Consider the following 144,179-nt stretch of genomic DNA (forward strand, 5'->3'; position numbering starts at 1 on the left):
AAGTACTTAGCAGGGACTACAATTAAAACACAATTCACAATGAGTGTAAGGCTAGAGAAGCTTCATAATAATGAATACAAATGTCTTGTGATGGAGGGGAATGGTATTTTGAAGAATATTAACTAAAGAAGTGAACAAGAAGATACAGTGATACCTCCACATGTAAATGTCTAGTAAGTCATAAGGTGTGATGTTGTCAAGACAACTAACATAGGAAGAAAGTGGCTAGAACAACAAGATGTAAATGCCTTTGGAGAAGCATGCCAATTTTGAGGCAATCAAAGATCTTGCCTATGCATGAATCCTCAAAATCCTATAGGTAGATGAGCACATTTTTTGGTTTGAATTCTACTATACTCTCCCCTTTTTGTCTGTATCTAATAAGGCATGACCTAGAATACAACCAAAAGGAGTATGGCCAATAAAATTTCCCTAAGATCACAAATGTGTGTGGCACATACCTATAGAAGGCATATCATTCCATCTTGGGGATCTAAAGGAATCCTTTTCTAGCTTTGTCAAAAACTTCAAAAACTTTCTTAACCTAGTCTTCATTACTGCTTACAAATAACACATGCATCCTTTTTTTAATAAAAGGAGATATAATAAGATATCTACATGTAAGAATATTGAGTGGACAAAACATCTACTCATAAGAGAGATTAATTGGTGTTGACCTAATAGACATCAAGGAAGAAGGTGTTGAGATTTATGCAATCACACTCTTAAGACAGTCTCATTGTATGGAGCAATAGGGCAAGGGACATGCAACAACCAAGGAGAAGTTGCCTGAATCCCATAGACACAATGAGGAAAGTAAAACCATCCTACAACTATAAAAGCATGTACTTGAAATTGAGTTAAATGATGAATGCTATTGTACTTTGTACTTTCAATCTTGTCTCTCCACTCAAGATTTTGTTTATGAGTCCAAGTTCATCTATCTTGGAACCTAATTCACTTAAGTAACAGTCAATGTCTAGTCTCAGTCATCATGCTTCTTATCATTGACTTCGATCCTACATAGCTAAACCTTGCTCAAGGATCCGTGTTTCTCAACATGGTATCGGAGCCATGGCGAGCTCAATTTAGCTCAGCTCACTATTCCTCCAACTCCTAGAACCTCTGGTTAGCTCAACTCCACAAGAATCTTTCATCTTTCACTTCATTTTCACTCTACCGTTCTTGACCTCCATAGCCAACAACACCTACCTTTGTTGGAGTAACCATATTTCTTTAACCAAGCCATATCTCTTTGAGATATTTTCTCAGGAGTTGTTCTTCTTTGGGTCAAGGCGTAACTTCCCAGTGCAAAAATTGAGGAGATTGATGAGCATCATGCTCGACATTTGCATTTCCCCAAATCTGGGCGCAGTTTTGACAACTACCACTTTGAAGGCTTAGATGTCTCAACTTGGGTAAAAAGACTACAAACCCTCTTAATGGACTTAGACCCATTAGTGAGGGTCCTTCATATCAAAGGGTTTGAGCAAATTTGACTTGTGGAGCTGATTTACCAGTTGGCAATGGTCCTTGTTTTGATAAGACAACCATAGCCATTGACCTTCAAGCTCACTTATTACTTCATTTTCTCACTTCTCTTGGCTCAACCAAGTTAGTATCACTTTGATTGTTGCACCACTCTATTCTCAACAAAGTCACTACCAAGAAGAAGATTCAAGTCAAAGATTAAGCATGAAAATCCAACATTAAGATTCAAGCTAGTATCTTTTGATAGTACATAATGTTATCTGACATTGCCATTACTTGTGTTCTTTGACACAAATGTTTTCAACTCTTTTGCTGGTCAAAACTTAGAAATTTGAGACTAGTCCTCAATCACAGGAATGAAGTTTTTTATGTGGGTACATGTTATGAAGAATGACACAACACTTCTTGCTCACTTGTACTACATAGAATATGTTTCTACTCTACTTGTAGGAAGAAATGAAGTTACCTATATCCAAGTACAATCAATGATTCTATTTGAAGATTTGAATATGTTTTAGCCCTCACGGTCATTATGCAAAACCCAAAGCTTGTGACCTATTTGCTTGAGGGGGACCAAAAGATAAAAGACAAAGAAGAAGCAAGCAAAGTGGAGAGCATCAAAGTGAAGAAGGACAAGGAAAAGAAGATCCATTATGTTGAAAGAAAATTACAAAAAGATTACAATGCCATATATTTGAAAGAAGATCTGTTATGCTGAAAGAAAACCATAAGGGCCTATCAGTCCTTGTCTCCAAATCTTACTAAACCTTTTTAAAGTCTTGTATGTACTTGCATTAATGCTCCAACTATAAGCTTTGTAATCCTCATGTAACCTATGCACTATAGCCTCTCCACACTTAGTGAGGCCTTGTGACAACCTCTAGCTTTATATGGTTGGTTTTTCCATGTCTACACTTAGCAAGACTCGTAACAACCTCTATATACTCAGTGCTTTTTATGGTTGTGATTGAGGAGGGGTGTTACAATTTATGTAATCACACTCCTAAGATAGCCTCTTTGTATGGAGAAATAGGGCAAGGGACATGCAACAACCTAGGAGAAGCTGCCTAAATCCCATAGGCACAATGAGGAAAGTGGAACCATCCTATAACTATAAAAGCATATACTTGACATTGAGTTAAATGATGGATGCTATTGTACCTTATACTTTTATTTGTGTCTCTCTACTTAAGATTGTGTTTATGAGTCCAAGATAATCTATCTTGGAACCTAATTCACTTGAGTAACAATCAATATCTAGTCTCAATCATCATGCTTCTTATCATTGACTTCCATCCTCCATAGCTAGACCTTGCTCAAGGATCCGCATTTCTCAACTGAAGGGGAGTAGGCATTAAGGTTTTTAACATGATGTGTGTGTGAAGGTGAGGTGTTTATTACACTATGTTGTTATGTTTGTTTTGTTCAACTATGGAACATTATGAGAAGAAACACTTACATTAGAAAATCAAGAAAACCCACATCACTAAAGTGGCAATCTTTCTTCGATACATGCAAAGAACGCACAATCCATTAGCAATACAATTAATCCCTTATAATAGGAGAGACACTATCTCCAAATAACCCATCTTCTTAAGTGTGACCATTTGCTCAGATTTGACCACATGCACAAGATGTCCAACCATCACAATACTGCATAGGGGATATGCTTTATCTTTCTTAATATTTATTTATTACATACAAAGGGCATGCAATGGAGATGATCTCCATATAGCACAAGGTCTTAATGCTGGCTATCTTCTCAAGTAATGATGTGGTCACTTTTATGAAATGTGTGTTGGATGTATGTTTCATCTCTTCACACACACACACACACACACACACACACACACACACACACACACACACACACACACACGCACGCACGCACGCACGCACGCACGCACGCACGCACGCACGCACGCACGCACGCACGCACGCACGCACGCACGCAGAGTTGTCTATTTATACTTGAAATTGCAATATGTATACACTTATATCCCCAAAATTTTTTTAAACACTAAGAAACCAACCCTAACCTTCCACAAGTGGAGTAGGTGACCCCTTTGATAACACAAAATTCTATTAGCTAATAAGTATGGAATTCAATGGCCTATTAGAAACCAATCTCAAATGGATAGTACATCACATGAGGAATTTTTTTTAAATAAACTAAGTTAGTCTCTTATCTTAAATTGGCACTAGAAGTGTCAACATCACTGCCCAATGGTATAAGCTACAAGTTTACTTGCTCATCCACCCCTCATTTGTTCTTCCCCCTCCTCCAAAAAATAAATATGCATTTGTGCACACATTTAGATGCACACCTCCATCCGTTATCTAGGAAATGGCATTACATGTGTAAGTCTTATGGTCTCAAAAGAGAACCCCACGAAATGTCTCAATGAAGAATGTGTTGCTTTGTCTAGTATTATCACTAGTAGATCCAACCTCACTCTTGTTCCTTTAATGAGCTCACATCTATGAAATAAATAGCTTATGAGTTTGTGCTTGAATTTTCCAAAGAGTTTTCCTTTTCTTTAATTCTTAGTGCAATATCTACTTCTTCTTCAATAAGTAGACCAAAAGCTTAGTATTTTGTTACAAGGCAAAAGGGACTAGCCTTTTGAAGGGAATCACATTCTTATAGCTTGCCAAACTAATGGTTTGTGATATGTGATTCCCAAACCATCCATTTTCAAGTATGAAGCCTACTTTACAGATTGCATAGCATGGTCCTCTCATTTATTCAAGGTTACCTACTTAGATGCAATGATCATAATATTCAAGGTGCGAATATCCCCTCTAATGGTTGATATGCCTTCGAAGTACTTGAAACTACGAGTAGGCTTATCCTCATATACAAAAAGTGATCATGTTATCCCCATCTACAAGGAGTGATCATATCAATCATAAATGCCATCAATATTAAGGAATCAACATGCCATATGTACCCTAATGGGGAAGTAGTGTTTGCAATCTCAAGTGTTTACTTAGCTACTACACATCCTTGTCTATCTTGACAAGTTTGTAGTTGTTCAAATTATTGTGTACTATTATTTGTTATTAGCCCAAGAATTCTCATTGCAACTTTCTCATTCCAAATCTTTTAGAAATGTTCATATTCTCTTGCAATCCATCTTTCTGTTCTAGCATGTAAGATGCCAATAATATCCACAATCTTATTTGATAATATATGGACATGCACAAGGTAGAAAGCTTTGTAGATACCAAAATGATGGATGTTACTTTCCAAATAGTTTCTTACAAGATTTTAACTTACCATGTACATCTCTCCTCACAACTTTTAATAAGAATGTTCAAGAACAATTCTCTAAGTATGATTTTTCATGTTCTATGCTAAAAGGAATTGTTCTTCCACTTGTTGTAACAAAAGCTTTTTGTCCTAAAGCATTCTAAAGTTCCTTACATCCCAAACGAATATTAGTAGCATCATCCATTGGTATAAGTTTAAGTGGTCAATAATACATATGAGCTAATAATTTACTTTTAAAATTATTAATACATTGCCAGGTTCAGAATAATTACTCAAGTCTATGCATAAATTATGCTAATTAATGAGTTTCAATTCTTTTCTTATGCTCAACATATTTAGCAAGGAAACCTTATTAGTTCCTACTATAACAATGATTAGGCAAACCTTGATGAGTTTCAAATATTTTCTTGTGCTCAACATATTCTAAAAGGAGACCTTATTAGTTCCTACACTGACAACGATTGGCTTTTAGTTGACCAAATGATTTCTCTAATGTGCCATAATCTATCACAAATGAGCAAATCTTTGTACAACAACCAAGCTAGACCTGTGAATCCAATTGCCATTCATTTGAGTAGCTTTGCCAAACATAGCAAGTGAATGGTCAAATCCATATAGCAACATGTGGTTAGCACAATCCATGTTGATGTGTTTTGAAGGTGCCAATGATGGATCTAGTTGTCATCCATCTTGCAACCACTAAAGACCAAATGATATCGCACCTAAAAGGAAAAATGTATCATAAAAGTTGATAAAGTTTTTGAAAGATATATAGTGTTATCTCTTACTACACATATCAGAAACATCCTTTGAGTTAAAATTATTTATGATGTTCATGTTTAAGGAATCTTGTAAAAAAGTAAGAAATTATTTATGATGTTTGTGTTTAAGGAATCTTGTAAAAATTCAAGAAAAATCTAATGCACAAGTTCTTAATAATATTTTTAAAAGTCTTTTAACATAGGGGACTACTTATAAATATCACATTGAGTAACCCAAAGTTCCTAAATAAGTAAATAATTATAGAGCCACATTAAACCTTCAAGATAAAGATGAAGTGCCTAGTATCATCTAATGTTTTCTGATACCATTGGTAATACTATCCTATGTACCACAATCTACTAATAATAAGAATTTTATATAATTCAAGAATAAATGTGAAGTTAGGGTGTATGTAATCATTTTGATACATTAAAAGATAAATTTATTAAGAACTCCCTTAAAGTTGACATGCTAACTTGTATATCCGATTTCAAGGTTGAGATTATTTTGGTAGTAGTTCAAGTAGTTACTAAAACCCTAAGAAAAATATGATTAAAAATGTGATGACATGTGTCTAGGCAAACAATGTGTCTATTCCTATAGAAGGTATCTATATCTATACTATATTATTTTAATTGTGGCTTGGGTAGATTTTGAGGCTCCAAAGGCCTCCTTAGACCTGTAACCTCTCCCAAACCTCCAAGAAATTCAAATATTAAATAAGAAGAGTTATGAATATGGATTCTCTTTCTTTGGCACTATAGTCGACTTCTCTCTCTCTCTCTCTCTCTCTCTCTCTCTCTCTCTCTCTCTCTCTGTGTGTGTGTGTGTGTGTGTGTGTGTGTGTGTGTGTGTGTGTGTGTGTTGTTGGGGGTAAAGGTGTATGTGCCTAGTTGCGTGTTTATTACTATAGTGAAAGTACTAGCATACCTATACATTGTAGGTGGTGATGCCCATCACTATCACTTCATTCTTTATTCTTTCATTGACATTTGAATAAAGGGAAGGCCAGTCACACATTGTGATGATTGAAGTTCCCCCATCTTCTCTCTCTCTCTCTCTCTCTCTCTCTCTCTCTCTCTCTCTCTCTCTCTCCACCATAGCCCTTACTTCCACTCATGTGCTTCCACTTTGTGCTCACTCCCTTCAACTAGTATTAGAGCCAAGACAACCATTCAAGGAGCTTCTTCATCCTTTGCTTTAGCCCACATTCAAAGCTTCAACTCAAGGTTTCATGGTAGCCATTATTTCTTTCTCTCAAGGTATGCATTGAGTCTTTCCTTCTTTCGGCTTGTTCTAGCTTGCTCCACACTTGTTAAGGAGCTTCCCAAGGCTTAGCTGAGCCTTATTGAGCTGAGGAGCATCCATTTCATCCATTTTGAGTGGATATAGAGTATGCTGTAGAAGTCATGGACATGGTAGCTTGATAATATTGTCGTATTTTGGACATAACTTTTGCATACAATATCGGATTTAGGCATTCTATAGTTAGAAATGAAGAGCACAACAAGAGCTATAAATCTAGGCACTCGCATAGTTTATTTTGTGTAGTTTTCTATTCTATGTTTTATATAGAACAAAACTGTTATAGTTTGGACAACAAACAGTAAATTCCATAATGTATGTTTGATGCTTTAGGGATGCTATTTTGGTGCCTAGATGGTATGGTTATGCTTTTGGGAATACTTTGAGCTTGAAATAGTTTAGATTTAATTGTCATTTTAGTGCCATAATAACAAGGCAACAAGCATATATTAGTTAAAAGCTTATGCTTAATGCTCATTGATGCTTTATGGGATACTTAGTGGATGTACCACTACTTTGATTCTTATGTATACTTTCCGATATTCTATGGTATGCTTTTGAGCTGAGATTTAAGCTCTCTTACATTGATACTGGTTATGGTTATATGCCTTGGTTACTTTAGTGGCTTATGCATTTACGGACTTGAAGAATCTATTGGGTTTTATGCTCCCAGCTTATGCTTCATGTATCTTGGATACTTGGATGTCATTCACATGATGTTTTGAGCTTTGCTTGCTCATTTGGTATTGGACTTTTATTTTAGTGGGAGCCACTCAACTTTATATATTAAGCCATATTGGCACTTGGATGTACTATAGAGCATTTGGTTTATGTAGTTGAGCTTGAGCTTATTATAGTAAGACAGTGGGCCTCATTGTGACATGTACATGATCTCTTTATATTTATCGGATGCAATTCCCCTATTGTAGGCTGATTTGATCTCTTGGCTTGGACCTAGTACTTATGATTATCAAGGCATTGTGACCACTCAAAAATGGGGGTGCCAAACCAAAAAACATTACAATAGAGGATTGGGATGAACTAGATGAGTTATGCAAGTCCACAATCATTTTATCACTCTCTAAGTAGGTTTACTGTAATATTGTAGTTGGAAATTAAATTGCATATGAGATTTAGATACAGATTAAGAATCTTTATGATAAGTAGAGTCTTGCATCTCAAATGTATTGGTTGAAATAGTTGATGAACCTTCACATGAAGGAAGGGACTTCTATATCTGTACACTTGAATGGGTTTCACTCCATCATCAGCCATTAAGCTTCACAAGAGATTGAGTTCAAGGATACCTTGCATCCTTTATTTTTGCTTGGTACTCTACCTGAGTTGTGGGACACTTTTTGAATAGCTCTTTGTGCTAAGGATGGGCTGAAATTAGGGAATGTTGAGAGTGCCCTCTTGATAGAAAAGGTGAATAGAAAGAATGTAGATGCTTCTTGTACATCACATGTATTGACTGTGAGAGGCCGACATGATGGAAATGGCCGTGGTAGAGACTCTAACAAGTCTTAGTCTAGGATATGTGGATATTATTGTAATAAGTTTTGTGACCGTAAGTTTGATCTTACTTGCCATTATTGTGGGAAAGCAAGTCATATTCGGCCATGGTGCCAAAAAATGCACGAAGACAAGCACACGGAAAAGGAAAAGTGTAAGACAAGGATGATGATCAGAGCATTATGCCTAGCAAGTCCAATTTCAAGATTAAGGAGATTAATGTAGTGTAGCCTGATGTACGTGATGATCTTATCTTAACAACTTCTTCTTTGGATACTTTACAGTTGACTGATGCTTTGTTAGGATATACTCAATGCTGGTTGATAGATTTAGGGGCTTCCTTTCATGTGACCCCTCATAGAGAGTGATTTCTCTCCTATCACAGTATGACTGGACCTGTTTGGGTAATGATGTGGCATTGAAGATAATTGGTATTAGTGATGTCAAGTTGTGTTTTGGTTTAGGCAGCATGTTCACTCTTCATGATGTATGTCATGTACTAGCTCTCATGAAGAGCCTTATCTTTGCTAGCACCTTGGATGTTGTAGGTTATGTTATCTCTTTTGGTGATTCGTCATGGAAAATTTCGTATAGAAATCTTGTTAATGCACAAGGTGCTAAGTCTAGTACCCTCTATCCTTTGCTTGTATTTGGGTCAGTTGACCATGTTTTGGTTGTGGCTGTAGTTTCACATATATCTCTTTGGCATTATCCCCTTGGGCACATGTCTTTGAAATGAATGAAAATGCTTACCAGTTTTTGTAGTATCTTCCGTCCCTAGACTATAAGTGTTTTGAGTCTTGTGATCATTGTTTATGTGGTAGACAAACATGTAGTACGCATAAGAAGTCTGGTATGAAGCACATGGGTGAACCCTTGGCTCTTGTTCATTTGGATGTATGTGGTCCCATGCCGTGTTAGGTGCTAGGTGGTGTAAAAGTACTTTATCATATTCATTAATGATTTTACTCACATAAGGTCTAGACTTTCCCTATTAAGCAAAAATCAAATGTCTTATCTACCTTTCATCATTGGCTTACTGTTTTTAAGGACTAGCTTGGGTATAGGTATGTCTAAGGTTAGATAATGGGGGTGAGTATGTCTCAAAAGCTTTTGAGCAGTTTTACAATGAGTAGGATATTCAGCATTAGTTGATCACCCTCTATACCCCTCCCTAGAATGGTATTGTTGAATGCATGAACAAGACAATTCAGGAGAGAGTCCGTAGTATGCTTAGCCAAGCATGCTTACTCTAGCACTTTTGGATTGAGATACTTACTATTGCCATACAGTTGATTAACTGGTCCCCTTGCACTATTATTAATTGCCAGGTTGCAGAGGAGGTATGAAATAGAAAACCTCCATCCTATGGTCATTTGTGGATCTTTGGTTTTGTGAGGCATTTTGCCATGTTCCCAAGGAAAAGCGTAATAAGCTGGATCCTAAGTTCGTGAAATGTATCTTTCTCGGTTATGGAGATGCAAGTGAAATGGGCTATTGCCTATGGGATCCATAGCCTCACAGGGTTATTTGCAACCATGATGTACTTTTCCATGAGAAAAAGATGCATAAGTAGCTTGAGTAGGTAGTTGAGGTACACAAGATGATCTTTTAGGAGGAGCCTCATTCTCCTATACAACAAGCTAGATAACCTGCAGCATAGCTAATGTTCGAATGGCCTAGGTCCCACATGTTGTGCAAGATTAGCTTGCTTTGAGATGCTCTACTAGAGCTAGATGTTAAATTGAACACTTTACACCCTCCATGGATTATATTATGGTGATAGATACAAGTGAGCCCCTCTCTTATGATGAGGCCATGCACAAAGATGATAGTTACTCATGGGACATGGTTATGTAGTTGGAGTTTGACTCCTTTACAAACTAACCATATGTGAGAATTGGTTCTTTTCCTAGTGGCAAGAAGGCATTGCCATGGAAGTGGATATACAAGTTGAAAAGTATCCCTAGACACCTCAAGCGTGCTTATAAATCCAGATTGGTAGATAAGGATTTCAAGTAAGAATATGGTATTGACTTCAATGAAGTATTTTTTCCTATGGTCAAAATGACAATCCTACACTTGATACTAATATTGGTTGCTCAACTAGATTTGGACCTTTATCAAATGGATGTAAATACAAATTTTTTACATGGATACTTGTATGATGAGATCTATATGCAACAAGCTAAGGGCTTTGAAGACAAAGATAGGGAACACCATGTGCAAGTTGAGAAAGAGTCTTTACAACCTTAACCATGCACCTAGGGAATGATACCATAAATTTGATGCCTTCATGCATTCACAAGGATGTAGACGTAGTGCTATGGATCTGTGTTTATATACAAAGAAGGCTCGTGATGGAAACCTTATGATTTTAGTACTCTATGTGGATGATATGCTTATTGCTAGTTGGGAGAGCTCATGATGATGAGCTAGATGCCTTGAAAACTCTACTCAAGAAGAGCTTTGAGATGAAGGATATGGAGCATGCCTTGCATATTCTTGGGATGCATATCATGTGTGATCGTTCTAAGGGGCTTCTTTATCTATCATAGAAGGAGTATATCCAGAAAGTGCATCTAATCATATGACTAGTCATATTGAATGATTTGGAGAGATGCAAGATTTACAAAATCTAAGTTATATGTAGATAAGTGATGATTCATGCCACCCAATTTCACAGATTGGAAAAGTTCCCTTGTCCTTGCATGATGGTCGGACAAAGAGTCTATTAGATGTATTACACGTGCCATTAATAAGAAAGAATTTAGTGTCTATTGGCCAAATGGAAGAGTAAGGGCTGCATGTTCGATTTTATGCAAAAGGCTACTTTATGGAAGATTTATTGATAAGTGCATGTTGGTCGCAAAAAGAAATAGAGTTGGCTAGATATTCACTTTAAATGTTGAAATTCTTGCTATGAATGCTGCTATATATGCTAAAGCAAAAGGAATTGTTGCAAACATTAAAATATGGCATAAACATATTGGACATGCAAATTTGCAAAGGTTGAAATTAATACAATCCAAAGGGTTGTTTACATAGTTGTCTACATTTAGAGTTGCCAAGTGTATGAAGTATGTCAATTTGGTAAGCAAGCAAGACAATCTTTTTTGTATGATAGAGATGCGAGCGAGAATATACTTGATATTGTGCATATAAATGTTTGGGAGCCTACACAAAATATATCTCTTGGTGATAATAAATATTTTATCATATTTATTAATGATTGCTCAAGAAAGATGTAGGTATATTTCATGAAACAAGAGAGTGATGTATTTGAGCACTTCAAAACTTTCAAGGCTGATATAGAAAAACTTGAAAAATGCTCGAGGTTAGATAGAGGGGGAGAGTATCTCTCCAATGAGTTTATTGATTTCTTGAGGTGTAACATCCCCATGGCCCATAAGACCTCCCTTAATAATTAAACTTAATTTAAAAAAATTTTAACACCCCCTGTCCATGTTGCTAGCTGGTGGACGGAGGGGGAGCTATAGTGAAGAGACGAGCATGACGGCGAATCAGGGAGACAAGGGGAAGATGACGTGGTCAGAGCACAGAGCTGCTGAAGCAAGCGATGACCCCCCCCCCCCCCCCCCCCCCCCCCCCCAACAAATCTCTTCTCCCCCCTTAACAAGCCTGCATGGTGACGGCCAAATCCGGTCACCCAAATCAGTTAATGCTCCTTATCACAGCACTCTTCCTCCCAATTATACCCATCTCCCCTCCCCAATAAAATTCCCCTCCTTAAACAAAAGATGAATGCTATATTTTTCCCCTACTGCCGATTTGTGAAGGAGGGAGAGAGAGAGAGAGAGAGAGAGAGAGAGAGAGAGAGAGAGAGAGAGAGAGAGAGAGAGAGAGAGAGAGAGAGAGAGAGAGAGAGAGAGAGAGAGAGAGAGAGAGAGAGAGAGAGAGAGAGAGAGAGAGAGAGAGAGAGAGAGAGAGAGAGAGAGAGGCCTCAAGGAAAATTCCTTTCCTCCCTCTCTTGAAAGAAGTTACAAGTACCCTCCCTCCCTCGCCATTCTCATGATTTCTCTATCAATTACCCCCCCTATTTGGCAAAAGGTTGCAAGAGTCAAAGCAGAGCGTAGGAAATTCCAGCACAAAGGAGTGCATCGAGAGAAGAGAAGGGCCACATTCCAAGCTCCGAAATGGCCCTGAAGCGCAATCTCTCCCAAGTAACTGGAAAGGCTGCAACCATAGAAGGAGGATCAGGCAAAGATGCCATCGCTAACACGAATGCGTTATCGGGTATAAATGCCAATTCGTCAAAACAAGGTACCACTACGGTGTCTTGTCCTATGAATGGAATGGTAGAGTGTAATTATCATAGAAAGAAATCATACTTTTGCATTGCATAACTTGTATAACTGGAAAGGTAGATGCATAGGTTTGAACCAAGTTCATGATGGTCATGATATGCTACAAGTTGATTAGGCATTTATGGGTTGTTTGCAATACTAAATTGATTATTAGGCACAAATTTTGCGAGTGCATCTTATATTACCAATATAAATAAATATACAAGATCGTGCAAGGTGATTGCATCCATATAAACCATTAAAGAGAATGAGCTTGCATTTACATTAAGCATGACTAATTCATGTACCTCAGACTTAAAAACATAAGTCACAATTTATGATTTGCATAAATTCATTGAAATGAATTCTCAAGGAATGGAAGTCTTGCATTGTATTATGAAATCAAGGAAAAACTAGCATCTTGATTTGCAAGGCATCGTAGGTAGATTTAGTTGCACTACACTACATAAATTCATCATAAAAGATACACTCGAGATGCGTGTGCAAATGGTTAAACTCAATTGCAAGAAGCAATTCGATAAATGAATCCCTAGATGGTATTAAAGCTAGGGTTTATTTGTAAATGAACCAATTAATGCTATGGTCATAGATTGACTACGAATCAAATTAATACGATCATAGATCTCTACCCTAGCAACTAGCCGTGATAAGTCCAATAACACTCTTAGAGGTATCATTTAAAACCATGATACAACTCAAATGTCGATGTAAGAAAACTCAAATGTTGTATCTATAAGAAAGAATGACCATTCAACACGTGACATTCGATGCTTGCAACTACTCAAGGATTGCAAAGGACTTAGTTTACTCTTGGCTTCTAGGAGGAAGGAACAAAAGTCTTTGTTATGAAATCTTGAGGGAATTAAACCCTAGGGTAAACTTAGGACTCGATAAAGTTCTAAGGATAAAAATGGTTACTAAATGACCAATTTGGATCCTAGATTGAATCATGTAGATCTTGTGATCTCAACATGAGAAACCCTGGTCTAAAGGTTAGCAAATTAGGGCAATTACAGCCTAAGAATTATTGGATATAAACCCAATTGAGTAAATGCTCACTCCTATTACATAAGAATGAGGGTCAGAATGAGGGTAATTCATTCCCCCTTAGAAAGCCATTGCAATTGACTCCAGGGCAAGGAAAATTCAAAAGGGTGAATGCTAGGCATTCAAAAATAGGAGCTCCACCTTAGCAGATGTTCTGAGCACTCGCCTCCATTATTCTTTGTGCTTGTAAATCTAGAATCACTATTTGTGAAAGGATTGTATGGCTTAAGCTCACAAAAGAAATCGAAATAATGAATCAGGTTAAATTCATGGAGGGAGCACCAAATCACCCCCAATTGGCTGCCAACCCTATCCAAGGGGGTTCTAAATAACCATGACAAGAACATGGACCAAACCCACCACGAGAGGTCTCTTTGTGGATTAATTTGAATGTAGGAGGACACTTGGATTTCAGGGGGGGCTTTGGCTGTAAACTCCCTGCATGCAGGTCCTACTCAAATGATTTACGTGACTCGAGATGGATTCTTGAGGCCCTGTTGCTAGTGCAAGTGCGAAACTTGGAGGAAAATAAGACACGTCCTTACGGATCACGAGAAACATCCTATGGATGGAACTTGTACCTCAACTGAAATGTTAACATAAAGTTTACTTCCAAGGAACTTGTTTGAGCTGTTTTTGTGTCAGTGCCATAAGTTACGCGAACGAACCCTGTTCCCTAAAAGGCTTATTTAAGGAAGTTGATATGTGATAGGACCTAATTAGATAACTAAAGAATGCCTGTTGAGGGAAGTGAGTGGGTGGAACTCTCGAGGGGCTTGTCCTACGGCAAGGTGGTCCTCCCAGAGAACTGGGAGGCTTCTTACAAGGTTCTAGCGTCATACAACCTTTAGGTATTGTTAGGTTAGAACTCGATTCATGCCATTTTAAGGGATCGGAATGGGACTATACCCTCGTGTAAAGAGGTTGAGCGGCACATCCCTCTCGTTTGCCATTCTCTTTGAACCAAGTGCGGCATGGGTTATGTACGGCTGGGGTATCTCTGCATAAAGTAGGATGCCCAGGACCTGATGTTAGAATGTTGTTAGGAGACCTTGACCATGAGGGACCCAAGTTTTAGGTCAATCCTAGTGGGTTTGGCTGCGAATGTTCCATTGTGAGGCGGACTCGAGAAACCTTAGGCGACAAACCTCGGAACATTCCATGGGAGTGCCAGGCAGCGACACTTAGATTCGTCTCTCGAGGGACCGCTAAAAAAACATGTCTAGACAGCTGATAGGCGGGTATGCTACAGTTGGTATCAGAGCAAACCAACAAGTAAAACATTCAAGATAGGAATAAATTAGGAAGAGTGAAGTGATGTCTTCATTGGAAAACATTTTTTCTCTTACTCACTTGTGGATTGTTATTGCTTCTAGACCTACGAGGCATGGAGCAAGTTCCTCATATTCCATATCATGTTCAGAACTACCATGAACTCTTCAAGTTATCGTAGAAGAATCAACATGATGGGAATCGTGGATTGGCTCTACAACCCTTCATCGCTATATGCAGAAAGGCGTTGGGCTTGGAGTCCAAGTTACTGCTACATAGATGCCAACCAACTTGCCTATCTTCAAAACAATATCAAGAGGCTAAAATGGTTCGAGGACTTGAAGATTATTAAGTTATTCATCTTCCATGAGGCACGTGTGAACTCAATCCTACACATTGGATGTCGGCAGTAGGTGGAATAGACTTGCTATGTCTATCAGGAGGTGGTCAAAGTCTTGCAAGCAGATCGAATTAAAGTAATGGGGCAAAACGAATGTTATGGCTATCAAAAATTGGGATTTCTTGAACTTCCTGTGACTTATCGCTTCCTAAGAATCTATTCCTCAAACCCATATTACTAATCTGTCCCTGTAGTTGAATCAGTGGGGAGCATGCTTCGCTTGCAAGTGGGCGGAATTTGGCTCCTCAAGAGGATTTTTGGGTCACTGTCATTTGCCGTAATGCCAGATAGGATTCTCGCTCATTCTCCACTCCCCCCAATCACTCAAACCTTTCAACGCAGAGGTAGGGGGTTTTCTATGGAACCTCAATCTTCGCGTGCTCTGGCAGTAAAAGATAAAACGACTTCTAATTCTACTTTGCGCTTTGATGCGCTTGGGAGGCTTGTGCCTTCTCAGGATGTTTCCTGCTCCCCAGCAATAGCAGCTTCATTCCCATGCTTCGATTGCAGGTTTGCAGAGGGCGAATCTTGTTGATGTTATCCGAGGTGAAATGGAGAGATATTAGGCTGCCAAAGCTATTGATGTAAAAGGGAAAGGAAAAGCGGTGGTTAAGGAATTATTAACATGGCGTGGATGTATCTCTTGGAAAGAAAATCATTCTAGCCAATCTCTGTCTATCCATGAATAATTGTACTTGAGGCTTACGCTTCTTTATGGATAAATAAGAATTCTATGATTATTTGATTTGTTGCATAGTATTGATGAAAAGTAATTTGTGCATTGTCATAGGTTGTGTAGAGATGTGTAAATGCAATCCTAATGCGAAAGTTTAAATTAAAACCAGATACAACCCCAAAAGCAAAACCAGAATCTTGTTTCCACACTAAGCTTGACAGAGGCACAAGAGAAGGAGTTTCTTCTCAAACAAATTAAACCACCAGAATTTGATGGGAAAGGGAAGACTATTGAAGCCGATGCCGAAGTATAGATTGAATCCATGGAGGAGTACTTCAGGCCAAAGGAAGGAGCCGAGGGAAAATGCGATTAGTGACTTTGTTCCCACCCAAAGAAATGACCAAAGTCTACGATGTTTTCACTACAAGGAACTTGGGCACTTCAAAAGAGAATTTCCCAAACTTGGCGATGATCGATGTCAAGGAAAATTCAGTGGCAAAAGCCATGACTACCCGTAGCCACGGACGTGCAACAATAGGAAGGGCGAAGACTTCTAATATCACCACTAAGGGAATCAATGGAGAAGAAGACCCGTCCATGGAAGCTGAGATTTGAGAGGGCATCCATTCATGCTGCTCTCCATAAAAAGGGTCCAAATTGCCAATTTTCGATGATCCAAACTCCATCGGATTACCAAGGTAAGAAATTCAAAACCCTGATTGACTATGGCAGTACTCATTCTTTCATTTCACCAACTTGTGCGAGAAGGTTAGAGATAGCCACTGTAGTTGCACCTACCTTGCTTGTCGAACTAGCAAATGGGTGAGAAATTACTTGCATAAGACAAACTACTAAGGTGGAATTTCTACTTGGAAATGAGCCCACATCTGTTAGGTTCAGGGTAATGAATCTAGGAGTCCATGAGTGCCTACTTGGGATGGACTGGCTAGTCCCCAATGATGCTCACATCCATTTGGGAAGGGCCAAGTCTTCTTTTGGAATTCTAAAGGTGAGCTAATTACATTCAAGGAGAAGTAGGTAAACCAAAGATCCAGCTAGCCAAGGCAATGCCAATAGCTCAAGGAATAAGGAAAGGATTACCCGTCTATCTAATCAAGCTAAACAAGCTGAACAGGTAGAGGACTCTGTTAACTCTCAAACGAACAAGGTGAAAAAGTTGAAAAATCTAAAGCAGAAGACACGGCCAAGGCAAAAGTGAAACAGAAGATGAAGGCGCACCAAGAAAAATTTGGAAACACAAGAAGCATAGAAAAGTCCTAAATAAGGAAAAAAGGCGCATAAGGAAAAGCTCAAGTCAATACTTTTGTAAAAGAGCGCAAGTGTATCATGGTTTAATTTAAAGAGCATTGGGCTCTCACCCGTGCAATTTGTAAAGGTAGATGGGCAGTAGGAAGGAAACTAGGAAGATAGGAGGACAATGGGAAAAAGGGCCTAGGCCACATCCGGCCATGTAAAAAAGGAGATAAGGGGATAACAAAAGGGATTTAGGGTTTTGTATATAAAGTTGAAAAGTGAATGAGAAGCTCATTCTTGTGTGTGGCCAAAAGTGGCTCTCCTCCTCTTCTTCTTCTTCTTCTTGTTCTTCTTGCTTGAGCTTGTGCTTGAGAGAGGGAGTGTGAGAGTGTGAGGGAGTGAGTGTGTGAGGGTGAGGGACCGGGGAGGAGAAGCTCTCCATCTTCTCCTCTCTTCTTCTCTTCTCTTCTCTTCTCTTCTCTTCTCTTGTCTTACTTGTGGCCATGGAGCTTGGAGCATGGAGCTTGAGGATGGAGCTTGCTTGAAGCTTTGCACTTGGATCGCGGAGCTACCAAAGTGCACAGGAGAGGAGGTAACTCGATCGGCATGGAGGTAAGCTCACTATACTTGCAGATATGGATGGCACATTGGCTATGTGAGAGGTAGCCATTAGTGCTCGGCTTGGAACGCTTGAAAGAATAAGCGGTCCATGGGTCTTGGCGGTTGAGCGAAAGCTCCCACAGACTCCAATGAAGAATTGTCATGGTTAAAAGAGTACGCAGATGTATTCCTGGAAGAATTGACAAAATTATCACCGCCTAGGGAAGTGGATCATGAGATTAAGCTAACACCAGGTGCTACATCAGTTGCAAAAAGGCCCTACAAGATGTCCATTCCTAAATCTATTGAGTTAAAAGAGCAACTCAAACAAACATTAGACCAAGGGTACATACACCCCAATAGTTCTTCTTGGGGAGCTCCAATCTTGTTCCAGAAGAAGACGGATGGTACACTTCACCTTTGCATCGATTATAGAGGTTTAAACCAAGTAACCATCAATAATAAATATCCTATTCCAAGGATAGACGAGTTACTTGATTGATTGCAGGGAGCAAGAATCTTCTCTAAGATTGATTTGAGATATGGTCATTTCAAATTCACAGTGATGTCCTTTGGTTTGACCAATGCCCCTACCACATTTAATAGGCTAATGCATGACATTTTTAGACCATATCTCGATGATTTTGTACTTGTCTTCTTTGATGACACCCTGGTTTATTCCAAGGAAGAGAAGGATCATGAACCCCAAGTTCGCATCGTCCTTGAGACCATGAGGACTCATAAGCTTTATGCTAAGAAGAAAAAGTGTGCCTTACTCAAGAGACAGATTGAATATATTGGATTTATTGTGTCGGAAGAAGGAATCTTTGTAGACCCTACAAAGGTTAAGGATGTCCAAGAGTAGCTTCCACCAATCACTGTCAAAGAAGTGCGTAGCTTTCTTGGATTAATAGGTTAGTATAGGATCTTCATTAAGGACTATGCCTTAATTGCGACACCTCTCACAAATCTACTTAAAAAGCAGGCTGCCATAGTGTGGACGCCCACTGAACAATCGGGTTTTGATCAACTCAAGCATAGCTTAGTGACATCACCAATTTTGAAAATCCCTGACTTGAGCAAGGAATTCGATGCTAGCTCACTTGCACTAGGCTATGTACTAATGCAAGAAGGTCATCCTATAGCATAATCTTTGAGGAAGCTAAAAACCCATGAAAAGAATTATGCTCTCATGACCTGGAGTTACTAGTAGTTATTCATGCTCTCAAACTTTGGTGACACTATTTTCTTGGCAACAAGTTCTCTTTGGTCAAGGACATTAAGAGCGTCAAATGGATCTTCACCCAGATCTGACCCCAATGTGAGGCAATGTCATTGGATTGAAGTTCTATAGAAATATGACTTTGAGATCAGGTATTGACTTGGTAAAGAGAATGTGGTCATTGATGTCTTAAGTCACAAGGCGTTCCTCAACTCTCTTATTATGGAGGAACTTTCAATGGCAGAATCATTAGCAACTATGGCATCAAGGCCTAGCAACCCTATCCTTGAATTAGCTAAGGAGGAAGCTAGCCATGACCCATAATATTTGAAGATGATAAAGGAGATTTTGGAAAAGGACCAAAACCCCAGACTTAAGGTGAAGTATCCAGAATTTTTTGTCTATGGGGGACTTGTCTATTGTAGGACAAGATTATGCATACCCTCAAGCAAGAAACTCAAACAAAGAATCCTCTAGGAAGCACATGCCTCCCCCTTTTCAGGCCATCCGGGATATGTCAAGACCCTCAACATGGTCAGGAAGAGCTACCATTGGGAAAGGCTTAAGGGAGATGTACTCAAATATGTCATGAAATGTTTGTCTTGCCAACGCATTAAGGCAGAGCATGTCAAGATGCTTGGGAAGTTGCAACCTCTTGGCGTTCCCCAAATGAAGTGGGAATTTATCAGCATGGACTTTGTTATTGGATTACCTTTAGTTTAAGGGGGATACAATTCAATTATGGTTATAGTAGATATGCTCACAAAGGTTGCACATCTCATTCCAGTCAATACAAACTATAGAGCTTTAGATATTGCTAAATTATTCATCAAGGAGATATTCAGACTCCATGGGTTGCCTAGATAGATCGTTAGTGACCACGACTCTCTCTTCACATCTCACTTCTGGAGAGGGATATTTGAGGCCATTGGATTCAACTCTATTTTAGTATAGCCTACCACCCTTAAACTGATGGCCAAACAGAGAGAGTCAACCAAGTCATTGAAGATATTCTTAGATCTTATTGCTATCGCGAACCCAAGAAAGGGATCCAATATCTACCATTGGTAGAGTTCACCTATAATGCTTCCTATTAGCAAAGCATTCAAATGACACATTTTCAAGCATTGTATGGGCATGATTTCTGTACTCCATTGAATTTATTAGATCCTACCTTAAGGGTAGAAGCTTCCAAGAAAATGCTTGAGGATATGGATGAGTAGGTCAATGCCATACGACAAGACATTAGAGCAGCCAAGGATAGGCAGAAAGCATATGCAGATCTAAATAGACAAGAGCGACTCTTCAAAGAAGGAGATATGGCTTTTATTCGGGTACGACCCAAGAAGAGTTCCTTATCATTGGGAGAATTTAAGAAACTAAGTCCAAGGTATCGTGGACCCTACAGGATCCTCAAGTGCCTAGGGTCCAATGCTTACAAATTCCAACTCCTCGAGCACATAAAGGTTCACAATGTATTTCATGTTAGCCTACTAAAGAAATACGTATCCAATCCTACCCATGTACTCAATGATCAACAAAAATGCCAAGCCAAGGAGTCATTGAGCTCTGGTGGCCAGATAGAATCTTAGACATTCCAGAAAAGAGATTGAGGAGTAGAACTATTAGAGAGTACCTCATCCAATGGAAGGACTATCCAGAAGAAGATGCCATATGGATTGACAAGAGAACTTGCAGCCAACAATACCCCCAATTCCTTTCGAGATGAGGGCATCTCGATTCCTTAAGGGGGGAAGGATGTAACATCACCGTGGACTGTAAGACACCCCCTTAATAATTAAACTTAATAAAAAAAAAATTAACGCCCCTTGTCCACTCTACCAGCTATAGCAGACGAAGGGGGAGTTATAGTGAAGAGACGAGTATGACGGCGAATCAAGGAGAAAAGGGGGAGATAATGTGGTCAGTGGCGCAGTTGCTGAAGCAGGCGACAATCATGACGATGGAATTGATGGGGCGCACACATGTGCCACCTCCAATCTCCCCCACTATCCCTTCTCCCCCCTTAACAAGCCTGCATGGCGACGACCAAATCTAGCCACCTAGATCAATTAAGGCTCCTTATTACAGCGCTCTCCCTCCCAATAATACCCATCTTCCCTCCCCTATAAAATCCCCCTCCTCAAACAATGGATGGACACTATATTTCCCCCTACTACTGATTTGAGAGAGAGAGAGAGAGAGAGAGAGAGAGGCCTCAAGGAAAATTCCTTTCCTCCCTCTCTTGAAAGAAGCTACAAGTACCCTCCCTTCCTTGCTATTCTCGTGATTTCTCTATCAATTACCCCCTTATTCGGCAAAAGGTGTGGGAGTCAAAGCAGAGCGCAGGAAATTATAGCACAAGGAGTGCATCGAGAGAAGAGAAGGCCTGCATTCCAAGCTCTGAAATCGCCATGAAGTGAAAACTCTCCCAAGTAACCGGAAAGGCCGCAACCATGGAAGGAGGATCCGGCAAAGATACCACCACTAACACGAATGGGTTATTGGGTATAAATGCCAATTCGCCACTCCAAAACCAGGTACCACTACAGTGTCTTGTCCTATGGACGGAATGGTAGAGTGTAATTATCACAGAAAGAAATCATACTTTTGAATTGCGTAACTTGTATAACTAGAAAGGTAGATGCATAGATTTGAACCAAGTTCATGATGGTCATGATATGCTACAAGTTGATTAAGCATTTATGGGTTGTCTGCAATACTAAATTGATTATTAGGCATAAATTTTGCGAGTGCATCTTAGATTACAAATATAAATAAGTATACAAGATTGTGCAAGATGATTGCATCCTATAAACCATTAAAGAGAATTAGCTTGCATTTGCATTAACTCAAAAACATAAGTCACAATTTATGATTTGCATAAGTTCATTAAAATGAATTCTCAAGGAATGAAAGTCTTGCATTATATTATGAAATCAAGGAAAAACTAGCATCTTGATTTGCAAGGCATCGTAGGTAGATTCGATTGCACTACACTACAGAAATTCATCGTAAAAGATAGACTCGAGATGCGTGTGCAAATTGTTAAACTCAATTTCAAGAAGCAATTCGATAAATGAATCCCTAGATGGTATTAAAGCTAGGGTTTATTTGTAAATGAACCAATTAATGCTATGATCATAGATTGACTAAGAATCAAATTAATACGATCATAGATCTCTACCCTAGCCACTAGCCGTGATAAGTCCAATAACACTCCTAGAGGTATCATTTTAAACCATGATACAACTCAATGTCGATGCGAGAAAACTCGAATGTCGTATCCACAAGAAAGAACGACCATTCACCATGTGACATTCGATGCTCGCAACTACTTAAGGATTGCAAAGGACTTATTTACTCTTGGCTTCCGAGAGGAAGGAACAAAAGTCTTTGTTATGAGAACTTGAGGGAATGAAACCCTAGGGTAAACTTAGAAACCTGATAAAGTTCTAAGGAGAAAAATGGTTACCAAATGACCAATTTGGATCCTAGATTGAATCATCTAGAGCTTGTGATCTCAAGACAAGAAACCTTGGTCTAAAGGTTAGCAAATTAGGGCAATTACCACCTAGGAATTATTGGATATAAACCCAATTGAGTAAATGCTTGCTCCTATTGCATAACAATGAGGGTTTGAACAAGGGTAATTCCTTCCCCCTTAGAAGGCCATTGCAATTGACATCAAGGCAAGGAAAATCCAAAAGGGTGAACACTAAGTGTTAAAAAATAGGAACTCCACCTTAGCACATATTCTGAGCACTCTCCTCCATTATTCTTTGTGCTTGTAAATTTAGAATCACTATCTGTGAAAGGATAGTATGACCCAAACTCATAAATGAAATTAGAATAATGAATCGGGTTAAATTCATGGAGGGTGTGCCAAACCACCCCCAGCTAGCTGCCAACCCTATCCAAGGGGGTTCTAAATAACCGTGATGGGAACATGGGCTAAACTCGCCATGAGAGGTCTCTTCGTGGATTAGTTTGAACGCAGGAGGATGCTTGGATGCCAAGGGGCTTTGGCTGTAAACACCCTGCCTCTGGGTCCTACTCAAACGATCTACGTGACTCGAGATGGATTCTTGAGGCCCTGTTACTATTGCAAGGGCAAAACTTAGAGGAAAATAAGACGCGTCCTTATGGATCGTGAGAAACGTCCTATGGATGGAACTTTTACCTCAACTAAAATGTTAACACAAAGTTTACTTCCAAGGAACTTGTTTGAGATGTTTTCATGTCAGTTCCATAAGGTACAAGAACGAACCCTGTTCCCTAAAAGGCTTAATTAAGGAAGATGATTTTAAACATCACACATAAATGTGATAGGACCAAATTAGATAACTAAAGAATGTCTATTGAGGGAAGCAGGTGGGCGGAACCCTCGAGGGGCCTGTCCTACGACAAGGTGGTCCTCCCAGAGAACTAGGAGGCTTCTCACAAGGTTTTAGCATCGTATAACCTTTAGGTATTGTTAGCCGATTGATGCTATTTTAGGGGACCGGAATGGGACTATACCCGATAGGTAGGGAGGTAGAGCGGCACATCCCTCTTGTTTCCCATTCTCTTTGAACCAAGTGCGGCATGGTTTAGCTTCGGCTTGGGTATCTCTGTGTAAAGTAGGATGCCTTGGACCCGACACTAGAATGTTGTCAAGAGACCCGACACTAGAATGTTGTCAAGAGACCTTGACCACGAGGGAACCAAGTTTAGGTCAATCTGAGTGGTTTTGGCTGCGAACGTTTGTTTCGTTGCGAGGTGGACTTGAGAAACCCTTGGCAACAAACCCTGGAACATTCCATGGGAGTGTTGAGGTGCGACGCTTAGATTCTTCTCTTGATGGACCACTTTAAAAATGTGCTTGGATAGCTGGTAGGTGGGTATGTTACATGAGGTCTCATGGGATAAAGAGACAATTTACTTATAGGTATATCCCATAGCAAAATAAGGTTGCAGAAAGAAAATATAGGCATATTGTAGAAGTTGCATGGGCATTGATGGCTAAAAAGAATGTGCCAAAATATTTTTGGTCTGAAGCTATTTAGACTACTGTCTATATTATGAACAAAACTCCCATAGCTGCAGTTCATGGTATGGCCCCTGAAGAATGCTTTATAGGCAAGAAGGCCGAGGTATCACACTTGGAAGTGTTTGGTTGTATTGTATATGTTCACGTACCGTATGAGCTGAGAAAGAAGCTTGATCCAAAGGCTGAAAAATGTATTTTTATTGGATACTCTTTAGAATAGAAAGGGCATCATTGTTATAAATGTGTCAGAAGTGAGTTCAGAGTGAGCTAGGATGTTAATTTTCTATGAGATGAGTAGTTGGTATCCATCTAGTGGTGATACATGGGAAAACAACTTTGTTTTAGTACAGTCTACCATCCCCAAACTGATGGCCAAATAGAGCAGATAAATCAAGTCATTGAGGAAATACTTAGAGCATATTGGTTTAGAGAACCTAAGCAGTGGATACAATACGTGTGACAAGGGGCTAGGGGGAAAAATTAACCAAAGATAAAACTTTAAATTAAAACCTTTCAAACTTTTAAAAACTTAACTATTTTTTACCTATCAACTTGCTAATTGCCATCACCACCACACGAAGCCTGACCACTACCATCAAACTCCCACACATTGTCACGCAAGCCAAACTCAATCTCCACCACCACCACCAGCATCTCCTCTCAATTCTCTCTCCTCTGGTGCCACATAGATCACGATCATTCTCGCCATGCCATTGGATAGATCTATGTCACATGAGGAGCCTCAATGATGCTAAAAGGAGAGAGAGTAGTCATTTTGAATGAGAGAGAGAGAGAGAGAGAGAGAGAGAGAGAGAGAGAGAGAGAGAGAGAGAGAGAGAGAGAGAGAGAGAGAGAGAGAGAGAGAGAGAGAGAGAGAGAGAGAGTGTGTGTGTGTGTGTGTGTGTGTATGAGTGAGTGAGAGGTAAAAGATAGAGAGTAAAAGAAAGAGACAAATAGGCTAAGAGGAAGCTAAAGGGACAAGGCAAAGAAGAGTTGACGGAGAGGAAGGAGTCCCCAACACCTCTTTTCCCTCACCATCATTACATATCCCATTGCAAGAGGGCTTCCATCTCTTTATGAAGGTCTATCTACTCACCATCTTGTGGAGTCTCTATCCTCTACCTCGCAAAGGTCCTATCATCTCCATCCTAGCCACTTCAAAGGCAAACATTGCATTATCAACAAGTACGATGAAGACTAAGAGCATCACAAAAAAGGGTCTACTAGTTACAACATCCCAAAAGAAAGGGAGCTCTAGAGATAGAAGTGTTGGAGTTGCAAACAGAGCGTGGATAATGCTCCAATGCTAGTCAACCAATCTCAAGTTCCTTCACCTTGAGTTTGATAGATAAAAGAACAAAATGATAAATAATTATGGATTTGAGTTATTTATTGATAGAAAATATAATTTAATCAAGGAAAAGAGCATGAGATTAAGGAATGAGAAGTCCACTTGAGTTAGATGTATTAAAAAAATTAGAAATAAAAAAATCCTTTTATGAAATTGAATTAGATTTATTTCATAAAGTTCTAGCTCGTGCTATAATAGGTTGAAATAAACCTTGTTAAATTAGATCATCTTAGAGAAAGGAAGGAAAATTTTACCTTAATTAGATGTGCTAACATAATTTTATGAATAATAAATAAACTCTTTCTCTTATCGTAAGATGAATTAAATACTTGGATTTTCTCTTTCGAGGAGCTAAATTGCACTTCATTAGTTGAAATGAACATAACAAATTAGATCTCTTTGTCGAGTATTTAAACTGTTAGATGTGAGATCTTATGTAGATCAGGATAATCATAGGGTCATTACTAAATGGAGCCAATGGAAGGATCTATTGACCTTTCTTTTGAAACACCAAAGAATTTAGATAACGTTCTTTAGGGAAAGGATACCTAGTTCAACACTAGAGAAATCATTTTCTCCAATGTTAGTAGATTCTAGGATAGCATGTGACCATTCTACTTGAAGGTTTTAGAGTTCTCATAGACTTAATGCTAGACATTCACTTCAAGGGTTATCCATTTGAAGCTAACATGCTCCCCAAAGGGCAATTTCAACTTGCTACTCTCTCCACTTCTTTGAAATACTCTTGCTAGCCTTAATTAGTATTTGTATTGTGCTTAGGGATAGAGCCTTTCCTCTGAAACCTTGAAAACAAAGATTTTTGGCATGTTCTCCTCCTTGCTCTTAGTATTTCTTCACGGGTTCCTCTAAGTGTTCTTGTTTCATTCCACATCCTTGCAGTCCACAAGATTACCGAACACCTTTTGAGTAGGAGCTTATAATGCACTCAATACTCTCATTAGTGCTCTTGTACCTTTGGTGCCAATGCACCACCAGTTTTGACCTTTGTTTACTCTATGGGTACAAATTGTTTTGATAAGATGGCACTAAATCTTCTAGTCTTATATAGCTTCTACCACTTGTTCTCTATAGCCATTGCCCTTTAGATGACATACAAGAGCCTCTCTCATTGGGATTTGGATTGAAAGATTAAGTACTTTGCCAAAATTTATGATTGCTCAAAGCTACTTTGAGCCAAGCTCAACTATGTCCTCAACTTAGCTACATCCTTGATGTTGGAGGTGGAAACTTTTTGTATGGTCTCCTATAGAGCTCTTGTTACTATATGACTACATACCTATACACATCTATATGCACCATAAGTTGTCTTTCTTTGCATAATGAAGTTGCTAGTTCATTGGTTAGGTTTGTTAATGTCTCTTCAAAGTTTTTTTCCTCACTTCGTTTTTTGTTTGCATGGTTGCGGCGATCAACCTTGCATCATAAAATTCAATCTAACATCAATTGTTGCCCCCCTCCTTTTTGGTGGCAATAGTAAACTTCATAGCTATAATGTCAAGTAGGGTATGTGTAGTAGTTGTTTTCTTGCTTTTAACACCCCCCAAGTTAAATTAGAATTAGTTTTTGAGGTGCTATCTTCCTACCTTCTACGAGAGAGAGAGAGAGAGAGAGAGAGAGAGAGAGAGAGAGAGAGAGAGAGAGAGAGAGAGAGAGAGAGAGAGAGAGAGAGAGAGAGAGAGAGAGAGAGAGAGAGAGAGAGAGAGAGAGAGAGAGAGAGAGAGAGAGAGAGAGAGAGAGAGAGAGAGAGAGAGAGAGAGAGAGAGAGGTAAAGGTAGAGAGAAAGAGATAGAGGGCAAGAGAGAGAAGGATATAAAGAGAGAGAGAGAGTGTGTGTGTGAGTGAGTGAGAGGTAAAAGATAGAGAGTAAAAGAAAGAGACTAAGAGACTAAGAGGAAGCTAAAGGGAGAAGGCAAAGAAATAATAGTTGATGGAGAGGAAGGCATCCCCAACACCTCTTTTCCCTCACCATCCCCATTGCAAGAGGGTCTTCCATCTCTTTATGAAGGTCTATCTACTCACCATCTTGTGGAGTCTCTATCCTCTACCTTGCAAAGGTCCTATCATCTCCATCGTAGCCACTTCAAAGGCAAACATTGCATTATCAACAAGTACGATGAAGACTAAGAGCATCACAAAAAAGGGTCTATTAGTTCCAACATCCCAAAAGAAAGGGAGCTCTAGAGCTAGAAGTGTTGGAGTTGCAAACAGAGCTACGAGTGGGATAATGCTCCAATGCTAGTCAACCAATCCCAAGTTCCTTCACCTTGAGTTTGATAGATAAAAGAACAAAATGATAAATAATTATGAATTTGATTTAAAAAATTAGAAATAAATAAATCCTTTTACGAAATTGAATTAGATTTATTTCATAAAGTTCTAGCTTGTGCTGTAATAGGTTGAAATAAACCTAGTTAAATTAGATCATCTTAGAGAAAGGAAGGGAATTTTTAACTTAATTAGATGTGCTAACATAATTTTATGCATAATAAATAAACTATTTCTCTTATCGTAAGATGAATTAAATACTTGGATTTTCTCTTTCGAGGAGCTAAATTGCACTTCATTAGTTGAAATGAACATAACAAATTAGATATTTTTGCTGAGTATTTAAACTGTTAGATGTGAGATCTTATGTAGATTAGGATAATCATAGGGTCATTACTAAATGGAGCCAATGGAAGGATCTATTGACCTTTCTTTTGAAACACCAAAGAATTTAGATAACGTTCTTTAGGGAAAGGATACCTAGTTCAACACTAGAGAAATCATTTTCTCCAATGTTAGTAGATTCTAGGATAGCATGTGACCATTCTACTTGAAGGTTTTAGAGTTCTCATAGACTTAATGCTAGACATTCACTTCAAGGGTTATCCATTTGAAGCTAACATGCTCCCCAAAGGGCAATTTCAACTTGCTACTCTCTCCACTTCTTTGCAATACTCTTGCTAGCCTTAATTAGTGTTTGTATTGTGCTTAGGGATAGAGCCTTTCCTCTGAAACCTTGAAAACAAAGATTTTTGGCATGTTCTCCTCCTTGCTCTTAGTATTTCTTCACGGGTTCCTCTAAGTGTTCTTGTTTCATTCCACATCCTTCCAGTCCACAAGATTACCGAACACCTTTTGAGTAGGAGCTTATAATGCACTCAATACTCTCATTAGTGCTCTTGTACCTTTGGTGCCAACGCACCACCAGTTTTGACCTTTGTTTACTCTATGGGTACAAATTGTTTTGATAAGATGGCACTAAATCTTCTAGTCTTATATAGCTTCTACCTCTTGTTCTCTATAGCCATTGCCCTTTAGATGACATACAAGATCCTCTCTCATTGGGATTTGGATTGAAAGATTAAGTACTTTGCCAAAATTTATGATTGCTCAAAGCTACTTTGGCCAAGCTCAACTATGCCCTCAACTTAGCTACATCCTTGATGTTGGAGGTGGAAACTTTCTGTATGGTCTCCCTATAGAGCTCTTGTTACTATATGACTACATACCTATACACATCTATATGCACCATAAGTTGTCTTTCTTTGCATAATGAAGTTGCTAGTTCATTGGTTAGGTTTGTTAATGTCTCTTCAAAGTTTTTTTCCTCACTTCATTTTTTGTTTGCATGGTTGCGGCGATCAACCTTGCATCATAAAATTCAATCTAACATCAATTGTTGCCCCCCTCCTTTTTGGAGGCAATAGTAAACTTCATAGCTATAATGTCACGTAGGGTATGTGTAGTAGTTTTTTGCTTGCATTTGACACCCCCAAAGTTTAATTAGAAGTAGTTTTTGAGGTGCTGTCTTCCTACCTTCTACGAGAGAGAGAGAGAGAGAGAGAGAGAGAGAGAGAGAGAGAGAGAGAGAGAGAGAGAGAGAGAGAGAGAGAGAGAGAGAGAGAGAGAGAGAGAGAGAGAGAGAGAGAGAGAGAGAGAGAGAGAGAGAGAGAGAGAGAGAGAGAGAGAGAGAGAGAGAGAGAGAGAGAGAGAGAGAGAGAGAGAGAGAGAGAGAGAGAGAGAGAGAGAGAGAGAGAGAGAGAGAGAGAGAGAGAGAGAGAGAGAGAGAGAGAGAGAGAGAGAGAGAGAGAGAGAGAGAGAGAGAGAGAGTTATATTAACGTCTTCTAAAGACCAAAACTGGCCTATGAGACAAACTGTGATACAACTGATGAGGTCCAGCTATCCAAAATAAAAGTGCTGAATGAAAAGCTAAAAATTGGAAACTAAAAATACGGTGCTATGAGTGTGATAAGTGTCGTGTATGTGTATGTGCGTATGTAGCTCTGGTAGTCCAGATAATGGCTACAAAAGGGGGAACAAATGTCGGCTGTGATAGGGGAACAACTGTCGGCTGTGATAAAGTGGTGCGATGTGTATATGTAATAGATGCAGGGAGATATACTATCCTGGGATGTAGTAGCAGTCGTCGAAGTCGCTAATAGCAGGTGATCCCTCCTGGATGCAGGATGTGGTACATCGGCGGTGGAGAAAGAGCAAACTGGAGATCTGAGATCCAATGTGTCGAGTGTCGTCGGATCTTAGTCTGCTGTCGATGTAGATCAAGAATCCTCCGGATCTCCTGTCGGTGTGGCTGTGGGTCCGAAACCCACGGATCCTTGTGCGACATCAGGTACGCTGGTCCTCAGCCTGCTGTAGTGTGAGCCCGGAGGTCTGGCTGGAGGCTGGTACAGTAGCTCTCACTCTGTCTGTCTGAAAGAACTATGTATTGTCTGGGTGGGCCCCTCTCTGACTGGGACCCACTGTGTGCTCTGCTCTCTGATGTGCCATGCCTCTCCCAGAAAACGGCCAAATCATCTCTGATCCATATCAGTCATACATCCCTGAAGTGAGCTGCTCAATGTGTATCTAGATCTCAACTCTGAGTATGCTGGGCATTTGAGAACAAAATGCTTCTCACTCTCCACCTCTGATCTGCAAAGGGGGCATATCCTCTCCTCTTGTGGGATGCCACTGGCTCTGCCACTCTCAATCATAAGCTGATGTGATGATACCCTGAGCTGTCCAATAAGAACTCTCAATCGATGTGGCATATAGATCTGCATATATCTCAGAATCTCTATGAATCCCTGCTCTGATATGCTCAAGAACTGTGTATAATAATGTGCCATCTTCGATGGCAGTGGTTGTGCAGGGCTGACCCATGTCCTCTGTATATAAATATGCCATATCTCCTGTCTGATGACTCTATTCCTCTTAGAGAGAGAGAGGGTGTAAGTGGGAGCCTGAGTATCATATAGAAGAGGTGGGAGTCTATCAATGTCCAACCCATGTTTGTCAAACCAAGCTCTAGTTTGTGCATACCATGATGTGGTATCCCCTGCTCGAGCCATCTCCTGAGATGCCATATATGCTTTGTATGCAATGCGATCTCTGTCCATATCCTAAAATCTGTGTAGGAAGTAGACTGTCTGAAATAATGCCTCGACTAGCATGGGCGGTGTGGCAAGCTCTGCTCGCACAATGTCATGTGGGACTGAGGCCTTGCTGCGAATCAATCTAGATATCATGATCACCTGAGGTCTCTCCATCAATGTCCATACATAATCGGCAAGGCCTGGCCCCCATATAGCTGCTCCATACATGAGTGCTGGAGTGACTAGAGTATCAAAGAGCCACCGCTTGGTGTGGGGCTCCTGGAAATGTGCCTGATGACACTATCACTCCATAAGAGCCAATGCTGAGTATCCTCTAGTGAGGCGGTCACGAGTTGCCTGTGTCATCGAGAAAGTCCCTGAAGCTGCTGTAAAGGTGACTCCCAAATATACATATGATCCAGTGACCTCAATACTCCCTCATGTTGCCATGAAAATACTCTGAATGCTGAGTATCCTCTAGTGAGGCGGTCACGAGTTGCCTGTGTCATCGAGAAAGTCCCTGAAGCTGCTGTAAAGGTGACTCCCAAATATACATATGATCCAGTGACCTCAATACTCCCTCATGTTGCCATGAAAATACTCTGTCTGCGTATCTGAGCTGATGTATGGAATATAAGAACCTTGGTTTTACCAAGGTTCATTGTCATGCCTCTCTGTATGCAAAAATCATCCAATGCTAATAAATGCTGCTGTAATCCTTGAGCTAAGTCTAAGACCAACACAATGTCATCTGCATATAGTAAGATATGAATTGTGGCTCCACTGAGATCTATACCCCCACCGGCTCGCTGTTGAATAAACTTTGCTATCTCATCAATGTATAGCCCAAATAGAGTCGGTGAGAGTGGGCATCCTTGTTTCACACCAATGGTGCTCACAAGGGGGTCTGATATACCTCCCAGACATCTGACTCTGCCAGTAACCCGCTCATATAGTGCATAAATACCCCACATCATGTCATCATCCACCCCCAGATCAAGTAGGCGTCTGAAAAGCCTCTCTCTCGGAACCATGTCAAAGGCTTTGCGGAAATCCACAAAGCAATAGTACAATCTCTGTTTCTTCACTCGTGTCTGGTCGATCAGACAACGGAGAGTGAAGATGTGGTCTATGGTAGAAAATGCCCGCCGTCTAAACCTTGCCTGTCCGGGTGTGCGCATGCACTCTCTCTCTGCCAGCGTGCTGAGCTCCTCCTCAATCACCGTGCCATAAAGTTTGGCCAAAACTGGCCCAATCGTGATGGCCCTATATGTGTTAGGATCCATAGGATCCCTTGACTTGTGGATAGATACAATGGTGTGCTCTATCCACGAGTCAGGGAACCCCTCAGACAATGCACGGTTGAAGAGGTGAGCAATGAGTGGAGCCAATGTGTCTCTGCCATATATAATATGCTCTGCCTGAAGATCAAACTGGTCTCGAGCGCGGCCATGCTGTAACCGTGAGATAGCATGTTTCACCATACTAGTGGTGAAAAAGGATGAAATACCCGGTCTCGGTGTACATGGTGTGGGTATCATCAACTGTGCGGGTAGAGAGAGAGAGAGAGAGAGAGAGAGAGAGAGAGAGAGAGAGAGAGAGAGAGAGAGAGAGAGAGAGAGAGAGAGAGAGAGAGAGAGAGAGAGAGAGAGAGAGAGAGAGAGAGAGAGCACTTTACCTTAGGGAAGCCCTCATTGCTCATTCACCATGGGGGAAGAGTGAGTGAGTGAGAGTTGTGCCTATCATAATAACTGCCATTGCTCACTTGGTATCACTCCCCACATCTGAGCTAATGTTCCATCACCACACACATGTTTGTTTCCACTTTCAATGGAGGGGGAGAGAGAGGGAGGGAGGGAAGGAGGGAGGGAGTGAGTCTTTGCATGCAATAGCAGGGGAGAGAGAGAGAGAGAGAGAGAGAGAGAGAGAGAGAGAGAGAGAGAGGGAGAGAGAGAGAATTGCTTGCTCTTGCCATCCTTGCTTGTTGAGACGACAACTTCAGCACATGCGAACATTGATGATAGACTGCCTGGTTAGATGGATCCACACATCTACACTTAGCACGTCGGTGATCATTATGACTCACACATGGCCACTGACTCATTACTTATTATATTCAGGTTGTTACACCTATCTACAGCTGGCATAGTTATAGCGCCAGTCGACTAGTGTAGTCGGTTATGCATTGTTTGACTTAGTAGGCCACTTTCCTTTATGTTGTATCTTATCTATACTTTGTGTACATTGTAAAGTGTATGGAAGAAGAAGAAAAAATCAGCAAGAAAACGTTTTGGCCTCCATCTCTCTTCTTGTCTTTGGAGTGAGCTTCTCCTTGTGCATTTTGTGTGTGTTCGACGCAGCATCTTGAGCAACTCCCCCCACCACGCGATTCTTGACATGGTATCAGCACCGCGCCACTGAAAGAGGCTGATTTCGAAGGCTGAAGCAAAGGAGAGGAAGCAAGGTTCGAGCAAGCAAGCCACGGGTAAGAAGCTCTCCCTCTTGGATAGTGCATGTGGAGGCACCGAAAGCAAGGCAGAGCAAAAATCTCAGATTGCAGTGAGATTTGGTGTGCGTGAAGAGCGCTGCGTAATCTTTGGATAAGTCCTTTAGGGTTTTCCCGTAGTTATTTTGGGCATCTGAGGCCGTTTCAGGGCCCGTTTTAGAGCCGCAAGGTTGCGGACAGTAGTTTCAGGGTACACTGTGACTTCGACTGTATTGACCAAAAGTGGGTGCACATGTTACATATTTTAGATCTGTAAGTTCAAAGGTGTTTATTAGTGAGTAAACACAAGATTTATCTGCAAACAGGTTGCAGATTGCATGTATTGTTGAGCAGACAGTGAAAAAGGCTGTCTGGTGTATTGCTGTGCACTACAGGTCGAGGGTTGCTGAAGATTTGCTTGCTGTTTGGTATTAGTTTTGTGATAATGGCAGAGAACAGTGGAAGCCCCATCATTGAGAAGCTCGACAAGAACAACTACCCTTCATGGAAGTTCCGTGTCACGAATTTTCTTATTGGAAAAGGTCTCTACGAGTTTGTTTCAAGTGAAGAAAAGGAGCTGAAGGTGAGTGATCCTCCAACTGCAGAAGAGACAAAGGCACGGAAGGAATGGAATGCAAAAGACAAGAAGGTCATGTATTGGCTGTCAGTAGTAATTGTCAATAATATGCTGGGACATATCAGAAATGCAGAGAATTCATATGCAGCTTGGACCATACTTGAAAGTATGTTTTCTATAAATACAAAGCCACAAAAGATTCAACTCAAGCAAGAGTTGAATACATTGAAGAAAGGGAAGATGCCTATCAATGAGTATGCATTGAAGGTAAGGAGCATTGCAGATGCCTTGGCAGCGATTGATGCAATGCCCGATGATGATAATTTGGTGTCGTCTACCTTAGGTGGACTTAACAATGAAAAGGCTTGGAAGTCTTTTGTAACTTCCGTATATGTTAGAAAGCCATTTCTAGATTTCGATGAGTTGGTCTCCCTTATGATCACTGAAGAGATGAACATGCAGAGTGAAACATCTGAAAAAAGTGGTGAACAGGTCCAAGCTTTCTACCCCAGTTCAGGAAGGAGACATGGCAGGTTCTCTTCAAGAGGCCGTGCTACAGGACGTGGTAGTGACAACCAGCAAAACAGATTGAATCAGCAATTTGGCAATATGCAGGTTTTAGGAGGTCGTGGTAACTTTAGAGGCAGGGGGAGCTTTAGAGGAAGAGGTGGATGGCAGAACAGAGGTTCTAACAACTGCGGTATTGTGTGTCACTACTGATGATATCCGCAGTGGTAAGTTGCAGCAAGGAAACTATGCATCATCTTCACGACAGAATGAAGAAAAAAATGAACGTTTGTTTGTTATGCAGCATATGCTGAATGCTATTACAGGAAAGGGAACACATGATGATGTCTGGTATGTTGATTCAGGTGCATCCAATCATATGACCAGCCATGTAGAATGGTTTGGAGAGATGCAGAATTTGCAAAATACAGGTTATGTGCAGACGGGTGATGATTCATGCCACCCAATTTCACACATTGGAAAAGTTCCCTTGTCCTTGCATGATGGTAAGACAAAGAGTCTTTCAGATGTATTACATGTGCCATCTATTACAAAGAACTTGGTGTCAGTGGGTCAAATGGTAGAGCAAGGGCTACAAGTCAGATTTAATGCAAAGGGCTGCTTTGTAGAAGACTTCAATGACAAGTGCAGGTTAGTTGCAAAGGGAAGTAGAGTTGGATGTATGTTTACTCTAGATGCTGGAATTCCTACTATGAATGCTGCTATGTATGCTAAAGGAAAAGGTGTTGTTGCAGACATTGAAATTTGGCACAAACGCATTGGACATGCAAATGTATAAAGGCTGAAATTAATGCAGTCCAAAGGGTTGGTTAGAGGTTTGCCTACATTTAGAGTTGCAGAATTTCATAAGGTATGTGAAGCATGTTAGTTTGGTAAGCAGGCAAGACAACCCTTTTCACATGACAGAGATGTAAGCATAAATATCCTTGATGTTGTGCATACAGACATTTGGGGGCCTGCACAAAATGTATCTCTTGGAGGCAGTTCATACTTTGTCACATTCATTGATGATTGTTCTAGAAAGCTGTGGGTATATTTTATGAAGGAAGAGTGAAGCGTTTGAGCACTTTAGAACTTTCAAGGCTGCAGTTGAAAGAGAAACAGGCTTGAAAGTAAAGTGCTTGAGGTCAGATGGAGGGGGAGAGTACCTCTTGAATGAGTTGCACATGCCTCTCGAATGAGTTGCACGTATCTCTCGAATGAGTTGCATGTACCTCTCGAATGAGGGGGAAAAACAGGCATATTGCAGAAGTTGCACGTGCCTTGATGGCTGAAAAGAATATGCCTAAGCATTTTTTGTCTGAGGCTGTTCATACTGCTGTTTATATTATGAACAGAACTCCCACAGCTGCAATTCATGGTATGACCCCCAAAGAATGTTTTACAGGTAAGAAGCCTGATGTTTCACACCTGAAAGTGTTTGGCTGCATTGCGTATATTCATGTGCCAGATGAGTTGCGGAAGAAACTAGATCCAAAGGCTGAAAAGTGTGTCTTTATTGGATACTCATTAGAGCAAAAAGGGTATCGCTGTTATAACCCTGTCACATGTAAGTTTAGAATGAGTAGGGATGCCATCTTTGATGAAATGAGCAGTTGGTATGCATCTAGTGGTGATGCGTTGGATGATGATGATGATCGTGACACTCATGTGCAGGCTGAAAAGCAAGAATCACGGACTCTTAGAGGACCAGAGACATCATCTGGTAGTCCTTGGTCTTGGAGACTAAGGAGTAGCTCTACATCTTCAGGTGCATCTAGTAGCACTACAGGTAAAGACAAAGGAAAAAGTAAAGTGTCAGAAGGCATTGATGCAGTTCTTGATGGAGGCTCCAGTGGCTCAGAGAGCTTAGATGATGAGCTTGGTATTCCTTTTGTGAAGACACCAGGTGTACAGAGAGCTCATAATAGTGTAAAGACTCCATTGAGTGATCCAGTGGTATACAGGTCTAGTAGGGTGAGATACCCTGTTAAAAGATTTGGTTTTGAAGGTTATGCAGCTCACCATTATGCTTATATGGTGAAACTAGTTGAGGATATTGAGCCCACATGTTTTGAGGAGGCTATTGGTCATGCTCATTGGGATGCAGCAATGGATGAGGAGATGGCTGCATTAGAGGCCAATAAGACTTGGGATCTAGTATCATTGCCGAAGGGCAAGAAAGCCATTGGATGTAAGTGGGTTTATAAGATTAAGCACAATGCATATGGTTCTATTAGTAGGTGCAAAGCTAGGTTGGTTGCAAAAGGCTATGCCCAGACGTATGGCATAGATTATGATGAAACCTTCAGTCCAGTTGCTAGGATGACAACTGTCAGATGTGTGATTGCTTTGGCAGTAGCCAAAGGTTGGAGGTTGCAGCAAATGGATGTGAAGAATGCCTTCTTGCATGGTGATTTGCAGGAAGAAGTGTATATGGATTAGCCAGCAGGTTATGAAGATTTAGAACATCCCATGTATGTGTGTAGGTTGAAGAAGGCGCTCTATGGGCTCAAGCAAGCACCTAGAGCATGGTCTGACAAGATCACAGAGTATCTTGTCAATATTGGCTTTTATGTTTCTGATGCTGATCACTCACTTTATGTGAGAAAGGGAGATGCAGGTTTGGTCATCATAGTCATCTATGTGGATGACTTGATTATTACAGGTGATAGTGATAGTGGGATTGCTGAAGTCAAGGATTTTTTGAAGAAGAAGTTTGAGATGAAGGATTTAGGTGAGCTAAGGTACTTCCTTGTCATTAAGGTGATTAGATGTGATGATGGTATATGGCTGTCCCAAAGACAGTATGGCTTGGATATGTTGTCCAAGTATGGTATGATAGCATGCAAAGTCCTGTTGGAGTAGAATGTAAAGTTGAGTGCTGATGTTGGGGATGAGATAGAAGATCCTACTATGTTCAGGAGGATAGTGGGGAGTTTGATCGACATGACCATTACAAGGCTAGACTTGAGCTACGATGTTGGTCTTGTGAGTCAGTTTATGCAAGTACCTAGAAAGCCACATTTGGATGCAGTCAGACACATATTGAGATATGTGAAGTCCACATTACATTATGGACTTTTCTATGAGGTAGGTACATATGTACAGGTGTTTGGATACACAGATGCAGATTGGGCAAGTAGTATGTGTGATAGAAGATCTACCAGCGGATCTCTTGGTAGTGCAACAGTTGCTTGGAGCAACAAAAAGCAATCTACAGCTGCTTTGTCGAGTATAGAGGCTGAGTATAGAGGTGATGCTGTTGCAGCATGTGAGGTAGTATGGCTATAGAAGTTAATGGCTGATTTAGATGTGCAGGTGGAAGGTCCAGTTGTCATTTATTGTGACAACATGAGCAGTATACAATTGGCTAGGAACCCTGTGTTCCATGCCAGGACAAAACATATTGAGGTACAGTACCACTTTGTGAGAGAGAAGGTACTAGCAGGTGAGATTGACTTGGTGTATGTCAGCACACAGGATCAGATAGGTGACATCTTCACAAAGGCATTGGGTACAGAGAAGCTTCAAAAGTTTCGAAGCTTACTTGGAGTCGTAGAGATACGGTTGAGCTTGAGGGGGAGTGTTGAGATGACAAGCTCAATACATGCAGACATTGATGATGGACCGCCTGGTTAGATGGGTCCACACGTCTACACTTAGTACGTCGGTGGTCATTATGACTCACACATGGCCACTGACTCATTACTTATTATATTCAGGTTGTTACACCTATCTACAACAACTGGCATAGTTATAGCGCCAGTCGACTAGTGTAGTCGGTTATGCATTGTTTGACTTAGTAGGACACTTTCCTTTATGTTGTATCTTATCTATACTTTGTGTACATTGTAAAGTGTGTGGAAGAAGAAGAAGAAATCAGCAAGAAAACGTTTTGGCCTCCATCTCTCTTCTTGTCTCTTGAGTGAGCTTCTCCTTGTGCATTTTGTGTGTGTTCGGTGCAGCATCTTGAGCAACTCCCCCCACCACGTGATTCTTGACATTGCTGCTGCTATTGCGATTGCTACTGCGACTGCGATTGCGACTGTGATTGCGACTGCGAGACTGGCTCTGGCACTGGCACTGCTATTGCGACTACTGCTGCTACTGCTACTGCTACTGCTACTGCTACTAAGATTACCCACCATGCACCACTGCTAGCATTATGCATTGAGAGAGAGAGAGAGAGAGAGAGAGAGAGAGAGAGAGAGAGAGAGAGAGAGAGAGAGAGAGAGAGAGAGAGAGAGAGAGAGAGTTTTGCTACACATGAGAACTTACAAAATCTTTCATCTATTTAAAAAATTATCAAAAGATAGAAGATGTTGGATCAAAATCAATATTTAAAATTCAAACTTTTCACATGTTCAAGTAGGGTTGGAGGTTTATGAGGTCTGTGGTGGCTCGATGGCCACCTAAGGTACAACCAAATGTATATTATGATAGATATATAGAAGAGAATGATATAGATAATGGTTGGTTTGCTTCCATTTCATAGGAAGCATGATGTAAAAATAGAGCTATTGCAAGGGTAGTCAAGATAGAGTACATTATTCGTTTGGCTTAATTTATCATTTCTTGTGTTAAAAAAAAAGATAACACATTCTTGGGGGATTGGGGGAGGTAAAGAACATTGCAAGAGATAAAATTGACTTACTACAATAAAAGAACCCATAAATAGCAAAAAGGGAAATTATAGATTTCTGCCCAACCAAATTTGTGAATTCTTTTCCAATTTTTGAGATTGGAAATGGATTATCACAAGGGTATCTTTGAGGATGGAAATAGGTCTTGGTCTCACACCAAGTGGGACAAATATTTGAAGCACTTGCTCATGCAATGGACAACCATGGTGGTCATCAATTCAAGAGGAGATACCGAAAAGACTACTAAGCTAGAGATGATCCTTGATTTTTATATAAGTTGTGCCTTCTAAATTGTAATTTCTTCCTACAAATGCATGAGAAAATATGAATGAGGTGTTGATCAAATACCCATGCTCATCAAATCAATCATATAATGATCATGTTGACATGAGAGAGAGATGCATAGATAACTTCCAATCCATCAAATGAAATCACAAAGAGAAGCTATCATTGCCTTTATCCTCTTCCATCTCGATATACACATTTAAAGAATCTCAACACATAATGAAAGCTCACAAATACATCATCCTATGAAAGAATACACATGATAAAGAATACACATAGGAGGAACAACTACTACAATATATATAGGGAGAGAGAGAGAGAGGAGGAGCACACTTCACTCTTCCCTATCTCTCTTCTTCTTCTTCTCTCTATTGACTCTTCTCCTTTATGGCTCTTCTTCTCATTGACCTCTCTCTCTCTATAGCTCATCAGCTTGCCTAGTTCTCCTAGCTCCACTTGGCTTGTACTCATTGTTGCCACATATGTTGCCCCTAGGTTGTGGGTTGCTACCTAGATGCATCCTATTGCTTGTGCTGCTTGGATCACATGCACCCAGCTTTTAGTCTCCTATGCCCACCTACCAACCACTTTTTCCCCCCCACAGTTGGTGCTCATACACATTGGTTTTTGGGGGGCTGAGAGAGAGAGAGAGAGAGAGAGAGAGAGAGAGAGAGAGAGAGAGAGAGAGAGAGAGAGAGAGAGAGAGAGAGAGAGAGAGAGAGAGAGAGAGAGAGAGAGAGAGAGAGAGAGAGAGAGAGAGAGAGAGAGAGAGAGAGAGAGAGAGAGAGAGAGAGAGAGAGAGAGAGAGAGAGAGAGAGAGAGAGAGAGAGAGAGAGAGAGAGAGAGAGAGAGATGCTCAATAATGCCATTGCTTTTGTGGCAACATTTTCTTATTTGATACATGACATGCATACTAAGCTTGCAGTACTGTGAAATTGGCAAGGGTTCTGTTTCCAGTGCACAGGCTATTGACATTGGATGATGCTTCAAAGGCTACACACTCACACATACACACATACACACATACACATGTAGAGAGAGAGAGAGAGAGAGAGAGAGAGAGAGAGAGAGAGAGAGAGAGAGAGAGAGAGAGAGAGAGAGAGAGAGAGAGAGAGAGAGAGAGAGAGAGAGAGAGAGAGAGAGAGAGAGAGAGAGAGAGAGAGAGAGAGAGAGAGAGAGAGAGAGAGAGAGAGAGAGAACATGTTTGTTTGTGTGCAACGATAAGGTGCATTGTGTGATTAATTGCCATGATCATAAAGTTAGATTGAGACATAGAGAAGGAGGGTAAAAGTGAGTGGCCATGGTAAAAGCAAGTAACTTTGTAAAATTGTAACTTTTCATTCTCAAATTTATACATTGTGACATGGTAGGTATACATTAAGTTTCCAAAGAGTAAATCTTCTAAATAGCTTCCCCTTCAAAGTGTTTAAGAATCATGTCATTACCTAGCCATGATAAATTCCAATGGCTTGCCAAAAGCACAAGTTATTGCCAAAACTCAAATCTTTGTACACATGAATGATATGTAGCTAACCTAACCACACAAGTGTATGCACATGCACACATGTTTGCCTATGCATGCACACACGTGCACATGAATGCAATGGAGTCATGCAAGGTAACATGCTAAACCCCTTTTATTACAACTTACTCTTGTTTGGATTCTAATGTCATGGATACATTACCACATAAATTGTAATTTGATCTCTTATTATATAGTGAACTTATATATTTTATTATCTCATAATTCTATTCCAATATTATTGTCGGATAAGTTACTTTGATTAATGCTATGTGTGTGCGTGTGTGCGTGTGTGCACGCGCATATGTGTGTAACATGGGATATAGTACCAAAATTTTGGGATGGAAGGGAGGCTCTCTCCTTAATAGCATAGGGGCAATGCTTAATTGTGACAAGACGGAGGGGGGTCTATGTCTCTTGGGGGACTTATTTATAGGAAGGGGCAAGTTACTTTTAGGTTGCCCCCTCTTACACACTCCCTTTTGCCCCAACTTTACTTTCTTCTCCTTTGCTTATCTAGTATTTGTGAAAGACTAAGGTTTAGTGTCAAGTGAATGGTTAAATTTGAAAAAAAACCTCAAAATTTTTGTCTATGGTCATTTTAGTGATTGACAAGATTGTGTGAATGGTGGCAAAGCTTTTCGTGTGCATGCACATTGATTGATGAGCATGGAAATTTTTGTTTTTTCACTTGAAAAGTTCACATAAACAAGAGGCAATATCTATTAAGGGCTCATACAATATATCACATAATTTACTACATGCAAAACATGTCATAATTTACTTTACACAATCACCATTGATTAAATGCAAATTTGATGTACTATATATAAAATCATATAGTTTGGAAAATTAGTTATCCTTAAAGAGCTTTGATATAAATACAATAGATAATGCCAAAATTTGTGCATGAATCCTCAAAATATGAGAAAGATACAGCCTAAGTGGCATTACACTATCCTAGAGGTAGATGTGCATACTATTTGGTTTGAATTCTACTATACTCTCCCAAAAGAAAGGGACAATGTGCCTTTTTGTCCATAGCTAATAAGACACCACCTAGAATACAACCAAAAGGAGTATGGCCAATATAATTTCCCAAAGATTGCTAATGTGTGTGCCACATAGCTAGAGAAGGTATATCTATTCCATCTTGGGGATTATAATGTGTCCAATTGAGAAGCCCTCAGTGACACAATTTTACTAACCCATCAAGAGATATTCCTAAGTGACACCACCCAGTACTTAGAATAACATGGGTTTGTCACCTATGTTCACTTGATTCTACGTCGCAATAGAAGGTTCAGGTTGTAACCCATAAGGATTGACATGAATTTGGTTTCCTAGAGTAGATAAGGTCACCTATTGATTCATCTAGCATCGATTCTTAAGTTTTTGCTTATGCTAGACCACTTGAACTGAAGTCAACCATATCATACTTGGTTCAAAAAGAGCGAAGAACAAGGGAGAGTGCAACATGTCAACCCATCTACTTATAGGACATAGTCTCACTCTGGTCCCCTAAAGTGACACAGAGTCTGGATTCTATTTAATGTCTAATTGGGTCAACATGTAATTTCTATCTAGGTATTTTGAAGAATCTCTTCGTTAATCAAGACCACCCCATATTAGGATAGACCCTTTGATGATGTCTCCATCCCACTTCCCTCTTTAGATAATCTTTACTTGTCTAATTACCTATCACCCTTATGTTTCAACACATAAAGTTAGCTTTCTTAATTAACCACATAGTTTATCATCAATGTCCACACATGTTGAGCTTACCATCTCAACACTTCCCCTCAATCTCATCTGTATTTTGAAGAAGCTTTAGGTATTTTGAAGGAGCTCTCAGTTAATCAAGACCACCCCATCTTAGGATAGTCCCTTTGAGGATGTCGCCCTCCCATTTCCCTCTTTAGATAATCTTCAGTTGTCTAATTACATATCACACTTATATTTCAACACATAAAGTCAACTTTTAATTAAGTAGGCAGTCCATTATCAATGTCCACACGTGTTGAGCTTGCCATCTCAATGCTTCCCCTCAAGCTCATCTGTATCTTTGCAACTCTAAGTAAGCTTTGAAATTTCTAAAGTTTCTTTGCACCCAATATCTTTGCGAAAATGTTAGCTATCTAATCTTGTATGCAAACATATACCAAGATAACCTCTCCAGCAAGTACCTTCTCTCTCACAAAGTGATAATGCACCTCAATGTGTTTCATCCTAGCATGGAACATTGAGTTGCTAGCTAATTGTATGTTGCTCATGTTGTCATAGTTATAATGCACCTCAATGTGTTTCATCCTAGCATGGAACATTGAGTTCCTAGCTAATTGTATGTTGCTCATGACAACTGGATCATCTCCTTGCACATCCAAATCACTTAATAAATTTTGCACCCATACCACGTCACATGTTGCCATAATAGCCCCTCTACACTCAATCTCTGTACTCGATAAAGCCATTGTAGGTTGCTTTTTGTTGCATAACTGTTGAACTACCAAGGGAAAATATGAATCCACTGGTAGATATTTTGTTGGACATGCTAGCAACCCAATTTGCGTCTGAATATCCAAATATCTATATATCCTTATCTACCTCATTAAAAGGTCCATAATGTAAAGTGGACTTCACATATCTCAATATTGTTTAACTACATCCAAATGAGGCTTTCTAGGCATATGCATAAATTGGCTGACAAGGCCAACAACACAGCTCAATTTTACCCTTGTGATAGTCATATAAATCAAATTTCCTACATCCTCTTGAACATAGTAGGGTCTTCTATCTCATCCCCAACATCAGTAACTCAACTTCACATTTTGCTCCAATGGAACTGAAAGAGGCTTACATGCTGTCATATCATACTTGGATAAAATATCCAAGCCATACTGTCTTTAGGACAATCATATACCATCATCACATACGATCACCTCAATACCAAGAATGTACCTTAGCTCACCCAAATCCTTCATCTCAAATTTCTTCTTCAAAAGGTCCTTGACTTCAGTAATCACATTGTCACTATTACCTATAATAATCAAGTCATCCACATAGATGACTATGATAACCAAACCTGCATCTCCCTTTCTCACATAAAGTGAGTGATCAACATCACAAACATAATGTTGATAAGGTACTCTTTGATCTTATCATACACCAGGACCTAAGTGCTTGCTTCAGCCCATAAAGCACCTTCTTAAACCTGCATAAATATGTAGGATGCTCTAAATCCTCATAACCTTTGGTTGCTCCATATATGCCTCCTCTTGTAATTCACCATGTAAGAAGGCATTCTTTACATCCATTTTTTGAAAACTCCAACCTTTGGCTGTTGCCAAAGCAATCACACATCTAACAATTACCATCCTAGCAACTAGACTGAATGTCTCTTCATAATCTATGCCATATGTTTGAGCATAGCCTTTTGCAACTAGCCTAGCCACATATTTGCTAATAGAACCATTTGCATAATGCTTAATTGTGTAGACCCACTTACAACCAATAGCTTTCTTTCCCTTAGGCAATGGTTCTAGATCCCAAGTCTTATTGGCCTCTTATGTAGTCATCTCCTCTTCCATTGCTACATCTCAATGATAATGACCAACTGTATCCTCAAAACAAGTGGGCTCAACATCCTCAACCACATTTATCATATAAGCATAATGGTGAGCTGTATAACCTTTAAAATCAAATCTTTTAACTTCTAAGTGAAGAAAGTCAAACTTGATAGGGAACTCATGGATTTGTGTTATGACCATGAAGTTATGTCATTAAGAGAGAAGTTCTGATGCTTGAACTTGAGCTTAGGGTTTTGTCCTTTGGCTTATATCTCCTTTAGCATTTGTTGATGCCTTGGATCTTTTGTTGCTTCATCTCTGACCATTTCTATAATAGGATTGTTGGGCATTGATACCATGGTAGTTAGAGATATTGCTTTAGAGGATTCCTCTAAGATAAGAGCATTGAGAAGTGCTTTGCGGCTTAGGGCATCTGCTATTGCATTCTTCTTGTTTGGCCTATACTTTATTTCAAAATCATATTCTTGCAAGACTTCTATCCACCAATTTTATCTCATGTTTAGATTTGGTTGAGTGAAGATCCACTTGATACCTTTGTGGTTAGTGACTAGAGAGAACTTGTTTCCAAGTAAATAATGTATCCATAGCTTTTGAGAGCATAAATCAATGCTAGTAGCTCTAAATCATGAGTAGCATAATTCTTCTCATGAGTCTTTATTTTTTTTGAAGAATAGGCTATTGGATGACCTTCTTGCATGAGTAAATAACTAATGCAAGAGAGCTTGCATCCATCGCAACTTCAAACTCTTTATTTAGGTCAAGAAGTTTCAAGATAGGAGTTGTCACTAAACTTTGCTTAAGCTTTTCGAAACTGGACTACTCAATAGAAGTTCAGACAATAACAACCCATTTCTTTAGTAAATCAGTGAGGGGCATAGCAATCAAGGCATAGTCCTTGATAAAAACCATGTACCATCCGGTTAAACCCAAAAATATTCTCACTTCTTTGGCTGTCATTGAAGCTGCTCATTCTTGCATATCTTTGAATTTGATAGGATCCAACACAATTCCTTTATCAGATACTATGAATTTAAAATACTCAATCTATCTTTTGTAGAATACACATTTCTTCTTCTTGGCATAGAGTTTCTATGTCCTCATTGTTTCAAGATGATGCGAAGTTGCAATTCATGGTCTTCATCTTTCTTGGAAGACGAAGACCATGAATTTCTTCTTCTTGGCATAGAGTTTCTATGTCCTTATTGTTTCAAGATGATGCGAAGTTGCCATTCATGGTCTTCGTCTTTCTTGGAAGACGAAGACCATGAATTTCTTCTTCTTCGCATAGAGTTTCTATGTCCTCATTGTTTCAAGATGATGCGAAGTTGCAATTCATGGTCTTCATCTTTCTTGGAAGACGAAGACCATGAATTTCTTCTTCTTGGTATAGAGTTTCTATGTCCTCATTTGATGCGAAGTTGCAATTCATGGTCTTCGTCTTTCTTGGAAGATGTTAGAATGTCATCAAAGAAGACAAATACAAAGTCATCATCAAGATAGGGTTGGAACATATCCTACATTAACTTTTGAAGGTCACAAGAGTATTGGTTAATCCCAAAGACATTATGATGGACTCATAATGGCCATATCTCATGTTGAAAGTAGTCTTTGGAGTGCCTTTGTTCTTGATCTTTATCTAGTAGTAACTTGATTTGAGATCAATCTTGGAGAAGATATTTGCTCCCTGTAAGTTGGTCAAGTTATACTAGGGCTCCCCATGGTGAGTTATTGGACCTAATGTAACCTTGATCCAAGAGTTACTTGATTTGTTCCTTTAATTCAATAGCTTCTCAAATAGACATTCGATATGGTCTCTTTGCAACCATAGTGCCTCTTGGCACTAGTTTAATCTCATGATCAAATTTCCTTCATAGTGGGAGTTCAGTTAGCTCTTATGGGAATCGTTTACGTATTCCTTTAGCCAAGATGGATCTTCTTTAGTTTTTGTCATGTGCATGTTTAACAATTCCCTGGCAACATGTTTTAGTGGTTCATTGGGAAACTATCCTAGATGGCTTCGCTTGGCACTCGCGAGAATGCAAGCGGTCTATCGTCTAGGTTTCCAAGAGTCCACCCCATAATGATATCATCTAGGTTTCCCAGAGTCCACCCCATAAAGGAAGGTACCGGCTATCCCCACGAGGATCAACTTGCAAGTTCAAAGTCCTAATTTGGCAACTGAGGTCTTGATACATCTACTAGCTCCATCGGAGTTGTCCCACAAGGGCTTCTCATCCGACTAGAGCAATCGTAGTTACCCTTGGTTCATGGAGTGAAACACTTTTTTCCAATAATGATTGGGATTTAGGGAACCCTAATAGAGTTCTGGCACAACCGCCGCACCTTTTCCCTAAGATAATTTCTGATGAGGGTTTTAAGACCTGACCCTAGGCAAGTCAATGTTCGGCTCTGCTTTAATTTTCCTAATTAACATTTCGTTCAATCTCTTGAGAGAAGCTCCTAGCTTACCAGGACCACCCATCCGTAGGACGGATCCTTCAAGGATCTCGCTCACCCACTTCCCACAAATGGTTTTCTTTAGTTTTCTAATTACTTATCACATTAAGTTATGACATATAAAAGCTGCTTCATTAATTAACCCATTATCACAGGTTCCTTTGGGTAATTTTATGGCACAACACAAAGATAGAGAAAATAATCTTTTGACAAAACATATTTATTTATTATTTTGCAAAGTTATTTACAATGATTTTCCCCTTCTACCTATGCAGAAGATAAACCTCCATTCACCAAAAAATCCTTTATGTCTTCTGCACAGAAGAAAAGAAACCCTCCAAGATTTCTGTCCCTTCACTAGTATTGGGGACTCTAGGATGCTATCTTGCTTCATGGGTTAGACAGTTCCTAGGAGCGATCGAGAGGTTTATGGCCACACCCTCTGGAACTCCTGCCTCCTCTTTCCTAACAAATTCCTCACCGAGCAACCTCTCACCGTTAGGGCCGGTCCAAAGCTCCTCATGGTAGTACAAAACAATCCCCCTTGGAGTGGGGTTTTGCGTCTAGCCATGGGGGAGGCATAGAGCGATCTTTCCTCTTATTATCTTGATTATATATTTATAATTAGATCTAACTGCTACAAGCACAATCAATCTTTCTTGTGCAACCATCAATGCGTGCACAAATAAAAAAGAAACAATAGCAAGTGTTTTTAGCATAGGAAGCACCCCCACACATGAATCTAGGGTTTCTCTTTTAAGGTCCCACCTTATTCTTAGGGTTTCGCTTCCTACTTGCAACTCTTTTTTGGGATTCGCAAGTTATTTCGCAAATTTGATTAATTATGAGAAGTCTATTTTATCCTTATGAAAAATTTAGTATTTTCGTCCTAAAAGATAATATGGGTATTTATGCCTATGGTAGGCAATTCACGTGCTTCCCTTTCCTAACCCACGTTTAGTAGGATTTCAAATGCTTCTCCAAGTCTGTTTAGACTTTAGAATTTGTATCGACAATTTCTTATCAATGTCCAACAAGTCCTATAGACTTTCGATATTTATTTAATTTCGTGATACTTATAGTTTCAGGGTTGTGGAGTATTTCATAGTTGTTTTCACTTCAACGTTTCTCAATATTTTAGGTTAGGTTATCTCACTAATTCATACATGGGTCAACTCATGACATTGATGCTCTCGCTAATATAATCATTAATATTAACATTATGTGTGTTTTCGATAAGAAAATATTTTTTTCAAATTCTACTCATATTCTATGGTTTAATCAACGATGTCTGACCATTTGCCAAGCTTTTAACGTTATCTAGAAAGATCAATTTTCTTTTAGATATGTCCTAAGTGCAATGCTAATTATTTTTCTAAAAATTTTATTCCATGCAATGTAAAAATCATAAGTGAAAATTTTCTTTTATCTTTTAGACATCGAATTATTTTTCCATGCTTCTAATTTATGCGCGTCGAGTATATATTTTCCTATACAAATTCCCGTTGATTTAATGCATTGATTATTTCATGATATTATCTAAATAATTTTCCATAAGTTATTATAAAATTCATATGTGTTTGTTTATCATTTGTAAAATAAAATAGAGATAGTCACTTTTAGGGAAAAAATATAAAATATTCCCTTCCCTAAGAATGTCTACCATTTTTCTGTTATTATGATCACATGCATCTTTAACTAAATAGTAATAAATGTCACGAAATAAACCATAATTAAAATATTTTCTTAATGATAGACATATAATCCTTTTCCAAGTGAAATATTCTTTTCATTGAATATTTAATGATTATATTACTTAGGTTTTTTCTCTACGTGGTAGTTCGTATGCATTTTCATTAGAGATGCATTTATAATCGTTTAAAGACAAATAAAGCGATAAGCTTATAAAATATTATTTTTTTCCAAACCAACAAGATATTACCTCTCTCAAATTTGTTGTCACGGGAGTCTCGCCAATTCTTACCGCGTCATTTTCTCCATCGGTCACATTCCTTGCTTCCCTTGCTTCAAATGTGCTTTTTGAATTTCTATGACCTCGCGGAGCCATCTGATGTTAGGCTAAATTGACATGGTAGTTTAGGGAGAGTTGGTGGTCATCTAAAATTTTTTTACCAGTGTTTTGCATAGCGATTCGATCGTATGGGACGAAGGTGTAATAGGGGGTAGAGAAAATGAAAATGAGGTAGAAGGGAGGTATTTTCCTCTTTCAAGTCTCAAAGCTTTAATGGATAAGAGAAGTAGAGACAAATTTCCATCATCAAGAGGTCTTCCTTCTTTCTTATTTTTGTGAAGGAGAGGGGGTGTATTTATACACACGAGGGAGAGTATGCAGTTGACTGATTCATTTGGCTACTTGTCAAGAGCCAATTGAGCTTTATTAAATATTCATTTTGATTGCTCACTTGTTGGATGGTGGCATGGGGATGATTTTTTAATGCTTTCTCTCCCTTCAGGGGTAAAAAACGTCATGTTTTTTAGTCTATTTTTTCAAAAACGTATTTTTTTTTCTTCAAAATGACTTCTTCTGGTGGTTTTTGGTCTAGTTACTTCATGACTTGTCTACTATATAAAGTCTTGTCATACTCTTTGATACTTAACTTACTCAATATCATGCTCGTTCTTGTGCGTTTTTCATCTACCGATTGAGGCATTTGTGAATTGTATTATGGTTACGAAATCAATGCGATCCTCAACACATTAAATGGAATCGATACTCCAAATCAAATATAATGTGGAAAAAATTATATGATCAAGTCGTTGTGATATTATTTACGAGGCGTCTTTGCTTTTTGTTGGGTGGGAACATTGAGGTATCTTCTCATGTCGGATTGTGGAATTGATTTAATGTGAGACTCGATATCAAGAAAATTGCGTGCGGTCACTTATGTGATAGCTCAGTGAGTAAATTTTAAAATGCCTCAAGCCCGAATTCGTTTCTTGATATGAATCACTGTGGCGAGAATATTACAGTTTCACTATCATGCTCAACCTTATTAAGTTTGATTGAATAGACAACTAGTCCTTTTCTCAACTCTTTTACAATACAAGAAGCTTTTGCTTGTTGGATTTTAGGTTTTCTTGCTTTTCCTTGAGTAGTTGCTTGCTTTCCCCTTAGATTGTGAAATATGTTTTGGCCCCTTTGGCAATGAATATGAGCATCACTCGGGATTGACCAATCCATTCCTAACAAGCACTCATAAGCTCTCAAGTTCATAACTTTGAACCCCATATTGAAAAGATTGCCTCCTAGGTTAAAATCCACTTTACTAGTCTACTAAGTAGAAATCACTTATTTTCCATTTGCTAATTCTACTAACAACTTTGATGTAGGTGCAGTGTTTATCCCTTATATTCTAACACTTTGGTGAGATGAATGAGTGGATACTTTCATAGTCAATTAAAATCTTGAAGACTTTACCTTGGTAAGTTGCTAGCATTTGAATCATTGAGAACTGGAAATTTGGCCTTTTGTTATTGAGGGCAAAATGTACTATTACTTTCTCCATGTCTACCTCCAAGGTAGGGTCTTCATCCTCTTCTGGTCCTTTAAGGGTTACACTAGGAACTTTTCCCTTGGCAATAGTTGGTCGATTCTATAAAATTGCCCTTGGCGAAAGGTTTGGCCAAACTTTGGACATTCTCTCTTGAAGTGGCCTAGTTCATTGCAATGGAAACATCTTGGAGCTTCATCATTGCACATCTGGCGGGGGTTCAGGGGCAACGCTTCGGGCCAGACGGTAAAGGGAATATTCCCTGGTCGACTAGTGAAGGCTCATATGGTAGGTTGGTCATGCCGGCCTAACTATCTTCACGGGCTATAAAAGCTAAACCCCTTCACAGTCATCGATCATCTATCTTTCACCTAGTCAAAGTTGTTCCAGCTAGGCTTAAGCTCTTCACCTATCTTCTGTCTAGATCACCATCTAAGCTTCACTGTGGAAGTGCATGGGTAGACAGAGCCATCTCTGTTGGAGCTAAAGAAAATTTCTAATTCTCCTATTATTTGTTGTGCACTCTCTATCTCTATCTCTTTCTCAGATTCTGTTCGGTGCGCCATGTAATTTTTACAAGGTTGATGTTGTTCTTGGGCTCTTTTAAATAACCACATGGTTCTTTGTATGGAGAACTCTCTCCCCGAAATTCATCACTATTACGTTTTGATTGAAGCTAATGATTAATTAGCTTAGCTTGAATTAATGTGTCTTGAGAATTCGATGAACGTATTGCTTCAATATGTGTATCTAGTGGAGGGTTCAATCCATGTCAAAACTTTGACACCTACTTGGAGATGTCCATGGGTGGGGTGTACTTTAGAAGTGATACAAAATTTGAGCAATAGACTTCTAAACTTAGCCCTAGTTGATTGAAGAAGAATGACTCTCTTCACTATGTCACTCAACGGGCGTCTCATCAAAATGAAGCTATCACTTGTGTACTGAAAAAGAGGAGAGCATGGGCATATGCGCTTGGGAATAGGTCTTCTTGTAATGGAAATGAATCTTTGACTAGGGGAGAGCGGCAATCATGAAAACATACCTTACATGTTTCTGTAGGATATGTTGCTATGGTCATTGTTTTAAGCCTTATTTAAAAGGTTAATGTGGATGCCTTATTTATCCACAAAGATTAAAGAAGGGGGAACCCAAATAGGGGTCCATAGGGGCAATCCATGGTGTTGATAAGCAGGTGGATGGGAGCCTTTTCACGAGGGTCGAGCCATACGAAGAACCATTTTGATTGTATGTATTTGGTATTTTTTGTGTTCTTTAAATGTATTTATCTTTAATTTAATTGTGATATTATCGAAATGGCCTTTTAAATTCTATTTTTTTAAATTAACAAAACATAAAAAAAAACCAAACACAAACCACCAACTAATAATACTAATAATTAAACAACAAAAAACAAACCCACAAAAAAAAAACAAAAACAAACCACAACAAAACTTTAATTTAAAAAAAAACCCCACCTAGATCAGATGCACACCTTTAAAAAAAAAACAAAGAAACAAAACACTAATAATAATCATACTTTAATATTAAAACAAAAACAACTATTTTAATTATTATTAAAAGTTGCATCCTTTGCGCTCTCGCGCAGTCCCTCCCTTCCTCTACGCCTCCCATTCTCCCTCGCTCTTCTTCGTCGCCTGTTGCCCCTTCTACTTCCCCCTTCGCTGCCGCTTTCCATTCTCCCTCCCCCTTCTTGCATGCCTACCGTTGCCTCCGCCTTCTCCCTCCCCCTCCCACCGCCTGGCCCCGTGCCGTTGCTTGGCCTTGGCCACCCTCCCTTGGGCCCCAACCTAACCCCCCCCCCCCCCCCCCCCCCCAATCAAACCCCCAAAACTACCTCCACACCTACCCAAACCCCCTTCAACTCCCAATCCTAATCTATCCCCAATCCCACCCTAGCCCCCTTTCCCACCCCTACCCCATTATCCCCATCCTAGCCCCCTTTCCCACCACCCCCACCCGTAGTACATCCCAAAAAAAAGAAAAAATGACTTCATCCAACAAACACAAAACCCCCCACACGCACGCACCCCTTTTCTACCCTGTGATCCCATGTGCTCGCGTGTTCGTGCGCGTCCTTAGCCGTGCTTGTGATCATGTCGTGCGTTGCCAATGAGCGTTCCCACGTGAGGATGCGTGTTTGGTCTTATCCTTGCGGTGGTGCGTGGCATCCCCGAGACAGGTAGCTGTTCACACGTAGCCCGGGTACCTCCTTTGATTTTTCACAAACCCGTGAAAAATACCTAAAAAACAAAAACATTAAAAAAGTCAAAAATTCAATAAAAAAATTATTGAAAAATTCATTACTAAATTGGATAATTTTTTGGTTTATCTTGCTGATTATAATACAGAGAATTAATTGCAAAAAATTAACAATATTTAAAATCCTTTTTAAAATTCACTAAAAATTGAGAAAATTTCATTAAAAATCCATAAAAATCAGAATTAAATTTAGAAAAATCACAAAAAATTCCATCAATGCATTTGACTACTTTTGGAATATTTTATAAGCTGAAAAAGCCTTGACACATGATCACTCTATTATTTTCGGACCCAAATGATAAACTTTTTACCTAAATTCATAGAAATTTCATTTTAAATTCCAAAAATAGGTTGAAAAATTACAAAAAAATACAGATCCATTGTTGAAGCCTGATGGTTTAATTCTCACTTATGTTTGATTGATACCCTAATAAATTAAATATTAAAATAAAAATAATACAAATAAATAAAAACACATCTAAATTACGATTAAAATAATAATAATAATATCACCCAAACACTAATCAACATTAACTAAACCAAATGTGATCCCACTAACATCGCCTTGATATTTCTTTTATTTTTTAAAAATAATAAGGTGTTTTATTTTTTTCCAGTTAGTGGGTTTTGCTTTTTTGTTGGATTCCTTGCATTTGGGACTACTCCTTGCGCCCTCAGTCTCTTGTATATACACCCCTGCGAGGTATCTATGTTTCATGATTTATTTATTTTTGGTCATTTCTTAACCACAGTTAATTGTTAAAATAAAATTTATTCACCCACTTTTCCACGAGTGCTCACGCCAAACACACATTTTTCTAATAAATTAAAATAAACCCATGTTCACTTTACACGCGTTACGTGCGCTTTAGAGGCACCTTAATTTTAAATATTATGAACGAGTCGTCACAAAAATGTACACGCTGAAAAAAAAAAGAGCGCTTCAAACACATTAAATTTTTAATTAATGAATATGCATTTAGAGACCTGAGTCTAGGTATCGAAGTCCAGGATTTGTTAAAAGCACAATTTCACATTAATAAATTGTAACTAATAATTTAAAAATGAACCGTCGTTTTCTTATTGAGGTTTACAATCTAATAAAAATTCACCTATTGTTAATAATTTATTAAAACAAACCCTTCACTAAAATCATTCCCCTCACTGTACTTTTTTCCCTTTTCAATAAATACTCTTCGTGGGATGGACACGTGTAGTCCTTTAAGCTGACATTGCTTATAGAAGTTTTGGTTATGTCCTAATTAGGTTATTGAGGTATTATGGTTTGATTGTGTGATACGATTACATGTACGGCCTGTAGTTTTCTTTTCTACCTGATACAGGGTCTTGGGTGCCTGTTTGTTGCATATCATGAAGCTTTCGGTCACATATGTGTAGGGGTCATATCGAATTTTTTCTAGGATGTGGACTGTTTGGGGCGGTCAGTTGGTTAGTCACGTTTGTGTGTGCTTATTTTGATTGATTTCTTTTTTATAACTATTTTGTTGTTTTACAGGCATTCACTATGATTGCCTGTGTGTGTGGTGTGTGTGTGTATATTCTATCTGAATGGCACCTCAAGCTCCTCCTCCTGTTCAGTATGTCCCATTGATCAATAGGGATTATTCTTTCCTATTGATTTTTGAGCCTATTGTGAAAGCTGATCGTGCATCTTTTGTGGTTGCTCCATTCCCTTTGATTCCAAATGATCCAGCCCTTTGTGATGAGTTTCTTGCGTCATACAATAAGAAATCGGGCTTGGTTCGTGGTACTTCCATGGTTCTGACACCTAGAGGGTTAGGGAAGGCTTTCTCTCTTCCCTACAAAGGAGAACCCTTTGTCACAACCAAACAATTATTCTCAAGCTATTACGGAAGCAAATTAAAGAAGTCCTCGATGTCAAGAGGGTGATTAACACTTCAGGAGTGTCTTTCTCAATGATTACTGATCCTCTCTGAAAGCTAGTCTGCCAATTTCTCTAGGACAGGTTCATGCCTGCCAAGACACCATCTCGCTATTTGTCCAAGGAGCTCTTCATAGCCTTCAAGATGGTTTTAAAAGGGGTTGCCATTGATTGGAGTACTTAACTTCTTACGAAGATGGACTAGCATTTTGTCAAAGTGACTAGAGGGAATGTTACCAATGTAACCTATGGTTCATATTTATATGCTTTCTTAACATATTCGGGCCTTAAGAAGGGTGTGCTACCTCCTCCTCCATTTGATCAAGTCCCTCCTCCTCTAGCTTCACAAGATTCAGAACCCATTGACATAGAGGATATTAACTCCCCTCCTCCATTGGTCATTCAACGGAAACACTTGAAGTGTGTAGCAGAGAAAATTCCACAAATCATTCCTTCAGTGTCAGTTCTTGCCACCTTTGGAAGTGACCTCTTTGCCTACCTCACATGCATCAACTTATTCAAGGCACATCGAGAGGGTTCTTTAGAAATATCAATTCTTTCATTGAATAGCTTAGTGTCAGGGGATGCCATTCCTTTCCTTTGTAACGACATCCAGAGTTCTATTGAACTCTCAGTGACAGCTTGTGTTCAACGTTATATGCTTCTTTCTATGAAGAATTGATGTAATCCAAAGATCAGATGCATAAGGTAACCACAGAGTTAGCCTATGCTAAAGACACTCTTACTGATCTGTTTAAGCATATGGAGTAGCAAACACAAATGATTAAGACCCAGAGAGAAGAAATATCTTCTTTGAAAACTCAGTTAGCAGAAGCTCAGTTAGAGGTCACTAGAGTTTCGGAAGAGAAAGAGAAAATGTCTAAAGAAGCTCAACAGTTTAAGACTCCTTTGGATACGGAATTGTCAGCTTTGCAGAGTGCTCACAATACAGTGGAATCCCAAGCTTCCCAGATTAAACAGTTGCAGGACCAATTGGTGCAGTCACGGTCCATCCCTCCAAGTCCCAGTGTTCCCATGATTCCTTCTATATCTCAGTAGGACTTGGCAGTTCTCCAGAGACAGGGCACATTCTGTCTGTTGTTTCAAGATAAAGTGGAAAGATTGCAGTCCATGATGGATTTATTATGATCTACATTTGAGCAATTTCAGGAGTATGTTCCTCCTGACCATTCCTTTTTTATCCAGTATCATTTGCAGAAGTTGGCCTTCTCTATTAAGCTCTCAACGATGGATCTCCCTCTTCCAGAGGATGGTTGGAGTGGAGCTTGGTCTTCTAATTTGCTAATAGAAGTTGTTTGTATGGTCTTTAATGATTCTATGATGACGGATACCATGTTGCTGTCTTATATGTATATACGAGGTGATCTGTTGATTTCAGATGATGTCGATCTGGCTTGGTATGTAGGGGATGTGGTCTTACAAGCTGCCTTATATGTCAACCATTTGGAGTTGAGGATAGATGACATGTTCCAGTGCTATTCTTCTAAAGTGGCTACTTACCCTCACACTTTATGGCATTCAATGATTGATTCTGTAGTCCTGAACCAACGACAGAATACAGCTTCTACTCATGTGCAGAGCACTAACCAACTGAGGGTGGATCTTTTAGCTTATCTTTCCAAGAACCATCCATTTGATTCATCCTTCTTTGATGCCTACCATCGACGATCTATTTTAGGTTACTCTATTCCTAGCTTATTGTATTATCAACAAATGGCCCATCGTTATGATGCTTATTTTTCCATTTATCAATCCAACTCAGCAGCCATCTTACCTCTCCTTTTCCAACCTCAGGGTTTTCCTCAAATTCTAATCTTTACCTATTGTTCTTTCATTGAAGATCGAGTCTTTTCCCCTTCTCCGCCATGTCCTTCCCCATCTATCCATATACCTTCTACTTTTCTTGACACCTTTCCTAATTGATTCACCTAAATTTTTAGCTACTCCTTCTTTAGCTTGTTCCTCATTTTATGATTTTTCCTACCCATCTCTTCATCCTCTTTTACACATTCCTCTTCCATCTCCTGCCACTTCTATTTCTCAACCCCCTCAGTTGGTTAGTGGGTATGAAGGATTTGATCAACAGATTCCAAGAAGAAGAGGATGGAGCTCAACTGATTCTCTCACAAGACCACAAATTAATTGACCATTAATTCCAAGGGACTGGACAACTGCTAGTCAAACGTACCAAAATTACCTCCATTTTTCTCAACAATATTCACAATCTCTAGATCCTCAGTGAGATTGACAGCCCATTTTGCTTGGTACCTAGCATATATGCACAGGCATTCCCATAACGATCAAAAGGCCATTCTAAAGCTTTGTATGAATGTCAATGTGAACATTGATTCCCAATAGTTGGATGTCCTATATTTTCTTGCCATTTGTCTACCTAGTAGATACCTTGTTTTGCTAGAACGGATGTGCTACCTTCAATTCTTTCAGAATCCTCCAAAATCTTTTGTAGATGAGTCTTTATCCCTGGATCGCTTTCATAATCATCAAGCATTTAAGAGGGATCATCTTCACTGATACCCCTGAATGTATCTTCTATGCTTCTTAATGATATATTTTTTGGAGGTGCCATATAGATGGTTGTTTTGTGTTTGTGATGTATTAATTTTTATGTGATAAGTTCGTGCTGATTGAATAATTTGTTCGAGAGCTCTCTTTTCAACTATTGATACTGATGGTGGATGGCAAGCCTATGATGCAAAGCCGAAGAACCTCTTATATCCTTTACGAATTTGTTATGACTTTCTATTGTTTTTAAGATGTATTAATGAATAACGAAGTTTTCCTTTAGTAGTATTCTTTTCTAGATATAGATGATAAGTTGGGGTCGTGGTTTGGGATGATTATTGAAGATAATAAAGAAGATCAAATTGAGCTCTTTACTGAACTTATATTCTTCTTTTCCTTAGGTCGCGAGGACGCTTCTTTTCTAAGTGTGGGGATATGTTGAGAGTGGAAAAAGACTGAATTTTTGACTGAATTTTGTTGTTTTTGAGGTCTAAATGGTTGATTTTTGATGGATTTTGAGTGATGTTTAGTTGTTTTTGGAGGTGTTTGAGAGTGTTTTGGATGATATTGATTATTTTTTGGAAACTCATTATGATTCTTAGTAGAAATATGAGGCTATGTGATGTTCTGATAAGCTCTGTGAGGTTCTGATACCTTTTGTATAGCTTCTGTTTTGTTTTGATTTTCTTCTGTATGAAGCATGGATTGATGATTGATGAAGGTTGGAATATTTTGAAAGTTTATTGAATAGTTTGGAATGGTTTTATTATGATTTATGAGGATTTTCTATTCTCTGATGACCTTCTGTAGAGCCTCTGTCTTTGCTCGGTCTTTGCTCTGTTTTTGTTATGTTATGTTCTGTAGATCTTTTGTAAGTGTTCTATAGAATGTATGTGTGACTTTGGAAAAGTTTTCTAACTTTTGGAAAGGATGAATCTAAGTTCAAAAGACCTAAAACAAATGGAAGAAGCAGATGCTGAAGATTGAAGAGAAGACTGAAGTGACAGTGACATTAGTGAGTTGTGAAGAGACACAGTAGTGGCTCTGATGCCCTTTCATACCTCCCATACCTCTTGGGAGGATCTTCCATGACCCAAGAGGGATTATTAAGTGCCATTCTTGAATATTGTAGTGAGGAGATAATGTACTATTGATAGAGAGAGAGGGAGAGAGTCAGAGATAGTCAAATCTATGAAGACAATGTATCTTTCCATGAGAGATTGTGAGAGAAGACTATGAAGACAATGAAGATGAATACTATGTGATTTATTTCCATTCAAAGTGGTGTTTCTCTTGTGTTCTCTTTGTCTATCAATGGGTTCTATGAAGAATATGAAGAGCATGATCAATTTTGTTGAAGATAAAGCCGTGGAAGATGTTTATTATGATGTTGCGTGAAGATTTGATGTTTTCCTTGTTTTGATCATTAAAAGAATGAAGCAAAAGCTTGTTGATGTTACAAGATAGATTTTATTGCAGTAGAATTCCTTTTTCCTTGGTGTCTCTCTTCGGGCTCCAACTAGAACTATTAGAGAGTATCTTATGCAGTGGAAATACTATCTTGAGGAGGATGCCACCTGGATAAAAGAGACAGTTCTAGAAAAACAGTTTCCCTAGTTCTTTTCAAGATGAGGACATCTCAATTTCTTTAAGGAGGAGAGGATGTAATATTCCCACCATAACTCTTCATATAAAGACACAAATTCGGGCTTGAGATGTTTTAAAAATTACTCGTCGAGCTATCACATAAGTGACCGTACGTAATTGTTTTAATATCGAGTCTTGCATTAAATCAATTCTGCAATCCGACATGAGAAGATGCCTCGCCCAAAGCTTGGCCAAATTCCTTGCCAAGGACAATACAGATGTTAGAACCAAGCTTTAATTGCAAAAGGAAAAGCATCTGCTGTAATTCTTAAAGAGTTTGAAGAAGAGGGAAACCCAACTATGGAAGCCGATATGGAGAGGGCATCAGTTCACGCCACTCTCCATAAAAAAGGCCCAAATCACCAGTTTTTGGTGATTCAAACACCAATAGAATATCAAGGCAAGTCCTTTAAAATTCTGATTGATTGTGGAAGCACACACTCATTCATGTCACCAACGTATTCCAAGAAATTAGGTATAGATACAATACCTGCATCTAGGCTGCTTGTGGAACTTGATAATGGAAAAAAAAACCCTGTCTACTCAGCAAACTTGCAAAGTGACATTTAGCATGGGAAGCAATCTCTCTGAAATGGGATTTAGAATCATGAATTTAGGGGCCTATGAATGTCTATTGGATATGGACAGGCTAATCCCCAATGATGCACATATTTAGTGCAGAAAAGGTTAGGCGACTTTTCAAAACCTAAAGGGAAAAAAAGTGATGACCCAAGGTGAGACAAGAAAACCCAAGGTTCAACTGACCAAATCATCTCGCATAATAAAAGGGTTAAGAAAAGGATTACCTGTGTATCTCATAAAACTAAATAAGGTTGAGCAAAATAAACAAGACAAGGGAGAGCCAAGGAATATGATGACATCTTCCCAGAAGAGCTAACTGAATTACCACATCGAAGAGAAGTCAATCACTTGAACTAGGAGCCACTCCAATCGCTAAGAGTCCATATAAAATATCTATTCCTGAAGCAATTGAGCTAAAAGAGCAACTCAAGTAGTTATTGGACCAAGGATACATCAGACCCAGTAATTCGCCATAGGAAGTCCCAGTATTGTTTCAAAAAAAAAGGACGGAACTCTCTGCCTTTAAATTGATTACCAAGGTCTAAACCAAGTAACAATCAAGAATAAGTATCCGATCCCAAGAACAGATGAACTACTTGATAGGCTCCAAGGGGCACAAATATTTTCCAAGATTGATCTCTGATCTGGTTATTACCAAATAAGGATCAAGGAAGAATATATTCCCAAAATTGCCTTCAATACCAAACATGGTCATTTTGAATTTTCTGTAATGTCTTTTGGTCTAACTAATGCACCTACTACATTTGATAAATTAATGCAGTGAAAGGTGAGAAGGATCGAAGCTTGCACGCGAGCTATGGCGGGAGAGCAAGAGCAAGAAGAGAGAGACAAGAAATGGGAACTCCAACCGTCACAATATGTGACCGGGCCTTCCTTTATTTAGTAGTCACTAAAATGAATGTAAAGAATAAAGTGACGTGACACTGTCAGTGTAGTAAAACACGGGGCGGCACGGCGGAGGCACCTTTACCCCAACAACCTCCCACTTAAAGGCGAATCTGCCCTAGTGAGAGAGAAAAGAAAAGAAAAAATACAGTACAACTATACATAGGTACAAGGGATGAGGAAAGGCAACATCTCATCCAACACCCATCAATCTCCTGAGGGAGGCAAAGTGCTCACTAGTGAGGCTTTTCATGAGCAGATCTACAGGATTCTCATTAGTGGAGATCTTGACAAGGTTAACAGACTTGTCCTCCACGACACCACGTATGAAGTGATACCTCACCTCAATGTGTTTCGTCTTTGCATGGAAGACCGGATTCTTAGCCAACTGAATGGCACTCATAGAATCCGAATGCAGTGTAGGTATAGCATCAATCCCAAGGTCAGCAAACTAGACGACCTAGCAATATGGCCTCCTTGCAAGCCTCAGTGGCTGCAACATACTCGGCCTCAGTGGTAGACAAAGCAGTACACTTCTGAACCCTGGACATCCAAGAGACAGCACCTCTAGCATAGGTGAATACATAGCCAGAAGTGGACTTCCTACTATCTGCATGTCCTGCATAATCGGATTCAGTGTACACCACAACCCCTGTATCCTGGCTGCCATAGAAAATACACATATCTGTTGTGCGCTTCAGGTACCTCATGATACCCTTCACGGTATCCCAATGTTTCGTGCTAGGTGTAGCCATATAGCGTGCCACAACACCAACTGGAAAGGCAATACCTGGACGAGTGGCTATCATGGTATACATCAAACTGCCCACGGGTGAAGCATAAGGGATCTGGGCCATCTCGGCCCTCTGCTTATCTGTCTACGGACAATCGGCCAGTGATACCTTCACATAAGAAGGCAATGGATAGCCAATAGACTTTACGTCCTGTATGCGGAAGCGCTCAAGGACTTTATGAATATACTCCCTTTGTGATAAGTAGAGGAGTCCTTGATGCCTGTCGCGTCTAATGCGCATTCCAAGTATGTGAGAGGCCTGTCCCAAATCCTTCATCTCAAAGCTCTTCTTCAGCTGAGATTTAAGAGCATCTAGTTCATCATGAGCTTTCCCTGCTATTAGCATATCATCCACATAGAGTACCAAAATAAGCAATGAACCATCACGGGCTTTCTTCTGTAAAGACACGGATCCATAGCACTCCTGTTGTAGCCCTGTGACTGGATAAAGGCATCAAACTTATGATACCATTCCCTAGGTGCCTGCTTCAAGCCATAAAGACTTTTCTTCAACTTGCACACTAGGTGCTCCCTGCTAGGTTCTGCAAAGCCCTTAGGCTGCTCCATATAGATCTCATCATGGAAGTCCCCATGTAAGAAAGCCGTCTTGACATCCATCTGATATAGATCTAAGTCAAGCTAAGCAACCAAAGCCAAGACCAAGCGTAAGGTGGTCATCTTAACCATAGGAGAAAAGGCCTCATCAAAGTCTACACCATGCTCCTGCTTAAAACCCTTTGCTACCAATCTAGCCTTGTATGCCGGCTTGGGGTGTCCAGGGGTACTTTTCAGCTTGTACACCCACTTGCATGGCAAAGCCTTCTTGCCCTTAGGCAAGGCAACCAAATCCCAAGTCTCATTCTTATGCAAGGAGTCAATCTCAGACTGCATAGCCCTCTCCCAGGAGTGACTATCACCCCTGCGCATAGCCTCATCATAAGTGAAAGGCTCTCCTACATCTGTAACCAAAACATAGTGCATAGAGGGCTGAAATCTATCAGGTGGACGTCTATCTCTAGCAGACCGTCTCATTGCAGGCTCTGCTGCCTGCCCAGCTGCCTGTCCAACACCCTGACCACGAGCATCTGCTGTAGCTGTAGGCTGTCCAAGTGGCTATGCAGGAGCTCTAGGCTCCTCCTGAAAGATTACTCTGTGGATCTCAACCACCTTCTCAGGTTGCATGTGCATCTTGTCTTCATGGAAGACTACATCATGGCTGCGTACTATTTTTCGGGCCTGCGGATCCCATAGGCGATAGCCCATCTCTCATAAATCACCATAACCAAGAAAGATGCATTTAATGCTCTTTGGATCCAACTTACTCCTCTTGTCCTTGGGCACATGGCAGAATGCCTCACATCCAAAGACATGGAGATGCGCATAAGAGGGTGGCTTACCAGCCCAAACTTCCTCTGCAACCTGGAAATCCAATCCACTAGAAGGCGATCAGTTTATGACATGCACTGCCGTAGTAACTACCTCAGCCCAAAAGCTTTGTGGTAGGCCTGTATGGCTAAGCATAGAGCGGACACGCTCTTGAATAGTCCTGTTCATGTGCTCAGCCAAACCATTCTGGGGTGGGGTATAAGGGGTAGTCAACTGACGCTTAATACCCCTGTCATCACAAAACTGCTTAAAAGCACGTGATACATATTCTCCCCCATTGTCAGTCCTAAGGCATTTCAGCCTATACCCAGTTTGGTTCTCAACAAGAGCAAGCCAACGCTGAAAGACAGCCAAGACATCATCAATGAAGGTAACAAAGTACTTCGCGCCACCCATAGACATACATGGCATGGACCCACAAATATCTGAATGCACCAAAGCCAAGGGCTCACTCATGTATGGCCTACGTGATTTCTTATGCGTAGACCTATTCTGCTTACCATAAAGACAATGATCACACGAGTCAAAACATGCATAGTCCAAAGGCGGAAGATACTGCAAACTAGATAACATTTTCATTCCCTTCAAAGACATATGCCCCAAACGGGCATGCCAAAGTGATACATGTGGGATAGAACCCACTGCCAAAACATGGTCTACAGAAGACCCAGATACAACAAGAGGATAGAGGCTGCCAGTCTTGGCGCCTCTAACAAGCACAAGTCTGCCTCTGGTAATCTTCCAGGCAGAATCCCCAAAACAGACATGAAACCCTGCATCATCCAACTGTCCTGCAGACATAAGACTGCGCGTAAGCGTATGTACATGATGTACATGCCTGAGAAAAAAGAAACTTCTAGTGGAAAACTGCAAACTGAATATCTCCACAGCCCACAATATCAAGAGACCTGTCATCTCCAAGTCTAACTGATCCAGATACAGTACGGTAAGAGTGAAACCACTCACGGTAAGGCGTCACATGGAAGGACGCACCTGAATCCAATAATAACCAGCACTGTGCATACATACTAGGTGTCTCAGTCAAGTGTGAGGCATCAGAAGAACTAGCTGCAAGTATGAACTCATCACCACCATCGGAATCCTCGGTCTGCGTGACATTAATTTCCTCAATCTTGACATTGGACTTCGCAGGTACTATGCTGCGATTAGAGAACTTCTCCTGCACTTTCTCTTTCCCCTTATCCTTGCGCTTCTCATTGCGCAACTCATGACACTGTGGTCTGATATGGCTCTTTTTCCCACAATGATGACAAGTGACATTAGCATTGCGCCCACGCGACTTACTACGTGACTTTCCACGAGATTTAGACCGACCCTTCTGCGAGTCACGGCCACGGCCATGACCACGATCATTCCTGTGGTTCCTGCCTCTAGCTGTCAAAGCATGTGAAACACGAGAGGCATCCAAGTTTTTGTGATTAACCTCTTCCTGCAGAAGAGCACTCTCAACATCATTCAATTTCAGAGTAGCACTAGAGGCACATAGGGCAGTGCAGAATACATCCCAAGCAAGAAAATAGGAGTTACTTCCTCTCCCAAGGTAATATCCTACAACGTCAGGTTCTTCAGTATAGCATGGAACTGGCTCAAGTGAGCAGACATAGTCGCATTATCCTTCATGCGCAGATCCATAAGCTGCTTCAACCAGCACATTTGACTTGCCAGACTTTTCTTATCATAAATATTCTTAATCTTATTCCATAGATCCCATGCACTCTGTGCTTCCTCAAATACATTATAATGTACCTATTTAGTGAGAGATAATACAATCGTGGACTTGCATAGCTCATCAAGTTCAAGCCAGTCGTCATTGTTCATAGTTGCACGCTGCTGCCTGCTCAACCGAAGTGGCTTAATCTGAGATTTCTACACCAAGACCTGCCAAATTTGACTCTTCCAATAAGAGTAGTTGGTACCATCCAACTTTGTGATGTTAAATATGGCATTATCAGTCAAAGAGGACGCCATAATGCAGGCTAGAAATGCACAGGTAGTCTAAAATTGCTTGCTGTTTTACTGTAGAAAATGCCCAAAATCCACTGAAATGAGTTCCAATAGCGAGAGAAGTGTGCCAAAAGATGCTGCCCACTTAGTACTAGGTGCGGTACACCAAATCAGGATATTTCAGCATAAAAAATACTGCTTAGTCCACCAATAAATGCTTGCTGTAATAAATTTTAGAACTGCAATAATGAGAGCAAACTGTCCCAAAACCGAATCTAATGTCAACTAAATAATGCTAGGTCCAAAGCCGGCATAAAGAGGACAAAGCAAAGCCAAATGACAGTGAAAATACATGAGCATAACACTGAGAGATGTCAAATAGCATCTGCCAGTAAGAGGCACACCCCCGGACAATCTAGGCAAAATGTACCTGCAACTGCCAAAACCTAACACAAATAGGTGTCTGCTCAAAAGAAAGCGGATCCAAAACTGAGACTCAGCTCCATAAGCATCTTGTGAACCAAGACATATACTTAGTGCAACATCCAATTGTCGGAGTATAATCCCAAAGTCTCAATACATCTGTAACTGCTCAATGACATAGACTGCTCCAATACATGTAACTGCTCCAATAGCATGTAATCCCTGCTCAAGGTCAAGTAAGCATGCAAGATGCTCCCACTGGCACAAAAGGCGTACAAACAAGCTCAAGGGCTCAAGCAACCCAAGACAAAATACCAGTGACAAGTGACCAAGTCAATGCATCATACGCATCCCAAGAGCATGACATACATGAAGAAACTGATGGAAGCAACCAACGAGCAATACATAATCCCAAAATAAGATCTCTGTCAACTCAATGACATTCGATAGCAACCAAGTAAATGATCAAACAAAGTCAGAAATGCTCAAATACATCCAAGGCAAAGCTCCCAATGTCGGTAAAGCATAGACGAACCAAGCGGCATATATCACGGACCAAAGCATGTAATGTACGAAGCCTAACTGTCAAGCATAGACATGAGGCATAAGCGGTCCAAAAGCATGCCAAGTCAGTCCAAATGCCACTGAATACCAACCAAGACGGAGCTTATGCATAGCTCAAATACATTCCATAGACTCAAACATGAGCTCAAAGTCGTCCCCAAATGTCAGATACATGATGGCAAATCCCAAAGCATACATCCGGTACCAATAGGTAAGTGACAAAGCATCCAAAGTACCTTCAGCCCATTGTTATTACATCCAAGTTTGATTGTCAAAACTGAGAAATTTCAGCCAATATTTCAGGCCAAAATCATGGCATAATCATGTGCATACATTCCCAAGGCACTAGGCATCATGTAGGCCGCATACGGGCATCAAACAAGGTAACCGGAGTAGAGTATAAGCATCAAATGCCAATGCCAAGTGTGGCTCCCTATTTCCAGCACTGTATAACAGTAAATGACAGTCCCAAATCAGAGAATGTCAGCCCCAAAGCTTCAATGCTAAGCACAAGGCCTAAAGAGGCTTTCAAAGTAGCTCAAATGCCTTCTAGAAACCATTGTTTAAGTGCTCATTTAGGAGCCAAGGCATATAGGCTAAAAACGTGATGAGTAGGTAGGTAGAAATTTGGCGCAAATTCAGCACAGGCTATCTTGGGAAGTGGCTGCTCCATGTGGCAATGTTGGTGTGGATGGGAGGCTCAAAGAGGCCCCAAAGACGGCATACACAAAGCCATGAATGCCCAAAGCAAAGGGCAAGGGAGATATGGAGCTTTGAAGCTTCAAATGATGGCTGCCCCTCTTCTTCCACCTGTTTAAAACTGAGAACTGAAGTAAAACCCTTCAAACTCTGATGCAATACCTCAAGGGCAAGGCCTTGAAGAAGCCCAACAATGCCGGGAGGGAGCTCGGGAAGCCGGGGAGTGTTGGAAGCTCGAGAGATCGGCTATGGCTGCCGGGATGGAGACCCAATGCGTGAAGGGAGCCGATGCGAAGGTAGAGAAGCAACAAGTAGAGCTCGAGCAAGAGGAGGCCAAGCTCTGATACCAGTTGAAAGGTGAGAAGGATCGAAGCTTGCACGCGAGCTATGGCAGGAGAGCAAGAGCAAGAAAGAGAGAGACAAGAAATGGGAACTCCAACTGTCACAATATGTGATCAGGCCTTCCTTTATTTACTAGTCACTAAAATGAATGTAAAGAATAAGGTGACGTGACGGGCGCCCGCCACCTGCAGTGTGTAGTGGCGGGTACTGTCAGTGTAGTAATACATGGGGCAGCACGACGGAGGCGCCTTTACCCCAACATGTAGGACATTTTTTGACCTCATCTTGATGAGTTTGTCCTAGTCTTTGATAACATCCTAACATACTCCAAGAGAGACAAAGACCATGAGTTGCAATTGCGCATTGTGCTGGACACAATGAGGACACATAAGCTCTATGCGAAGAAAAGGAAGTGTGCCTTTTTCAAATGACAGATGGAATATCTCGGATTCATCATATCTATCCAAGGAATCTTTGTAGATCTAGCCAAAGTTAGAGATGTTCGAGAGTGGCAACCTCCAATGATAGTTAAGGAAGTAAGAAGTTTCTTAGGGTTGACTCGATGGTATAGAATTTTCATAAAAAATTACACCCTAATAGTTGCACCTCTCACTAATTTGCTGAAAAAGCAAACTACCATTGTATGGATGCCCATTGAGCAAGCCAGTTTTGAGCAGCTCAAGAAAAGTTTGGTAACAACAACCATTTTAAAGCTATTTGACCTAAGTCAAGAGTTTGAGGTCATAACAGATGCAAGTTCTCTTGCACTAGGTTGTGTGCTTATGCAGCAAGGTCATTTGATAGCCTATTCCTCAAGAAAACTGAAAATCCATTAAAGGAATTACGCCACCCATGATCTCGAGCTGTTAATTGTGATCCATGCTCTCAAATTGTGGCGACACTATTTTCTTGGAAGCAAGTTTACTTTGGTCATTGACCACAAAAGTCTCAAATGGATCTTTACTCAGCCAGATTTCAACATGGGGCAACGTCGATGGATTGGTCTTGCAAGAATTTGATTTTCAAATCAAATTCAGACCTGGGAAAGAAAATGTGATTGCTGATGCATTAAGTTATAAAGCTTTTTTGAATGCACTTATCATGGAAGAGCAATCTAAAGGAGAGACTTTAGCTACCATGATATCGATGCCTAGCAATCCAATCATTGAGCTAGCCAAAGAAGAGGCAGACAAGCATTCTAAGTATCAAATAATGCTTAAGAAAATCCTAGTTAAGGACACTGATCCTAAGGTCAAAGTCAAATACCAAAATTTCACTGTGGATGATGGACTTGTCTATTTTAGAACAAGGCTCTACGTTCCCCTTAGTCAAATGTCGAAAAAGAAGATATTATGGAAAGCCCATGACTCCCCATTCTCAGGACACCTTGGCTATGCAAAAACTCTTAATGTAGTCAGGAAAAGTTACTATCGGGAAAGACTGAAGCATGATGTACTTAGAAATGTTAATGAATGCCTAAGTTGCCAGCGGGTGAAAGCTGAGCATGTCTAAATGCCAGGCAAGCTCTAGCCAATTAACATTCCATAGATGAAATGGGAGTTCATCAGCATGGGTTTTGTAGTTGGCTTACCTTCTATTCAAGGAGGGTATAATTCAATCATGGTGATTGTGGATATGCTGACTAAGGTCACTCATCTTATCCCAGTCAAGACCAACTACAAATCTTCAGACATTGCACGACTGTTTGTGAAAGAAATATTTAGGCTTCATGGATTTTCTAAACGGATCGCAAGTGATCGCGACTCTCTGTTTACATCACATTTCTGGAGAAGCCTATTTGAGGCAATTAGAACCTAGGTTTGCTTTGGCATAGCTAACCATCCCCAAACTGATGGTCAAATAGAGTGGGTTAATCAAGTCATTGAAGATATACTGAGAGCTTATTGTTCCAGAGAACCGACAAGGTGGATACAATATTTACCCTTAGTAGAATTTTCCTACAATAATGCATCGTATCACCAGAGTATTCAAATGACTCCATTTCAAGCATTGTATGGGCAAGATTGTTTGACGCCACTGAATTTTTCTAATCCAACCTGAAAGGTTGAGGCTTCTAAGAAAATGCTAGAAGACATGGATGATCAAGTCAAAACTAGCAGACAAGACATCCAAGCTGCCAAAGACCGCCAGAAAGCTTATGCTGATCTAGGATAGCAACAATGTATCTTCCAAGAGGGAGACATGGTTTTTATCTGCGTACGCCCAAAGAAGAGTTCTCTGTCATTAGGAAAGTTCAAAAAGTTGAGTTCAAGGTATTGTGGACCATATAAGGTTCTCAAATGTCTAGGAGCTAATGCCTACAAACTGCAACTTCTTGATCATGTGAAAGTCCACAATGTATTTCATGTTAGTCTTGTGAAAGCTTATGTGGCAAATCAAGATCATATTCTTGATGACCAGCAAATCGTAATGCCTAGTCAAGGAGCCCTTGATTTCTAGCCTGATGAGATCGTAGATGTAAAAGAGAAACCTCTGAGAACCAGAACCATTAGAGAGTATCTTATCTAGTGGAAATACTATCCTAAGGAGGATGCCACCTGGATAGAAGAGACAATTCTAGAAAAAGAGTTTCCCCAGTTCTTTTCGAGATGAGGACATCTCGATTCCTCTAAGGAGGAGAGGATGTAATATTCCTGCTATAACACTTCATATCAAGAAACAAATTCGGGCTTGAGATAATTTAAAAAATTACTCATCGAGCTATCATATAAGTGATTGCACTTAATTTTTTTAATATCGAGTCTCGCATTAAATCAATTCTGCAATTTGACACGAGAAGATGCCTCAATGTTCTGAGCCAACAAGAAGCAAAGATGCATCGTAAATAATATTAGACGGCTTGATCATAATTTTTTCCGCATTATATTTGATTTAGCGTTTGCGATTCTATTTAATGTGTTAAAGATTGCATTGATTTTGTAACCGCAAGACAAATCGCAAAAGCCTTAATTGGTAGACAAAGAACGTGAAATAACGAGTATGATATTGAGTAAGCTAAGTATCAAAGAGTATGGCATGACTTTATAAACTAGATAAGTCATAAGGTAACTTGGCCAAAAACCACCAGATGAAGTTGTTTTGAAGAAAAAAAGACGTTTTTGAAAAAATAGGCAAAAAATCATGACGTTTTTGACGCCTGGAGGGAGAGAAAGCATTTTAAAATCATTCCCATGCCACCATCCAACATGTAGGCAATCAAAAAACATATTTTATAAATCTTACATAGCTCTTGACAAGTAGCCAAAAAAAAAGAGTCAATTGCATGCTCCCCTTCATGCCTATAAATACAACTCCTCTCCTTCACAAAGCAAGCAAGAAGGAAGACCTCCGGATGATGGATAATTTTCTCTACTTCTCTTTTCCATTCTAGCTCTTGAGTCTTGAAGGAGGAAAATACTCCTATTCTACCTAATTTCTATTTTCTCTATCCCCTGTTACGCCTTCCTCCCATACAGCTATATCACTAAGCAAAACGCTGATAATTTTTTTTTTTGGACGACCACCAACTCTCCCTGAACTACCACATTAATTTCACCTAACATCCATGGCTCCACGAGGTTGCAAAAATTCAAGAATCCCATTGGAAGCAAGAAACACTGCCAATGGAGAAAATGACGCGGTAGGAATTGGCGAAACCCTCGTTACTACAAACCTAATAAAGGTAACATCTCCTCGGTTTGGAAAAAATTAAATTTTTAAAAGCTTATTGCTATATTTGGCTTTAAATGATTATAAATGCATTTTGAAGAAAATACATATAAACTGCTGCTTAGGAAAATAGCCTAAGTAATATAATAATTAACTATTCAGTGAAAATATTCTTTCACTTGGAAAATGATTATATTTCTATCATTAAGAAAATATCTTAATTATGGTTTATCTCGTGATATTTATTGTTATTTCATTAATGACGCATGTGATTATAATATTAGAAAAAAGGTAGACAATATTAAGGAAGGAAATATTTTAAATTTTTTCCTTAAAAGTGACTATCTCTATTTCATTTTGCTAATGATAAACATATACATATGAGTTTTATAATAATTTATAGAAAATTATTTAGATAATATCATGAAATAATCAATATATTAAATCAATAGAAAATTGTATAAGAAAATATATACTAGACGCACATAAATTAGGTGTGTAGTAATATAATTCGATGTTTGAATGATGAAAGAAAAAATACACTTATGATTTTTGCATTGCTTAGAATAAAGTTTTCAGAAAAACAATCAGCATTGCACTTTGGATATAGTGAAATGAAAATTGATATTTCTAGATAACATTGAAAGTTCGACAAATGGTCGGACATAATCAATTAAACCATAGCATATGAGTAGAATAAAATAAAAATTGATCTTTCTAGATAACGTTGAAAGTTCGATAAATTCTCGGACATCGTCGATAAATAAAATAAACATTATTTTCTTGTTGAAAAAACACGTAATATTAATATTAATGATTATATTAGCAAGAGTGTCAATATCATGAGTTGACCCACGTATAAGTCAGCGAGAAAGCCTTACCTAAAGTATTGAGAATGTTGAAGTAAAAACAACTATGAAATACTCGAAAACCTTGAAACTATTCGTATCAAGAACTTAAGTAAATATTGGAAGTCAATAGGACTTGTTGGACATTGATAAGAATTTGTCAATACAAATTCTAAAGTCTAACCAGACTAGGAAAAACATTTGAAATCTTGTTAAGTGCGGGATAAGGCAAAACAATGCATGAATTGCCTGCCATATGTATAAATGCCCATATTATCTTTTAGGGAGAAAATACCAAGTTTTTATAAGGATAAAATAGACTTGAGATTTGTGAAATATATTGCAGATCATGAAAAAAGCGTTGCAAGTAGGAAGTGAAACCCTAAGAATAAGATGGGACCTTAAAAGAGAAACCCTAGATTTGGATGGCATTGCTTCCTATGCTAAAAACACTTGATGTTGGTTCTTTTTTTATTTGTACATGCATTGATGGTTGCACATGAAAGATTGATTGTGCTTGTAGCAGTTAGATTTGACTGTAAATATATAATCAGGATAATAAGAAGAAAGATTGCGCTATGCCTCCCCCATGGCTAGATGTGGAACCCTACTCTAAGGGGATTGTTTTGTACCGCTGCGAGGAGATTTGGACTGGCCCCGACGGCGGTGAGGAATCCATTAGGCAAAAGGAGGCGGGAGTGCTAGGGGGGCTCTAGCTGTAAATCTCTCGATCGCTCCTAGGAACTGCCTGACCGTCACGCCAATCAGGATGGGATCATGGAGTCCCCGATTCTAGTGAAGGGGCAAAAATCTTGGAGAGTTTGTTTTCTTCTGCACAGACACAAGGGATTTTTCCGGTGAACAGAGGTTTGTCTTTTGCACAGGTAGAAGGGGAAAAGCATTGTAAATAACTTTGCAAAATATGTTTTGCCAAAAAACCATTTTCTCTGTCTTTGTGTTATGCTATAAAATTATGCAAAGGAACTTGTGATAACGGGTTAATTAATGAAGCTGCTTTCATACGTCATAACTTAAAGTGATAGGTAATTAGAAAACTAAAGAAAAGAATTTGTGGGAAGTGGGTGGGCGAGATGCCTGATGGATCTGTCCTACGGATGGGTGGTCCTGGTAAGCTGGGAGCTTCTCTTAAGAGATTGAATGAAACGTTAATTATGGAAAAATATGAAAAATTAGGTAGAGCCGAGTATTGACTTTTGAGCATTGACTCACCTAGGGTTGGAGGTCTTAAAACATTGATTAGAAATTATCTTAGAGGAAAGGTGCAACGACTGTGCCAGAACTCCATTAAGGTTCCCTAAATCCTAACCAGTTTGCTGGAAAAAAGCATTGCACTGCATGAACCAAGGGTAATTGCAATCACTCCAGTCGGACGAGAAGCCCTTGTGGACATCTTTGATGGAGCTAGCTAATGCATCAAGACCTCAGTTGTTAAATTAGGACCCCAAGCTTGCAAGTTGGATCCTCATGGGGACGACCGATACTTTCCGTTACGGGGTGGACTTTGGGAAACCTAGACAATAGACCCTATGCATTTTCGCGAGTGCTAGGCGAAGCCATCTAGGATAGTTCCCCAATGGACCACTAAAATGTGTTGCTAGGGAATTGTTAGGTAGGCACGTGACAATCATTAGATCTTAGATGTTAGATGCTATGTACATGATGTATCTAATATTTACATTCTCATTCTGCATCTAATTTTGTTCCCATGGGAGCTGCTTCATTGACTTTGATATTACATAGAGCTTATTGGTTATGCAATTGAGCTTGAATTTTGACACAATGGGATATTCACATGTACATGCTCTCTTTCCATGCTATTTGTATGTTGTTTATACCTTGAGGGATGATTTGATTCAACTCTATCTTGGACTTGCACCAACCTCTGTTAAGTGTCTTATCAGTTACACATACACCTATCTTGGTCTCTTATTGAGATTCTGCTACCCCACTTAGTCAATCATCTTTTGGTAGGTCCCCTCAGTTACCACAAGATGTGCTACGTGCATGGTTGGTTATGCCAGTTTGATATACTCTCATACTGACATATTGTAGCTAATAGCTTTGGGTGCTTCTTTAATGTATGTTGGTTGCTAGAGTTTCTTACATACCCCACATAATGTAGGCTATCGCGCGCTTGGCAGTTCCAGTTTGTTGTGTCTCAGTGATACCTCAGTTTTGGCTTGGTTTTCTTACTAGTATACTTTATTTATAGTAAGCTATAATTGCAAATTGCTTGATTTAGTAGTGGTTTTAGGGCTATTTGCAGTAAATATAGTAGCCCATTTTGATAGTTTGTACACTTGTTTTCCTTCATTATGTCGATGGCTCAAGTGATAGTGATATATTTAATATTGACAAGTTGGATGATGGCACCATAATATTGAAAAGTTGGATATCTTTAATCTAGTAAATTTTAGTGCAAAACATGCAGGTTAGGCCTTTGAAACCTAAGAGTGTCAAGCCCAAACTTATTGATATAGAGGATTGGGTTGAATTAGATTAACTATGTAAGTCCACCATCATATTGTTCTTATCTAAGCAAGTGTTCTATAATGTTGTCTCTGATAGGTAGTGAGTGGGGAGTCCATATGGGAATTATGGGAAAAGATTCATAATATTTATGACCAACAGAGCCCCACTTCTCAGATGTATTGGCTAAAGCAACTTATGGACCTTCACATAAAGGAGGACACTTCTATGCCAACTCAATTAAATGAGTTTCATTCCATTATCAATCATTTGTCTTTGGCAAGGGATTGAATTCAAGGATACTCTTCTTCCCTTGTTCCTTTTAGTTACACTACCCGACTCATGGGATACATTTCATTCTGCTATGCCAACTCAATTAAATGAGTTTCATTCCATTATCAATCATTTGTCTTTGGCAAGGGATTGAATTCAAGGATACTCTTCTTCCCTTGTTCCTTTTAGTTACACTACCTGACTCATGGGATACATTTCATTCTGCTATGTGTACCAAGATGCCTATTGATGGGATACAGTTGCAAGGATGTAGAGGGTGCACTCTTGACTAAAGAGGTTAACAAAAATAATGTTGAGGCACCTCTCATGCTTTGACAGTTAGAGGTAATAATGATAGAAGCGATAATGCCCACTGTGGGAGAGACTCTCAATAGTCTCGGTCTCTCAGTCACGTGGATAGTCTTGTAGTAAGTCCCTTGGATGTCAGTCCTCAATGACTTGTCATTACTATGGGAAAGCAAGACATATTCTACCGTAGTGCCATAAAATGCGCAAAGATAAGCACAAGAAAAAGGACAAGGGAAAAGTACAATACAAAAATAATGATCACATCATTATCCCTAGTAAGTCCACTGCTAAGATTGAAGAGATTAATGTTTTACAGACTGATTCTGATGATGTTTGCATACTTGTAGCTTCTTCTATTGATACTTCATAGTTGATGGATGATTTGTTAGGGGTACATTTAGTGTTGGTTGATAGATTCAAGGGCTTCCTTCTATGTGACCCCTCACAAAGAGTGGTTTCACTCCTATCGCAATACGACTAGATCTATCTATTTAGGTAATGACCTAGCTAGTATTACTGATGTCCATTAACTTTGATATCATATTTACTCTTCATGATGTACGTCATGTATTGGTTCTCACAAAGAGCCTTATCTCTGTTGGAACTTTGGATGATGTAGGGTATGTTGTTTCTTTTGGTGATGTAGGATATGATGTTTCTTTTGGTGATTCCTCATGGAAAGCTAACCCATGGGAATCTTGTCATTGCATGTGGTGCTAAGTCTAATACTCTCTAATCCTTGCTTGTATATGGGTCAATTGACCTTATTTTGGTAGTGGATGCAATTACACATGTATCTCTTTGGTAGTGGATGCAATTACACATGTATCTCTTTGGCATCGTTGCATTGAGTACATATCCTTTAAATGAATGAAAATGCTTACTTGTTTGCAGCATCTTCCGCCCCTTGACTATAAATGTTTTGAGTCTTGTAATCATTGCTTAAATGGCATATAGACACAAAATATACATAAAAGTCTCATAAAAGGTCTAGTATGACATGCATGGATGAGCCTTTGGCTCTTGTTCATTCGGATGTATGTAGTCCCATGCCTTGCAAACTGTTTGGTGGTGTGAAGTATTTCGTTACTTTTGTACATAACTATATGCATAAGGTTTGGGAGTTTTCCATAAAGCAAAAATTGGATGACTTGGCTACATTTTAGCATTGGCTTTCCTTGGTTGAGAACTAATCTAGGTATTGGGCTTAAATGCCTAAGGTTAGATAATGGGAGTAAATATGTCTCTAAAGCCTTTGAGCAATTTTGTGATGAGAGGGGTATTAAGCATTAGTTGACCACCCCATACACCCACCCCAGAATGGTATGGTTGAGCATGAATAGGACAATTTAGGAGTGAGTTTGCATTATGCTTAGCCAAGTAGGCTTACCACAATATTTTTAGGCTGAAGAGCGATTACTACTACCATATACTTGATTAATTGGTCCCCATGCACTACTCTTAACTATCAGGTTATAAAGGAGATATGGTTTGGAAAATCTCCCTTATATACTCATTTACACGTCTTTGGTTGTAAGGATTTCTGCCATGTTCCAAAACATAAGCACAATAAGCAAGATCCTAAGTTAACAAAATGCATCTTTCTTGGTTATGGGAATGCAAGTGTGATGGGCTATCACCTATGGGATCCACAAGCTCGGAAGGCGATCCACATAGCGATGATGTTGTCTTCCATGAAGAGAAAATGGATAAGTAGTGGCTGAGCATGTCGTTGAGGTACGGAGGGTGATGTTTCAAGATGAGCCTCTTGCTACTGTACAACTAGCTAGACAACCTGTAGCAATGGTGGCTAATGCTCTAGTGGCCTAGGTCCTTGATGCTTCACAAAATGTACATGCTCCACAGCCTCTCTACATAAGAGATAGACGACAACCTATATGATTTGAGCCCTCTATGGGTTATACTGGTAAGTCTCTTACTTATTAGGAGCCTCCTAATACTATACATCCAAACTAGATAGCCTGCAATAGTGCATTGATGCTCCAATGGCCCAAGTCCTTGATGCTCCACAGGTTGTACAGGCCCCACATCTCGCCTACTAGAGATAGATGATAGTCTACACGATTTGAGCCCTTTATGGATTATCTTATGGTGTGGCGACAGATGCTAGTGCGGTTATACATAGAGGTGATAGTCACTCTTAGAAGAGGCCATGCAGTCAGAGTGCATTAGGAAAAAAATGAACTCACAAATGGGCCCTTAAAAATAATATAGTTTAAGATGTGGGCCTTTTGGATTGTCCAATAGGAAGGCTAGATGTTGACATCCATGGAGGGTGAATCTTCTCTCTCCAAATCTTAGGTTTTCTATTAAAAAAAGGGATAGTGGGGGATTAAAAAAAGGGAGAATGAATAGTACACAAAATTTGAGTTTCTCTCGCCTCATATTTTCTCCCTTTTTTTGGATAAATTTCAAAATTTTTTTTCCCCTCTCACGAAATCAGTTTGACCCAAAAGTTGAGCAACAGACCACTTTCCCTCTCTTCTCTATACTCGTGAGTTTTCGTCTCCATTGAAGCTTCCTGCTGAGAGTAATTAGGGTTTTGAGCATTCTGCTTACCTCTGCACTTTCTTCTCCACCAAGCTCCAGATTTTGGGCAAAACACAGGTGCCCATGTCTCTTTGCATTTTCTCTTGTTTGCTATTTTTTCAATAGGGTTTGATGTCATTTCTTATTGTTGTTGTTGTTTTATTGCAGAGGTTGTTTGGGGCAGGAGACAGAGGTGCTCATCTCTCTCTCCTTTCTTTTTCCCCTCTCTCTATGTGTTGTTTCTCTTTTATGTTGTGTTTTCAATAGAATTTGATGTTGGTTCTAATTGTTGTTTTCTTGCAGAGTTTATTTGGAGCAAGAGGCAAAGGTGTTAATCTCTCTCTCTTTGTTTATTTTTTTTTTTTTTTTTGCTGATATCTTTTCAATACAACACAATGCTAGTTCTAACCCTTGTTGTTGTTTTGTTGCAGAGATCATTTTGGGTGACATTGCATAAGTGCTTATCTCTCTCTCCCTCTCTCTTTCTCTTTCTATGTTTCCTCTTTTCTACTGTTTTTTCAGTATACCTTCATGTAAATACTAACTCTTGCAAAATTGTCTTTTGCAAATATCAATTTGGGCAAGATTGGATAGGTGCTCATTTCTTTCTCTCTCCCACGCACTCACATACTCTCTCTTTCTTCCTCTTTGAATTATCCCTTTTCTACTATCTTTACAATAGGGTTTGATGCTAGTTCTAACTTAAGGATCAATTGTTGTTGCAGCACTTAACACAAGGTAGAGCAGAGATTTTGTAGCTCAATTTACAGGTAAATTTATTCATTTAATTATTGAATTTTATATTTGATGGGATTGATGTTTTCTTATGTCCATCATTTGCAATGGGTTTTGATTAGCAATGATTCAATCTTATCTTCATCAAATCAGCTTATAGGTAAATTAACCCTGTTTTGTATTGCTTCTATTCATGCAGTTATCTAGATATTTTTTGTTAAAAGGGATTCATGCAAGTATTTTTGTTAAAAGGGATTCGTGTAGGTGTTTTTTTGTACATGCAGGTATTGTACAATTAGGTGAAGCATATAATTCTCCATCAACTATTTTGATGTGGTGAGTGATTCCTTTGTGTTGGATGATATGGATCTGTTGGAAGTCGATGGTTAAAAAATCCTCTGCTTTATTGGTACTATGTGTCCATTTGGATCTCTATGGCGATTGGCAATGACCCATGAAACTCTTGTATCATATCATCCATATAACACATAATGTGTTGAGGCTTAGAATATCTCAGGTGTCAATCCAATGTGCCTATTAAGATTTGCATGCCATGTGGCTGCTATCCTTGTAACAACTACTCTATAATACCCATATTTCATACAATGTATTGAGTCAAATCAGACTCCTCTTCATTATAATAAAATTTATTTTGGCAAAATTCTCTGAGTATTCTTGTGTTATTATTTTCATTATATTTCATACAAATGGTATGATTAAAGTGATGTCTTGAAATTAAATCCATACTTTGTGTTGATGTATATATCCACGTGCATTTCGATATCAATGTTTATGTTTGTTTACAAAAGTGTAAACATCTCTTAATGCCATGTTGATTTGTATGGCATATTGGTGATTACTGGACAGACTTAAAATGCTTATTATTTAGGGGTTAATACATACTTCTTTACATCTAGTGCGTAGGTTATAATGCATGAGAGAAGAACAAGCATTCTCTTGATAGAAGTACATAACAGAAAAGATGAAGAAGGAAATTGGATCACTGATATGTATCATTGCTCGTCTTGGGTACATATGCGTCCAAGCATGAAGAGAGCTTTCAGGGTGAAAGCATATGCAATTACAGATGTATTAAAACACTGGAAATGTAAAATTTTAGCTCTCAGACAAAGGAATGTTGATTCTCACCTTGTAACAGAGGCGTTTGTGCAACATGTATTCATGCAAAAACAAATAGATATTGTGCCCACTGTGCCCTTTCAATGAAACATTGCAAATAGTAAGTATTTGCAACTCATTGAGAATGAGAAATTTCATGATACCTATGTAACAACTTGTCATGTATTTACAGAAGTATACCCTTCAGATTGCCGTGAGTGGCAAAATGTTGAGAGTTTCACTGGTTCTTTTAAGTGTTACCACCTCGAAATTGGTAGATTGCTCTTTGAGGGGCGTACAACTAAGCAACTCGTAGAGGACCTTGTTTTTTTCTATGACTCCAAGTACATATTACCCAAAGGGAGTTGAGAATATGGAACCCTTGAGTCTATGCACATATCAAATCTCAATAGCATAGAATGGCCATTGTGTAGTAGTGACATTTTGCACATGTGTAGCACAAAAATTTCAGCAAACATATTGAATTCTATGAAGCCAAGCATCGGCTCAAAGAATGTACATCTAAGCTAGTTCATATCGATTGCAATTTTTGCACACATGTTCAAGGAATGTAAGGTTTTGAGATGTACCAAAAGCACGTACATCATAAAAAATACATCAGAGGATTATGTAGCAAGGATTCTAGGCAAAACTTGGACATAAAAAATAACTCACAGTCTTGACACAGTGGAGTGTCGAGTCACAACAAGGAACATGGCTTTCAGGTAAAAAATTTCTCTCTTAATTGACTATTATCTTACTTTGGGATGAATTGGCTAACTTTCCTTTCCAATTACAGGTACTTTGTCGCATGAAAAACTTTATGCCTAGCGTTCAAGTATCGTAGATGGAGGATGTTCAAGGGTAAATGGTTGTGCCTTGATCAAGACATGAGTGAAAGTGCAGCTGTGGATGTTATTGTCATTTGTGAGGGCCACGAGCCCCAAGTGTTGCAAATAGAGGATGATTGGCCCTTGAGTATAATGCGCCAGGAAATTACAATGTTAATATAGAATCCACATGTTAGCTTCTATTTCAAACTAGATGGTAGGAAAATTAGAAGCCGAGCTGAGGATACTGTTGCCAACGGAAAGTGTGTGGCTCCACATATTTTAGAAATTGTAGAGTCTCCCTAAAAATCCCAACACCACAAGTTGTAATATCCAACACTTGTAAATTTTTGGATTTTTTTGGCCAATAGAATATTGTCGCTTACAAACTTGCAATATTTAAAAATTACAGTATTTATGCAAAATCATACACCTGTTATACACTTTCCACATCAACACATTTACATATGCATGTAAACTTTACAAAGATGTAAGTAAAGCCATAACTAAATATCATATGCGAACAACACTTAATGGTTTAAAACTTAAGGTTTTTAAGGTAGAACTAGTTTAGTTCTTATTTCATTGTTTCATTTCACAGTTTCTCTCTTCATCTCTTTATATCCACCACATCCCTTCTACCTGCTACGATGGATGCTCGCGCACACTTTGATGAGTGGAACCACGAGACTATCTTTGCCAACCAGGGTGACGAGATATTCCAGGTTTTCTCTAAGAATTTCAACCTTGAAAGCGTGCTCTCATTGTTGGATCCCCCCCTTCAGGTTTTGGAAGACTTTGTGAGCACCATTGCTACATGCGCATACTCCATCGAGGGATCCAACATGACTTGGGTGCCTCTGGAACAGCTCATGGTATTTCAAGTAGGGAAGAATCACCAAAAAGTGGTGAATAGGTATGTAGCCCATGTGGATCCTTCGCATAGAGTATGCACTGTTCCCATGGGAAGCGCACTAGGTACATCACCTTTGGATCTCGTGGAGTGTGATTGCGCATTGGCAATTTACCTCCTTGCATTGGATACACCCCTAGAGGAGGAGAGCGATGAAGATACAACTCCACAGGTTGTTTCTATCACATACACGGGAGAAGAACCAATTGAAGAGCTCATAAATGTTGAAGAGGAATATCAAGTAGTGACAGAGCAAGGGTTGGCTCTCATGGTGCCATCTTCTTCAGAACAGCCACAAGTCGACAAACCCAACCTTGCCTCCTTGACATCCATTGAAGTAGATGGTGTACAATACTTTCTTCTATCAAATGTACCGCAATACTTGGAAATGAAGGAAGAAGAGTTGTTTTCTATCCTAGTCAGGGATTCAATGGAAGACCTAATCGATTATGATTACATGGATGTGCATCCAACAATGGCAGAGATTGGAAGATATGATGGCACAAGCTTAGATAATGTGAGTGTGATCATAGCAGCACATGAGCATATTACCTTGGTTGAAGAAGATTACCTTGTGCCCGATGCTAAATTTGAAGTACTACAGCATGATTTGTTTGGACCAAGGCCCCAACTTTCTACCAAAGAGTTTGTAGATCCCTCTGCCCAAAGAGGTGCCTCCCTGGCCGATTATGATTACATGGATGTGCATCCAACAATGGCAAATATTGGAAGATATGATGGCACAAGCTTAGATACTGTGAGTGCGATCATAGCAGCACAGGAGCATATTACCTTGGTTGAAGAAGATTACCTTGTGCCCGATGCTGAATTTGAAGCACTACAACATGATTTGTTCAGACCAAGGCCCCAGCTTCCTACCAAGGAGTTTGTAGGTCCCTCTACCCAAAGAGGCGCCTCCCTGACACACGAGGAAATGAAGATACAAGATGATCTGGAGAAGGTGAGATTTCTAACTACCATATATTTTTATGCAATGAAACTTGATGGTAGAGTTCATCGGGTCCCCGGAGTCCACCGGTGAAATCTTGGAAAATAATGATGCCTGTAGCTGCCCTATCCAAAGTCTGACATCTAGGGTCACTTTTTGGGTGTCAGAAAGTGGCCCTAGATGCCAGGCAGTTGCAGGCATCATTTTTGGCCAAGATTTCACTGGTGGACTCCGAGGGACCCGACGCACCCTAGCATCAAGTTTCATCGCTTTCTGATAACTCTAGGCTAGTTGCTAAATATATTTTTTTGTTTGACTTTGTCATTCAGGACATACTGTATATAGATGAGTTTGCACCAAGGCAAGGAGGAGCTCGACATGCAGATCGACACAAGGATTCATCTCTTAAGGAGTATATCGGTAACCTTGCTGCAGATTTGGTGGCCTTCCACAAGAAGTGCTCACCAAGAGGGCAAGAAATAATAATGAAAATTCGAGCTTTGACCAAGTTTGGACCTTTTCGAGCGATACATGTGACATCTAGCTTGGAGAAGGTGGTGCTAATCAAGCAGTCAAAGCTTCTTTACTTGTTTGACCAAATGCGTGGTGGAGTAATGTGTGTGCTGCGACATTAGGCGACCTCGCTAAAGTGTCAGGTCCACTTCTCCTAGAGAAAGAGCTGAAGGGGGAGTGTATCATTTTTGAAGCAAAGAAGGAACTTATATTTTCATCATAAGCTGGCCCCTCCTCTCCACCATCGATAAAACAGCCAAGGAACAATTGAGAGTTCTTGTTGGCTACTGGCTTTTTGTATCTACCATCACTAACATCCATCACATGTATTTTTCTTGATGAATATAAGATACTTTACTTTGTCCTTACAAATAAATATTTTTTAAATAATTGTGTGGTTCGTATAAGTGTGACGATAATGTGTGGTACGTGAATGATACATTCACATATGTTAACATAATTTAACGTGTAGTATTGCACTTGCGATTGTGTAAGTGTGATGATAATGTGTGGTACGTGGATGATGCATCCACATATATTAACATAATTCAACACACAGTATTGCACTTGCGATTGTGCATAAGCAATAACGTAACTTGTATCCATACGTATTACTACTTTTGATGCATTCGTACGTTAAACAAAAATTAAGAGTCATATGTTTCAAGAAACAAAACAAAATAAATTTACTCAATTATTTGAATTCAATACACATCGCATGAGATATTATGTATATATAAATAAATATTCCAATGTGGCAAAGTATACAAAATTTTTTGGGCTTCTAAGATGTTATGGCGCTGTAACACTCATTACAAACCTTGTATCATTAATCTAGTAAATTATAACGGAGTCCCTTTCTGTGTCGAAGCCGAATGATAAAGTTCATGTCTTTATCTGTGATTGTGACACGCTTTGCATGGATGGCCACAAGCTGTGTTTGATCGAACAAGTCGATGAGAAACCCCTTTGCAGCTGTTTGTAGGGCCTCCATGGCTGCAGCAGTCCACCTTCCTGCTGGTGGGCCATCCCGCACTCGTGCCCAAAATTTTCCCATCCCTTTCAGCTCCAAGTCTTACATGACTTCTTGAACAACTTTATGAAAAGAACTTTTCAGGATAAGAAACTCATATCCGCGTTGGACTCTCCTTATCTCTCGAAAGGCGACAATGCCTGATTTCCATCTCCTCTTCTTTTGTGGTGGTCCTTGTGCTCTATGGGGAGCACTTGTTGCTGCACTAGAGGAGGCTCCACCTTGTGCTCCAAGTGGCAGGCCTTGGCGTGATGTCTTCCCGGGGCCAAAACGACGACATGCTTGCTTGGTGCGTGCCATGCAAGCTCAAGGAGGACAAGTCGGAGAAGAGACAAAGGTTAGGGATGTGAAAATGGAGGAAGCAAAGAAATCAAGATGTGAAAATGAGAAGAAGAATGAACTTTTAACCCATTTAAACCCCAAAACCAGGTTAATGTAGCTTCATACACACTGTCCATCGTGTGATCGTAAATCCATAACCTTGTATCGAAATGCGACGAAACTTCACACTGTTAGGTGGCTAAGAGCCCAAATTATTATTTTTTGGAAAAAAAGTGCCTACAGAACAGTCTACACGTACTTTTTTTTCAAAATAATAATAATTTGGGCTCTTAGCCACCTAACAGTGCGTGTGTGAAGTTTCGTCGCATTCCGATACAGTTTAGTATTTTAAAAATTATCCCACCAAAATTATGGATGGATTGATAATTGAGAAATCAACATCGCATCTATTGGCCCTTAGAAACTTAGCACTACATAGACTATACAAAGGCATTAGGAGTAAAGTCTACAACAAGAAATGGCAAATTTTTGCATGTTATTCCTATTGAAATTGACAGTGCTAACAAAAACTGTAAGTAAGAATTGAAAATACAGCGAAGATGCACAGTCAAAGTTGAGAGTGAAGGACAAGTGTAAAATTTTAATTCATATTTTAAGGACTCATACAATAGTTTTGCATTGGGACATATTCATATGTTCAATGCACGAGGATAACACTATGCCAAAAAAGATAACATTGCAAACTATTTTCATTCCATTGGAATGAATGCATCCTTCATTGCTTGAAGATTTCTTACAAGTTGGAAGTCCTTGGGAGTTATAGTGATGTGCTTCGCATGTATTGCACAACGTTGAGCATCAGTCATAAAGTCAACTAAAAATGCCTCTGCAACACAATGTAGAGCATGAAGACATTCTTTTGTGAAGCGATTAGGTCTATCCTGACCTTGTGTCAAAAACCACATCGTGCTTTCCGTGCAGTAGAGGTCTTGCACAATCTCACGAACAAGTCTCAAGAAGCTCGCCTTCGAAATGATGAGATCAAAAGAGCATTGATACCTTCTAATTTCTCTCAAGACCATTGTACCTGGCTTCCACTTGCATTTCTTGTGTGGGGATGCTGAGGAGGAGCCTTATGAGGGTGACTTGAGGAAGGTGGATTAGGTTGAGAAAGGGGTGCACCTAAGCTAGTAGATGCTCCAAGGGGCTGAACACGATATGGGCTTTGAGTGGAAGCTTATATGCAACTACCTTAGACCTAGCCATCTTTCCTGCACAAGAGATGTGAGAACTCAATGAATAAGATAGAAAGTGAAACCCTCTTTTACATAACCCTAAACTGTGAGACTCATTCACATAGATGCACACTCTCTCTTTCTCTCTTAAACTATGAATTGCATTCACACTGACTCTCATTGTTCATCTAACTATCTTAGCTCTTTTCAAACCCATTTGCTGCCTTGTCGAAGCCTTGTTTCTAGCTACTTTGCACGGTTTTCTTTGGCCCTTGAGGCTTCATAACACACTCTTTTAGTGACACGACGTGATTCCATCATGTCTGCACAGCCGATTCATCAACACTTTCATTTGCTCTCTTTTGTGAGAGTTTAGCTTCATCTGCTACTATAATCCTACACCACCAAGATAGCAATTGGATCATTCGATTGCTACCATTTACCCCTCCACCATGATCAGTTTTTCTTTGGTATGCACCACATGCTATCCAATGTGAATTTTCCATCCCTTGTGTGGACCAAATTTCGATGCTTTCCTTTTCTACAAAGAATGGCCCATGTGCCTCAAGGATATGCTACAAAGACACATATCACACATGAGTAAAACTATGCTCAATAATTTATACAATTCATACAATTTTAAAATATTAGCTTAGTACGCACCATGTAATGTGTGATAGAGCTTTTGCCCCATGCTTCCACCATGTTTTTGTAGAAGCTATGCACAGCATTGATAAATTCTTGATTATCTTCATTGTTAAACACCATCTTGCAAAGTAAGGGAGCCAATTTGTTAAGAGTTATCCAAACCTTAGCTTTGGCCAATCTTTTTTTTCCTCCATTACTTCGATCAGGAACTGCAAAATTTAACTTTTTCCACCCATCGTAGTCCTGTGGCTTATGAACCATGACATTTCCTTCCTCGTTGATGGGTACTAAGAGGAACTTCCTAGCCTTTGCTCCTCCAAAGCAAGGCTTTTTTGGCAAGCTACCAGATTTTCTTGATCCCTTCTCATCTTTTTCAATCGTTACTTGATGCTTGTGTAGCCCAAGTTCTGATAGCACTCACTCCAGATTCCTACATGTTGCAATGGCTTCTTTTTCTGGTTGCATCCTATAAGCAAAGCAAATGTATTCATATACAAGTTTCTCCATGATTTTGACAAAAGCATGCAATGAACAAATGCGAATACGATCCAAGGGAATGTTGAAGATGGGCTTCCAAGTGGGATCTTCTCTATTGCGCGTCGGTGCAACAGTTGTCACCTTTCACTAGTTCTTCTTTCCGTCCTTTCCTTCCACCCTCTCTATTAAGCAATATAGGCATGGATTCTTTGTATTTGCACCATTGGAGATTCCACACATGCATTTTAAAGTTTTCAAGTCTCCTGCGAGATGCCATTCAACCAAGTATTGACCATACCCTTCAACCGAGAGCATCTCACCATGTTCTTGACGATCGATGATGCTTGGAATGCTTGTGTGCATAAGGAATAGCTGCAACACCTCAAATGTTTCCTTAGGAACTTCAAATGCAGTGAGCCATGACACATGGCGCTTAGATTGAACACTAAAGTTCCGTGGGTTGTTCTTGTCGAATTGTAAAGCTCTATTCATTAGAGTTACACTAACTCTTTCAAGCTTTACTCCTTTGACGACCTCACTTTCATCTAATTTTATAACAAACTGCAATTTGCCATTATATTCCTCAAAAGACATATTGTAGTACATTACTATTGCCGACTGCACCTTGTTCAAATCTAAATAGTAATTATTGAGTTCAGTGAACTTCACCTCATATGCATTTTTGGCTCCAACCTTTAGTATTTTCACACATTAAACATGCATGGGATCTTCTAACAACTCAAAAACCTTTGTATTAAGTTGTCGTCGAGCCTCTATTAACTTTGAAGGTTGAGGAAGAAGCATGATTCTATTTCTCTTTAGCACACGACCAAACCCAGCCTTCACACCTTTGAATATCTTTGAGTAAGTCATTGTGCTAATGCCGGCCATGTCACAAATAGATTGTGCATCCACAGCTGAGAACTCATTTGACACATCTTTTAATGTGCACTCAATCACCTTTTCCTTCACAGCCTTAAACTTACGATTTCTCAAAGCGTTTTCCAATGTACTTGCCTTCAGCAATCTATTAATACACAATCCAACCTTGCCCTAACCTAGGTTCTCTTTTTGAGCTACCTTACATGCTTTGATACGTCACTTCCACTGGCCACTATTCACAATTAACTCATTGATTGGCTTCTTCTTTCGTTTGTGCTCTTGTATTAGCTTGCTGTTGATCTTTCTCAAGTCATCCAATTGTGCCTTTGCCTCCTCATATGAGATACCAATGTCACGGATAGTATCCTGCATTGAAATAATTTGATTGTTTTGTTGAATTATAGTGTCATTCAGTTGTACCACTTGTCCTATGAGCTATTGTATATGAAGTTACTTAGTTGCCGCAAGAGGTAGATTGGAGATGCACAAAGAGGCACACAAAGGTGCCAAGGGAAAGGAGGGTGTAAGTAATTCATTCTATTAATGAAGGTTGCATAAACACAGAGAAGAGGTCACAATAGAGCCATGAGAGAGTATAGATATGGGGGGAAATAGCTCAGAGGGTAGGGATGTCCAAGACTTTTCGTATTTTAGATATTTCTACAAAACACACGAAATTTGACTAGTTGGTTTGTTTTTTGACCAAAATCTAGGATATAAAAAATCCCCAAAATATCTTAAAAGAAACTTTCGAAATTTGATTTTTCTTATTCTCGATTAAAAAATCAATTACCTCGTATCTACTAATCATTTTGCATTGAAAACGAAACGCCGCACTCCCGTAACTAACTCCTTTTTTAATATAAAATTTGGTTGAAAAAGACTTCTTGAATAAGGAGAGAGAAGGAATCTGAGTATATCTTTGTAGATAATATAAAAAAGGCAAAATGAGATTGCAAAAGTGGAGAGAGAGGAGGATTATTTTACTATTCTTCTCTCCTCTTTTCCTTGTTTTAAGGAGAAGAGAGGGGGGGCTAAAAGGCCCATTTGTGAGTTCGTTTTTTTCCTAATGACTCATTGCAGTAAAATTTTACATGGCATTTGGTTCTCTTGCCTAGTGAAAAATGTGCTTTTCCATACAAGTGGATATACACTTAAAGAGTATCCCTAGATACCCCAAGAGCCGATATATAAAGCTAGATTGGTTGCAAAGGATTTCAAGTAGGAGTGCGATATTGACTTTGATGAGGTCTACTTTGATGAGGTCTTGTCTCTTTTAGTCAAGATGAATATCCTACACTTGGTACTAGCCTTGGTTGCTCAATTAGATTTGGATCTTTATTAGATGGATGTAAATATGATTTTCTTACATAGGGATCTTCATTATGGATTTATATGCAATAGCCAAAGGGCTTTCATGAACACCTAGATTGGTTGCAAAGGATTTTAAGTAGGAGTACAATGTTGACTTTGACGAGTCTTCTCTCTTATAGTCAAGATGACTATCCTACACTTGGTACTAGCTTTGGTTGCTCAATTAGATTTGGATCTTTATCAAATGGATGTAAAGATGATTTACTTACATAGGGATCTTCATTATGGATTTATATGCAGTGGCCTAAGGGCTTTGAGGAAAAAGATAGGGAACACCTAGTATGCAAGTTGAGAAAGAGCCTTTATAGCATCATGTAGGCACCCGGAATGGTACGACAAGTTTGATACTTTCATGCATTCATAGAGATATACATGTAATGATATGGATAAGTATCTCTACACAAAGAAGGATTATGATGGTAGCCTTATTATCTTGGTACTTTATGTGGATGATATGTTGATTGCTGGAAGAGCTCATGCTGAGCTAGATGCCTTGAAAAGTCAACTCAAGAAAAAGAGCTTTGAGATGAAGAACATGGAACAAGTCTCACTTATTCTTAGCATGTGCATCACACACGATCACTTTAAGGGGATCAATTAATTATTACATAAGGATTACATGTAGAAGATCCTTGAGCACTTGCATATGTAGGGCATTAAACTTATTGTTTTTTTCCTTTACCTTTCCATATGAAAGTCAATCAGGTAGATTTTTCCCACTCAGATGAGCTCGAGATAGCCAAGATTCCTTATGTATCCATAGGGGGCAATTTGATGTATGCCATGATAGCCACTCATCCAGACATAGTATTTGTAGTGGGAGTTATGGCATGCTATATTGCTACACGTGGCTGGCAACATTGGGACATTGTGAAGGGTATCATGAGATACTTGAAAGGCACTACAAATATGAGTATTTGCTATGATGGTCAGGATACTATAGTCGTGGATTACACTATCTCTAACTATGTAGGACTTGCATATAGTTTGAAGTTCACCTTTGGATATGTCTTCAATTTTTTTGGAGTTGTTATTTCTTGGATGTCTAGGGTGTAGAAACACATGGCCTTATCTACTACTAAGGAAAACTATGTTGCAGCCCAATAAACTAAGTCAAGTTGTCCCAATTAGGATTATTTGATGAAGCTTAGACTACTACCAATTAGCCTAACATATTCTTAGCATGTGCATCACACACGAAATAACGGACACCCACTTTCAAAGCTTTAATCAAATAACGGACGCCCACTTTTAAAGACTCTAGAGATAAGTGCAATGGCTCAAAAGACTCTAGAAATAGGTGGCAAGCCAAGATTTGGAGAGAAGAGAAGACATAAAGCTTATATAGTAGATTAATTGTGACACTCCAAGACCAATTTAGCAAAAGCTTTCTTGATATAACATTAGGAAATGGAAAAGGGGAAGAAAAGGGATAGAAAGGAGGGAGGGTTCTTTGGCATGGAAGCTTGGAGAATATAAGGAGGGGGGTTTAGTCAACATCTATCACCCAATTTATAAACAAGGACTAGCAAAATCTTTCCTGCATAGATGGTTGGGACCTTATCAGATTACATAGAGGATTAGGGAGTACATATATAGAGAAAATTATAAGCAAAGAGGAACAACAGCAACTACCCATGTCCAATGCATAAAGCCCTACTTCAAACCATTCATCAACTATAGTCAAGTATAGTAACAAATAACAACAGGAGCAACTAATAGAGTTGCCGTAGCCAATGCCCAACCTATAGATAAAACGAATAGTACAAAAAATTAGGTGTATAGCTTTAGTTCTACATTGAACAAATAAAGCGGAGATAATAACAAATCATGAACCAAAAAAATATCAGGGGAAAGAAGGAAGGTAGCAAGTCGGAAGAAGATTTGCAATTGTCAAAAGATTTAATAAGCAGAAAAGAGAATAGGGTCAGTATCAACAATAGGAAAGACAAGAGACTCACCTTGAACGAAATCGAAAAGATGTTACTTCCCTTTGGCAAGAACAGAAAGCAATCTGAGACACACATATGTCAAAAGGTACCCAAAGCAAAGTCCACTTATCTACCACACACATGGCTTGTCTCCCCTTAACGAGAGGTGGAGTGGCTCAAAAGACTCTAGAGATAGGTGGCAAGCCAAGATTTGGAGAGAAGAGAAGACAAGAATCTTACATAGTAGATTAGCTGTGACACTCCAAGACCAAATTTAGCAAAAGCTCTCCTGATATAACATTAGGAAATGGAAAAGGGGAAGAAAAGGGATAGAGAGGAGGGAGGGTTCTTTGGCACGGAAGCTCGGTCTCATCTTGTATTCCACCACGTCACAAGGAAGCAGTAAGCACAGCAAGTGCGGGCTTTGGCACATTGCAGTGATGTCATTTGATCAGGGTCGTCGATCCACTGACGTCACAACTTGGAACTTGATCTACTGCGGCTGACGTGGCTTCATGGTGATCACGGCGACGTGGCGACGATGACATGATGAAGCAATTACGTGCGATGGCAATGACCATGGTCACGGCTGACGTGGCTTCATGGTCACGGCGACGTGGCGACGATGACCTGATGAAGCAATTACGTGCGATGGCAATGACCATGGTGTTGACACCGTGGCCAATGATCCTTATGTCGCTGCCACGTCGAGGCACTTGCTTCCCAATTAAGGCAGCTGCTCGAGACGTGGCGATGCTGCCCGTCGACGTGATGGCTACAATCTGGCTAATCATGGCACGTCACGTGATGGCTACAATCTGGCTAATCATGGCACGCCACGTGATGGCGATCCATGCGCGCTTGTGGAATTAATGGTCGATGGGGGAGGTCCCCTCGAGTGGTCGATCACGACTGATCACGTCTTAACATAGTTAAGTACGATCGTGCCGTCGCCCGATTACCACTCAATTCAAGCGAGGTGATGCCGAGTGCTGATAATCGAGTCAAGACATTGCTTGCTAGTTATAGGAGAGGCGAGTCGAGTTGCAAGAATCGCGTGTAGCCTATGCATAAGACAACCGTACTGATTGCTATTCCTTAATCGTGCAGAGCCGAATCTAATCATGGAGGTTCAAGTGCACCTTGTCTGTGGTGCGAATCATTAATGTATGAACTTGAGGTAGATAGCTTGAGGGGCCCCTATGGTTTGTTGTCCATTTGTCACGAGTCCTTTAGGATCCTCAAAGAGGGCTTAATACTCGGTTCTTCAGCGTATGACTTTGTTCTAGTAGTAGAGAAAGAGCTATTAAGGCAAGAATACGTCAAGCTCATGTTAGAGATCTCTCAAATTTAACAAGAGCATTGTGAGAAACAATTAAGAAAACACACAAATCTTTTTGGTAAACACTCTTTGGACCGTACTAGTCCTGTATCCCTTAAAGTCAGGGGATCTATAGCCCCTCATAGGAAGAGCAATCCCAATACATGCAAAGATGGTAGTTTACTCTTAAAACCTAAAGCTGGACAGTCTACTACTTTTCAAGGACTAGCCGAAGTGGTGGATCAACCCATGATCTAGTGGTGCCATTAGCAACACCATAATTGTTCTTTCTAAGTCTATTCCTATATCCACAATGATGGCACAACCACCCTTAATATCCCCTCAAGCAATTCAAATTCCACCTAGCATAGTGGCTCTATCCGCTTTAGAGTACTTGCTTCCTATCTTTAGCAAAGGTCCAAACTAAGATGCGGAATTACATATCAAAGACATCTAAAAACTAATGTTTAATTGTCAAGTCAACGGGGAAGCACATTATTTGATGTTTTTCAATATGACTTTGAAGGGAAATGCAACCCTATGGTACTATCGAGTTGTGGCAAATTCGATTGTCACCATGCAAGTATCCTATAATGCATTTTGTAGGGGGGTTCTCTCTTGAGAAGGGGAGTCAATATTGGGTGTGTGTCCTAAATGAGACTCAGCAAGAACTCAATGAGAGCGTAAAAGCATACACTCAAAAGCTAACAAAGTTTTTCGTTGTTTGGGTAACACTATCTAATTATCACATATCGCTCATTTGCAATTCTTCTGAGAGGGTTAAATTTTATGATCTAACTACACTTGAGCAACACGACACTAAATGATTTAGATACATCTATAATAGTAATAGAAGGGTTGAGTCAAGAATTTAAGCTGCCTATGCAACCAAGAGAGCAAGCCCTCTCAGTCACATTGGATTAACTACCAAATGTGATAAACGGGTTATAATTCATTATCTATATTACCCACTAACATTGTGGTGCAAAAGCAAGGATTCCTAAATCAAGGGTTTTCCAAATTACTTGCTTATGTAGGGTCAAATGTTGCCCAACCAAGACCTACAACGTTTATGAGCTATGGGTAGGCCCCCACCGTAAAGTAAGTGCTAGTAAATTGATTGCTTATTACACATTCTCTATCTAGTAAATTTATGTCAATAAATTAATGACCCACTTTTCTTCAAGTGTTGATGATGATCTAGCATGGCCATGAGACCATTTGGAGACCAGTATTCCTAATGCATCACTTAATAGGGTGATCAGAGCACTGTGATGGGGATATCTGGTACAGACAATACAAGTTATGAAGGGGAAAGGAAGTGTTTGCCAAGTGTAAGAGTGTATACAAGAACTGAGCTACACAAAAATAAACATGGATTGAGTTCTAAGAAGAGGAAGTGCATTAGTATTGTGTATATGTATTTATGTGTGCATCTGAAGACGCCTGAGAATGTTTACTTATGTGTAATGAGCATGGCATTCATTTGGGGTCATCCTCTAAGATGCAGGGGACATACTCATGAAGAACTATGGAAATGTAACACATGCACGTAAGATTCAACTGTTCAACAACATGTCTAGGAATGGCAGGAACATCCAGGCATATATGACAGAGGTTAAGACCATAGCTGACTAGCTTGCCACCATTGGATCATAGGTATCTGAGGATGATATGATTGCTGTCACTTTGAATCAACTTGGCAAGGAGTACAAAGCATTTGATATACCTATATCTGTTAGATCTGAACCCCCTAACTGGGATGAGCTGGTTTCTTTGATGTTACATGAGGATGTAAAGCTTGGATTGAATACAGATACTAGTGCGTCTCAGAGTAGAGACACTGTTTTGTACTCTAACCCAACCAGCGTGGCAGATGCCATTGCTCGTTTCAAGGTCATGGTGATACTTGAAACACTTATGGACAGCAACAGTAGAGTAATTAGCATGGCACAAATACATAGAGCCAGCATGGATTTGGCAGGTTTAGAGGCAAGGGGAGATCAACCCGAGGTAGAGGTGGTGGATCTGGATCATGGCAGTTGAATGATCAATCAAACGGAGATAAGGATTGCCATTAATACGGTAGGTATGGGCACATTGCAAAGGATTGTTACAAGAAGAAAGGAGATATGAAGGCAAAGGGCAAACAACATGGGCATTATGCATCTTCTAGTGGTGCTCATGATGAGCAGGTTGACAGATTGTTTGCCATGCAGCATGAATCCAAGAATGCACCTAGATAGAGCAAAGATGAGAGATGGTACATTGACTTTAGAGCTTCAAACCACATGACACCTCTCATGGAGAGTGGTTTGATGAAATGGTTGCAAGCTTACATGGTTATGTCTGTACTAGAGATGACACCCACCATGACATTAAACACACAGGAGTTGTTCCGTTGATTATGCCTAATGGCAAGAAGAAAAGCATGCATGATGTACTGCATGTACCATCAATAACCAAGAATCTTTTGTCTATGGGTTAGATGGTAGAACAGAATCTGCAAGTGAGGTTCAATAAAAATGGATGCTTCATTGAAGAATACGGAAATGACTGCAAATTAATTACCAAAGGTAGAAGGGATGGCATGATGCTTACATTGGATGCGACCATTCTAGAACTTAAAGCAACCATGTTTGCACATGATGAGAGTGCTATTCGAGATGTTGAGATTTGGCAAAAAAGGATTGGCCAAGTCAATGTACAAAAACTGAAATCTATACAGCAAAAGGAAGTGGTACTTGGATTGCCCAAATTCAAGTACAATGATTTTGGTCATGTATGCCCTGCATGTCAATTTTGAAAGTAAGCATGATTTCCATTCATGAGGAATGTAAAGAATAGCTCGTGACCCCTACAGTTGGTGCACTCTAATGTTTGGGGTCCATCGCATAATGCTTCATTTGGAGGTGCATGCTACTATGTATCTTTCATTGATGATTTCAACAGGTACACTTGGCTTTACATTCTAAAGCATAAAGATGATGTGTTTGATGCATTCAAAGGCTTCAAAAAGCACGCTAAAAATGAGTTGGGCTATCAAATTTCATGTCTACAATTAGATGGAGGTGGAGAATATGTCTCTAATTACTTTGACAGGTATCTTACTAAATATGGGATTCGACGGCAATTAACTTACAACTATACACCGCAGCAAAACGGTGTTGTAGAGAGGAAAAATAGGGTCCTGATGGAACTAGCTAGAGCTATGATGAACTAGAAGAGTCTGCTAAATAGTTATTGGGCTGAAGTAGTGATGATTGTTGTTTATGTGCTGAATCAAACCCCTAGAGCAGGGATTCATGATGTTACACCTTATGAGAGGTTGTATGGTCATAAGCCTGACATTTCGCAGTTGAAGGTATTTGGCAACATTTCACATTTGCATATACCATATGAAAAGAGGAAGAAATTGGATCCTAAGGTAGTAAAGAGCATGTTTTTGGGGTATGCATAGGACTGGAAGGCCTATAAGTGCTATGTGTCGTCTACACAAGAACATTGATAAGCATAGATGTTGTCTTTGACGAGTTAGCTTCATGGTATGGGAATTCAGTTGTAGTACCTATTGATGAATCAGCCAGTATAAGTAATGCTGAAAATACCCTTGTAGTTAGTACTTTCATGAGTGGTCAGACAGGTGATATATAATCTATAGTGAGTCCTTGGTCGGGAGGACGGTTGTGCAGTTGCACTTTTATGTCCATTAACATGGAGTGCCAGTGAGGGGGAGAGCAGATAAGGGAAAAGAAAAAGTGTTCAAGGATGTAACATGACCACTTGTTGTAGTTTATGAGTCGTCCAACAGTAATAGCTTGGATAGTGAGTTGGGGATTCCGTTTGTCATCACACCAAGTGTTAGGCAGAATCGTTATGTGCCACCTCATGAGAGGCAAGCTTAGAGTGAGCCACATATACGAAGGTCTGAGAGAATCAATAAGCCAGTTGACAGGTTGACTTACACTGGATATTCAGCCCGTCATTATGCTTATATGACGAAGGTGGCAGTTTTTAAAGAGCCCACTAAGTTTGATGAGGCAAAAGACTGGCATGTTACCATGGATGAGGAGTATTCAGCTTTGGCTAAAAATGGAACATGGGATTTGGTGCAATTTTCTGATGGAAAAATCCCTATTGGTTGCAAATGGGTGTACAAGGTCAATTGCAAATTAGATGGATCATTGGAATGCTATAAGGTTAGGCTAGCCGCAAAAGGGTATGCACATCAATATGGTCTAGATTATGATAAAATTTTCAGCCATGTGGCAAAGATGGCAATAGTTAGAATTGTCATTGCATTGGCAGCAACTAAAGGCTGGTAGTTATGGAAAATGGGTGCAAAAAATACTTTTCTGAATGGTGAGTTGCAGGAGGAAGTATATATGGAACATCCGGATTTTCCAGCACATGTATGCAGGTTGAAAAAGGCATTATATGGGCTGAAACGGGCACCCAGAGCTTGGAATGCTCGAATTAGCGGCTATTTATAGCAACATGAGTTTAAACTGGGTGATGTATATCATAGTTTGTTTGTGAAGTAGACAGATCATGGCTATGTATTTCTGGTTGTCTATGTCGATGACTTGATTATTAATGGAGATGATGAAAGCAGGATTGCTGAAATAAAGTCATGTTTGCAGGCTGAATTCAATGTCAAAGATCTTGGTGAGCTGAAATATTTTTTGGGAATTGAGGTAGTGTTGACACCTCGAGGCATATGGCTACTATAGAAGCAGTATGCTCATGACATGTTATAGAAGTATGGTATGGCTTATTGCAAGGCTATGGATACACCTCTAGAGCAAAATTTCAAGTTGTAGATTGATGTTGGACATGAGATAGAGAATGTAACTATGTACAAACAAATGGTAGGTAGCTTGACCTACATGATTATTATGCGACCTGACTTAAGTTATATTGTGGGGTTGATTAGTCATTTCATGCAGAAGCCTCACAAGCTACATTTGGATGTAGTCAGGAGAATCATGAGATATGTAAAGAGTACAATTGACTATGGGTTGTTTTATGCATATGGGAAACCCCTTGACTTAACAGGGTATACTAACACTGACTGGGCTGGTTGTGCCTATGATAGGAGGTCAATCAATGGCTATGCATTTGGATTGGTCAGTAGCATGATTAGTTGGCAAAGTAAGAAACTGCCTACAGTTGCATTGTCTAGTACAGAAGCTGAGTACCATGGTGCAGCCTTAGTGGCCTATGAAGATGTTTGGTTACAGAAGTTACTAAATGACTTGGGAATACACTTGGATAGCAAAGTGAAACTGTATTATGATAATTTGAGCAGCATTATGCTTGCAAGAAATCCCATCTATCATGCAAGATCGAAACACATTGAAGTTCATTACCATTTCATCAGAGAAATGGTACTAGCAAATCAGATTGACCCGATGGATGTGAAGACTGAAGACCAGGTAGCAAAAATCTTTACCAAGTCACTTGGTAAAGATAAGTTCATTTATTTTAGGCAGCTACTTGGAGTATTACAAATGGTTAGAGCTTGAGAGGGAGTGTTAGAAATCAAGCTCACGTATCTTCCGTATCTCTTATGTCAGTGTGTGAGACCGCCGACTCCAATTAGATACAACTGTTCATTTGTGTGTCATTGAATAAGTCGGTGTAGGGTTAATCTAACTATAGTAAGATGATTGGTTGGTTAGATCTAGAGTAACACTTACTCTTATATTTCATTCTTGTAGACCTAGTGTGATATAATGAATGAAATGAATGAGAGCCGAAGTTTGTTGGTTCTGCTCCATTCCTTGACTCTCTCTCCTTCTCTTTTTACATATATGGTAAGAAGTTTGCATATGCATGTCTCTTTATTGTCTGACTCATATAGGATTTTCTAATTGAATTTCTTTATTTGTTAACTATGCAGTATATTTTATACAACCATGCTCCATATTTTATCAAGAAATATGGATCTCTATCTATTTGGTCAACCCAAGGTATGGAAAAATCACATTATCAAGCAAGAACAAAATACTTTAGACACGCAAGACATGGAGGTGGAAGATACAAATCAAGCAGTTTATTAGAGGCATTTAAATGGTTCTACAAACAAATTTGGCACAAATTCAAGGTCAAAGACACAATTGCATCATTTAATACATCATCTTTGGCAAGGACTATATCCATTATTACCCAAAGAAGAAAAGAGGGATATTTAAACTCTTGTGCAAAGTAAAGATATTATGAATGGTTACAAACTAGACAAAGAGATGGGAAAAGATGGGTTTCAAGAAACCCTTAACATCTTTTAGTCTGACTCTGTTGCAAAAGAGTCTTTAGTTTCAGGGAATTCACTAGGTCCTCTAAGGGAATCTTTTGTTTCATCCCACTCAATGAGACCTTTACATTTTAGGAACTCTTATTTCCTATAGCCTAGAAGGAGCTTAAAATTCTTGGCATCTCCTACATGATGGGAGAGCAAATAAGAGGCAATAACTCCAATGTATCTTGCCCTAGATCCACTATATCTAAACATGAAGCCAAAAACTCTTACAGCTTCTTTCTTCTCCACCAAAATTATCTTGTTTGAACCTCTATTGAAAGCTTGGGATCCAATCACCTTGGAGATAGCTTTCTAAGCCATTATTGGTAAGCTTGGTGAGCTTGACAACCTGCTATGATAAATTGTAACTGTTTAATTATGTAAGCTTCCAATATAATGACCAAGGCCTTAGCTTCAATGCCTTGAGCCCTTGGCTCTTCCAAGAGAGTTGTTTGTATCTTCAATTTCTATCTGCAAAATAAACCACAATAGTATAAGATGCCAGTAGATAAATATCCAAAAATATTTGTCTATAATGCACAACATACTCTAATATAAATCACAATGGATATCTTAGAATTATCTTTCATAGCTTAGGGTTTTCATCTTCTTCAAGAAGACTATCATCATATAGATTTATTGAACTTTTTGGTTTCTCCTCTAATGGAGACTTCAGCTTCTCTTCATACCCCCTGTTATCAATACCAAGTCTATGTTGAATTTGTAAGTACTCTTCCTCTGTAGGTATCCCCTCCTTTTCATATTCTACAACCTGATTAATATAAGAATGCAAGGCTACAGAACTGTCTTGAAAATTCTCTCCCTCAACATCAAGAGTTGCTAGCAATTCCTCTTCATAACCTATAAAATTCTTATCATTTTAACCCCATGCAGCAAGGATTGCCAAGCAATAATCTTCTCTAAGGTCAAAAATGTGTTGAATATCATTTAGCAATGCATATCTCTTTTTGTTGATGAGATAACTGGAAAATGTTGGTACTCATTCAAGAGGACCTATTTCAATCTCTACACTCAACTCTATCTCATTTTCTTCCACTTTTGTAATGTTCTCACTTTTGAACAAAGCAACATCAAATCCTTGCACTAACTAGTTCTTAATATCCTCTTGAAACATTTCACCCTTCTCTTCAACTTTTTTTTCTTTGCATGCAATATCCTCCATCTTCTTCTCTTGTATTGTATTTGAAGGAGATATACAAGAAATCCAACATCCTTTTATACAAAAAGTCATTGTTGCTGATTTTGATGAAAAGGGCAATCTGCTTTCCACTTCTTGAATTCTTCATCAATAAGGCTAAACCTTGTTTGCAACGTTTTTTTAGCAGCATTGGAAGCTTACATTACATCACTATAATGGACAAATCCCTCAATCTCTAGGCCTTCCACATGTCTATCATAAACTCCTCGAAATCCTTCAGTTTATCTTCAAGATCCTTCAAAAGCTCTTGCAAACCAAAAGGAACATTGAGCATATATCTGATTATGTAAATAAATCTAGATGAATTTCTAGTTGCATGAAGAAAATCAAACAGATTTTCATCATAGGTATCCTCCAAATCCTTCTCCTTCATTCCCTTTAAAGACAACTTTCTTTTAGTCATCCTGATTACTTACAAAAGAAAAACTAAAATAAAAAATAAAAATAAGGGGCATAATATAAATCCACATTTGCTCATATCCAGTAGACCAAAGAAAGATTGCTTTAAAAATTTAGGAAATACAAGATTAATGAAATGAATCAAAACTTTATGTAGTAGAGAAAGCTTGAAATTTCAAGTCTCATCGATCAAACTTTGTTTAACATTAACGACTCATGAAATGTGAAAACGATTATTCAGACCGCCTCACAGTTCACAAAATCGTGTATCACACATCAATTATAAAAAAACTTGATGAATTCATGTTTTATACATCCAAAAATTTTAAACAAAAAAATCCGTCAAGAACATCAAAACAATATCGTTTAACATGTGTACCAGACCAATGTTGATAGAAAAACAAAGTAAAACCATTACATAATTTCTAAGTCCCTAATATATCTTTCTTCTCTTAAACCAACTAACAAGATGGATCTTTCTCCTCTTAAACCAACTAACATCTTCAATGCCTCGAAATTTAGGATTGTAGAGAAAAATATTAAGAAAAGTGTGATAACTGATATTTGCAGGCCTTGCTCCTGAGAATAAATGGTTTCTTGTAAGAATATGCTTGGTTTGGCTTGTGATGCTTACAAGATAAATAGTTGGTCGAAGACAAGACAAGATACATGAAAGAAATAGTAACCAAAACCCAAACATGAGTATTCATATATATATGCCAACAGTCACTACACCTTTGATAAAAAAGTACGATGCACTAATTCGGAGGAGTTACGCTTAAAATAAAAAATAATGAAAAAAACTTAAAAATTGGAGCCATAAAAGTGCTATCATGCCGAAAAAGCAAGTGACACATGGCACAACTTCCCAAGCAAAAACGATCTGCATAGTCACACATGTGAAATTAACTACGCGTTATAGTAGCCACACGTGTAAACCAACATCCTTATAAACCCGATTTCTAAACCGCAAAAGAGTTTTTTTGACAACAAAGCTCTCTCTATGCTTAACAAGACTAACACAACGCTAATTTGATCGCAGTGCAAAATTATTCTTTAGTGCAAGGCTACTAAGAAAGGCTTTATCGCCTAGCATATGCACCAAACCCTTGAGAATGTAGGTTTTTGCTAAAATATGAGTAAGCTCTGAATTGCTTGACAATTTCTACCAAATCATCCCCAAAACTATTGAACGTATGAAACACGATGGGTGCTAAATTTCTCTTGTCCATGTGAGGCCTCCTCGCGTTTCATACGACTAAGGTCTGCATTGTTTCTATTGTGACGTGGGTGTAAGCTTTCTCTTGTCCATTTAAGCCATCCTTCCATTTCATACGTCATGCACATGCACATGTAGGTTATAGAACTTTCAATATCCTCTATGACCTTTAACTTCAAGCTTCAAGTAAATAAATAAGTTGAAGTGAAAGAATCTCTTTGAATCTTCCAAATGCATGTGTTTGTCGGAGCAACATATATTACAAATTTGAATATAAATTCCTTGAAATATAAATTTTGCTACCTGATAGTGAGATGGAAAATGTTGCTTGAAGGTACTAGGTGAAGGTACTAAGTAATTGGATACCACATATTGTTCTTTGAATGATATAGCAAGAATATGCACGTATGAAATGAGATGGGTGTTAGGTTTCTCTTGTTCTTTGAATGATATAGCAAGAATATGCACGTATGAAACACGATGGGTGTTAGGTTTCTCTTGCCCATGTGAGGCCTCTTCGCGTTCCATACGACTAAGACCTGCCATTATTCTGTTGTGACGTATGAAATGCGATTGGTGTTATGTTCACTTTTCCAAGTGAGGCCTCCTCACATTTCATTCGACTTGAGTTTGCATTGTTTCCCTTGTGTTGTATGAAACGCGATATGGTGTTAAGTTCCCTGGTCTAAAACGCCTCTTCGTGTTTCATATGTCTTGTGCATTGTTTTATTGAAATTGGATTTAGACTATGTGATTAGTGTTTGCTTGATACTTAGTGATTGTAGATAAATTGATATAAGAGATTAGAAGACCTTTCCTAATTTGTTTGCTTTTTTTTTTTTTTTTATGTTTATGATGGCTAGAACTAAGGCCACTACAAGGAAGCAGAAAGTTGATCCTAGAGGTCTTACTTCAAAGATCCATTAGTCCTCCAAGCCTTCCAAACTTACAAGGAAATCAAAGCCAAGAAGAAAGTTCTCATAGCATGTGAGGTGCCTTCAGGAGATTAGAAGTGCAATGAAGGCTCTGAATAATGCAATTCCAAAGCTTTCTTTTTAGAGGCTTGCCAGAGAAATTTGTGACAAGTATAGTCTACATAGTTTTAGATGGACTAGGGTAGGTCTCAACTGTATTCAAGAGGCTACAAAGGATTTTTTAATTGAGTTTTTCCAAGATTCTTATATCTGTGCTACTCATGCACATAGACTTACACTTATGAATAAAGACACAATAATTCTCAGGAGATTGAGATACAGGTTTTCAAATGTCCTTGAGCCAATATCTCCTTCTGATGTGAAGGCTTTCAATATTTTAAATGTGCCTCCATATAGAAAGAAGAAAAATGATCCTGGTCTGAAGGTTGGAGATGTTATGCATGTAAAGGACACAATACAACATGAGAAAGAAGAAAAGGCCACAGTAGAGCAAGGAGATAAATGGAGAGAGTATAAAAGAAAGAAGGAAGAAGAAAAGAAAGCAAAACAACTCCCATCTTTTGAAGAGGAGTTATCTACCCTTCTTGAAAGGGCTAACCCTAAGGGCTTCAATGTTTCTTGCTTTTTACCTGGTGATATTAACAAAAGATCTAATATGGTATTTTTGGACTCTGATTGTGCTCAAATTCTCAAGAATAAAGTGACAGAAGTAAATGACTCGATTTTCTTGCTGGGATGACGTATAGTTTACCAAAATTTGTTTTTACTCACCATATTTTTCTAGTAATAGACTTTCATGTTGATGCTTACTATCTCCATTCCTTTGCTAGGTGTGTAATGTATGAACTTCCCTTCAATATACAACAAAAGATTGAGGTTCTTGATCCATCTATCTCATACTATATGAGGAGTGAGCTTGATGCAAGTGCTTTTGACCATTGGTTCAATTCAATTGACATTGAATCTTTGGAGCTCCTTCTAATTCCATACAATGAAAAGTAAGTAATTGGTTATTTTGTTAGATCTTATGAGATCTTGTTTTGGTAGATTATTAAAATATTTTTGTTTTCAATTCTCATTGGAACCTAATTGGAATAGACCGTGTGGAGAGGCAATGTTTTCTCATCAATTCTATAAAAGGAAGCCATGGAAATGCCAAGTTGTAAGTTATATAATCTAGGGTCTCCTTGATATTTTGATCTTTTTGTTGCAGGTACTCGACATATTTTGATCTTTCTTTTGTAATAACTCTAAATTTTATTGCCTTTTTGGTACAGTGTTGTAAAAAGATTGATTGAAGTGCTAGAGAAAAGGCTTCCCATGCCTTCTGACTTACTTGCAACAATGCAATATAGACAAGTTGTGGTAATGTCTTGATTAATATGGTTGGAACATACAAAGAACATTTATTCTAAAAACTACCTTAAACAAGTTTCTTAGTTTTGCTTTATATTGTTGATTGCAGTGTCCTCATCAGGTTGATAGTTATTCTTGTGATTGGAGAGTAATTGTAAATGCCAGAAGATTAGCTCAGTTTATTTTATCTCAATGATGATAAACTTATAAAGGTAATGTGAAACATACTAAAATTTAAGATAGAGTTTTATTGCAAAATAGTCCATTGTAAAAAATAACAATGAACTAAAATTATTTTCTTACAAATGTATGATAGTTTACAAGGGATTGCTATACAAGTGAGCACGTTTGGTATATAAAATCAAAGCTCATGAAGTATATAATGGCCAATTGTATATAACTGACAAGAATGGATAATAGTGGGGGCTTGGACATTGAAGGACAGAATGTGCATATAACTACAACAGGCGAAGCTATGCCTTTAACACCCAAGGCAACTAAAGCATCAAAGATAGGCAAAAGGACTCCTAGAAAGGATGTCCCATCTCCTAAGAAAAGTTCTCAAAAAAAGTAGCTTTGTCTCAGATTGTAAGCCCTTGTGTATAAGTCATGGATATGGCTGACAAAAAATTATACATGTATTTTATATTGATAGTAAAGAGATATTTTCTTCAATATCCTTGCATTGTATATATTCTCTCTCCTTGTTGATATCTGTTATTAAAAAAACGTTACAAATGTTTATTAATCAGGAAGTGAAATAAGATATACACCTAAGTGGATATAATATGAAATAAAAACTTACTCGTTTGTTATTAACTTGGAACACAAATGAGTATGGTAGGTCAATATCTTCATTCTGTAAATCCATTCTCACTTGATGTAGCATACATGATGATCTAACCTTTAGGATTGCAATAATGTCCTCATTGTACCAAACATCAAGATCCACTATAGGATCTTTGATAAAATTATCAAGATTTTGGTCTAAAGCGACTAGACTACCACCAACATAATGTCATCTACTATAATAAAAGCTAAGGATCAAGCTCTATCTTCTTTCTACCTTTTTACATCTCTTCTCCAATCAAGCCATGCATCACATCCATCACATCAACAATAGACTCGACCGGTTGCCATTCCTCAAGATTAGAGGGATAGACATCTACAAGACAAATGAACAAATGTTATAATGGAAAACCTTAAATCAAGTTCAAGAAAAAAAAGACTTTAAGAATCAAATCCATACAATTTGGTTTATGCATTTGAAGATTTGAACTTCTAGGTTCTAAATATCGCTCTCTATGCATAAACACATTTTACACCAGAACCTCTTTTATGCTATTCTTATTTACTCTAATCTTGAAATCTTGGATTCTACCCTTCCAAGCAGAGATGAACGAGCTCTCATATCTTCACCTTTTTCCATGTTTTGACTATTGTATGATGATCCAATTGCCTTTGCTAATGATTGTAGGAATCTATCTTTCATCTTTCATATGGATGTGATTTGGGAGCTTGGATGCCTTGTTGAAGGTAAAATTTATGTATCCATAACACACACACACACACACACACAAGACTAGGCTACTACAAAGGAGGGAAAAACACGATAGGGACAAAAGAAAAAAGGGAAAAAAATATGCGCCAAGTTTTTTACTAACTTGACTTTAGAGTAAACTTTTCATTATCATTAATTTAGACATATCATTAAATAAAAGTGGCCGAGACTGTATATCATTAATGCAAAGAATGTCATAATCACGAATATAAGAGGCTAAAAATAGATATTGATAATACAAATTTGTAATATTATTATATATGTATCTTTTTGTAAAATATTTTTTTTCTTTTTTAAAATAGAAGTTTCATGCGGAGGCTTTGCTCCTATTGGTTTAGAGCACTCTCTTTCTATCTCCTAAAAGGCATTTTCAAGACCTCAAAACTCCACTAATTGTTAGATATGCTCAATGCCCCACCCTCATAAGGTGCCACCAATGATCCATGGTGCTCAAAGTTGTAAGGCCCCCATTATGAGGAGAATCCAAATGTGAGCCCGGACATTGGTTGAGTCTTGACTTGTATATCAGATGAGGTCTATGTGACCGGATGGCAAAAAGGTGACCATTGTGGGTCTAATCTTTGGGTTGGACTGAGTAATTAAGCTGATAGCAACTCGAGGCACATTGCATTGAGTTGCGGGGTAAGGGAGTTAAAAGAGGCCCCTATTTTAGGGTCCGAGGGCCGTAGAAGCGGCCCCCTTGGTAGGGGTACGGGGGCAGCACCCCCGGCCCAACAACGGTAAAGGGAATATTCCCTGGCCCACTAGTGGAGGCTCATATGGTAGGTCGGTCATGCTGACCTACCTGCCTTCATAGGCTATAAAAGTTAAACCCCTTCACAACCATCGATTATCTATCTTTTACCCAATCAGAGTTGTTCCAGCTAGCCTTAAGCTCTTCACATATCTTCTATCTAGATCATCATCTAAGCTTCATTGTGGAAGCACAAGGGTGGACATAGCCATCTTTGTATAAGTTGTTTGGAGCTAAAGAAATTTTCAAATTCTCCTCTTATTTGTTGTGTACTCTCTATCTCTATCTCTTTCTCAGATTCTATTCACTGCGCCATGCAATTTTTACACTAATGTCACTAGTATCGGGGACTCCAGGATCCCATCTTGATTCGTATGAGGGTCAGGTAGTTCCTAGGAGTGATTGAGAGGTTTACGACCAGAGTCCCCTTGGCACTCCCGCCTCCTCGATCTTAACCAATTCCTCATCGAGCAACCTCTCGCCATCGGGGCCAGTCCAAAGCTCCTCGCGGCAATACAAAACAAATCTCCCTTGGAGCAAGGTTCCATGTCTAGCTATGGGGGAGGCATAGCGCGATCTTTCCTCTTATTATCCTAATTATATATTTACAATCAGATCACAATCAATATTTCTTGTGCAACCATTAATGCATGCACAAATCAAGAGAAACAACATCAAGTGTATTAGCATAGGAAGCAACCCCACCCAAATCAAAGGTTTCTCTTTTAAGGTTCCACCTTATTCTTAGGGTTTCACATCCTACTTGCAAATCTTTTTCGAGATCTACAAGTTATTTCGTGAATCTGAAGTCTATTTTATCATTATGAAAATTTAGTATTTTTGCCCTAAAAGATAATATAGGGATTTATACCTATGGTAGACAATTCATGCGCTACCCACCCCTAATCCGTGCTTAGTAGGATTTCAAATGCTTATCCAAGTATGTTTAGACTTTAGAATTTGTATCAACAAATTCTTATCAATGTTCAACAAGTCCTACAGACTTTCGATATTTATTTAATTTCCTGATACTCATAGTTTTAGGGTTGTCGAGTATTTCATAGTTGTTTTTGCATCAAAATTCTTGATATTTTAGGTTAGGTTTGCTCGCTGATTGATACATGGGTCAACTCATGATATTGACGCTCTCACTAATATAATCATTAATATTAACATTGTGTGAGTTTTGAGCAAGAAAATAATTTTTATTTTATTCTACTCATATTCTATAGTTTAATCGATGATGTTTGACACTTTCAACATTATCTAGAAAGATCAAATTTCATTTAGCTATGTTTTAAGTGTAATGCTCATTGTTTTTTTGAAAATTTTATTCTAAGCAATGCAAAAATTATAAGTACAATTTTTCTTTCATATTTCAGACATCGAATTATATTACTACGTACCTAATTTATGCGCATCTAGTATATATTTTCCTATATAATTTTATGTTGATTTAATACATTGATTATTTCATGATATTATTTAAATTTTTTCTATAAATTATTATAAAACTCATATGTGTATGTTTATCATTAGCAAAATGAAATAGAGATATTCATTTTTAGGTAAAAAGTATAAAATATTCCCGTCCCTAACACTATCTACCTTTTTCCTATTATTATGATCACATGCATCATTAATAAAATAATAATAAATATCACGAAATAAACCATAATTAAGATATTTTCTTAATGACAGGCATATAATAATTTTTCAAGTGAAAGAGTCTTTTCACTGAATAGTTAATTATTATATTACTTAGGTTATTTTCCCTAAGCGGCAGTTTATATGCATTTTCTTTAAAATATGTTTATAATCATTTAAAGCCAGATTATAAAACATAATTTTTTTCCAAATCGACAAGATGTTACCTCTCTCTCAAGTTTGCTATAACAGGGGTTTTGCCAATTCCTATCGCGTCATTTTCTCCATCGGCCGTGTTATTTGCTTCCCTTGCTTCAAATGGGCTTTTTGAATTTCTACAACCTTGTGGAGCCATGGTTGTTAGGTGAAATTGACGTGGTAGTTCAAGGAGAGTTGGTGGTTGTCCAAAAAAAAAAAGCCAGCGTTTTGCTTAGCGATATGGCTGTATGGGAGAAAGGCGTAACAAGGGGTAGAGAAAATGAAAATGAGGTGGAAGAGGGGTATTTTCCTCGTTCAAGGCTCAAGCTACAATGGAAAAGAAAAGTAGAGAAAAATTTCCATCATTAGAATGTCTTCCTTCTTACTTTCTTTGTGAAGGAGAGGGGGTTATATTTATAGGCATAAGGGGGAGCATGCAGCCGACTCATTCTTTTGGCTACTTGTCAAAAGAGCCAAGTGAGCTTTATTAAAAATGCATTTTGATTGCCTATCTATTGGATGGTGGCATGGGCATAATTTTAAAATGCTTGCTCTCTCTCCAGGCATAAAAAAGTCATGATTTTTAGCCTATTTTTTTAAAAAACATCTTTTTTTCTTCAAAACGACTTCATTTGGTGGTTTTGGCCAAGTTACCTCATGACTTATCTAGTTTACAAAGCCATGCCATACTCTTTGATACTTAACTTACTCAATATCATGCTCGTTCTTGCACGTTCTTTGTCTACTAATTAAGGCTTTTGCTATTTGTCTTGCGGTTATGAAATCAATATGATCTTTGACGCATTAAATGGAATCGAGAATGCTAAATCCAATATAATGCGGAAAAATTTATGATCAAGCCTTCGTAATATTATTTACGAGACGTCTTTACTTTTTGTTGGTTGGGAACATTGAGGCGTCTTCTCGTGTCGGATTGCAGAATTGATTCAATGCGAGACTCGATATCAAGAAAATTACATGCGGTCACTTATGTAATAGCTTGATGAGTAATTTTTAAAACGTCTCAAGCCTAAATTTGTTTCTTGATATGAAGCGTTGCGGTGGGAATATTACATCCTCTTCTCCTTAGAGGAATCGAGATGTCCTCATCTCGAAAAGAACTAGGGAAACTGTTTTGCTAGAGCTATCTCCTCTATCCAAGTGGCATCCTCCTTAGGATAGTCTTTCCACTAGATAAGATACTCTCTAATGGTTCTATTTCTTAGAGGTTTCTCTTTACATCTAGGATCTTATCAGGCAAGAGTTCAAGGGCTCCTTGACTAGGCATTACAATTTACTGGTCATCAAGAATATGATATTGATTTGCCACATAAGCTTTTGAAAGACTAATAAAAAATACATTGTGGACTTTCACGTAATCAAGAAGTTGCAGTTTGTAGGCATTAGCTTCTAGGCATTTGAGAACCTTGAATGGTCCATAATACCTTAGACTCAACTTTTTGAACTTTTCCAATGACAAAGAACTCTTCTTTGGGTGTACATGGATAAAAACCATGTCTCCCTCTTGGAAGATATGCTCCTGCCGTCCTAGATCAACATAAGCTTTCTAGAGGTCTTTTGCAGCTTGGATGTATTGTTTGATAGTTTTGACTTGATCATCCATGTCTTCTAATATTTTCTTAGAAGCCTCAACCTTTAGGGTTGGATCAGAGAAATTTAGTGGCATCAAATAATCTTGCCCATACAATGCTTAAAATGGAGTCATTTATATAGTCTGGTGATATGATGCATTGTAGGAAAATTCTACTAAGGGAAAGTACTATATTCACCTTGTCGGTTCTTTGGAATAGTAAACTCTCAGTATATATTCAATGACCTGATTAACCCGCTCTATTTGACCTGTATTTTGGGGATGATAAGATATGCTAAAGCAAAGCTAGGTTCAAATTGCTTCAAATAGTCTTCTCCAAAAATGTGATGTAAACAAAGAGTCACGGTCACTAATGATCCGTTTAGGCAATCCATGAAGCCTAAAGATTTCTTTCACAAATAGTCATGTAATATCTGAAGCTTTATAGTTGGTCTTTACTAGGATAAGTTGAGTGACCTTAGTCAACATATCCATAATCACCATGATTGAATTATACCCTCCTTGAACAAAAGGTAAGCCAACTATGAAATCCATACTAATGAACTTCCATTTCATCTATAGAATGTCAAGTGGCTAGAGCTTGCCTGGCATTTTGACACGCTCAGCTTTCACCTGGGGGCAACTTAGGCATTCAATAACATATCTAAGTATATCATGCTTCAGTCTTCCCAGTAGTAACTTTTCTTGATTGCATTAAGAGTTTTTGCATAGCCAGGGTGTCCTAAGAATGGGGAGTCATAGGCTTCCCATCATATCTTCTTTTTCAGCACTTGACTAAGGGGAATGCAGAGCCTTGTCGTGAAATAGGCAAGTCCATCATCCACAGTGAAATTTTGGTATTTGACTCTGAGCTTAGGATCAATTTCATTAACTAGGATTTCTCTAAGCAATAGCTGATACTTAGGATCCTTGTCTGCCTCTTCTTTGGCTATCTCAATGATTTGATTGCTAGGCATTGATATCGTAGTAGCTAAAGTCTCTCCTTTAGATGGCTCTTCCATGATAAGTGCATTAAGAAAATCTTTATGACTTAATGCATCAACAATCACATTCTCTTTTTTCTAGGTCTGAACGTTGCCTCATGTGTTGAGGTTTGGTTGAGTAAAGATCCATTTGAGACTTTTGTGGTCAATGACCAAAGTAAACTTACTTCCATGGAGATAGTGTCGCCACAATTTGAGGGCATGGATCATAGCTAACAGCTCGAGATCATGGGTGGCATAATTCCTTTCATGGATTTTTAGTTTCCTTGAGGAATAGGCTATCAGATGACCTTGATGCATAAGCACACAACCTAGTGCAAGAGAACTTGCGTTTGTTACGACCTCAAACTCTTGACTTAGGTCAAGCAAACTTTTCTTGAGTTGCTCAAAACTAGCTCACTCAATGGGCGCCCATACAATGGCAGTTTGCTTTTTCAGCAAATTAGTGAGAGGTATAGCTATTAGGGTGTAATTTTTTATGAAAATTCTATACCATCCAATCAACCCTAAAAAACTTCTCACTTCCTTAATTGTTGTTGGAGGTTTCCACTCTTGAAGATCTCTAACTTCGGTTAGGTCTACAAAGATTCCTTCAGCAACAGATACTATGAATCTGAGATATTCCATCTATCTTTTGAGAAAGGCACACTTCTTTTTCTTTGCATAGAGCTTGTGCATCGTCATTGTGTCCAGCACAATGTGCAATGGCAACTTATGGTCTTCGTCTCTCTTGGAGTATGTTAGGATGTCATCAAAGAAGGCTAGGACAAACTCATCAAGATAAGGTCAAAAAATGTCCTGCATTAATCTATTAAATGTAGTAGGTGCATTGGTTAGACCAAAAGACATTACAAGAAATTAAAAATGACCATATGTAGTATTGAAGAAAGTTTTGGGGATATCTTTTTCCTTGATCTTTATTTGGTAGTAACTAGATCGGAGATCAATCTTGGAAAAGATTCTCACCCCTTGTAGCCTATCAAGTAGCTCATCTATTCTTGGGATTGGATACTTATTCGTGATTGTTACCTAGTTTAGACCTAGGTAATCAATGCAAAGGCGGAGAGTTCCGTCCTTTTTCTTTTGAAACAATACTAGGGTTCCCCATGGCAAATTACTGGGTCTGATGTATCCTTGATCCAATAGCTGCTTGAGTTGCTCTTTCAGCTCAACGGCTTCAAGGATAGACATTTTATACGGACTCCTGGTGATTGGAGTGGCTCTTGGTTCAAGTCTAATCTTGTGATTGCTTCTTTTCGAGGTGGTAATTTAGTCAACTCTTCTGGGAAGATGGCATCATATTCCTTTAATCAATTTGGCTCTCCCTCATCTTGTTTATTGTGCTCAACCTTATTTAATTTTATGAGATACACAGGTAATCATTTTCTTAACCCTTTTATTATGCGAGATGATTTGGCTAGTTGAACCTTGGGTTTTCTTGCCTCACCTTGGGTTATCACTTTTTTCCCCTTTAGGTTTTGAAAAGTCACCTAGCCTTTTCTGCATTGAATATGTGCGTCATTGGGGATTAGCTAGTCCATACCCAATAGACATTCATAGGCCCTTAGATTCATGATCCTAAATCCCATTTCAAAGAGATTGCTTCCCAGGCTATATGTCACTTTGTAAGTTTGGTGAGTAGATAGGATTTCTTTTCCATTGGCAAGTTCCACAAGCAACCTAGATGTAGGTATTGTGTCTATACCTAATTTCTTACCACACTTTGGTGACATGAATGAGTGTGTGTTTCCACAGTCAATCAAAATTTTAAAGAACTTACCCTGATATTCTGTTGGTGTTTGAATCACCGAAAACTCGGTTTTTGGTCCTTTCTTATGAAGGGTGGCATGAACTAATGCCCTCTCCATATCAACTTCCATAGTTGGGTCTCTTATGAAGGGTGGCATGAACTAATCACCAAAAACTGATAGTTTTTGGGCCTTTCTTATGAAGGGTGGCGTGAACTAATGCCCTCTCCATATCGACTTCCATAGTTGGGTTTCCCTCTTCTTCAAGCTCTTTAAGAATTACAATAGATGCTTTTTCTTTTGCAATTGAAGCCTGGTTTTGACCATTGTACTATCCTTGGCGAGGAATTTGGGCAAGCTTTGGGCATTGTCTTTTAAAGTGGCCTAGCTCATTATAGTGGAAATACCTAGGTACTCTTGAATTACTTCCCGTAGGTATGAAGTTCCCGACTGCATTTGTTTTGGCCCACTTTCCTTGACCAGGCAGACGCTGAACTTGGGTTCGCTTATCGTGAAGTCCCTTTGTTTTGATTCCAGAGCCTTTTATTCCTTGTATTTGACTGAATCTCCTGAACAAGAGGTGCTGCACGAATCAAAGCATCTTGCAGATCAGTTGGGCGCATAGATTCAAGGCGTGTATTCAGAGGAGCATTCAATCCGTGACAAAACTTAGACACCTACTGAGAAATAGTCATGGAAGGTGCATATTTAAGCAGTGAGATAAACTTTGAGTAATATGCCTCTAGGCTCATTCCCAGTTGTCTTAAGCTAAAGAACTCATTCATTTTTAGTGTGCGATAAGCTGGTGGCAAATATCGACCATGCACAGCTTCTTTTAGTTTTTTCTAGGTAATAGCTATCTCAGCAAGTCCCTGGTCTTTACACCATTGTTTCCACCATAAGTATACCTCACCAATTAATTTTAACTTGACTAAAGGCAATATAATAACATCATCTCAAGAGAATGAGCACACAATATTGCTTGTAAAATAACATCTCCCTCGTATATATTAATGTCCTCCTCATTAAGTTTTTGTAAACCATCGTTGAGATACATGAATGAGAGCAAGTGCATCTCATGGCAAACAAGATCATCCATATCACGATCCAAAGCTGATTTGAGAAAATTAGCTAAGAAAGGATTGTGCAATCTATGTTTAAGAGGTTCTAAATCAATAATGCTCAAAGAGATGCACAAAACATAATGCTAGTAATGATATTTAATCCAGAAATATGATGAATGTAATACAATATCTATGAGATATTGAGAGAGAGAACTATGAAGACATTGAAGATGAATACTATGTGATTATTTCCATTCAAAGTAGTATTTCTCTTGTGTTCTCTTTGTCTATCAATGAAAAATATGAAGAATATGAAGAGAATGATCAATTTTGTTGAAGATAAAACCATGGGAGTTTGTTTCTATGATGTTGCATAAAGATTTCTTGCTAGCGGTGTTCTTTTCCTTGTTATGGTTCTCTAAAGAATGAAACAAAAGGTTATTGATGTTATAAGATAGATATTCTTGCAATAAAAACCCCTTTTCCTTGGTGTCTCTCTTAGGGCTCCATGTTTTTGGTGCGCAGCCAGGGAAACTTGCCATCAACAAGCATTAGAAGAGGCTGAAAATGAGAGAAATGGCATTGCCAAGAATATAAGAATTCAATGGATGCTTCCAAAGTTCCTTCTACCACTGAAGAATTGGAGATTCTTATTTTTAAAACTACTTTCCACAAGAAGTTCATCCCACAATGGCATAAATATATTACCATCATGATGCAGGCTCTATGTGGTGGACTATTTCGTCGTCGTGTTGAAGCAGTAGAAACTTGCATCTTGGTGGCAAATTGTTTGGGAACAAATTGAAGTGAAAAAATAGAGAGAATGACCATCCATGGAAGATTTGGCATTCATTAAGTTTCCAGACATCATCAAGTGGGAGATCGTGAAGAAGCTTTAGGAGTTATAGTCAGTGGAAGGTCACAAAAACAAGAAAGACAGAAGTTGGAATTTGTTCGTAGATGCTCAACAACAGGACACATGGGATGCCTGGTGCACCAACAATCTCATGTTTGTCCAATTAGCAACCCACTGGAAGTTGGTAAATAGAGTGTTCTTTATAACAAACACTATTGAAACCATTAGAAGTTAGCATTATCATGATGATGGCACAACAAAGATGTTGAGAAACACAGACCTAGAATTAGATCAACTATGGTGGACACAAGTCAAACACACGATACATTATCAGAATAAGGAATTGTAACTCAAATGAACTAGGTTCCAAGATAGATTACCTTGGACTCGTAAATACAATTTTGAGTGAATCAATTGATAGTAAATACAATTTGGAATTGTAACTAAAATGAATTAGGTTCCAAGATAGATTACCCTGGACTCATAAATACAATTTTGAGTGAATCAATTGATAGTACCATTACATTGAAATGAGTGTCAAGTACATGCCTTTATAGCTTTTGGATAGTACCACTTTTCCTCTCTGTGCTTATGGGATTTTAGACATCTCTTCCTAGAGTATACATCATTGTCTCTCTCTCATACAAAACCACTTACGGGCAAGCCTCTTTTGGGCACACATCCAGCCTCTATGGGCATTCATGTTAAGCATCATTTGCTATTCTCAACAGCCCCCCTCAAATGATGAGTTCCTACCCTTACTGGCTTTTGCCGCCCCTACATGATGAGATGGCCTGGGAGACTAGCTCTTTGGCAGCCTAGTCAAGTTAAGGCTTGAAAATTTACATCTTTGGTAAGGGCTTTTACATCCACTATGGGAAACAAGATCCACTACAGGAAATAAAGATCCACTATGGGAAAAAAATCTTTGTTGTCAACAAAGCGGAAGGATCTTCTTTATCTTTCTTTGATTTCTTTTGGTGATGTACTTGATCTTCTTGGTCTTCTGTTCTTCAACTTTGACTTGTTCTTCATTATCTTGTGCTTTAGTCTTCTTTGTGATGTTCTTTTGGTCTTCTTTCTCAATGAATTTGAGATGGATACAAATAGGTACATTGATGTAGCTTGACATGACATAAACCTTGGGATACATAGATTTGGGGGTTCCATGCAGCTTTGCAAGATTAGGGGTTCCAAAGACCATGTTGATAGCCTATCTGCAAGATTTTGTTGAAGTGCTTCCATGCCTTAAGACAATGCATCCTCTGCCTCCTAAGAGGATTGTTGCAAATTGCACACAGCCAGAAGCTATTGTTCAATGAGCAGCTCTAGTTGAGGAATCAAAATCTTCAAAAGCTTAGATGGGCAAAAACCTCCCATCCACATGAAGCATCTCTCTGTAGTAGGATTCTTCCACATACTAGACATGATATGAAATACATATGCCTTGACAGCTACCCCCTTGAGGCGAAACAGCATACCAGACATGATATGAAATACATCTGCCTTCACAGCTACCCCCTTGAGGCGGAACAGCTCATCATAGTGAGTCACACCGTTATTAATGAGCAACCGCAAGTCGGTATCACTCACATGTGCCGTCAGTCCAGATCTTAGCGACAAGCCTGTTCCTATGTCCGTTCTTACAGAGATGCCTTCTCAGATGACAACACGATGACGATTTCTCTCATACTGCCATCGCCATCGCCAAGAAGCTCAATCACGAGAACATCAACAACAACATTAACAGGAAGGCAGACACCACAAGTAGGAGAAGCCTGACCTTGAAGAAATCATCCTGCCCTTAGGAACATGTAGAAGTTGTGCAACTTTAGAGAGCTATTAATGAATCTCTCTCTAAGAATACATGGATAAAAAGAAGATCCTTTGACACATCAGAAAATTCTAAAGATGTTGATGACTCCAAAGATGAAATTGTCAATGCTGCGCATGGAGATTCTGTTGCTTTTCAATGCCTGTTAGATGTGGCTTCACAAGTAAATGCAGGGAATGCAATTGAAGCAGCATTAGTATCCACGGACAATGAAGTATCTACGGGCAAACAAATTGAGCAGCCTAAGTCGATCAACGAAGGATCGACACATTTGCTTCGAAAGGACTTTTACCAAAAGCTTCCCGGTTCTGAGTTATCCTTCTAAGCACCTTGGAGTCTATAAGCTTTGAGCGATCATTATGATGAGAAGACCTCGAAGCAACAACTATGTCTCCACGGTTCTCATTTTCTAGCCTATCCTCTTCAAGAAGTGATTGATCTAATCAATCTTTTCCTCTGACCTTTGAGACCTTTGCTTACTGGACTAAGCTATCCCCCAACTTCTTTCACAAGCAAGCCCTTAGTTTGCCAGTAAGCTGCCCCCTTACCTAGCACCTCCAATGCGAACCTCAAACTAAGTTTCTTGAGCAGCACCTCGAGGAGCACCTCTTTCCTTGAGCTCCTTCACCTTGTACAAGGACAATGGATGTGTGGAAAAGAAATTGAGATGGAAATAGGATTTTGATGGCATGTACAAGGAGAAAAATCAAAATAGGAAGGCTTTAAAGTTTGCACGGAAGAAGTAAGATGCATCCACTAGCTATCTAGCTCAGCCATGGCTCTGATACCATGTTGAGAAACACGGATCTAAAACTAGGTCAGCTATGGTGGGACGCAAGTTAAACACACGATACATTATCAGAATAAGGAATTGTAACTCAAGTGAATTAGGTTCCAAGATAGATTAGCTTGGACTCATAAACACAAATCTTGAGTGACTCAATTGATAGTACCATTACATTGAAATGAGTGTCAAGTATATGCCTTTATAGCTTTTTGGATAGTACCACTTTTCCTCTCTGTGCTTATGGGATTTCAAACATCTCTTCCTAGAGCATACATCATTGTCTCTCTCTCATACAATAGCCACTTATGGGCAAGCCTCTTTTGGGCACACATCCAACCTCTACGGGCATTCATGTTAAGCATCATTTGCTATTCTCAACAACAATCCTAAGAAGAATGAGTTTTAATACCTTCAGAATAGAATACCTCCCCCTTTGTAGTGGTTTGAAAGCTAAATCTAGAGACGTAGAAAAAACGAAAGTAGAAGAGATGTTGGCCAGAGAGTCCTTCAAAGACTGAAGTCCCTTTGATTCTATTCAATTGAGTACAGACTAACTGATTGGAGCCAACCCTCTAATGAATGACGCAATCAAAGGACAAGCACTAGAATGAGTCCAGAGGTACGTGAGAAGAGAGAAGGTGAAAATCAAGACCAAGAACGAGCTTGCAGTAGAAGCCTCCTTTGATGCCCTAAAAACACTCTTTATAGAAGAACCCATGGTGACTCAAGGTCCCCTTCCTAATCAGATTCATCCTGGAAATGTTGATGACAAGCCAGCAAATGTAGCCCCATTGCCAATTTTTAAGGGAGAGTACAATGAAGACCCTAATCTTCATGTAGTAGAGTGTATGGTAGCATGTGTGGCTAACAATGCCAGAACCCCCGAGTATTGGTTAGCAATATTCCCTGCCACTTTCAAGGGCGTGGCGTTTCAGTGGTATAAGAGACAAGCAATAGGAACTTTTGGCACATGGGACGAGTTGAAGTTGGCCTTCCTCACTAAATTCAAACGTGAAGGTTTTGAAGAGCGGATGCAAGAGGAGTTCATGAATTTAAGTCAGTCCTCTAGAGAAATAGTAGAAGCTTATGTCTTGCAAATAGAATCCATACTGAAGAGATGGACCAAGATGAAGGAATCTAGAAGGGAGTGTTCCTCAAAGGCCTACAACCAGAAGTTTGAACTTCGTGGAATTGAGAAGATCAGTCAATCTGCAAGCTACAGTGGAAGGTGTGAGACTATATGACGAAGTTGAAGCAAGGTTGTCAATGACCTCAGGAAGAGGAGTCTTACCTCCTTCCATGCCAGGAATTGTATACACACCACATGCAGTCCTAGGAACAATTCCTTATCTCTACCCCCGTATGCAAACAGTGCTGTAGTACAATGTACCTAATCCACAGTGGTGCTTGCAAACGACAATGCCTCAAATGATGGCTCAACCACAACAGTAGTAGTCTCAAATAGTTCCTCCAATAGCGACTGAAAAACAGTCGAATCCTACCCTTTGGAATCAACAACCCCAAATAGGAGCTTTGAATCAAAACTAGAACAGAGGACCTCCTGGATCAACCCAACCAGTGTATGCAATAATCACAAAAGCTTCCCAGAACCCTACTACAAGTACTCCAAGAAGTGAAAATCTGAAGAACTACCTATCCAATTCAGTGGAAAGTATCAAGAAAGAGCTTATGGATGTGATTACAAAACAGCTATATACATTGAAGGTGAATATCGCCAATATATCCACTCCTACAGGAGGTGGGAGAGATGTGATGCATTTTATACATGGTGCAAAAAGTGCCATCAAGTGGGACATTTAGCCAGTGAATGTACCTAAAAACCAACTATTTCTAGAGCCTTCTATTCATACTGTTTGAGGAAGAACCATGCATAGGATACATGCTCTTTGAAAGAGATACACGAATGAAGAAAGAAAGATGAAGACACAAGATTCAACTTGCTGGAATCCAAAATGATAACGCAGGACATTGGACCAAAGCCTAGGGAGTATGGTCCTAGTTTTGGTCTAAGGAGGTTTCCCTCTCAGAGTTATAAAGAGGGCGATAGTCTAGCGGTGGCCGGAGATCAGAGGTGGAGTGTTACAGATGTGGAGAAAAGGTTCATATTTCTCCGAATTGTCCAAACCCTAGAAGATTTGTGGATTACAAGCCCTTATGCAGTTGATGCAAAGGAGAAGGCCACACTGCAAAAGTGTAAGAAGCTGGGAATAACAAATAAGTGTTAATAATGTTGATATTATGCCATGTCACACTGACATTGGTATAAAAGGAGAGAAGATGTAATTTTTCACATCTTTTTGACACATTAATACAATTACAGTCTTTCTCTCCCTTCTTGCTCACAGCTTCTATGGCTTCCCCTTCTTTCTTGTCTTTGTCTCTCTAAATCTAGTCTTTCTCTCTTCTCGTCACTCTTATTCTCTCTCTTCCTGCAGTCTTTCTCTCTCCTCTGCAGTCTTCTCTCTCCTCCTTCTCTCTCCCTGGTTCTCTCTCTGACAAGTGGTATCAGAGCTTGAGTCTTTGATCCATTATTTTCTTTCATTTTTAGTCCCATTTTCCTATTTCAAAATCAATTTCAGACAAAAATGGTACATGACAGTGACTAGTGGAGTGCTACAGGACACCTACAGTTAGCAAGAGACTACATCTGGAGATATCCAAGGTCAGATATGGCGGATAAATGCTTAAATGGCTGGACGTCATCAAATTTTATGCAAAAATGGAGGTAACTAGGATAAAGGATGGTTAACCGGGCTTAGTTAGAGGCTAAACTATAGTTACTTTTCAAAAGAGAGCTTCTCTTCTCTCTCTTTCAAGCTTTTGGCTGAAGATTTCATGGTGGCTGTCAAGAAAGTCTCAAATATCTCTCTCTACTAAACATCTCTCTCTGGGGCAAAGAATCTATGTTGCATGAGCTTCAGGAGGAGTACCACAATTGAGGTGTGTTGTAGATTTCAACTAGACTACAGCTCGAAAATTGCGCCGAAAATTGCATTGGATTTCTTGCTCTCTCTTCCCTGCTCAGCTTGCTCCACATCTTCAGCCATTGATCACAACTCTTGAAGGCTTCATCAAGCACTTGCTGGCAATAATCTTCAGCCTCTGAAGCATTCTGATCAGTCATTCTCTTGCTCAAACCCTAATACACAGCAGGGCAGCCATAGCCATAGACATGGAAGCTCAAATTTCTCAAAATTTTGGACCTTTCCGACCTCCAAAGCTTCTCTAAAGTTAAGTACAAGATGGATAGACTCCAAGATTGAAGACATTGAAGAGATTTCAGCCCGTGCATGACATTGGAGCTCAAATGGAAGGATTATTTTGGGGCTTTTCATCAAGGAGCTTGAATCTTTGAGGCTTAAGTGTTCAAGCAAGACTGGAGCATTGATTCTTCAAGGATTTCGTCATATTGAAGCTTGTATGGACTGATTTTTTGGAGATTTCAAGCTTTATGACGGATTTATGATGGATTATGAAGAACTTTTGCATCAACAGGGTTAAAGCTGACATCCATCATATTCTTCAAGCTTAATGGAGGTATTTTCCTTTTACTAATCTCTAAAATCTCTCAATAATCCAATTGCTAATGGCTTATCCACTTGTTGATGGGAGATTATTGATCAATTAATTCACTGGATTGATCAATAAATCAGAGATTAGTGTTAATTTTTCTCAATTTCAGCCCATTTCATTGAATTCCATTTTGATTCAAACCATTACTCATCATAGGTATCATTTGATCAGCTTAATGCATAACCTTGATTTGTTTTGTTGAATTTCTCTCACCCAAGCTGAAATATTGTAAAAGGGTAAGTACTAGCAATCAGTGAGTCACTGGATTGCATCGGTAAGACCCTTTTTCTATCCCAATTTTTCCAAATCTCATTCAATTGCATTTCATGGAAGGCTGAATGAATATTTCAGAAATGCATATCATGCTAATTGCTTAGAACACTAGCCTCTACCATGTTGATATTCCCACCGAGGAAAAAGGTGGATGCCGGGGGAGATAATGGGACAAAAGAGAGGTGACCCTCCCTCACTATCGAAGATCCCGAAGGGGTGCAACCAACCGACCCGGGGGGGACTTTGCCCACTTCCCGGTGATTCAGAGCCCGTGTAGGGAGCCTGTCATGCCGTTTTATCCCTCACACAGGTACAGCAAGTGAAGGATTGAAAATTGAAGACTTTCCAAGGACTCAAGTACCTACAGGACCAAAATAGGGTAAAACAGGGAATTTACAGGTCACTTATAGGGTATTTACAGGTGGTTATAGGTACACCACTCATTGATGAAGCACAGGTGCATGTACTACAGGGTACCCACAGGTCCTATATACCCTTTTGCAGGGTTTGGTAGCCATTTGGGGTTACTATCTTGCATTACAGGGTCAAAACAGGGCACTTATAGGTCTAGACAGGGTGCAGGACTGGACAGGTCAGACTCTAAAATCCAGCTACAGAATTGTCTATCCTAAACCTGTTATAGCGTGCTATAGCTCATATTGAAGAGCGCAATCTTAGCTTCGATTCATACAAAAAGTTCTAAAATCGGAGCTTCCTAGCCAAAGTTATTGACAGGGGGTATTGCAGGACTGCACTAATATGGCAGGACATAAAGGCAAAAATAAGGTCCATGAGGATTATGCTCAGCAAATCAGGGATTCCATGATGGATAGCACACTTCAAGAGAACCCTGAAGAGCTTCAACAACAAGGAGAAGTCAGTTTACTCAATGATACTTTGTGTGCCCATGAACAAAGACATAGGGAACGACATGAGGCCATTTTGTCAAGAATGGAGTAGATGGTTTTATCTACTGATGTTAACCCCAACACGAAGAAAGCAAAAAGAAGTGGAAAAGATGCAGGGCAAAGGTGGAAAAAAGGTAGCCCGACTGAAGAAAGAAAAGGAGAAAAGGCCAAAAGCCCAAAAGCGCAAGGGCAACCTTAAAAGTCCAAGGCAAAGGCAAAAGGGAAAATGAGTATTTTAAAATAAAAAGGCGCACCCTGAAATCTTGTAAAAGAGCGCCGGGCTCTCACCTGTGCAATTTGTAAATGTAGATGGGCGGTGGAAAGGAAGCTAGGAAGATAGAATGACAATGGAAAAAAGGGCCTAGGCTATGGCCGGCCATGTAAAAAAGGGAAAAGGGGATGACCGCCCAAAAGGGATTTAGGGTTTTGTATATAAAGTTGAAAAGTGAATGAGAAGCTCATTCTTGTGTGTGGCCAAAAGTAGCTCTCCTCTTCTTCTTCTTCTTCTTGTTCTTGCTTGCTTGAGCTTGTGCTTGAGAGAGGGAGTGTGAGGGAGTGAGTGTGTGAGGGTGAGGGACCGAGGAGGAGAAGCTCTCCATCTTCTCCTCTCTTCTTCTCTTCTCTTCTCTTGCTCGTGGGCAATGGAGCTTGAGGATGGAGCTTGCTTGAAGCTTGCACTTGGATCGTGGAGCTACCGGAGTGCGTGGGAGAGGAGGTAACTCGAACGGCATCAAGGTAAGCTCACTACACCCGTAGATATGGATGGTGCGTCGGCTATGTGAGAGGTAGCCATTAGTGCTCGGCTTGGAATGCTTGAAACAATAGGCGGTCCGTGGGTCTTGGCGGTTGAGTGAAAGCTGCCACATTTTGGTTCCGTTGCCGGGACAAACGGATTCAAGCCTGAGCGCTTGCGTGCTTCGAATCGAGCATCAAAGTAAGGGGTTTCCCGCGAACTGGTGCTTGAGGTAGATAGGTAGGAAGCAAGGGGGTTGAAGATGGTATTCGATCTCCTTGGCAAGTAGGTTTTTTGCTTTCTGAGATTTATGTTGTGAAATGGAGTAGTGTAGGTATTTACTTTGTGATTTGGATACATTTAGGATAGAAAAAAAACAAAGAAAAAGAAACAAACAGTAGGGTTTCTGTTGCTGTATAACAAGCTAAAACAGGGAAACAGGGGACTAGATTCAAGTTCTGGGTGAGACAAGGATAGGGAACTAGCTGTGAGGTTCTGTGGTGCTCGGAAAGGACCTTAAGAGGTCTGGGAGGCTAGGACAGACCTCATTTCCCTGGGTTGCCTTGTGAGAGAGAGAGAGAGAGAGAGAGAACTTCTGGTTCACAGGACGAGGAAGCGCTGCCCCGATTTCTTGGCGTCAGTGATTTGAGCTACTCCAGGTGAGTCTGATGTTTTCCAACAAGTGCCCTGATCAGATCTAGAAAGTCTGTGGTGATTGTGTGCACTAGACAGTGAGGAGGGGTCAAACGCACTAGAATCGCGCCCACCGCCGACGCACTCGGACCAACTCGCTGTGGTCCGATTCCCAGAATCGGACCACCCGAGTTCGGGAGTCGAACCGTCCGATTCCCAGAATCGGACCAGCCCGATCGGACGTGCCACGTGGCACTCAGACCAATCCGTTGGACTCGGACACTCGAACGAGTCCCAGAATCGGACCAGCCCAGAATCGGACCAGCTCAGAATCGGACCAGCCAGAATCGGACCACCCTGTCCGATCCGATTCCCAAAATCGGACCACTTTTTGATCTGACTTCGAGAATCGGACGTGACCAAAATCGGACCACTTTTTGATCTGACTCCGAGAATCGGACGTGACCAAAATCGGACCAACCCAAAATCAGACGTCTGATTCTAATAATCGGACTCCTGAAAATCGGACATCTGAGAATCGGACAAAAAACCGTCAGAATCGGACACGTGCCTAGAACACAAATTCTGATACATCTAAACCCCGAGATTGACCCCTAAGACTACGTAGAGCTGAAGACACATCACAGATCCATAACCGAGCTAAAATTTAGAGAGCATAGTTCAAAATTTGGATATAAACGGTCCTCCAAGTTGCATATGGCGTCTACCGTAACGGCCCTGCGGGCCGGGGGGGCGCCGTGACAAGCCCTCCAAATTGGACCCTAGTGAAGTAATGGCTCTACACGAGCATGGATTCTCACTTGCGAAAGAGAAGCCAAAAGCCCATACCCGAACAGAGAGAAACAGAGACCCTAGAATATCAATGGGCCAATCTAGCCATCAAGGGCAAAAAGGCCACATCACTAGAACACAAAGACATTGTGTTCACATCGTGTCTAGTCGGAGCGAAATGCAACATCAGCAAACTACAAAGGCCAAGATGACTAGATAGGACACTCTTGACGAGAGATGTACCTTGAATAGCACTGCATTGACGATCCAAGACAGCAGCGGAGAATCCACATCTGGTCGTGCAGTCGAGAACTCAAGGGCATCTATCAGAAGGCTTAAATTTACAAGCCAAGACCCGAAAGATGAAGACATAGTACCACCTGCTTATCTTAGGGTCAAACTCACCGCAAAAAGAGAGCATACTATTGATGCTCTGATTGATGAAGGAGCAGATTTTAACATCTTGACCTATGAATCATGGACCCTACTAGGCCAACTAGAGCTCACACCGACTAGTGCAACTCTTAGCCCTTATGGGGGACACCCACAAGCACTCATAGGGAAGTGCAAAATCCTTGTGACAATTGAAACAGAAAGCTTGCCTATCCTATTTCATGTTCCTCCAAATAGTGCTAGCTGCGGAAAAGAAACCCTCCTTGGTAGACCCTTCAAAAGGGCGACCAAGTGTGAGGCCGACTATGTAGCACAGAGGATACACCTGACACTACCGGGTGTGAGGATAGTCAAAACCTTTAGCAAGGGTGACCTCATCGAACCTCAAGGGAAAGGCAAGGAAGGTGATGACATAGCAGTCACACCCACAAACGAGGGCAAGGACTTGTTGGAAGAGTTGATACAAGCACAGGTCAAACAACGAGAACCAGTGAGTGAGGCCATGCCGGAAACAAGAAGGTCAAGAGACAAGGCCAAGGACAGGGTTTGGACTCACAAATATCGTACAAGACCACGAAAAAAGCCCAAGCCTTATAGGCGAAGGCATCGATGGAGAGCAAGCACAACGCCGCGGTGGATATCCAAAGCGTTGCTTCGGGCTCAAGGGTATTATGCAGGCAACCGATGGATTTGGGTGCCAAAACCCCTTGCCAAACCTCCCTGGTCGACTGAAGGCCAGAGTGCATCAAAAGCAACGAAGCACAGGAGGAACTCTAAGAGAAACTCTAGGTCTAGAGGTAAGAAACTGGACATAAGTGTTCAAGAGAAAGAGCCTCAACCTAGCATGCTTAATAAGCAGATGTCATATGTAACCATTGAGCGTGCACAAAAGCCATTAGTGCCCAATGAGCCTTTGATTCCCCAAGGGGAGAACAAGCATCATGGGCACAACATTGCTCAAGGGAAGGCTGATCGCTCAATAAAGAAAATGGCACAATCATCTAATAGCCTGGAGAAAATCATTCAGCTAGTGCCACGTCCACCTAGGAGTCCTAGATCTCCTACCCCCTCTTCTCCCAAATGGACACAGGAAGCACCACAACAGTTGTCAAGGGCGACTGCTCAATTCCAATCTCTATCTCCATCTAAGCTTCCAATTGTCAAAGAAGTGGGACATGATGCCATCTGTAGCTCTCGACCCAAGGATATGCCTGAGCCACCTAAAGCGACTAGATCTGCCCACGTTTGATCTACACAAATGAGTGCTCAAAGGCCAACGAAAGACGCAACCACTTCTGATCGCCCCAGGGACTTGACACCACAATCCACCAAGGGTAGCCATCCCACTGAACTAGTCGCTACTACTTCCAATCCGGGATCACAGCAGTCACAGCCCTTGGCCGTGACAATGCCCCTTGTGGAACGTGTCCTTAGAAGATCACCTATGGAAGAGGTGTCGCAACCAACTTCCTCGAAAACTCCAGCACTTTCAAAGGGCCTAAAGCCTAGGCTGGAGGAGTTAAACGCAAGGGAGTTGGTTGAGAAGCTAGACTCTCCAAAAAGGGCGGCAGTTGTGCCCTCACAACCGGGCAAGGCTATTCAGCAAACCATGGCTATGTCCCATAGGGACACACTAGAGAAGGGAAATGCTGAGGCCCGACCAAGCGCATCAACGGTCGATATAGCCCAAGGTCCTGAGTTGTTGAGAGAGGCACCTTCTGATGCCAGGAGGCATATTCCACGGTGGATTCCGTGAGGTTTTACGGTGGATTCCGTAAACTTAGATGTTCGGGGCTCATACACAAAGAGGATTCTTTGTGCGAGAAGTTGATGGGGACGCCTGTCCTTTTCGGGCGTTTCATTAATTTAGTATGTACATGGGTGATTCCATAGCGGGTGATTCTGCAAAATGCATATTAAATTAATAAACGTTTATGAGTTTAGAGTGCGCACTCGTAATAAATTAAGGTTAGGATTTATTTCTAACCAGTTGATTTATTTATGTAGCTGAAGACTGCTAGGTATTCACTTTTTTCGGTTTAATTGTATTATTTTACTAACGATTGTGAATGCTTCAGTTGATGTGTAGAGATAGCAGCAGTGGCGGAGGAAAGCATTGGAGTCTAGCGGGTATTCAACATTTGGACTATATTTTGATAGGCGCCATGCCTATATTTTGTTATGTCTATTGAGACATTGATTATCGATTATTATTTTGTATGCGCTTATGTGCTCGGATATGTTATTTCTATTTGGACATTGAGATTGGGCGTGCCAGACTCTATGGGCACCGTCCATTAGCTTTATTTTCCTATTTTTGTAGAAAGCAAACTCAAAAGCTAAAAAGCTTGTCATATTTTTGTAATTGGGCTATTATTGAGCATGAAGATTGGAAATATACATAAAATACATGCTTTGTGAAGCGCTCACACAAGGCATGGGGGAGATTGAACCCAATTTGTCTCTTGCCTCTTGTCGTGCATGCTTTTACATGGGTTTTTGTGCAAAAAGGTAGAGTACTTTGTTCTTGGGGACCTTCTGGGATTCACCACGTGAGCTATCTGTGACCGATCTGCGCACCAGTGGTATCAGAGCGGAGCAGAGATCAAGAGCTTCCAATCGCTACCAATCTCGGGCGAGGGCGGAGCTCCAGGGACAAACGGGCTCTACAGTCAATCTCGTCACGAACCGTTGATACAGGCAGACTTCTGGCGATCAAGAACCTCTGTTTCCACTGTCAGATCGCGAAGGACCAAGCTCTGCAGGCGGAGGACCACGCAATCATCTCCATCAATAAGTCGTTGAAAACCAGTGAGAAAGCTCTTAATCTTCTTTACTCAAAGCTTAATTACAAAGCTTAAAAAGCTTAAAAGAAGCTTAAGCTTCTTCAAAATCTCTTCGAGGTATCAAGAAGTGGCTCCGATTTTTCCGCGTCATAAAAAAAAACGGCCCCCCCCCTCACGAAAAAAAACGGCGGCCTGCTAGTCCTCCTTAAGCTTCTTAATCACTTAAGCTTAAGCTTAATCATTTAAGCTTAAGGCTTCCTGCAAGTTACACAGGTCAGATAAATCGGCAAACTCCGGGTCTCGCACTTCTGAAGTCAAGTTCCGTAAGTTGACAGTAATCAAGTTCTGCAAGTTCCGTAAGTCGGCCTAAGTCCAACAAGTCAATAACTCTGCAAGTCTGCTAAGTCTACAACTCTGCAAGTCAGACTAAATCAGAACTGACTAGTGCTTAAAACTCATAGAAGACTTGTTCGTATGCAAAAACTCTGAACTGGAAAGTTGTTCGCAGCAAGCTGTTCTACCTATCTACAAGTTTGTTGAAGTACTTTCAGCAAACGGAGACAGAAATATTGCAGAATTTCTGAAATTTGAAGAAGAAATACCCAAAAAAACATAGCCTTGTAACCCCAAATTTGAGCTACGCTCATCCCGCTAACTGATTTTGAGTGAGAAAGGTTTGTTGAGTTTTACAGGATGACTACCCCACATATGGATGATCCTATGGCTGAAGACGATCTACCCGAGCCTACCATGGAACAAAAGCTGGATCTTATCATGCTGCAATTGGAAGAAGAGCGAAGAGCTAGGCAAGCCTTGCAAGCGCAATTGACAAAGCTACAAAGAGCGTCCACCGATAAAGAAGAACCTCAAGCTGAAGATTTGATTCGCCGTACCATCGATGCCACCCTTGAAGCACAAACCATTCGCAAGGAATCCAAGATAAGTAAACGAAGTTTCAAGTTTTGCACTTTCAATGGCATAAGAGAAGGAAAGACTGTTTTATCATTCATTAGCCAGTTTGATGACTATTTCCATGAGGAAACTTATCCCGAAAAAGATAAAATCAAGTGTGTTACTAATCATCTGATAGACAGAGCATCACTTTGGTGGACTGTAGTCCGCAAGAGCATAGAATGTCCTGCTACATGGGAAGATTTTAAGAAGAAGTTCATGCAAAATTTCCTTCCACCGCAATTTCATGAGAAGGCTATCAAGCAATGGGATTTACTTCAACAGCGAGATCGTGAGCCTATTCCACAGTATACAGAGCGTTTTTGGAATGCACTCCTACAGCTACGCATGCTTGAAGACGTACCAAAGACGACACATAAGCGGAAGTATATATCTGGACTTCTTGGACATTACTATGCTAAAGTGAACATGTTCAAACCTGCTACCCTTGAAGACGCCATCTCCTTAGCTCACGACACTGAAGATAAGTTACGCGGAAGAGATCAACGACCACAGCCATTCCAAGCAAACGGTAATTATGGATCTAAACAATTCAATTCCAATTTCAGAAGGTTTAATCCAGGTCGTTTTTCATCACCATCTTTCCGCAAGAATTGGCCTAAACCACCTGCATTACCATCCACTGTCAATTCAAATTCTAAGCCTATTCCACAAGCAAATCCAAATATACCCAGACTCCCAGCCATTGCAAATAATGTGACCAAAGCTAAGCCAATAGTATGCTACAAGTGTCACCAGCCAGGGCATCTCGCAGCAAATTGTCATTCAAAGAAGCCATCAGCACATATCAACTACCTTGGAGCAATGGACGAAGAAGAGCATGAGGATATGCCAAATTTCACTGAAGATGAGGATGATCCTACTACTACTTCCGACACTTTACCAGGTATGCCTACTTCACATTCATTGTTGACTATGAAATGTATGGTGCATGGAAAAGAAAGAATTATATTGCATGATGACGGTAGTACCCATGACTTTATTTCAGCAAAATTGGTAAAGGAATTAAAATTGCATACTGTACCTACGCATTATCGCATAAAAGCTGCATTTTTAGGCACTAGGTACAATGGCACACAAGAAGTTCAAGATTTAGAAATTCAAATTGGTCCATATATTGAAAGAAGAAATTTCTTAGTTGTCCCATTACAGTCAAGTGACATTATTCTAGGAATGCCATGGAGACACCAACATAATCCCAATATAGATTATTCCACACACACAATGAATATTAATTTTCAAGGAAAATCTATTACATTATTTGGTATGCATGCATCTCATATTTTTCCACTGCTTTCGCATACTCAAGCAAAACGTGCACTACGCAAGAATACTAAATCATATCTCATTTGGGTGAATGAATTGCATGCAAAGGAAAATCATATGCACCCTAGGCATAAGGAATTTCTCGCATATTTTAAGGACTGTTTTGCAGAAGACCTACCACCAGGTTTACCTCCATCACGTCCAGAAGACCATAAGATTGACCTAATACCTGGCACACAACCACCTTGCAAAGCCCCATATAGGCACAATCAAATAGAGCAAAAAGAAATCCAGAATCAAGTTGAAGAATTACTAAATAGAGGTTTAATTCGACCTAGCAGTTCTCCATTCAGTGCACCTGTGCTCTTAGTCAAGAAAAAGAATAATACTTATCGGATGTGTATTGACTACCGAGCATTAAATAAGATCACTGTAAAGAATAGGTATCCTATACCTAGAGTTGATGACCTTATGGACAAACTGCAAGGATCTTCTATATTTAGTAAAATTGACCTTAAGTCTGGATATCATCAGGTGAGGCTAGATAGATCCGACATATTTAAGACTGCATTCAAGACACAGTTTGGCCATTACTAATTCTTAGTCATGCCATTTGGATTAACTAATGCACCTGCCACTTTCAGTAGAATGATGAACCGTATTTTTCTAAAATATCAGTATTGTGTGATTGTTTTCTTTGATGATATTTTGGTGTTCAGTCAAAGTGAAAAAGAGCATTATGAGCATTTATCATTAGTTTTTCAGTTACTGAAAGAAAATCAATTGTTTGCAAATCCTGAAAAGAGTGAATTCTTTAAGACAGAAATAGAATATCTAGGTCATATTGTATCAAAAGAAGGAATTAAAGTTGATCCTAAGAAAATTGATGCAATATTGCATTGGCCTGTTCCTAAAAATGTACATGAATTACGCTCATTCCTTGGTCTTGCTAGTTTCTATAGGAAGTTTGTACGTAATTTCTCATTACTTGCTTTACCATTAACAAAACTTCTTAAGAAAGGCATTGTTTATCAATGGACTGAAAATCAGCAGAAATCCTTTGACTTACTCAAACGTGCATTAACCAATGCCCCTGTTCTACAATTGCCTGACTTTAACAGACCATTCTTTTTAGTTGTGACCGATGCTAGCGGATCAGGAATAGGAGCCGTATTAATGCAAGACAACCATCCAATAGCATATTCTAGTTCTAAGCTAAAACCCTCTGAGCTTAATTATTCCACTTATGACAAAGAACTATTAGCAGTTGTACAAGCATTAAAACAATGGAAGCATTATTTAATGGGTTCAGAATTCATGATAAAGACCGACCAGCAAAGCATTAGACATCTACTTAGCCAACCCCAAATTTCTGACCGTCATATCAAATGGGCTTCATTCATTCAAAGTTTCCATCCTATCATTCAATACCAACCTGGAAAAGAAAATGTAGTTGCCGATCCATTGAGTAGAAGACCTGCAATTCATAACATTTTTATCATATCTTTTGATTCTTTGATTGCTATGAAAGACACATATCACCAGGATATTACTTTTCATTCTGATTGGCAAAAATTAGTTCAAAATAATTTCATTCCTGTTGATTCATTGTCATATAATGATGGATTCATGTTCTTTGAAAAGAGACTGTGTGTTACTATTCCATTCCGATCTTTTGTTTTGAATGAAATTCACTGTCCCCCATACCAAGGTCATAGAGGTATCATTTCTACATTACGCATGTTAACTGAAGATTTTTATTGGCCGCATATGGATGCAGATGTATCTAATTTCGATTCTGAATGTTTGATCTGTCAAAGAATAAAGAGACATCATGGTAAACAGTCTGGGTTATTAATGCCTTTATCTATTCCATCTAAACCTTGGGAACATATATCTATGGATTTCATTACTGGCTTACCAAATACTAAATCTAACCATGACATGATTTGGACAATTGTAGATAGATTTAGTAAGCAAGCATATTTCATTGCATGTAAGAAAACTTTAACAGCATCACAAGCAGCACAGTTATTTTTGAAAACTATTTTTACTAACCATGGATTGCCGAAAGTGATTATTTCAGATAGAGATTCTAGATTTTGTAATAATTTTTGGATTACACTGTTTGCAAATCTAGGCACAAAGATTGATTTCTCATCTGCATTTCATCCACAAAACAAATGGACAAACAGAAGCCACAAATAGCACCATTCTAGATCTTTTACGTGCATACACTATCTCTAAACCTCAGACTTGGGATACTCATTTACATTTATTACAGTTTGCTTACAATAATACACCGCATACATCTACAAAGAAAGCACCTTTTGAAGTTATTTATGGATATAGATTATCTACACCTGTTGCATCTTTGTCTAATAGAATACAAAGTGCCGATGATATTGCTGTTATGCATAATAGTATTTTTGATGAGGTCAAGGATATGATTGCTAAAGCCCAACAATCATATAGCAAACAAGCCAACAAGAAAAGACAAGCCATGAATTTCAAAATTGATGATTATGTTTGGCTTAGAATAGAAAAGCGTAGACTGCAAAGTGTAGATAGACATCCAGTTGTCAAATTAGCTCCTAGATTCTACGGACCATTTAGAATCATTCATAAGATTAATGACAATGCTTTCAAGTTAGAACTGCCATCTCATTGGAAAATTCATAATACATTTCATATTAGTTTATTGAGACCATTTAGAGGCCAATTACCTATCCACCCTGTCTATGAAAATCCACCTTTACTAGAAGAAGAGACTGAAATACTTGAACCAGAAGCCATCATAGACACTGACTACATGACCACTAGAACTGGCCGAAGGTATTCTAGATATCTAGTGAAATTTAAGAACCATCCTGTAGAGGAAGCACAATGGATGCACGCTAGAGACTTAAATGCTTTCCCCACTCTGTTAGCTCCACATTGAGCTAATAGCAATTGAGGTCAATTGCTATCCCACCCCGGGGGTATGATGCCAGGAGGCATATTCCACGGTGGATTCCGTGAGGTTTTACGGTGGATTCCATAAACTTAGATGTCCGGGGCTCATACACAAAGAGGATTCTTTGTGCGAGAAGTTGATGGGGATGCCTGTCCTTTTCGGACGTTTCATTAATTTAGTGTGTACATGGGTGATTCCATAGCGGGTGATTCCGCAAAATGCATATTAAATTAATAAACGTTTATGAGTTTAGAGTGCGCACTCGTAATAAATTAAGGTTAGGATTTATTTCTAACCAGTTGATTTATTTATGTAGCTGAAGACTACTAGATATTCACTTTTGTCGGTTTAATTGTATTATTTTACTAACGATTGTGAATGCTTCAGTTGATGTGTAGAGATAGCAGCAGTGGCGGAGGAAAGCATTGGAGTCTAGCAGGTATTCGACATTTGGACTATATTTTGATAGGCGCCACGCCTATATTTTGTTATGTCTATTGAGACATTGATTATCGATTATTATTTTGTATGCGCTTATGCGCCCGGATATGTTATTCCTATTTGGACATTGAGATTGGGCGTGCCAGACTCTATGGGCACCGTCCATTAGCTTTATTTTCCTATTTTTGTAGAAAGCAAACTCAAAAGCTAAAAAGCTTGTCATATTTTTGTAATTGGGCTATTATTGAGCATGAAGATTGGAAATATACATAAAATACATGCTTTGTGAAGCGCTCACACAAGGCATGGGGGAGATTGAACCCAATTTGTCTCTTGCCTCTTGTCGTGCATGCTTTTACATGGGTTTTTGTGCAAAAAGGTAGAGTACTTTGTTCTTGGGGACCTTCCGGGATTCACCACGTGAGCTATCTGCGACCGATCTGCGCACCACCTTCATTGACCAAGAAAAAGAGGAGAAAGCAGAGAAAACAACAACAGATGCAGGTGGGTGCGGACCCCAAGAACATTGAGACGAAGGGCACTGGAGAGCTGATGAATAAAGCATCGAGTCCACCCACCAATGAACCCACTGATGCCTCTCCTAATAGCGGTGAAACCCCAGACACATTCGTGTGTTCTGAGAAACCAAAGCAACCATTGCCATCAACAGTTGCTTGCAACACTCTATCCACTGACAATAGAACTCGCATTGATCAATCAAGAGTGGATACAACGCTGTCACAACAGGGTGACAAATCTATACCAGTCACATCCGAGAAGAACCAGGAAGAAATAACAGCAAAACCTCAGGAGAAACGTGAGAACTCCAAGAGCATAAGAAAACCTAGTGTGGACCAATCTTGCTCATCTAGGCTTGAGCCCCCAGCCATGCTAAAGCCTAAGGAAACTCTTAGAACTTTGCATGAGATAGCAACCGAGCAAGCCCTTGTTGAAGATAGAAGTGTCGCAGAATGCTTAACTGAGTTGGAGGCTAAGCTCAAAGTGGTCGCACGTGTCTACGTCCTTGCAAACGTGGGCACGATCCCCAAGGAATAGCTTGGAGATTACTTGACCTTTCCTCTATCATGGGAAGAACAAGAACATCTTAACGGGCACTACGATAGGCTCCTGCATGAACAGATGCGACTCATCCCTAACGAGGAGGCTGACGAACTACACTTAACCGTCACATTCAATGAAGTGCTCTGTCGACCAAATCTCGTAGACATAGAGCTACTAAAGTGACTGTCAGCAGGCCAGAGTTAATTTGAGCGGCGTTGGTGTGAAAGCCGTGTTGTAATGGCCGAACTAGGGGCTCAGATCATGACGGTCTCAGAAGAGCGATTGGCCAAATGGCGGTCTCAAAGAGACCCAACCTACGTTGCACCAACTTCCCTTCGAGTGCTCACTGACATTCGAGGTGCGGACTTGGCTGGGACTAGGCTACATGGCCCTTTGATTGATAAGGTTCTCACCGAAGAGGAGTTACATATTGCCAGTAGACTCGGTCAAGGTTCCATGCTACTCAACGTGGCAAAATATCTATCAGTATTAAGTCAGCTGCCACGAATACTAGATGCGTGTGCCATGCTCCAGTACAACCCCGAGTTCTACACTTGGTTCTTATCCTCGTGATGTGACATGGATTCATAGATATGTATATAAATAAACACTGATTTTTGTGTCACCATGTATTAAAAAATATATATCAACACACACAAGCAATGATAGTCAAGCGTAGGGAGAAGAGTCAGGCTTGACAGGCTAAGCTCCTCAGGTCCTCCTCACATCACACTTTTACAAGTCGGGTGACCAGCCCCACCTCCAAGTGGAGGGCATGCAACCCATATTGCCGCCATAGGAGGCCTTGACCAACAACTCTGATGGTGTAGACAGGGTGTAGTCCCTTCCTATACACCTCCTTCCCTTTTTGGTCTATCCTCCTGAGGATGTACCCTGTCCCACTCCACGACAACCAGTCCACGCAACTTAGCATAAACTAATATCCGCTAATGACTGGAGGCAACGCGAACATCAGCATGGGGACCATTCCCCTACAACAAACACCGCATGCCTCACCCCTCCCCTTCTTGTCATATGCGCTTGATAAACCACACTAAAATCCCTTCCATGCGAACAATTGTGTCCTGTATCAAGGTCTAACCCTTGGTTCGCACCTTGCAGGTTTCCTTTTTTGGCGGAACGCATGGAGAATCATGGAGAGTTGGCTTGCAAAGACGGTCTTTGCAGAAGGCGAGAGCATGTGGCACACGCCCCTCCACCAGAGCGCTATGTGCCCACCATCAAGAGGTATGCCAAGAAGCGGGGCCCTAAGCGACATTGCCTAGGGCGAAGGCCGAAGAACCCTCGAGTACAGAAGGTCCAGACTCGAAACCTGCAATAGGCCGCAGCACTAGTGGTACGCACTCCCAGCTCCCGCTCGGGCCCCAGACGCTCAAAGGCAGAAAAGGCAGCTCGGGAACGAGAAGAATTTAATGAATTATTTAAAGAAATTCTGGAGACAGTAGCGAGTCGGGATTACACCATTCATATCCCGGCCGACATGTTCCCTGCTCACCCCCACGGGAGCCCCACACCAGCAGAGCCCCAATCACCCGGCTATCCAGACTCGCCCTGCCTCGTACAAATTGAGTAGCCCATAATGCATAAAGGGCTTATCAAATGATAACTGGCCAGGACATTTGGTTTTTAATGGTTAAGTGTTCCCGACTTGTTAAGTGTTGACATGTTCCTGACTTGGATGAACTTATTATATCTGCGTGTAATATATGCTATGTCTTTAGCAAAAGAAAAAGCTAATCAAGCGCAGGCGATAAATGTCTAGTCAACACCATAAAATTCAAATAAGTGATGTCTCCTTGCATTTCACTGGTTTATTATAGTTGCGACATACACAATGCATATGCTCTCATGAAGCGACATGTGGATGCAGGATAATATAGGTCCCTGTGCGAAAATGCTCAATGCCAATCACCGCAACACCCACAACCCCACAGCGAGCCGCGGCAAAGCCACGTTGCCAAAAGCACCCTTGCCAATCGCCCACATTGCCACGCCCCCTTTCTGGGTCAGGGTCTATAGTTGGCTCACGGCAGTCGTTACCTCAATTGTACCCACATCGCATGTGCCGCACGGAGGATTGCAATATCTCAAGTGTATCTCCCCCTTTCGCCAACTGCTTCTCTAACAACGAGGCTAGGGCACCATCATCATTGTACTATTCATTTTCTGAGCCTTCGAAGCTTGACATTTTCCAACCCATTGAAAGGCTGATAGCCTCAACATATTGTAATGGTTGTACTCAGGCACAAAAAAAAAAGAAAAAAAAAAGAAAAGAAAGAAAAAAAAAGAAACGAAAAGAAAGGAAAAGAAAAGGAAAAGAAATGAATGGAAAAATAAGAAGCACCCACGATCACAGCACAACACCAAGGGGTCCTCAAATTAGGTACGTCTGGTGACCTTGGTCGACCGGCTTCGTCCCTAGTCCCCTAGCCCCTTACACTCACCCATAATTGTTCAGGGCACATCAAGGGCAGGACATACCTAGGGAGCTTGTCTCGCCTAGGGTTAGACCTGTCACCCTGACCCACTTGCACAATTTTTTTTTGCACTCTGCCTTCGTACCATTGCAATCAGTGGTGATAAGCACCGCATGATTGGCCATGAAAAGTACACCATAGTCATCAAGCGAGTCCAGTAGTTTCCAGCTACTAAAAGTGCGGTGTCCTTGTATATCATTATGCTACATCGTGCAGTCACAATGCAAAGGATGTCTCATATGCCTTCACGCGTACTCCTTCTCCACATGGACAACTTTCCTTCATCCACGAATTGTTATGAGAAACTAGTCCACGGTCTTCTAACTATGTAATATCTAACTATGCACGAGCACTTACATAATATCTACACCAAAGTATATGCACAGTTTGGGTCCTCAGGTGCAGGACAATACTCTCAGCATGCTTAGAGTTCGACCTGTCTCCCAAACTAATCAAATATGTCTTGTGCACGATAAGAAGACTAGCACTACCCCTTAGGGAGAGATCACACGAGAGGTTTTCAAATTGCAGGTATTGAAACCTCCAACGAAATTCCAATCGCTCCTTATCAACACTCAACTTTGATACTTGTCCCTTACCATCCAACAAGCCCACAAAGAATCGCCATGTGCAGAATCCCCAACAAACCAACACTTGTGCTGGCCATCAATGCAATCCCCAACACAGCATAGCCCTACCACCAACTCCAACAACCTTCCACCAGCCACCTGGGCCACCATCAGGCCCCCAGGACCTTGTGCCACACCACCACCAACACTCCTCCACAAAAACCACATGCGTCCTTGTCACCCACGTCTTCGGTGCATGCTACAGCCTGCTACTTACGACGGTGAGTGCCATGGGACTGGCACTCGTCTAGGAGGGGGGTAATGTTAACCCCAACATGAAGAAAGCAAAAAGAAGTGGAAAATATGCAGGGCAAAGGCAGAAAAAAGGTAGCCCGACTGAAGAAAGAAAATGAGAAAAGGCCAAAAGCCCAAAAGCACAAGGGCAACCTTAAAAGTCCAAGGCAAAGGCAAAAGGAAAAATGCGCATTTTAAAATAAAAAGGCGCACCCTGAAATCTTGTAAAAGAGCGCCGGGCTCTCACCCGTGCAATTTGTAAATGTAGATGGGCGGTGGAAAGGAAGCTAGGAAGATAGAAGGACAATGGGAAAAAGGGCCTAGGCTATGGCCGGCCATGTAAAAAGGGGAAAAGGGGATGACTGCCCAAAAGGGATTTAGGGTTTTGTATATAAAGTTGAAAAGTGAATGAGAAGCTCATTCTTGTGTGTGGCCAAAAGTAGCTCTCCTCTTCTTCTTCTTTTTCTTCTTCTTGCTTGCTTGAGCTTGTGCTTGAGAGAGGGAGTGTGAGAGTGTGAGGGAGTGAGTGTGTGAGGGTGAGGGACCGAGGAGGAGAAGCTCTCCATCTTCTCCTCTCTTCTTCTCTTCTCTTCTCTTCTCTTGTCTTGCTCGCGGGCAATGGAGCTTGGAGTGTGGAGCTTGAGGATGGAGCTTGCTTGAAGCTTGCACTTGGATCATGGAGCTACCGGAGTGCGTAGGAGAGGAGGTAACTCGAACGGCATCAAGGTAAGCTCACTACACCCGTAGATATGGATGGTGCGTCGGCTATGTGAGAGGTAGCCATTAGTGCTCGACTTGGAACGCTTGAAACAATAGGCGGTCCGTGGGTCTTGGCGGTTGAGTGAAAGCTCCCACAACTGATCAAATGAAGTCTTCCATTGATAAGTTGGTGGATTCAACTACTCAAACCAAGGCTTCCATTGATAAGTTAGTAGAATCTAATGCTCAACTTATGGCACAATTTTCTCAATTAATGCAGGTGCAAATGGGATTAAGAGAAGCTAATGAGAGGGCTTGTTCAAATAGTGGCCTTTCAGTCCCACTTCAGCCATCTAACCAAAATGGTCATGGAAATGGGATTATTGGAAGAAGAGGCATTCCGAATAGTTAGTATGAAGTAGAAGAAGCTTCACAAAGGCATGATGACTATTTGGGCAGTTTGAATGGGGCCAATACTCAAGCTTTTGGACTGCATACTCAAAATTACAGGGGTACTTTACCAACAGGAAGATTACATGGTAATTCTCAGCCACCTGTTGGAAGATTTCAATCTCAATTTGGAGGTTTTGTACTTGGAAATCCTGATCAACGAGTTTTGGGACAACAACCCTTTCATGAAAGAGAATTCAAGGACAAAATTGTTTTAGCCAAATTTAATGGCCAGTCATCTTCACCATCAGAATTAGAGGAATGGACCTCTAAGATGGAGTCTTACTTTGATATATACCCTAACACTGATGATATGAAGATTCACTTTGCTTCCTTGCATCTAGAAGGATTTGGGAAGATTTCAAGGCACTTATGGCTGAAGTCTTTGTTTCGCCTCTTGAGAAAGAGAAGCTAGCACGGAGATGGTATGGTTTGGAACAAAGTGGCCTAAGTGTAAGAGAGTATACAAACCAATTCCTCAACTTGACCATGTATGTGGAAAGCATCAGTGATGAGGCTAAGCTTCACAAGTTTATGTATGGTTTGGAGCCATCTTTGTCAGCTGATGTTATGGCACAAATTCCTACTTCACTTTTCAAGGCTATTGAGCTTGCGGAGCGCTATGGAAGAAAGTATAGGAAAGAGTCTTCATTTCAGCCAAGTTATGGACAGCCAAGGAATGTTTTAAAGCAGAGACAAGTTGGTAACATTTATGGCAGCAATCATGTGCCTAGTGGGAGCTTACGGGTACCAACTTATCCTCCATTCAATGCTTCTAGGTCTCAAAATAATTTCAGGACAGCAAACAATCCAAAGGTTGAATTTAAACAGGGTGACAACAAGCCTAAGTCCACTTCAGCTAATACAAATCCCAAATCTATTCCCATGGATCTTTACAAGGAAAGGAAGGACAAGGGCTTATGCTTCAAGTGTGGAGAAAAGTATATACATGATCATGCTTCAAAGTGTGTACACAAAAATGTCAAGTCAAAGCTTCAGAGTATGCTAGTTTTTGAGGACTTTGAAGATGACATAGATGAAGCTAATGCATTGGCAATCAATGCTGAAAATGAAGATTTTGAGGAGGACGTTGGACATGAGTGCTTTTATGATCCAGCCGACTCTTTTCCTTTTGATCCAGGTGGAAATGCTCCATTTGACCCTGATGGATCTTGTGATGAGTCGCTTGCTGCCACTAATTGTTCTATCTCTATGGAGGCTTGGACGGGATCTAAGAGCCTTAATACACTTCGTATGAAGGGAAGCATATGTGGAAAGCCAGTGTTCATCCTGATAGACAGTGGCAGTACTCACAGTTTTGTCAATAAGTCCATTATGGACAAGTTAAATTGTGTTCCCACAGACTTACAGCAGCCCATTAGAGTACAAGTGGCTAATGGTGAAGAAGAAATCAGCACACAGATTTGCCCATAGGTTTCTTTGCAGTTGGCTGAAAATTTTGAAGCCAAAGTAAACTTGATCACTCTGGAAATGGGACCCATAGATATTGTACTTGGTTGTGATTGGTTGATGACATTAGGCAAGATCACTATGGATTTCTCACAGTTATGTATGGAGTTTATCTCCAATGGACAGCTCATCCATTTACAGGGAATTCCTAGTAGATCTAATTTTTAGCTTATCACCATTCAACAACTCAAGAGAGAGTACAAGAAGTGCTCACAAATATTTGTTTTGCATTTGAACAAGGAAACACAGGATCAGCCCAATAATTCAACAAACCATCCAGCCTTAACAGCTCTTCTTGAGGAGTATAGAGATTTGTTTGAAGTACCTACTTCATTGCCTCCTAAGAGAGCGGTGGATCACCCCATTGATTTAGAACCCAACTCAAAGACAATCAATAAGCCACCTTACAGATTATCAAAATGTGAATGAGAGGAAGTAGCCAAGCAAATCAAAGAGCTTCTTGAAATTGGATTCATTGAACCAAGTTCTTCACCTTATGCATCTCCAGTCATGTTAGTCAAAAAGAAAGATGGATCTTTCAGAATGTGCATTGACTACAGGAATCTCAATAAGATAACAGTGAAGAACAGGTATCCTATACCCAGGATTGATGATTTGCTTGATGAGCTTAAGGGGGCTCGATTCTTCAGAAGATTGATTTGAGATCAGGGTATCATCAGATTCGCATGCGCGAGGGTGATGAAGTCAAGACTGCTTTTAGGACTGATCGTGGGCTCTATCATTTCTTAGTGATGCCATTTGGGCTTACAAACGCTCCAGCTACCTTTCAAAGCCTGATGAATAAGATCTTGCAACCTTTCCTCTTTCAATTTGTCTTGGTGTTCTTTGATGACATTTTGATCTATAGCAAGACTTTACAGGATCACTTGTCACATATGAGGAAGGTTTTTGATGTGTTGAGACATCATAGGCTTTTTTGCCAAGGAGAAGAAGTGCTCTTTCATGCAGACTGAAGTGGAATACTTGGGACATATAGTCAGTGAAAAAGGAATACAGGCTGATTCCAAGAAGGTGCAATGCATAAGAGATTGGCCAACGCCTACTACTACTACCTCTCTTAGAGGATTCCTTGGTCTATCTTCATTCTATCGCCGATTTATAAAGCATTATGGCAATTGCAGCTCCTTTGACTGACAGGTTGAAGAAGGAGGCTTTCTTTTGGGATGCTCTTGCAGATAGCAGCTTCAACCAATTAAAGGAACTACTTACTTCTACTCCTATCTTAGTATGCCCGGATTTCTCCAAAGAGTTTACTATACAGTGTGATGCTAGTGGCCATAGCATTGGGGCTGTTTTGCTTCAGGAGCATGGAGTATTTGCATTTGAGAGCCGTAAGCTTACAGATAAGGAGATGGCCATGAATGTTTATGACCAGGAGATGTTGGCTATCCTGCATGCAATCAAGAAATGGCACCATTACTTATATGGCAGCCGATTCAGAGTACATAGTGATCACCGGGTACTCAAGTATTTCCTTACTCAGTCAAATCTCACTCCAAAGGAACGTCGCTGGGTAGCTACATTACAGAATTATGACTTTGACATCACTCATACAAGGGGCAAAGATAACATAGTGGTTGATTCTCTTTCTCGTATGTGGGCCTGCAAAGTGTCAGCCATGACAGAATTACATAATGATTGGATTGAAGAACTACAGGAGGCCTATCTTTTAGATGAGAAATTCAGCCAAATCTTTCAGAAATTACAACAAGGTCTTATGGAAGAAAACTCGCATTACCAGCTTAAAAATTGTCTTATTTGGTGGAAAGGCAAGATTGTTATTTCCTCTACTTCTTCTTTTAAGCGAAAAATTATGGAGGAGTTACATTCTTCGCCTTTAGCTGGACACTTGGGAGTTTTCAAGACTTATGACAGGATCAGCAAAAGCTTTTATTGGAAAGGACTATGGAAAGATGTCAAGGACTTCGTTATGAAGTGTATGCCTTGTCAGCAAAATAAGGATAGCACCCATAAGCCAGGAGGTTTGTTACAGCCATTGCCTATTCCTACGGGTAAATGAACTCATATTACTATGGACTTTATCACTGGCTTACCTACTACTACGAAGGGGTGGAATAGTATTTATGTGGTGGTTGACAAACTCACCAAAGCAGCTCATTTTATCCCAACAAAAATTCAGTTTACTGCTTCTCAAGTGGCCCACCAGTTTATGGAGCATATTTTTAGACTACATGGATTACCGCAGGCGATTGTCCATGATAGGGACTCAAAGTTTATGAGTAACTTCTGGCAAGCGGTATTTACATCCATGGGCACTAAGTTGGCTCCATCTATGGCTTATCATCCTCAAACTGATGGACAGACAAAGAGAGTTAATAAATGGTTGGAGACTTATCTTCGCCATTTTTGCTATGATGTCCAAACCTCATGGGATTCTTGGTTACACCCGGCTAAGTTTGCTTACAACAATTCCACTCATGCAAGCATAGGAGTTTCACCCTTTGAGGCTTTGTATGGTTACAAGGTGCCCTTACCCACAGTCATCTTTAATGAAAAGATCAATCCTCATGGGAAGGAGGAGTTGGAAAGAATGCAGACCCTTCTTCAGCAATGTAAGGTGAATCTAAGGAAGGCTCAAGATCAAATGAAGATGTATGCTGATGAGAAGAGGAGGCCTTTAGAGTTCCAAGAAGGAGAGATGGTTTTGTTGAAGGTGCCCAAATCCAAGTACTCTACGTTAAAAGATGGATCCAGTAATAAGCTTGCCCACAGGTTTTATGGCCCTTACAGGATCCTTAAGTGGATTGGAGATGTGGCATATAAACTAGAGCTTCCCTCTTCTACAAAGATTCATAACGTCTTCCATGTTAGTCAGCTCAAGCCCTATTATGGTGATCCAGTGGATATAGTTGATGAGTTGCTACCTATTGATGAAGATGGTCTTGTTCAGTACATCCCAGAGGCTGTTATAGGTCAGCGTGAAAAGAAGCTTTGATCACGTTCTATTGTGGAATATTTGATCAAATGGAGAGGTTTACCATCTGAAGAGGCTTCTTGGAGACTTGATTCTATATTGGATGAGTATCCATACTTGAGGGAGACATTGGTGGCTGAAGCCTATTGCTTATGGAGCTAGTATTGATGCAGACTGGTTCAGGACAGCACGCTGTTTTAGAACAGTTTTTATCGTACCTAATTTTTAGAATTAAGCTATCTATATGGGCTTAAAGTACACTTCAAGAGCTTCGTTTTGATATATGGTACATCTCATTTGGACACTTCTATCAAATGTTCTGGCAGATTTGGTCCAACAGGGACTGTTTATTCAGCAAGCTGTCTACTTTGTTCTGGGTCTATTTGTTGAAGACTTTATGGATCCATTTGCTTCTGAAGTATTTCAAATCATGTATATAGTTGGGCCTTACTTTCGTTCTTCAAATTCAGCTATTATAATGGTCATTCTTCATTCATTTCCCATTTGTAAAGCTGTAAAACAGAGTAGTACTCTGTTCTATCCATCTCCTTTCTAGTTGTTTCTAGGTTTGTTTTTTAGGACAAAAACTTTTGGGAAGGGATGGATTGTAAGAAGCTGGGAATAACAAATAAGTGTTAATAATGTTGATATTATGCTATGTCACACTGACATTGGTATAAAAGGAGAGAAGATGTAATTTTTCACATCTTTTTGACACATTAATACAATTACAGTCTTTCTCTCCCTTCTTGCTCACAGCTTCTATGGCTTCCCCTTCTTTCTTGTCTTTCTCTCTCTAAATCTAGTCTTTCTCTCTCCTTGTCACTCTTATTCTCTCTCTTCCTGCAGTCTTTCTCTCTCCTCTGCAGCCTTCTCTCTCCTCTTTTTCTCTCCCTGGTTCTCTTTGTGACAAGAAGATTGTCCAAGTCCAGCCCCTGTGAAATCTACTTCTAATACCCAACAGAAGACCCAAGGACCTGCTTCCAATTTGGTGCAATTGGAAGTGGCCGCAATAAAGTGTGCAAAGAAAGGAGAACCCGTAGTTCCAAAAGAAAATGTTCCCTCTATCAAGAATCTTGAATATAGGTGTATAATGCATATAGATGGTCGAATTGTCCTACCATGCAATATATTGTTTACACTTCTTAGATAGAGGACTTAAGTGCCCAAGCAATTTAGTATGCAAGGTTGAGTCATTAGAAGGGTGGAGCCTTGTCATGTATGTTATAGAGACAATTGAGTTCAAATATGCAGTGGCTTATTTTATCACTCTTGTTGTGATTAATGGATATTTCTTGGTAAATATTGTGGTTGTTGCAATTAGTGGAGTTTTCCTTCCAATTTGTCATGAGTATCAAGCTCTTTTGAAGAAGAATAGAAACACAAAGAAGTTCAGTTCTATAATGCAACTACCCTAGAGAGAAGTTGATTTAGAACTGTTCACAAATGGTATGGGGGGCAAAGGAAGAGTGGGAATTTTTGTAAAGCAGGGACCAGTTGACATACAAATTACAACTTTGAATGGTATTGGGGGCTGTGGATTGCCTTTTCAATTCGAGGGTTACTACTATGATCTATGCGAAAAATGCATGTGGGCAAGGCTGCATTAATTGACATAAGAACCATAATAATGGTTTTATTAAGGTTTAGAAGGGGAGTGAAGGAACAATTTGGTCTATATTGCATCGAGAACATTCATTCATCGACTTTGTAGGTCCAATCGATCCCCCCACCAGATGGAAGCAAAATAGATACATCCTAGTATGTATAAATTATGTCACCAAGTGGTATGAAGCTAAATCTCTAAAGCTGAATGATGGAAATAGCGTAGCCTTGTTCCTGTACGAGAATATCATTACCCATTTTGGCAGTCCCCTAGAGTTAGTAAGTGATAGAGGTACTCATTTCATTAATAAGGCCATGGAAGAACTCACAGAGTTGTATAAGATTCGTCATCGCAAGTCCACCCCCTATTACCCCAGAGCTAACGGCCAAGGTGAAGTTACCAATCACATCCTCTACTCGATCCTAACAAGGACGATTGTCGCACATTGCCATGATTGGGATGATCGACTTATAGAGGCCCTCTGGGTGTATAGAACCTCCCATAAGGCAGCTACAGGATAGACACCCTTCCAGTTGGTGTACGGAATAGAAGCCATTTTTCTTGTTGAGCTAGAATTGCCCTCCCTATGCAAGTGGCTTTCAAGGAGTGCTTGGGAGATGACGAGTCCTTGCAATGCCATCTCCTGCACTTGGAATATCTAGACGAGATTCGTAGGATGGCTCTATAGTGCATGGAAGCCACACAAGCTCACAGAAAGGTTTCGGCCAAAACCATAGCTTGCCACTAACAAACTGTCTTAACCCAGTCCCACTAGTGCCCCTAAGACCTCACAAGCCTCTAGTAGCATGGCACTCGCAACTCCGACCAAGAACATCTCACAAGAAGTCCAACCACACCCTCAGAAGCAACTAAATCTAGAACCATCAACTGCCAAATTATCTAGTTTAGTCAAACCCAAACCACCTACTGTAGGCCTTAGACCCTCTTACAAATGAATATCAATTCTCACTTTGATCGTGGATTTTGCTGAAAATATGCGAGCTGACTTGGTCACCTTCCTTCAATGGTTGGATGCCACATTTTATCACACTTGCTAAATCTATGATCAACTAGACCTAGGCCTTTTGGACGAGAGCCTTCAGCAACGGAGGTATGTACACTGCCTTGCTCATTGGAGGAATCCAAATTCGTATTTGTTAAGGCTCCTTAGGCAGTTGAGGATTTAATTGCCATCAAGATATCCCAAGAACACACACAAAAACAATGCCTCATCACGTCTTATGGCAAGAGCATAGTCCTTGGCCACTGACCAAGAAATTGAGGAGTTGAAGGAGCTTGCTAACAATGACTCCTCTTTCTTGAGGAAACGGTATGCTCTCCGACTTCAATGGGAGCAAGAGGGCTACCAAATCATGACTAATGCTAAGCAACGTCGTGCCATCAAAACCTCGGAGTATGACCCCACGTATGTAGCTCCAGCCTCC

This window comes from Lygodium microphyllum, chromosome 17 (assembly GCF_053477565.2).
Source record: "Lygodium microphyllum isolate KBCC chromosome 17, Lygodium_microphyllum_v1.1.10, whole genome shotgun sequence".
Lineage (NCBI taxonomy): Eukaryota > Viridiplantae > Streptophyta > Polypodiopsida > Schizaeales > Lygodiaceae > Lygodium > Lygodium microphyllum.